Source organism: Pan troglodytes, chromosome 13, assembly GCF_028858775.2.
Source record: "Pan troglodytes isolate AG18354 chromosome 13, NHGRI_mPanTro3-v2.0_pri, whole genome shotgun sequence".
NCBI lineage: Eukaryota > Metazoa > Chordata > Mammalia > Primates > Hominidae > Pan > Pan troglodytes.
Genome location: NC_072411.2, coordinates 109288738 through 109432916, shown reverse-complemented (window position 1 = coordinate 109432916; position 144179 = coordinate 109288738). Strand labels below are relative to the sequence as shown.

Genomic DNA, 144179 nt, shown 5'->3' with positions numbered 1-144179 from the left:
ATTTGAACTCAGTAATTTTTTTTTATAAAACTGTCTTTTTATACTTTTCCATGGAAGGAGGGAAACAGTGGAAAAGGAAGGAACATTTCCTTTTGGAAGCTGTGAGTTCATGTGAAATGTAATCTCCATAATGTTTGTGATATAAAACTGCATTTCAGCTCTGGTTCCTGGCTTTGGACATGGGTTGGGATCCAAACTCTGTCATTGGTAAGCTATGTGAAGTTGGGCAAGCCATTTAACCTCTCTGAGCCTAAGCATATCTCACTCATGAGATTAATAATCATACAGGCTCAAAGAGTGGTCATGAGGAGGATTAACTGAGATGGTGTAATCCAAGCACTTATCACGGGACCTGTCACAGAGTAAACTCTAAATAGGTAGTAGCTGTTATTGTGGACCATGTTAATCTTTTCTGTGGAATGTCTCACTTAATTTTCTATTTTTGTTTGTGAGGTTGCCCTACTTTACATAGTTTCCAGCTTTGTTAAATACTCTCTCAAATTGCTCACTAGCCCTTATCTGGTTCTATATCAGATCTAGACCTTCTGACCTGTTTTTCAAAACCTTCATTATAAAGCTTCACTTTGTGTCTCCTACTCTTTCCCTCAGGACTCCTCTCAAAGTGCACTTTTCCATCCAGTCTACCTCTGCTCTGTCCGTGGTCCTGACTTCTCGGGTTCACATTATCGGGTCTCTGTCTTTTAGCCTATCCAAATCTTCCTTATGCCTTAATGCCTTTCAAGGCATAGCTGAAGTTTGAGCTCTTTCAAGAAATCTTCTCTGATTATCCCGGTCCTTACTGAGTTACTATTCTGAGGTTCTGAATGTGCTTTAAAACCTGTTGGGATGGTGCCTGATTTGCACTGCAATGGGGGCTTATCAACTGTGACTGAAAGTGAATTGCTATGAAACTATCAATGCAATGTTATATGTGGGGAGTGCATCTAATCAAGAATGCATGAAATATATAATTCTAATACCAACATATTATATTGGTATGATGACGCATGAGTAAATTATATAGAGTAATTATAAATATATGCATTAATTTCTAAAAAATAGACACAGATGAATACCTGACATGAATTTGCTAAAAGGAGACCAATGTATTTAAAAAGATACCTTTTTCTTACCAATATATTTATGCAAGTGTGCAAAAATGCACAAAGATGTTATGGTAGCATATTTAAGATATCAAAATATTGAAAACACTCTAAGTATATATCAATAAGACTTGAAGTTATGGTATATCCATACACAAAATACCATGTAGTTATTGAAAAGAACAAAATGGATCTATATGTATTGACGAGGAAAGATGCCCTTGATGCATTATGTATAAGAAGTAAGCTGCAGAGTAGGTTATGTGACTTAATTTTGTAAAATAAACATGTATTTCAAATATATTTTATGTTCCTCTATGGATAGAAAACAGCTAGATACATGCTAAATTGTTGAAAGTGCTTATCTCTGAGGAGTTAGATATTGAAGATGGATTGGGTAATTAGAATAATCATTATTATATCTTTTGAATATCTATACAATAAATAAAATCTCTTCTGTATCATAATTTTAGACCAAAGCAAACAATTATAATATGTATTTAAAACTTTAAACAAGACCTTGTGCTTGCTTTCCCACACTCTTAAGATTTGGAAAAAAAAAAGTAAAATGTATAACTGAAAGAACTGCTTTTTTCCCAGTGTAAATTTTCTCTCAGCAATAAATGTAATTCATAGGCCTTCCTTTGACCTTAGAGCTGCATTTGACATTATTCTTCTCAAAACCAATAGTCAATATCCCCAAATTTCAGAGATCCAGTAAGGACATTATGGGAGATGATATTTTAAAAATATGTCACATCTTACATGGCTTTTGCACTGACCAGTCCGGATGGATGCTGGTTGGTATGCTGGACTGGGGCACCCTGGCAGAATATCAACTCTGGCCTTGGCTTTGTGAATTGGCAGAAGGCACACTCTTAAATCTGTTCTTCACTTTTGTTGTCTTTTGCTTGATTTCTCTCTTTTCCTACCCAATCCTAAAGGGGACATTATGAAGACAATTCACATGGCAGGACAGAAGAGATAGTCATTATCTATGTGCTTTGTTCAAGAAGATAGAAGGTGTGATAGGGAGTTAGGATGGTGCAGTAGAAAGAGAATGGGCTTTGGAGCAGACAGATCTGGGTTTGAGGCCTGGCTGGGTCATTTCCTGGTTGTATTACCTAGGCAAGACAAGTAAATCTCTCTGAGCTTCTATTTCTTCAAGTATAAAATGATGCTAATCTCTATCTCTTGTGGCAGTTGTTAAGATAAAATGAGGTCACTTGTCAAGTGTCTGGGGCATAAGTATTTGCAAATGTTAATAATCACCTATCTCTCTCCTACTTCCCAATTTTTCTTTCTAGATGCCCTTGACTTATTCTAGAATGTAAGATTCAAGCCTTTTCAGCATCTGCTGATGAATGCACTCTTTCCTCTCCTTGTACTGTCTGAGTTATTGCCCATTGCCAAGTCATGTACCCATTGTGTCACTGAATTAAAACAATGATGTGTGAAGACTAGGTGTTATTAGACATCTTTAAATGCACAATCATCAAGTAACACAGAACACAGAGCTCACCAACCTAGCAATTTAGCCCATAATTACATGGGAGTTCACGTGGGTCAGTTTCACCTTTTTTTAACTCTATTAGAAACTCCTTAAGGGCAGAAGCCAATTATTCTCTGACAAATACAACAATCCATTGTACAATTATGAGTATATTCACCAGATACTTATTGACTGATTGACTGGTTCATGGGTGGCAGAGCCTCTTTATTGTGGACAAAGGAGCTTTCAAACTGGTCAACAGAGCTTGATAAGGAAGAAAGTCCAAATCTCGCTGTGGGAGCTGGATTACACTTCATAAACAAATGCATCTGCACCAACATCATTGCAGATTGAATAAAATATTTTATCTGTAGGTATTCTTCATTTTCTCATTGGCTTTTTAGTGGCTCATTTGTGTAATGGAGATGCTGTGAGGCAAGCTTCTATAGCCTGAGAGCACAGGCAAACATCCCTGAGCTCAGGAAAGTACCCGGACAGGCCAGAAAGCAGGAGGGAAAGCCTTGGTGAAGGCAATTGAGAAACCTCCCGGCGAGACATTGTCTGCGGATCACTGGCCTGATATCACATAAAGGCCCCATCTGAGCCATTACAGCCTATTGTGTCAATGTGTTTTCTGGGAGGCTGTCATCCATAGATCACAGTTGGCAGTGAAGGTAATGCCTCCACTGGAACTGTTACTATTTCCCATCGGTGAATTCTATTAGAGGTCCGTGGGTTACTGCCACTGGAGTTCATATTAACTCAGTCAAAGGGATGGTGATTGATTCTGTGGAATTTTGTGAATACACACAAAATACATTTCATACTGTCATCTGAGTTTTGTATTGCGCTTCCATGATCCCTGCTACATGGTAAATCCAATATAATCTACTCGAATTGTTACAGAGAAAAAAAAAATTTCTCATGCCATTTTAAGGCTAAAATACCTGCCCATTTCCTTTCTTCTCCAGTCACAAAAGATTTAGACCTAACTATAAAACATTGGCTTCTCTTCTGACTTAACAACTCAGTCTGATGGGAAGGGCATTTATTGAATTTCCACTGTGTATAAAGAAACAGCAGTGGGACCTACAGGACGATACCAAAAACTTAATACATTAGGTTTGTACCTCCAGGTTTATAATATAGTTAGACAGAAGACACTCATAAAAATGATTAAAGAATATAATTATAAAACAAATAACAGGAAGTACCAAATTAATACACAGGTGTGCCACTTAGTGCAATAGCTGTGTTCTTGAAAAGATGAGTGAGGGCTGAATCTTGTGAAGCACTGAAAAAATTAGCTATTTATAGAGTAAATAGTGATTTCTTGTATAGTCTAATTTGTTGATATTAAAGATTCTAAATTTTGTGAACATTCTTTCCCTTTAAGTGGGTTATATACTTTGGGCTACTGGAAAAACAACAAGTTTATTGGTAACCGTAGAAAGTTTTCTAGATTAATTGAATTTTGGATGAGATGCTGAAAGTGAAAGGAATTGGTAGTGATTTCAGCGAGGACCAATCTTCCCACAAGCTCATAGAATCAGGTCTCCATTTTCTTCCCGAAAGGGTGCTGCTCAACATAGACAGAGCTGATGCAAAGACATTTATGTGATTTGCAGGTGGAGTTTTGTCACTGGTATGTGAGTCCTTTATTTTACATGCCTTTCTGAACTGTATTCTGACATAGCCTGCATTCTACAGCTGTATAGCCTGAGACTTTTTGTGTACAGATAGATGCTTGGTGGTCCTCTGATACTGTGTCTGAACTCCTGGAGGAGAAGCAGGTACTCTCAGGGCATCCAGGGTTACTGTGGCCAGTGGCACATGAGTGGAAGAGCCCGAGGGTCTTGTTCATTGTGGCAATTCTTTTGTCCCTGTGACTCCTCTCTGAATGTCTTCAAAATGGCAGATAATGCTGGGACGTTTACTAGACTGAGGTCTCCATTCTGAAGATGGTGTAATAATCTAGACGGACAAATTTCTGTCTAATTCCTTCCTAAAATCCCTTAAGATGTCCCTTGAATTTATAGCTCCTTTTAGTTCCCATAGTTCCCTGCTTGTTTGAGTTCTCTTTGTCAGATAAATTGATTAATAGATGATAGATGGATGGATGGATAGCTAGCTAGCTAGAGATATCAGCAGCCTCTCAGATGATTGTTCTAATTTTCATCTCTCTTTGGTCCAATCCATTCTAAAACCAGCAGATAATTCGACTGTGTGCAAACCAGCAGATAATTCAACTGTGTGAAACCTATTGTTTCAAATAGGTAATTCAGGTAAAAATTTTTCACTCTAAGACCAGGTCCCTCACAAACTCCCTCTCACGGCAACCGAACCCCTCTTTCAATCTCTTTTATCACCAGCATTTCTCCTTCCTTTGTACTCTCTGCTATCTCCTAAGAAAAAGCCATTCATTCTGCTTCTGTGGTTTTCTATGAGATACCCCAATGCTCAAAAGGCCCACTCAACGAAGAGCTCCAGGGACTCATCCAAGCCACATCCTGCAAAGCATAGCTTCAAATTTATCTTTTCTAGGATATGTTCCTTAATGCATCATTCTTTCTTTCTTCACATTTTTAATGTGACCCTTACAGTGTATTCTTTTGTCAGTATAGAACTTGTTCATCCAATCATACATAAAGTGTTTTACATCTGGGTTTTGTTCTTCAATTATATTGCAAGGTCTTAGTAACAGGGGCCATTTTTCTATTTCTTTTACCTGTTCCTGTCCCCACTCCACCCCTGACAGCAACCAGAATACAGTATTGTTATTGAACCTGAAAGTAGTTACAGGCAACCACCAACTAATCACGAATATTTTCTAAAATATTTTAAGTTGACATTTTAGATTTGGAACTGTTTCCTTAGGAACAAAATTTAAAATGGTGCTTAAGCTCCTTGTCAAGCCTTCAAATGTCTATTTGCTTATACTATAGCATTAGTCCCATTAAGTTAATATTATTGTTGTATCATTCCTAATAATGCTGTAAGTAGCTTATTCATTCAAATTTTATGTATTATGGACTTTTCCTGAGCCAACACAGGGTGTATGGTGGTGAAATATGGACCCTCTTTAGGAAATACGTGCTGTAGAGGTAAATTACAGCAAGCAGGGATAGGAAGTAACGCGATGATCACAGAAGGCTTCCGTGAGGAGGTGACATTTATACTGACTTTAAAATATGGGAAAGAATCATTTGGGCAGAGTGGAAGAGCACCAGACAGAAGGAACCAAGTGTGAAAAAGTCCTAAGATAGAAAATAACGTGCTATGCTCAAGAGCCTAGAAGGCTAGTGTGGCGTAAACATGAAAGTAAAGAGAGATGGTGGCAAGAACTAAGATTTGAGGAGGCAAATACCAGGTCACACAGGACTTTGGCCTCTGAGAGGAGTCCAGATTTAATTTAAAGGTGATGGGAACCCATTGAGACTTTTTTTTTTTTTTTTTGAGATGGAGTCTTGCTCTGTTACTACAGGCATGCACCACCGCACCAGGCTAATTTTTGTATTTTTATTAGAGATGGGGTTTCACCATGTTGGCCAGGATGGTCTCGATCTCTTGACCTTGTGATTCACCCACCTCGGCCTCCCAAAGTGCTGGGATTACAGGTGTGAGCCACCATGCTGGGCCACCATTGAGACTTTTAAGTACAGTTGTAGTTTTTTAGATCATAAATTGAATATTATTGAAAGAACTAGCTGGACATGTAGACAAGTTGTTTCCATGGGACAGTAGTTTCCACAGAGTGGCAAGGAGAGATTATAGAGAATTGAAGAATGTTTGTGCAAAAGTCCCAGACATGGCAAGAATGGAGCCCAATATCCAAACCCCCGTTGTGGGAAGCCAGGTTGGCCAAATGATTGGATATTGGTTCTGCAGGGCTGAGAAGGAATAGAAGATAGCTGTCTCAGGTAAGACTGAAAGCTGAGAACCTGAGCAGAGAAACAATTTCAGCTAGAAAGTTGCAGGGAAAGCTGAGGTTCAAGCCCCGGAAAGACTAAATCTCAACAAGTTCTGAAGTCAGAGGGCCAGGGTCACATGGCTGAGAGTTGAGAGTGGGACAAGAATAGGTCAGCAATGAAGAGCCCCTGGGAGCTCCCGGCTTCCTTTGGTGGTGGTGGGGTAGGGGTGGATTGGCAGGTATGTGGTGTGGGAGAACCTACCTGCTGCCTCCTGAGAGCAGTGGCAGGGAATCCAGTGACAAGAGGCTTCCTCTCACTTTCTCAGCCTCAAAGAACTAGAATGCTCCATTGACATAGGCAACCCTGAAGTCCAGAGCAAGTGATAATTTATAATAGCGATTATTAGAGTATCTACTTGATAAAGGAGCTTAGCTCTATGAGTGTAAGGGCCAGATCTGTCTGGTCCACCACTATATTCCCAGAGTCTAGCAGGCTGCCTTGCACCCAGCTTCCAATCAATACATGCTGCTAATTGAATAAGGTTGTTGAGAAATTTAAATGAAATAATATAAGGAAAGGGCTTAGCTAAAATTGAATCCCACATATTGAAAGGCTGGCTTAAGGATACTAACAAATTAGTAAACAGATCTAATTTGAAACCCTACATACATATCTCAATAAGTGGCAACATTTTAGCTATAGTGTGATAAATGTATTCCTGGGGGGAAAAACCCAAAACATTGTGTTCTGCAAAAGCCTATGCCAAAAATAACAGTGCTTTTGTGAAAAATAAGATTGAGACAGACTAATTAACACTGAGGCAACACTGCAAATACAGCATCAATAAAAACAATATTTTAATTAAATTCTAGTAGTTTAGAAATCAAAGTCATATTAATTTCTTACTAAATATATACTGTAGTACATAGAAAACTTAAAATGAAGGTAGCTTGATTAAAGGGATGTTTAAAAAATAACAGATTGTGTCTGCAGATTATTGAGACAAGGCCAAAATGCACAAAGATTGGGGGGAAACTGTAAATAATCACTTCTAAGACAGAACAGAATGAATAGGACAATACTGTATTCCCCTGTGGTTTGCTGCATTGAGCTGGGCGAATGTACTTTGCATCCAGCAGCCATTACTACAAGACACCAAACACTAATGTGCTGGCAAAAAAAACTGTGCGAACCAGTGTGTCATTTATGTTCTATTAACATCTTCCTCTTGTTTACCAATCATAGATGAGCTATTTCACATTTTAGAAACATGTTTAGAAGGCTGGGCACGGTGGCTCACGCCTGTAATCCCAGCACTTTGGGAGGCCTAGGCGGGTGGATCACCTAAGGTCAGGAGTTCGAGATTAGCCTGGCCAACGTGGCGAAACCCTGTCTCTACTAAAAATACAAAAATTAGCTGGGTGTGGTGGCGTGCACCTATAATCCCAGCTACTCAGGAGGCTGAGGCAGGAGAATGGCTTGAACCTGGGAGAGGGAGTCGGAGGCGGAGGTTGCAGTGAGCCAAAATTGCACCACTGCACTCCAGCATGGGCAATAAGAGCGAGACTCAGTCTCAAAAAAAAAAAAAAAAAATCCCAGGAGACTGGATTTACAAATTTTGAATAAAGAAGGTCTACAAATTATCCCTCTTTAATATTCAGAGGGTTTACACTGAAGCAGGCTCATGATGGCTTGCCACGTCTTTTATAAGGCCTCTGAAGTATTTTTTAAAATTTTGAGTTGGTGTGTCCAAACATTTAAACATTCAGAAATGTTATTATGTGCTGCTCCTTATTCCTGTGTGGCAGTAATTCAGTGACCTGGTAGTGGTTGTTTGCCTCCCATTCACATGGTCACTCTATTCATTTATGTTACTTGCATGGTCCTGGAGGTATCAGGATTGGCAAGACTGGTTATACTTTTCATTCTCCAGGGCTGGGCTCACATGTATATGTATTTTAAGTTGGTTGTTTGTAACTTAGGGAATGCCTGCATTTTATTTATATCCACTATTCTTTTGTGGCCTTCTTATTACCCCAAAATGCATAATCTTTAATTTAAAAGTGACCCAGATCCATACTAAACAGGTCACAGGTAAGTGAGATAAATGAATCCCAGGAATAGAAAAAGAAATAATGAGTTTTATGGGCAAATCAAACATTCCCTTCCTAATTATCACAGTTAGATGCTTAAGGAAGATCTGTTGATCACCTTTGGGTAGTGAGTATTTTAGTGCATTATTTTAAATTTAATTTTATGTGATTGCTGTGGTTCTCGTGGAAGAACAAGTGTATATAACATCAATGTAATTTTATTAGCTGCCTCCTACATAATTGTTTTAAAATAAGTTAATTCTTTATCGCTATACCTTGAGGTTCTATTATCATTAACATAAACAGGATATAAAACCCTTAATTTTTTATGTCACAGCTACCTAATTATTATTTTTACTATCAATCTTGTTATTGAGATAAAATCAGTACACATTTACATATTTGGCTTTTATTCCTCAAACAAGATGATGGATACCTCTCTGTATTAATCTAGAAAATAAAGCTGGTACTAGGCTACTCCCTGATGTAATCTTATGTCTAAAAAGTTTTGCTTTGGAATTTGGCATTTCTTCACATCTAATTTCCATAGTATGTAACCCCCTCAACCCATCCCCAGGAGAGTGAATAACTAAGAGCTCTGCTTCTGTGTTTGACTATGGAGGGGTTTGTATGATGTTTCAGAACAGAATATAAACCCTCATAGAGTATATATTCCTTAAGTTGAATTTGATGGATGTGTGTTCACTGCATCAGACTCACCCTGTCTTGTTCCAACAATGATTGACAGCCTCGATTGAAGACCAGTAAGTTAAAGGCAGATTGTTCAAAGAATGGCCACCATTCTCTATGAGGATGATAATGTTCTATAGAAGATATAAAATCCACAACCTTAGTTATGAATTTGTCAAACAAAGAGTGGAAATGGATAGATTATAAAAATATAAATGAATGAAATAGTAATGTAATAGGTGATTTTCTCCTTACGATTTGATTTTGTTAAAAGGTTATTGACAAGAATCATGAGCAATCATCTAGCATGAGGTAAGTTATTGAATTATAACTGAATTTTAAAAGTCATTGTTAATTTAATTTCCTACTGGACCTGGAAGCTCAACTTACTGTTCCTTTCAGCATTACTGCTAATTAGCTGTGTTTTCAAAGTCAGAAAAATTCAATGCATTTTTTCCCTATTCCCTGTATCACTCAAATGTTATGTAGATACTTTTTTAAAACAATAGATTTTAATTGTTGATTCTGTAGTCAGTCAAAGACCTTAAGATTTTCCACATCATTGTCTTTCTGACATCATCCCTAGTGTATTTCTATGGAAAAGGAAGTGTAATAGAAGATCAACTGTATTTCCCAGAAAAGAATATCTTTCACCCTCTAAGCGTCATCTACTGCTACATCTATTGCTGTTGCTGTCTCAAACTATTCTTTACAAATGTTTCTTTTCTTAGCTTTTATCTCTTGGTTCGTTAAGTAAATACAAAACTACTTTGCACAAATTTAAATTCTCCCAAATAGACACTTATTTTACATTTTAAAGCTCTCCATTGTAAAGATTTCTAACAAGGATTTCTATTTTCACCTTTGGTAAAGATGGAATATTCATGATTATGAGAAAAGTTATTGAATAGATACATAAATTTTCTCTATTACCTGCAAACGTATTTTAAAATCACTTTTTAGGAATTTCCACTTAGGAAGGAAGTCTGTGAGTGTGCATGATATGCTGCTTGCTACTTCGAGCCTTCGTGGCTCCACAGACACAGCAGATATTGTCAGCGACAGCGAAGGAACAATAATAAGTCCACAGTCCTCCTTTCCCTCTTTGGAAAGAGCACTAGATTGGGAGTTAGGAGAGCTCTCCTGACCTTTACAATATAAATATATAGTCCTCCATCTCTTATCCAAATAGTGTGAGACCACTTAAGAATACTAAAACAATAATAAAGCCATAAAAAGAAGTCATAAGCCAGGACAAATGAAATGAGAACCAGAAATGTGCCAAGCCCAGGATCAACACAGTGGCTGTTGTTGAGCTTCAAGTAAGAATTACAAGGCTTATATTCCTTTGGATATATACCCAGTAATAGGATTGCTGGGTGGAATGATATTTCTGTCTTTAGGTCTTTAAGGAATCACCACACCGTCTTCCACAATATTTGAACTAACTTACACTCCCACCAACAATGTATAAGCGTTCCTTTTTCTCTACAACCTCACCAGCATCTGTTATTTTTTAACTTTTTAATAATAGCCATTCTGACTGGTGTGAGATGATATCTCATTGTGGTTTTGATTTTCATTTCTCTAATGATCAGTGATGAGCTTTTTTGCATATGCGTGTTGGCTGCATATATGTCTTCTTTTGAGAAGTGTCTGTTCATGTCCTTTGCCACTTAGACACATGCATGCATATGTTCACTGCAGCACTATTCACAATAGCAAAGACATGGAGTCAACCCAAATGCCCATCAATGATAGACTGGATAAAGAAAATGTGAAATATATATACCATAGAATACTATGCAGCCATAAAAAATGAAATCATGTCCTTTGCAGGAACATAAATGGAGCTGGAGCCCATTACCCTTAGAAATTAATGCAGGAACAGAAAACCAAATACCACATGTTCTCACTTATAAGGGGGAGCTAAATGAAGAGAAGACATAGACACACATAGAGGGGAACAACAAACACTGAGGCTTGTTGGAGGGTGGAGGGTGGGAGGAGGAAGACAATCAGGAAAAATAACTAATGAATACTAGGCTTAATACCTGGGTGATGAAATAATCTGTACAACAACCCCCATGACACACGCTTGCCTATGTAACAAACCTGCATATCCTGCACATGTACCCCTGAACTTAAAATAAAAGTTAAAAAAAAAAAAAAGCACAAGGTCAAGTCCAGTCTCTGTCCCTAACATGTTGGTGAATTTGAGTAAGACACTTCATTTCTCTGGGCTGTGATGTCTTCAGCTGGAAAGTTCAGGGACTGAATCACTAGATGATTTCTGAAATATCATCCAGCTTTAAAATCTCAAGTTCCTGTGACTTGGGACTTTTATAATTTATTCAGCTAAATATAAACATTGGTTTTAGGGCTGAGGTAGTGTCTTGAAAGTCTAACCAGTTATCTTGCAGATGGGGGTACCTTTGATCATGAAATAGACAGTGCAGGAGAGGTGGGGATGTGTAACCTGTCTCTACTTGACGGGAGTGTGGGAGGGACATCAAAGCTGGCCACATTTTCATTTCCATAGGGACAACATATGCAGTTAACCCCCAGAGAACTATATCTTCTGTTTTGCTCTGATCTACAAAGTCTTTCAACATTGGAGGCAAACAACTTTTCAGATTTATTTATTCATTCCTTTAGATGTAAATATCTGACTTTTTTTAAAAGGAAAATTACTTTATAGTTTTTGTACTCTCAACTCTCTCTCTCTATATATGTATATTTACATGGCTAAGATACTTTGAATATGGAAGAGTAAAGGCAGGAAGTAAAAACAAAGCAAGCAAACAAAAACCACACTGTATCCCACAACCCAGACATAATCATTGACTGCCCAGAAAAAGCTACTTTAAGAGAGATTAGATAACTAGAAATGTTATTATACTAGGTAATGTCACACTGCTTTAAACAATAAGAGTGGATTTTAGTTTAACTCAAACTTAATACAAAGAAAAATAAGTTGAAATAAAACAAAAGAAATTGCCTGGCTTAAAATAAGTGCTTGCTTCCACGTATCTGTTGCTGGGAGAAGACGCTTGCCTTAATTTATCCTACATATTTGTCTTCACTTACAGTGACAAAGAGACTAAAATCTTTAATGTGCTCAGCTAATTCTCATCACCCTATTGTTTTCTTCTATTGTGATGTTTAATTGCAACATATGACCATACCTTAGAGTATAATTCCAGGTAAACTTGAGTATTTGGACCAATGATACCATGGCCATAGGGGCTGCCAACAGAAAAGAAAAAAAGACCATATGTTTCTGCTTCATGTATGATCCACAGGGAGTTTCTAAAGAGATGATATTGTGGCCCTGAGTATAAGCAGTGCATGGCACATGCTCCTTTGCACACACAAGATTACTTACTTTTTAAAGTTGGAGAGGCAGGATGATGAAATACATGTGTTTGAGGAAGCCCAAGGATCTGCCTCCATTCCCACACCCTTTTTAATAATTCAGTGATTTCCAAAGCAGAATGATAACACAAGATAATCCACAAGAGGAAAATGAATTTTAAACTCATCCTTACAAAGTCACTATTTTTGGTGTATGCTTTTTAATGTCCATGCTGCATTATACAGTAGTACAAGTATACCATTTACAAAGAAATGAGTAAAGATGTACTTTGAGGGTGTGTGCTTAAGATGTTCTTAGAGGGAAGAGTGCCCAGGCAAGACTGAGAACCCCTGCATTAAATGGTGATGCAGAGCCTGACGGGATTTTTCTCTGTGCCTTTGCCTTTCCGTTTGTAAACTGAAGCTCCTGTCCCCTCTCTTTCTGTTGCCTCCCTTCCAGGGAAGTTAGGAGATCCAGAGAAAACAGTGTTGCCCTAAAGAGCAAAAATTCCATAAACATTATGCATTAATTAGGATAATGTAATTCAGATTTTAAAAATGATTTTTTAGCACTTATTTTACTTCCTATGTTAATGGTCTCCATCTCCTTTGTTTAATTCATGTTTGTGGGCATACTCCCAAATATATATTCTAAATTAAATTAAGAAGCCAAAAAAAAAACCGTCTAAGAGGGGGCTTTTCACTACACACCTGACAGATTCATTTTAAATCCTCGTGTCTTAATATATGGCTGAAGGGACATAACATAAATGGGCTCTGAATTTCTCCCATGTAGCTCATTTACAAGAGTACCTTGGCTTGCTAAGAATTTGCCTCTTGTGGCCATTAGAACACTTATTAGAATATTTATTAGTTATTAACACAGAAAGTGTGTTTGCATGTGTGTGCATGCACTGAAAGGAATGAAGCTCTCTAGCTACTTATTGTTGGGGCTAATTTAGATTGCAACATGTTGCACCTGGATTAAAAAAATAGCTAAATCCAAGAACGGATTTAGATGAGACTCAGGGGTAGAGGGCTGATCGGCTGACAAGGGCAGAAGTGGAGGGAGTCACAATGCCCGATGTACCTTGGGTTCCTGAGACTTAGAGATCCAATCATGTCATAAATCCAGGCAGCAGAGCTCTTTCTGCCTTACACTGCAGCTGCATTACTCTGCTGGGGCTGGCCTAAGAAAGTACCACAGACTGGGTGGCTTCAACAACAGAATTGTATTAGTCTGAGTTCCAGGTGTTGGTGGGGTTGGTTTTTTCTGAGCCTTCTCTCTTTTTTGTAGATGGTCACCTTCTCCCTGTTTCTTCACATGATCTTCCCTCTGTGTGTGTGTATCCTAATCTCTTATTAGGACACCAGTCACATTGAATTAGGGCCCACCCTAATAACCTCATTTTAACTTAGTTACCTCTTTTAAAACTCTATCCCCAAATATAGTAACATTCTGAGGCATTAGGGGGTTAGGACTTCGACATACAAATTTTGTTGTGGGGGGACATGAGTACAATTCAAGCCATAAATAGGGCATTCCCTAAGGTGATGAATGCACAGCCATCCTAACAGCATTTCAGCTAAGCGTCAGATAAATTCACATGGGGCAGTAGCTTCCTTTGGCCTCGACTATCTTTGTACACTATTGTGAAATGCTTTATTGTTTAGCTGTTAAATAACATTTGTTGCTTTCCATGACAGAGGTGGCTATATTCCAGAAATGAATGAAGTGTTTCCTGTGCCTTTTCAGTAATGAAGGAAGGAGAGGGAAGAAAATTGGTGATACTAGTATTGTCAATTACCATTATAAGATATTCAGGAGTGCAAGTTTTAATCCCATTTGTAGGTCTCATTTACATGGAAAAAATTTGATTTATATAGTAACATAAATTTAGTTTATTTTCCTCCCGATTCAATCCCACCTGAAGGGACTTGAACTTGAACCCTTCAGCATATAGAGAAGAGGGTCAAAATACAATTGGTTTGCTAAGCTGTCACACAGATTCCCTTGCTAACATTTGCAGTATTTTTCTTGGCTGACCAAGCGCTTTTCTTCCTGGAAAGTAAATAGAAAACAGCTGTCTATGAAATGGGTCAGAGCAAATATATTTGGTCAGGTGCTGGATAAATAGCTCACAGACTGACTAAAATAGTCCTAAACAAAACAAAACAAATCTCTAAGCCACACAGACCCAACCTGAAGGCTTTCAAAGGCAAAAAACAAACAAAACAAAAAATCTAATGTATTTGTGACTCATTCATATTTCTATTAAATGTGTGTTTCCTAAAGCTTTATTTTCACAATTAGAGCTCACCAAAGCACCAATCAACCAACCCAAAACTCTAAGCCTGGAAGAATTCTTATAAACTATGCTATTCCCTGGTGCCCTAAACCCCATGGTGGTCTAGAGACTCTGGAACCTTCAAAATCTCAGAGGACATAATTGAATGATTACTGCCTCAACAGACAGGAGGAAAGTATGACAGGTTGATAACCAAGTCTGATATTTCAGATAATAATCAGTATTCTTTTAATGACCAGAAAAGATTTGGAGGAAATATATGGAAAGAATGTGTAGAGAAACAAAACATTCAACTTGCAAAAGAAAAAAAACAAAAAACAAAATCTATCACCTCCACCAAAAATGAAATAATTCTCCATTTGTGTTTCAAAGACAATGAGACATTTAATCCAGTAGATATCAACTTTTAAGGACCTTTGTTTTTTTCCCCCATTTTATTTTAATTGTATCGGTCCCTTAGCAAAACCCACTATCATTATAGATGACAACTGGGATCATAGAATTCTAGAGTTCAGTGGGAACTTGGAGATTTTCCTTCCTTCCATGATATTGCTGTATATTGGCTTTCCCTCCACCCCTACATAGTTCTCAGTCTTCTGGGCAGGCTCTTCTTTCCCTATCCATCCTTAGATATTGATAATTCAGTCCTTCATGTTCTCACTCTTCCCAGGTGATCTTACTCACTCCCATGGCTTCAGCTGCTATCCTTGTGCTGATGAATCCTCATGTTACCAAGCACAAGGGGCTCACTGCATGATACACTAGAAGCCAAAATTATGGTACCAGATTTGTGAGAAAAGAAAAGTTTTTACCACAGGTCAACCAATAAGGAGATAGGAGTCCAGCCTCAAACCTGTCTTCTTGTGCTGGTTTAAAGCAGTATGTTTAGTAGAAAAGGTCTAGGGGTGGATTCTAGGATTCATGAGTGATTTTTGGAAGGAAGGGGGACGTTTGGAAAGTCCTGGGGCATGTGCAGTTATCTCTTTATGCTACCTCATGGGTTGCATGTGCAAATTTGGGGGGAGTTAGTATGAAACATGCAATGGAAATTTGGGCTGCAACATCAGCAAGCTTGTTCTGTGCACAGTACAGTTGGCCATATTGGTTTCAACCGAATTTCAGTCAGTTTTTAAAATTTCATAAATGGAAGAAGTTTCAGTGTTTCAACAAGTTGTTTCTTTTCTTATCTGCCATCCCTCAAACTCAAAAATTTCTGTTAGTTAGTTGGTTTCTTTAACTCTCCGGGGCATGGTTTCACCAATGCCTATCTTTCTTCTGAACTACAACCCATCAATCCAGCTCTGTACTGTCCATCTCTACCTTGACACTGTTGAACTAGTTTATATCCAAAACTGAACATCCCAAACTGACATTTTCATTCTTCCTAACTGTGGTAGCCAAGATGACACTTGTCTTGGTAGCCACTTCCTAACTGTGGTAGCCAAGATGACATCCCTGTCTCTTGGTATTTATGCCCTTGTGTACCCCTTCCTATATTAGATGGGGCTGATCAGTGTAACCAAAAGAACATTGTGGAAATGATGAAGCATGTCTTCTGAGGCTTGTTCATAACGACATTGTGGCTTCTTTCTTGTTCTTTCTTGCAGCATTTGCTCTAGGGGAAGCCTGCAGCTATGTCATGAGGACCCTCAACAGCCCTGTGCAGAGGACTATGTGGCGTGAAAGATGCCTTCTGCCAACAACCAGCCCCAACTTGCCAAGCATGTGAACAAGCTAAACTGAAAGCAGATCTTCAGCCCCAATCAAGCCTTCAGATGACAGTAACCTCAGCCAATATACTGACTATAACCTCATAAAAGACCCTGAACCAGAATCCTCTAAGCCACTCTCAAACTCTACCCCACATAAACTGTGAAATAATATATGTTTATTGTTATTTTGGGCCACTAAGTTTAGGGGTAATTTGTTATGCAGCAATTATATAACCAATATTCCAACTAAAGCTGAAATGCCTCCTGCATTTCCTCCCTCAGTGGCCTACACTACAATCCAAGTTCAGGAAAAAACGAGAACCTTATTTAAGGTAGTGGCAAGAAATGAATGGATTAACTGGACATTTAAAAAGTATTTGATAGAACTTGGTGATAGGAGGTGGGGCAGTTAGGGACTAGCAGGAATTTAGGATGAGAGGCTCATTCAGTTGGGCTTATGTTTTACTGAGGTCAATTCCAAAAGGAAGGAAAGAAAAATCCAGCCAAATAACCTTTAATGGACTAAGTCTTCTTTCATAAGTCAGTTTGCACAACTTCTTCACAGGAATCAGATTTTAAATATCATAACTGAAGAGAAAAAAACAGCAAGAGGAGTTTACCTTTATGGTGGAATGACACTAATCTTTCATGCTTTCAAATTTCTTGAAATTTCCTTCGTATGCATTATCTTATTTGCTGTTCACAGTAAAACTGTGTATTGGCTAAGCCAGTTTTTATGAAAATATAAGCAGTGAGAAAAAGTAAGATAGTATGTCAGTTAGTAGATTTTTTTATGGACATTGTGACAGAGGACACAACTTAAACTGGCTTTTTTTTTTTTTTTTTTGAGACAGAGTTTTGCTCTTGTTGCCCAGGCTGGAGTGCAATGGCACGATCTCGGCTCACTGCAACCTCCGCCCCCTGGGTTCAAGTGATTCTCCTGCCTCAGCCTCCCGAGTAGCTGGAAACACAGGCGCCTGCCACCGCGTCCGGCTAATTTTTTGTATTTTTAGTAGAGATGGAGTTTCACCATGTTGGCCAGGCTAGTCTCAAACTCCTGACCTCAGGTGATCCACCTGCCTCAGCCTCCCAAACTGCTGGGATTACAGGTGTGAGCCACCGCACCTGGCAAAAGGGTTTTGTTTCTAAAGGTACAAGAACAGGTACAGCTTCGGGTCAGTGTGATTCAGCCCTCAACAAAGCCACCAGGATCCATTTTTTGGCTCTGCTTCATTGCTTCTCATAGGCTGGCTCATTCTCAGACTGTACGTGATATGGTTCAGTGGCTTTAGGCTGCAAGCATGACAACACCCAACACTCAGATTGATGGAGCTAGAGCAAGTCTCTTCAGGCAGCGTCTAGGAAAGTTCTGAAATTCACTCTGATTGGCTGCCCATCTCTGAATCAACCACGTAACCCAAGGAAATAGGAACTGCTGATGTGTCAGGGTCGGTTCACATGCTTCATACCTGGAGCTGAGAAGACATCAACTCCATCCTGAAGCTCATGGGCTGTGACTAGAGCAGACGGAGTTCTCAGAGGAAAGTCGGAGTACAGTTATCAAAGCAAGCAGTTACAGATGCTAGATGACTAAAATCCAATAACTGCCCAGTAAAAATATTATACTAAAATCTAGGAACATGTGGCTGATGGACAGTCATTACCAGGAAAAAAAAGTTGTTAGGTCTAAATGTAAAAATTGAGGCAAAGAAAGTGCCCGAGCTAGAATTAGAACCCTGACTACCTGAATATTAGATCGGTTAGTGCCACTTCTACCCTACCGCTGCTGAGAGGGGAGGTGAACAGTCTCTCAGGTTGCAGACAGTGGATGGTTTCCCTCCCTCTATCTTCTATTTCATGGTGGAGCTGAATCATCCTATGTTCTACATGCTGACAGTGGAAGGTTATGACCATACCCATATCCTTGTTGTCTCTGAGTCTCCTGTGGTGCAGAGATCCCTGAGACTTGTAGAACAGAACCTGAGTGGAAAGTGGGAGGGGGATTGGGGGTGGTTCCCACGAATCAAGCAGCAACCTGGAGACAAGGAACACCTGCAACCTCAGCAGTGGATCAGAACGGCTGACTGAGCAATGGACATACTGTGCATCTTTCATTAGTGCTGAGACCAACTTCTAGCTTGGAGTCCCATGAAAGGGAAACTTAGCCCTAACACCACAGCAAGGAGCACAGTGTCAAGTGGGGACATTGCAGCAGAGTTGCCGCAAAGACTCTGAAGTGCTATGGGAAGGGATATTTCCTAGGAGGGGTTAAAGGGATTCTCCTTAAGAAGGGGGCTGGGGGAATCTGAGTAAGAGGTGGGGGAAAGCAGCCAAAGCATGATACTTAGTCATAGCATCACAAGAATTCGACTCAGAGTTCCTACAAGGTTGTCCTAAAATGCCCTGGCTCAGGTGGGTCAGCTTTGAAAGCACCCAAATTACCCCATTTTCTGTACTATGTTTAAAGGCAATTTGAAAGAAAGACCCCTAATTTGGAAACATGTGCTAAGGCTAAATCACTTTTTCAACTGAAAATTCTTTTTTATGTATTGTTACACTCCATTTTCTGTCTTGTGTTTTTTGTTGTTGTTGTTATTTGTTTCTTTTTTCTTTTTCTTTTTCTTTTTTTTTTTGAGACAGAGTCTCGCTCTGTCCCCAGGCTAGAGTGTAGTGGCGCGATCTAGGCTCACTGCCACCTCTGCCTCCCAGGTTCAAGCAATTCTCTTGCCTCAGCCTCCTGAGTAGCTGGGATTATAGGCGCCCACCAACACACCCAGCGACTTTTTGTATTTTTAGTAGAGATGGGGTTTCGTCATGTTGGCCAGGCTGCTCTTGAACTCCTGACCTCAGGTGATCTGCCTCCCTCGGCCTCCCAAAGTGCTGGGATTACAGGCGTGAGCTACCGCACCCCAGCCCATTTCCTGAATTTCAGGGGGAGTGAATTAATTCTAATATAGAGAGTGGGTAAAAGGACCAATTTTTTCATGACTATTTGACCTCATATCATCTTGCTTTGCAATGCTCTGGTTTTTACATCTATAAATCAGAAATGATAAGCAACCTGCTTTATAGGAATGCAATGAAGATAAGGAGATACAATATAAAAATACACATTGAGTCAGAAAGACAGATAACACTATTTAAACCAGTGTATTCTTATAATCCTCATTATTACTAAGAATGATGTTAACAGTTACGATAAAAAGTCAACATGCAGAAAGAAGAGAATAAAGTAATTTCTAGTTTGGGCCAAGATGTACTCTGTAGACATGAATTTTTAAAAGATGAGTGGTTAACACTTAGCATTTGATTCTGTGCTTGTTATAAGTGAGCAACTGAGAATTTCTATCTTTTGGAGAGTGTGTGTGTGTATGTGTGTTATACAGGGAACAAGCATTATTTTGCATTTGAGGTCAAAACTGGAGAAATCAGGGGGATGTCAAGTTTTGTTCATTAACTTTCATACCTTTCTAACAACAGCCCCCAGATTAAACCAATCTTCTACTGTCAAATTTGGGGACATTTTCTTTAGTGGATGGTCATAAATCTTGAGGGGAATATTGCTCACTTCTTTTAAGAATTAATGGTGATTCCTAGGTGGGAGTATGGAGTCATGTATCATACCCTGAAGCATTATGTTTTTCCCAGCAGAGATGCTCAATAGAAGTCTGGAAGCTTTTGCGGCTGCCAGCAATTTCATGGTTACTGTCCGAAGTGGAAAGGGCACATCATCAAATTCTTCCTTCTAATGCAATTTTGCCTTCCTGGAATTTGTACTATTTTTCTTACATGGATAGGGAATTTTTTTTGAGAGTGCACAGTCATGTTAAAGTAAATACCCTGGAGAAATACTTTCAATTAAAATTCAGAAGTTTTAAAATCCAGGCTAGAAAGGATTTCCCTGACCTACAAAACCTAATAAGATATTTTTTCTTTCCATTTTCTCCCTCCTCATTCCCCTAAGTGTGTGGAGCTGTCCTGCTTTCTTACCTGGTGGCCCCATTTAGCTTTGCCTTCTAGACATTTAAGTCAGAAAATGGCTTTAAAGAATGTTTTGAGAAAACTTGACATACTGATCTACTCTCAACTCAATGATTTTCTTTTTTTTGAGTGGAAAAGAGAAAGAAACCACAGAAGCAAAGCAATAATAAAATCTTTTAGTCAAGTAAGAAAAATTTGACCAGGAGATACAGAGATAGTATTTGTGGTGATTGAGGCAGTTAATACCAGAAAAGTTTAGAAAGCAGAGATTTTGAGGCCCGAAGGGAGGGGAGTCAAACAGGCAGCAAGTCGACGTGGAGCAAGATAGTCTTATGTTAGAGAGTGGCCCTCTCCTCTGTGGGGCCTGGGCCTGGCATTTCATCTCTCGGTTGGGTTATGAATGCCTAGGTTGCAGAATTTCTTAGTGAGTTTTGCACATTATATATGCAACACACCTATGCAATATGAGTACAGTGCCTCAAACCTAGGTACTCAGTTATTTAGAGTTACCATTGTAAAATATTAAATGCCTGGGTATGAAAGAATGAAAATCTCTTCCTCTCTCAATGTGTTCTCAGGATTATGGCTTTAAAAAATAGCTGTTCAACTAAAACTAATTAAAACTTCCAGGTTAGAACCTAGAAGCAGACATACAACGACTAAAATGAGTGCAAGAGGATAATGGTGTCCATTAGAGATTATTCTTACTCAGAGGCAGGGCTAGGACTAGGGAGAGGCAAGAGAAGCATCCAGGGTGAACACTTAAGAGGCACCCAGCTTCAGGGCCTGCAGGCACTAAGCCTGAGCTTGCACAACACTGAGAGTGCGACTCCATGCCCTACCCTAGGCCCTGTCCTGTTCAAAGGACATCCTACCTGGCTCATTGGCAGGATATCTTGCCCTGTCCCCAATGGTTTCTTTCACACTCGCAATACCTGGAGACAAAACAGCCACCATTGACAGACTTCTTTGACTTTCCAAACAAACTCCAGAAAGATCATTACAGGACCCAGCATGGGAAGGGAAACCGAGGTGCATTGAAAGCAATAAAATTTAACTGCAGAGATGATTTCATGTTCAATCATCAAAGTACACAGAGGGACTTGCTAAAATGTCCACCGTTGAGGGTAACAAGTCATGACCTTATTCTTTCTCACACCAGCCTTAGTATATATAAATGCTAAGAATAGCAAACAGGATCTTTTTTATTGGCTTTTCAAGAACAACACTGGGGCCTGGAAGACACCAGTCACCTTCAAAAATAAGCAACAATAGGAAGCTTGAAGCTGTTGGTGCACAGCTTTCAACATACATACTTTTTAAATAATAATTTAAACTTAAAAATTTTAGATTTAGGAGGTACATGTGTGGGTTTGTTACATGGGTATATTGCATGATGCTGAGGTTTGGGGTATGATTGATCCCATCATCCAGGTACTGAGCATAGTTGCCAATTGGTGGGTTTTTTTAACCCTTGTTCTGCTCCCTTCCTCTCCATTCTAGTAGTCCCTAGTGACTATTGTTGCCATCTTTAGTCTATGAGCAGCCAATGTTTAGCTCCCCCTTATAATTGAGAACATGTGGTATTTGGTTTTCTGTTCCTGCATTAACTTGCTTAGGATAATGGCCTCCAGCAGCATCTATGTTGTTGTAAAAGACATGATTGCATTCTTTTTATGGCTGTATAGTATTTCACAGTGAACATATTTTTCTTAGACATTGTTTTCAAAACATTTCATTGCTTGATTTGCTCAACCCCATTCTCCATCTAAATCATTTGTAAACATAGCCTGATAATTACTTTGGATTAATTGGTATTATTTGATAAAATCATACAAAGCTAGATTTTTGAGAATGGTAATATGTTAGGAATGTGTTTGGCTATGAGTAACAGAAAACCCAACTACATGACTTTTAGCATAGGGGTTTATTTTTCTTATGTAACAAGATATCCAGACTCAGGCAGTTTCTGGTATAGGTTCAGTTCCTTAGTTCTCTGGGTCATTCTCTCATAATAATGACATGGCTGGGTAGCTCCAACTACTGAGGCAGTATATAAGGCAGAGAGAAGGAGGGGCAGTGGAAGGAAGGCACACCATGGTTGTCCCCTTTTACAAAGAAAGCAAAAGCTTCCCCAGCAACCCATACCAGCCCCCCTCATTATGGGTTGAGTGTTGTCCTCTCCAAAGCCAGATATGTTTTTCCCAACCTCCAGTACCTCTGAATCAGCATAGTTTTTGTTCTTTGTGAATCTGAACTTACTTGGAGATAGGTCTTTACAGAGGTAATCAAATTAAAAGGGTGACGGTCATTGGGGTGGACCCTAACCCAATATAAAAAAGGGAAATGTGGACACAGAGACATGCATACTAGGAGAGAACCATGTGAATGAGAAGCATGCATCTACAAGCCAGGGAGAGAGGCCTGGAATAGATCCTTCCCTCAGAGCCAAGCTTACAAACATCTTGATTTCAGACTTCTAGCCTCCAGAACTATGGGACAATACATTGCCTTTCCGGAAGCCACCCAGGTTTTGGTACTTTGCAATGGCAGCCCTAGAAAACTAATGCATACCAGAAGACTTGTTTTCATATGTTATTAGCCAGCACTGTGCCCCTGGCTTCCCTAACTACAAGGGAGGCCAGGCAAGTATATATTTAACTGAACATATTTCAATCAGAGCATTAGGATTCTGGTAGCAAAGAAAAAAATTGGGGGAAGGGCGTAAATAATCAAGAGCATTTTCCACCAGGGAGAAAACGCTTGCACTTAATGAGTGGCCATAGGATGGGTAGCTCTCCCTCCAACACTAATCAGATTTGAAGTAACAGCATGTTGGGGATAAAGTTAGGCAGTGGAAAGAGTGCAAAGGGTTTGGGGACTAGCACTCACTTTGCCGCAACTTCCTACGTGGTTTCACACAAGTTGCTTTAACCTCCAAGCCTCAGCTTTTTTTATCTGATAAATGGGATTAATAATCTATGCTCTTAGCATTTTAATAGAGCTTTTTTTTTTTTTTTTTTTTTTTCCAGACGGAGTCTCACTCTGTCACCAGGCTGGAGTGCAGTGGCACGATCTCGGCTCACTGCAACCTCCACCTCCTGGATTCAAGCAGTTCTCCTGCCTCAGCCTCCCGAGTAGCTGAGACTACAGGCACGCATCACCATACCCAGCTAATTTTTGTATTTTTAGTAGAGACGAGGTTTCATTATGTTAGCCACGACGGTCTCGATCTCTTGACCTTGTAATCTACCTGCCTTGGCCTCTCAAAGTGCTGGGATTACAAATGTGAGCCACCATGCCCGGCCAATTTTTATTATTTATGGTTTTTTTTTTTTTTTTTTTGAGATGGAGTCTCACTCTGTTGCCCAGGCTGGAGTGCAGTGGCACAGTCTTGGCTCACTGCAACCTCCGCCTCCCAGGTTCAAGTGATTCTCCTGCCTCAGCCTCATGAGTAGCTGGGACTATACGTGCCTGCCACCATGCCCAGCTAATTTTTGTATTTTCAGTAGAGACGGGGTTTCACCATATTGGCCAGGCTGGTCTCAAACTCCTGACCTTGTGATCCTCCCGCCTTGGCTTCCAAAAGGGCTGGGATTACAGGAGGGCAGTTTTTAAAAGGGTTTATCATTCTAGTGTTGTCTGTCTACATTGCCCTCTGAGATCTGATGGGGTAAAGCAAAGGATACCAACTAAGCTTGCAGGCTTTGGAGTCACCTCACCTGTTCCTATCACTTAGATGTTGTGTGGTCCAGGATCAGTTACTTAACATCTCTGTGCCACAGTTTTCTTATATGTGTATAATAGGTATATGATTAGTAGCTAAATGAGACAGTTGTGAGCATGAAATAATATATGTAAAGCATTCAGAACAGTGCCTGGCACATAGCAAACTTTATATATGTTAGCTGTTATTATCAGGCCTATCCAATTTATAAGTGATATGGAATCGAGAAAGATAGCAAATGTTTTAGACCATAAAATCAAGAATCTAAAAAAGATTTTGACAGAAAGGAAGTGAGCCAAATATAAAAAGATGAAGTTTAATAAGTACACATAAAGGTCCTGTCTTGGGGTAAAATAGCAAGAATGAGGGAGGCCTATTTTTATAGTAGCACATGTTAAAAAATGACCAATAGGTTTTTAGTTTATTATAAATTTAATATAAGTTAACCATGAGATGCACTTACAAAACAAAATTAGATTTAGGTTGCCTTGATAGAAACACAGTATTGGAAACAAAGGAAAATAGAACCCAACTCTGTCTCTGCACTGGTTGGACCACACTTGAAATAATAGATTTCCTTCTAGTATTCCTCACAGCAGCCCCTGAAAATTGATAATTGCCTTCACGTTCTTTAAGGGCTGGTATATGAAAAAGAAAAGAGATGTATTTTTGGGATGCCACAGAAGACAGAACATCCCCAATATGAATAAATTAGAGGTCTGCTGGACTACAGCTCAGTCTTAGAAAGAGATGACTATGAGCCACCTGGAAATGGAATGGCCTCCTTCAGGTGGGTTGCATGGGGGCCCCTGCTCACCTAAATGCTTAAGCCATAGTTGGTGGGATAATTCCTGGTGAAGGATGTTGCCAAGCAGACCAACAAGTAGGCATCCCTACTGCTTTGAGGAAGGGGTAGGTACTCACACAGAAGTCACATGTTGGTTGCCCATTGGCCAAATTTGGTCTGCTATTGTGTAGTTTTTGTTCTATGTGAAATATTTTTTTTCTTGTATATCTGGATTCCTTGTCAAAATTTAAAAATCAGGAGATTTCACACAAAAAAAAATTCCTTTTTTTTTTTTTTTTTTTGCTTTCTTTGAAAGATAAGATGATCTAGCAGCACATGGTGGATCTGTATTGTCACAGATGGCTGGAGTTGAGCAGTAGCCATCACCTTTAAATGGAATGTGCCTCCTCCAATTATCCAACATCCTCACCTGGCCCACCTTACTCATTGAGGTTACCTGTCTGGTCCATAAGCATTTGAGTTTGTGATTCACATGCCAGTCTCTAGGGGCTTCCCTTACCCTGAGGGTCTAGACATTTCCTTAGTTTTGTCCTGCAAACATTAGGAGAAATTAGTTAAATCTGTGGAAGTGTGGGTAAAATTCAGATACATGTAGAGACTGGGGATGTGTTACAGAATAACTGCAAGTTTTAGAAAACACTGACATAGCAAATGTTTAAAGCTAAGTCTACATTAAGGAGAAAAAAACATTAAAAATTTTTATTTGAATTTTGGTTGCAATCTACATGTTCTAAATATATATGGTTCTTGCTGATATCTCCCTAATCTTTGAACCCGTTCCATTCTTCATAAGTCATCATGGATCCTTGCATTGTATTTATTGATGGATGGATGGACAAATGGATAGAAATCATGCAGGAAGGATGGAGAACATAGAGAAAAATGTAACCAAATGAGTACTATTGTTTCTTTCTGTGACATATGATCATGTAATAAGTGTGTATTAAGTATTCTGTGTCAAGCATGGTGCCAGGTTTTAGGGGATGCAAAAAAGGAGTAAAAAACACAGACATGTTCTGAGGACCTTGTTACTTTTGCCCTTATTGTTAGTTTCAGCTTAAAAGTTAGGACTCTAAAATTTGAAGTCCAGGCTCATTGGGTTCAAATCCAGGCTGTACTCCTTCTGTGCTCTGTAATTTTGAGCAATTTACTTAACCGCTTAATAAAATAAGGATGATGCCAATAATATCTATTTCCTGATGTTGTTTGGAGGATTAAATGAGAGAATCATGTAAGAGCATTTAGTACAGCACTCAGCACTTACTGAGCATTCAATAAATTATTCTAAACTAGCTTCCTTCAATACCTGCAGAAGGAACATCAAAATGAGAAAAGAAGGTTCATTTGTGTGGACACACACACACACACACACACCCTCACTCAAAACTGGTCTTACTTTCACACTTCTTTTCCCTTTCCTCCTTCTCCCCTTTATCTGCTGCCTCCTCCTCCTCTTTTCTCTATGACTTCAAAGTTAATTTTTTTAACAATTTATCATCAACTTTTTAAACATATAGCAATGTTGAAAATTTTTTCCAGTAAATAACCATAAATAGGTGAGATTCTGTGCTCTAGGGACATTGATTCACACTAAGCAAAGTTACAAGGAGCTAGAATAACAATGTATATCTACTATATTTCTTTCTCCCTTATCCTCTGGTATTTGACTTCTGTCTTTTATTTAATACTTTTTTTTTGTATTGTAGTTCCTGTATTTTATTGTATTTGTTCATACTTCCTCTCTGGAATAAAAGAAATAAGAAACAAGTATGTAAATAAATAAAAATAGATACTATGTGTTTACAAAGTGAAATCTCATATAAGTCAGTTCATTCAAAAGAGGAAATCACAGATCAGAAGGTTGCTATGGTAAAGACAAATCAAAAAGGGGAAATTCTAGGTTGTCAAATACTTAGTAAAGCTACTAAAGTAGATCTGTTTCCATTCTAAATTATCTTTAAAGGTCACTTAGGACAACAGTTACCCCAGGGCAGTGTGGAAGAAAGTTATATTTAACCAGTCCTTACTCTTTAGCTTTCCTTTGGCTAATGCTGTTACTAGTTCACAAAAAGGCCTGTTATTGTATCACCTTTTGAAATGTTACAATATTCAAGATTATAGTTTCCCTTAAAATGTGATAAATGTAACAGTAACTGTTTCTTAATAGATTGAGAAGTGCCTTAAATTCTGAAAAATATATTACTCTAAATCCCTCTGTAAAGTGGGTTCTTTGAGAACATCTCATATACTTTGGGTAGATTTTGGTAATTTTAATTATGAAAATTTTTCTACGTGCCTTGGAACTTCTATATTCTTTCAAGCACATTTGATATCATTTGAGCTAATATCATCTGCTCCTGTTTAGGCCAAGCTGACAGAATCCAGCACGAACAATATGGTGTCCAAACAATACTATAGAAAGCAATATTATTTTAAAATTTTATTAAAGATATTTTGTATGTTCTTTAAATTGTTTTTTAAAATAATAGTTTTGAACATGTAGAAAGGACAAAACAAAAGAGGATTGCTTTAACATGAATATTCCTCAAAGATTGAAAATTGATATCACAGAAAAGGAAAGGATTGGGGCTTATATGTGGCACAAGGAGAGCTGGGTGGAATTTCCCATTTGGACAAATTGGGTAAGAGGAGTAAGCCTCTCTGAGTTATGCTACCTTTTGGTCTTCATCAAATGAGATTGCACTGGCTTCCCAAATAATGACCAAAGGGAGGCAGAGCAGCTAAGGGCATACCTTCCACGATGCCCAGTTTGGGAGAAGCCAAAATGAAATGACACAGTATAAAGCATGACCACAGTTGCTTCAAACAATCTTTGAGCATTGCAAAGCGGCAGGACAAGAGAGTTAGGAGAATTGTGAAGCATTCTGAGGGGGGCATTGAAGCATTATTTCTCCCATTTAGATGGCACAAATGGAGGAATTTTTTTTTTTTTTTTTTTTTTTTTTTGAGACGGAGTCTCGCTCTGTCGCCCAGGCTGGAGTACACTGGTGCGATCTCGGCTCACTGCAAGCTCCGCCTCCCGGGTTCATGCCATTCTCCTGCCTCAGCCTCCGGAGTAGCTGGGACTACAGGCGCCCGCCACCATGCCCGGCTACTTTTTTTGCATTTTTTAGTAGAGACGGGGTTTCACCGTGTCAGCCAGGATGGTCTCAATCTCCTGATCTCGTGATCTGCCTGCCTCGGCCTCCCAAAGTGCTGGGACTACAGGCGTGAGCCACCGCGGCCGGCCCAAATGGAGGATTTTAAAGCATGTGATAACTTACTCCTGAGAAGAGCAGGGACCAGCATTAAAAACTATGACTCAGCTGAGTTTTCAAAGCACTCAAGTAAGCATCCTTCTGGTAAAGAAAATTTAGTCAGATTCAAATGAGAGACTAGTCAGAAAAAAAGCAAAACAAAACAAAACCTGCTTCTGACATTATTAATTTTCCAAACCATCTAGATCTATCATATACATAAAAACTCATCATTGAGCACTTGTGGAATAGGTATCTCTCACTTAAAGGAATGGTCATTGTCAGCAAAGTTTGCAGTACAGAGACTTTCCATCAAATCAATCTTATTCTCCCGTTGATTTCCATGACAAAATCCAAGATGCATTCTGCTGTTAAATCCCATTAACTGCATACCAAGCCCTTTGGAAATGGCACTTTTAAAAGAAAAATGATAATATTCTGATAAAACATTGACAGTGATATTTAACATATTAATAATTACACTGTTGTATTCAACATGTCACAACAAAAAATGCTTAGGATGAAACACAACACTTACAAATTGTGCCTCACATGCCGCAAAAGCTAAGAATCTCTAAAACATTAGCAACTTGATTTCTCACTGGCTTCACAACTATCTGGGCATTTGCGTCATTGCACAGCAAAATTAATTCTTTTTACTATTTTTTAAATTTTTTCTCATTTCCTACTGGCTTCTTTTCCAAAATCTTTGTCCAGAGACCCCTGAATAGCTTGTGATGCTATTCTTAGATGGGGAAAATCATCCAATCAGGTTCAATCATAGCAGCTTATCCTAGTGCTTGCTGGGATCTCCCTACCATTGGAGGAACTGGGCATCTCCTGAAAAGCAGTGTTGCAAAGGGAAGCAGTAGATCTGATGAAGGTTGGACTAGACACTTCAAATGCCTTTTCTAACTTCTGAGACACAGTACTACTCTCTCAGAAATTGATATTGGTAATATGTCTGTGTTTACCATTTTATTTTCAACCTAAGTCCTTTGCATAATATATGTTAAATGACTGGTTTACATAATATATGTTGAATGACTGATTGAATTCAAATGATGATTTTGTTCTTCATAGAGGATACTGACACTTTAGGTGCTGATAGCTCAAGCTAGAAAAGTGACTACTAATATTTATCTCCACAGGAATCATGTAACACAGGTCATAATGACATTCAAAGTCCAACATTCTAAGGTTGGACAGAGCATTCTTGACAGTGAACTTTTGCTGGACTTGTGAATTCCTTACCTTTATCATGATGGTAGGTGAATTTTTGTTAAGCAATAGATCACCTGAGTTAGAAGGAAGCAGCAAATTGTCTCCTGGGTCACACGCCCATAACTCACAATCTACCAGGTCCCTCTTTTATCCATTTTGTATGACCCACTGCAATGTAAGATGTAACATTCAGGGTTGGCTTTGGCATTTTATTTAAAAATAAATGTTTTGTTAAACTATAATATACCCACAGAATTCTAAAAGCTAGTGGCAAGATTGGGATGTCTTCTGAAGAAGATAATAAGAGTTCTTGGTTAATTCACCGAGACCATTTTTTAAAGTCTATCATGTCTAGAAATCTCAATATGTTAGTGTCTTAAAATTAAACAAACCTAGGAAGTCAGACCCATGCTAATTAAACTCACAAAAAACACACATATTAACTAAAATGTCTTTGGATGTTTGCATTGACAATAGCAATAGTACTGCCACGGTGACCAGGCTCCTGTGGTTGTAACCAGTTCATTTTTTCCTGTAGGCAGAACAAGCGGGAAGTCAAATTATGGGCAGAAAGTGAGCACAGAATGAAGACAGAGAGACGTATTTTCAAGAAATATTTTTATCCAGGACACTAGAGGCCTGATGAGACTACCATTTCATTTTTCTCAATTATGAAACAGCTCTCACAAGTGGCCACATACATGTTCTCATGTTCTTCCAAATTCAAACCATGTTTCTCAGGCAGTCCTGTTTACCAACCTCCGCCTCTCTGACACTCACATTTTCTACGACACAACCCAAGTTCACACTTTCCTCCACTGTAGTAAGATGGTGAAGGGAAGAAAAAGTCAGTACACAAAAATATTTATTAATGATAGGACCACTTATAAATTAGTCCCCCACTCAAACATCCCTTCTTAACAATCTTCTCTCCTGCTCTCATAGTGGCAAACATTTACAATACAATGCAATATATTCAATTATACTGCAAAGTAAAATTGCAAGTCATGCCAAAAGTGTTAGATTTTATGATGTCAATGAAAGTAAGGTTGATAAGGCCACTGGCAAATAGAGATTTGTAGAGTTAAACTAACAAGTGAAGGTAAAAATCAACAGGGAGGGTGACTATATTGCTGATTCAGAAGAGAATACTTTGAATACAAAAAACTAATAGAGACCCTTGGGGAAACTGATGAAGCCCTCTAACATTTTTACAAAATGACCCTCTTTTTGATTATCCTGTAAAAGTCAAATATGAAATAAGGCATATTGTAAGTTGAGTTGGGGAGAAAAAGTAGTAACTTTTCCTCCCTTATCACAAGGTTTATGGCTGACACTCCTATAACCAAAGACAGTTTAACAAGAGAAAAGTATCACAAATCTATTTAATCAAAGTTTTACATGACATGGGAGCCTTCAAAAATGAAGACACAAAGACCCAGGGAAAACTGTATTTTAGTGCTTAGGTGGGATAAAGGATGAACAGTCGTGTTGAAGTAGGATTGGATAAAAAGGAGGTATGGCCTAAAGTTAATAAACTGGAAACTTAACAAGGCCTGTTTGTTCAGATTCTCTTTGGCCTCCAGGGAGGGGCAGAACACCTGTCACATGAAGGTCTTCAGGGCAAAAGGGAGGAGGTCAGAGAGTGACCTTCTTAGGTTTTATGGCTTGCTTTGAGGGAGAGAAATTTCAGTTTCTATGATCTGTTTCAGGAGAGAAAATGGGAGTAGGGGAAGGTCAGAGAGAAATTCCTGCTTTAGTGGCTCTCCCAATCTCCTTTGGCTCAAAATACTCAGTATGTCAGGGTGCCATACATATTGGGGTATTGTGTTCTGGGCCCCAACCGGTGCTTTACCTTTTGTAGAAAAATTAAACCAACAATCACTTTCTTGATGTATTCATTTTACAATTAGCACATAGTCATACTAACAACGTAAATATTGTTAAATACAGGCATACTATGAAAATATTGCTGAGTTTGGTTACAGCCCACTGCAATAAAGCAAATATCACAATAAAGTGGGTCATGCAAGTTTTTTGTTTCCCAGTGCATATGAGTTATATTTACCCTATACTCTATAGTAAGTGTGCAATAGCATTGTGTCTAAGAAAAAACAATGTACATACCTTAATTTTAAAATATTTTGCTACTAAAAATTGGTAACTATCATCTGAGCCTTCAGCAAGTCATAATCTTTTTCCTGGTAGAAGGTCTTTCCTCAATGTCAATGGCTGCTGACTGATCAGAGTGGGTTGCTGAAGGCTGGAGGGGCTGTGGCAATTTCTTAGAAAAAGACAACAATAAATTTGGTCACACTGATGCTTCCTTTCATGACAGGTTTCTCTGTAGCATGCAATGCTGTTTGATAGCATGTTACCAAAAGTACAGCTTCTTTCAAAATTAGAATCAATCCTCTCAAACCCTGTGATTACCTTATCAACTCATTTTATGTATAATAATATTCTAAGTAGTTTGTCATTTCAACAATGTTCATAGCATCTTCACCAGAAGTAGATTCCATCTCAGAAAAGAACTTTCTTTGCTAATCCATAAGAAGCAACTCCTCATTCATGTAAGTTTTATTATGAGATTGCAGCATTTTTGTCACCTCTTTGGGCTCTACTTCTAGTTCTTTTGCTATTCTCACCCGATCTGCAGTTACTTTCTCCACTGAAGTCTTGAACCCCTCAAAGTCACCCAGAAGGGTTGGGATCAACTTCTTCTAAACTCCTATTAATGTTGATATTCTGACCTCTTCCACAAATGAATCACAAATGTTCTCAATAGCATCTAGTATGGTGAATTCTTTTCAGAAGGTTGTTAATTTACTTTGCCCAGATCCATCAGAAAATCACTATCTATGGCAACTATAGTCTTATGAAATGTATTTCCTTAATAATAAGATTTAAAAGCTGAAATTATTCCTCGATCCACAGGCTGCATAATGGATGTTGTGTTAGCTAGGCATGACAACAACATGTACAACTCCTTATATATCTCCATTAGAACTCTTGGATGGCCAGGTGCATTGTCAATGAGCAGTAACATTTTGAAAGGAATCTTTTTTCCTAAAGAGTAGGTCTCAACAGTGAGCTTAAAATATTCAGTAAACCATCATATAAACAGATGTGCTGTCATCCAGGCTTTGTTCTTCTATTTATAGAACGCAGGTAGAGTAGATGTAGTATAATTCTTAAGGGCCCTACAACTTTCAAAATGGTAAATGAGCATTGCCTTCAAGTTAAAGGAACCAGGTGCATTAGATCCTAACAAGAGAATCAACCTGTCCTTTGAAGTTTTGAAGCCAGACATTGCTTTCTTCCAGCTATGAAAGTCCTAGAGAGCATCTTCTTTCAATGGAAGGCTGCATCATCTACCCTTATCAATGATTTTAGCTCAGTCTTTTGGATAATTTGCTGCATCTTCTACATTAGTACTTGCTCCTTCCCTTGTACTTTAATGTTATGGAGATGACTTTTTCCCTTAAACCTCATAAATCAACCTCTGCTATCTTCCAACTTTTCTTCTGCAACTTCCTCACCTCTCTCATCCTTCGTAATATTGAAGAGAGTCAGGGTTTTGCTCTGGATTAGGTTTTAGCTTAAAAGAATGTTGTTGCTGGTTTGATCTTCCATCCACACCACTAAAACCTTCTCCATATCAGCAATAAAGCTGTTTTGCTTTCTTATCATCTGTGTGTTTATTGGAGTAGCATTTTTAATTTCCTTCAATAACTTTTTCTTTCCATTCACAGAGTGGCCAACTGTTTGGTGTAAAGGCCTAGCTTTTGGTCTATCTCGGTGTTTGATATACCTTCTTCACTAAGCTTATGTCTAGATTTTGATTTAAAGAGATATGTCACTCTTCCTTTCACTTGCACACTTAAGAGGCCATAGTGGGGATATTAATTGGCCTAATTTCATTATTGTTGTGTCTTAACGAATAGGGAGGCCTGAGGAGAGGAGGGGAAGAGCCAGTCGGTGGAGTAATTAGCACGCACACACACACTAGTTAAGTTCTATGTCTTATTTGGGCACAGTTCATGGTGCCTTAAAACAATTACAATGGTAAAACCGAAATAACTGATCACAGATCACCATATCAGATATAATAACAAAAAAAGTTTGAACTATTGTGAGGATTACCAAAATGTTACACAGAGACATAAAGTGGGTACATGTTGTTGGGAAAATTGTGCTGATAAGACTTGTTCCAAGCAGGGTTGCCACAAACCTTCGATTTATATAAAAAAGCAGTATCTGCAAGGCATAATAAAGCTATGTACAATAAAATGAGGTATGCCCATATAGGACAGAATAAATGTATTTTAATAACATTTAGTTTTATTTTCAAATAAAGTCTTAAGCAAAGCTTTCTTCACTGATTGGTCTGAAATTTGGTCCCAGTTTTAAGTAGATTTACTTTGAGGAGTACTAATCACACTGGGATAATAAAGACTTCCTACACTAATGAAGCAAAACTTTACTGGTGGAAACAGCCTGATGCCTTTAATGTGTGTATTCACATATTAAACTTTTACTATTTTATTCTTAAAATATCCTCATTTATTTCTAAGCTCTCCCGGGTGGGGGGATGATTTATTATTTACTCTAGGGTGTTTCCTATAGGATTACTTCCAAAGAGTGACATTATTAGAAGTAAAATGAATACCTCCCAAGGCAATACTTGTGGAGAAGACAGATTTTGGAGTCGATTTGGAGGCAGACCTGTATTCTAATCTGCTTTTACCCACTTACTGGACACATGGTAATGAGCAAATTACATGCACTCTCTAAACTTCAGTATCTTCATCTATAAAAATGGAGCACTAATAGTTCCCTCACAGGATTGTGGAGATCAGAGGTATGTGTAAAATGCTAGGTACAAAGAAGGTAATCAATCAGTAAGTGGTAGTTACAACAGTGCAGTTTATTTTGGTTTGCTGAACTGCCAAAGTTCTCTTGTGATCTTAATTTGTTGATTACTTTGTACATCTGGATACCTTGCATGTGTTTTGCAATGTGAATCTTGGGTCTCTAGGCTATAAAAAGTAGCTAAATATAACTAATATTGAAAATGTGCCTTTCAGAATGCCTTGCTGCATAAATCTCTTAAAATGAATCTAAAATATTCTACAAAGCTTGGAGCAAAGATCATAATGAGGTTTGCAGTATTTGCTTTGTAAAATTTTGGTTGAGTCCTTTTGCAAGTCAGACGGCTGATAGTTACATAGGAAAAGTCTCAATGGAAGCCTCCTCCTCCGGCCCCACCCAAGCAATTTTTGTAAACACACACTGATTTAAAGCTGAGGAACCCCATTTTTCACCATACAAAGCTCAGTACAGAACAGTGTGGGGAGTCAGATGCTCTTGGATTTGAACCCCTGCTTGACCACTTCCACGTTGTGAGACCTTGACCAACTTACTATTTCCAAGCCTGGGTATCTTCATCCATAAAGTTGGGGATACTTTGGGGCTGTCCTTAAGATTAAATGAGACATTGCATATAAAATGTTTATGCACATACGGCACATTCGAAGTGCTTAATAAATGGGAACTATTATTTGTAAAATCTTCAAAGTCACGTTAACCGATATGTCCTATTTTATTCAAAAATGGTTATAATGTAACACACACAAAATAAGTTCACTTGAGTCTCAAGTACCAAATTATATGGTTGGTCTTGCCTCACCTTTTGCCTCTAGTTTTCTATACCCAAGTTCCTTTCCTTCCCCTATTATTCATGAACATGTTTTTTGCCCTAGTGTTTCTCAATGGTTCCTGCCCATCCCCCCAGTTGAAATAGCATGGGGGTCAGGGGAGAGCATGGAGAAGGGGAGACCTTGTAATAAACTAGCAAGGGGTTTCTACCTTTCCTCTATCTCCAAGATTCTATTAATAGTATATTCTCCTAAAGGTCCTATTAGTTTACATAGCTCAAGTGGGGAGACAATGATAGCTAATGTTTAGTATTCACCTAATAGTGTCAGATACTATGCTAGGTGAGTTACCAAAGATATTTTGACTCTTCATAACAACTAGACAACGCGGATCCCACTATTTCTGTTTCTGAGATGGGTAGATACAAGTTCTGACCCAGTAATTCGCTCAAAGTCGTGCAGCTAGTTATCTGGCAGCGTCCTTGCACATCTAATTGCAGATGCATCTGCATCTACATTAGAGTAAATGTTCCAATTATACTCATACAATGAATGCTATGAATCTAGCCAACAGAATTCCAGACACTAACAAGTAAATAAATCAGGCTTTCCTCAATCCCAGTAATTCATGTTTAATATTCCTTGGCAAATACTGAATTTCAATCTGTGCTTGTTTCATAGAGTAGAATCTTTCAAATGTTGTGTTATCGAGTCCTACATAGTCAAAGGGAAGGGAAAGACAAGGAGGGTGATTAAGGTGAAGCGTTTCTTCCATTACTGGTAGAACGAAGTTTCTCATCTCTTAAGCACCGAATTCTGCAATCATTCCAAAAGTGGAAGCTCAGCTCACAGCGCATTTTGGGGAAGCTTAAACCACACTAACCATTTAAGGTCAAGCAAACAATTGGCCAACCCTAACGTGTATGGTGCAGGGTTTTCATCTCAGATGTAACAGATCTCTCTCTGTCTACATCCCAACTCCAGAAAACGAGAAATCGAGTTCCTCCTCTCACCATCGAAGCTCTGCAGACACCTCGCTGGAGACCCCATGGTGAGCCTCATCACGTAAAGGCCCCCTCGCAAGCTGCCGGCTCCAGCTTGCGCCCCACGTCTACCTAGGCTCCCTCTAGCCTCTTTAACGCACAGTCGAGCAACAGGCCCCTTGCAATCAACTCTAGCCGCCGGACTCCTGACCAGGTCTCTCGCTCGGGGTCAGAAGGAGGAGCGGGAGGGAGGGCGGCGGCGGCGGCGGCGGCGGCGGCGGCGCCGGCGCCCGCGGGGCGGGGCGGGGACTGTGCGCAAGGAGGGGGCGGGCGCAGGCCGCGGTCTCGCTCCGCTCCCCTTTGTTCTCTCCCATTGTGTGGCACTTCCTCCTCAGGCGCTTCTTCTCTGCACCCTGGCAGCCCGTGGGGAGTTCGGGAAGGGGCCCTGGATGCCTTTTCTGCTTGTTTTCGAGTACGTGAGGACCTCCCCGGCACCGCCTCGCGCGGGTCCCTGCCCCGTGCCCAGGCGGAGGCGGGGTGGCCAGTGTCCTTCCTTCCCGCTCCGCGCCCTCGGCGGCTTCCCCGCGGCCCCCTGCGCCGCGCCCCCTCCAGGAGGCGTCCTGACCCCGCACTCCGGACTTTCACCTCCCGACCGTCAGCCTCAGGGCCGCCGCGGCAACGCGCGACCCCTTCCCTCTGAGGGGCGCGGGCTCCGGACGCGCCGGGCTCTGCCAGGCATCTAGTGGAGGGTCGGAGGCCAGCGACCAGCCCGAGCCCAGCCGCCCCGGCGTCCCGGGAGCTGGCGCGAGTGTCGCCACGACCCTCCCCGTCCCTTGCGCTCGCGCTGCCCGGCCGCCGGGCGGCCGCCTCAGCCCCCTTATATAGCCCTCTAAAAATAGCTCGCCTCGCACCGCCTTGTAAGGCAGCAGGGAGATTCGAAGCGCGCCAATCCGCGCCCGCCGCCAGGGCCAAGCCCCGCCCCAGGCCCTGCTCCGGGCTCCCCATTGGTCCTCAGTGACTTCATGAGCCCCCTGTTTACCTTACATGGTCACACGCGGCCTAATGGACGCACTCCTCGGAGATCCCACGGCTGCGCGGAGAACCGAACGGAGGGAGGGAGTTTGGGGAGGGGGAAGAGCAGGAGGAGGAGAAAAGGGAGGGGGAAGACTACAAACTAGCAAGGATGGGGTGGGGGGTGGGGAGGGAAGGGAAGGGGGGGGAAGAGAAGCGATCGCGAGAGAAAAAAATGCAACCTCCCAAAATAAAGAGCAAAGATTGCATTAGGAGCGAACAGCGCTGCAGAAATAGATGGCAGCTTCGTGTCAGTGAGTTTGCATCCCCCTTCCTGATCCACGAGCTGGAGTGATTAGAGCCCTGGAAGGGAATTATTACTCCCGTGGAGAAGTCCCCTTTTCCTGGCAGTCGTCTGCACTGTACACGCTGGATGCCTCTCTCCATCCACCCCACTCACTCGCTCCTCTCTCACCTCCTCTCTCCCTCTCCTGCATTGATTTTTTTTTTTTTTCCTTTTTAGTTGACTGAAACAAAACAAAACAAAAGGGCCACTGGATGTCTGCCTTCTTGGGGGGTGAGCCAGACAGACTGACAAACAAACAGCCCCAACTGTGTTCGGGGGAGGGTTTCGCCTCCCGTTTTGCCCGGCAGCAGCAGCATGGACGTGTTGGCTAGTTATAGTATATTCCAGGAGCTACAACTTGTCCACGACACCGGCTACTTCTCAGCTTTACCATCCCTGGAGGAGACCTGGCAGCAGGTGAATGATTTAAATTACTTGTGTAAATCGTGTGGTGGCGGCGGAGACGCAGGGGCTGCGTTGGTGTGGGCTCTGGGTTGAAATTTTTGTTTGTTTGTTTGATTTTTTTTTCTTCCTTTTTGGCTGTCTGTTGTTGAAAATGTTTTCTGAAACAGTCATCTGCGCTTACCTCTCCACCCACCCCTAACCTCGTAGAGTGCAGAGCTGAGCAGCCGGTCCGAGCTGCCTGCGTTTCAGTCGCCAACACACATCCCTGCGCACACGTTGTCGGGTTTGCTGTCCCCTATCAGAGACCTGCCGAACTTCTGGGGTTCGGAGGAGCCGGGTGGGAAGGTGGTTTGGGGTGTTAGGAGCGATTGCTGACAGGGACCACGTTCTCGCGTGCATGAGCTCTACCCACTTGATACCTGAAATCAGGTTCATCTGTTTCAACTGGTGCTTATGACCATCGGATGGGGGGCGGGGGAGGGTGGGCAGGAGCAAAGCGGAGTGTTTTTCAGTAATTAGCGAGTGTCAATAAAGAATAGGAGCTTGATTTTGAGATTAGAAGGTAGGCAAAAGAGAGAAGAGCCCACTGACAAAAGATACTCAAGGAGGACGGGAAGATGTAGCTGAGGCTGACAATGAATTGTAGGTTTTCCCAGTGTGATGCCTTCAGAAAGAGAACACCCTCTATGCGTGTCCTTGTTTCTCTTTTTTGTTTAGGGTCCTTCTCTAGTTAGGCAGCACAACCTCGGACAAAGGCTGATGTGTGCTTCCATGCCTTTGACTTTGTCTTAGAGGACTAGTTAAGAAACTCCCAGGATGCTGAAGGGCACCGATGCCAAGTTGGCTAGCCGTCCCAGGGAGGATGAAGTGGGGCTGGTGACAAGTTCACTGGGCTTTGTGAAGTGGAATAAAGAAAGTGCTGGTCAGTGGAAAGTGCTGGCTCTGCTGCGGAAACAGTGGTTTTTTTCACCAGCGATTAGGAGCTGCTGAGGGGACATTCTGCAGGAAAGATGGTGGGTGGGGGCGGGGGGACACGGGTATTTAAAAATTGTACAGTGTGCACCATGGAAAGTCCAAGAAGACAGTCCGGATTTGCACATAGGAAGTGTGAACTTGTACAGTCCGTCCTGGAGAAACCCGCTTGCCCTTGGGGGGAGGGCTGTGAGAGGCTCGGTGTGTGGCTGCTCGTGTAATTTCTTCGCTTAGTGACAGCAGCTTGTTAAGGCTAATGAACGGCTGAATTTCCTCTGCCGGGATCCAAAGCAGGATTTGCCAGCTTGAGGCTGAGATGTAACAGTCTCTGCTTTAGCAAAAGAGGTTTGGCTTTTGGTATAAGGAGCTGAGTGGCAAGGCGGATCCTTTAACTGTACCATTGTTGCTAGTTCACTTCTGGTCAGAGGCTGTGAGTTTTCCTCCAGGTATTGGCGTCTGGTGTCTCTGTGTCCACACATGCATTCTTGTCCAAGGACGCTAGCAGATGCTTGACTCTGTCTCTGTAAACACATACACAGTTCACATATTTTTAGAATAAAGTCTTTCTTCAATGCATCCTTTTCCTTATCCTTAACGAGAGTGTATCTCATGAAGGGTCTCACTGGATCTTTTTCTTCCTTTTATTTCCAATGCTAATTAAACCAAAATCTTCTGAAATAGCCTTCATTTCACACTGTCAGCCCACTGGTATGGAATCGGTTGCATATTAACAACTGTCTAGACAGGTTAGAGAAGGGAATCTGTTGATTTAGTCAGCCTGCCCAAGGCAGCCCTTGTTTGTGACTAACTGTTAAGCAGTGTTAGAAGGAAGAAAGTTGGCTTTATTTTGTTAGAACGTTCCCTACTGATGAATCATGCAACTTTGTTTTGGTTCAAGTTTTCAGAGTAGTAAAGCCAGATTTGGAGGAAGGTCTCTTCACAGGAAACCTGCTTTTCTAGATCTGGCTAGACCATCCAGGACAAACTCTAGATCTGCAAAGAAACATCATCGGTTTGACAATTAGAGGATGTATTACATCTATTGTTTCCTAAGAAGCCATCTCTGCTCTTCCTTCTCCCCTCCTCCCCCTGCTCCTCTGCCTCCTCCCCATTCAGGGAAGCTCTAGTTTAGTTTCTACAGGCAAAGGATTTTTCACCCCTCGGAACCCCCTCATTTTTTGCCTTAACCCTCTCCAACTGCCAGCCACTCTCACCTTAAAACCCTTAGCCAACTTATTCAGCGTCATGCTTATAGCCAATGCTGATGCATAGCTTGTGGGGAAGCACTAATAAACAATATATCACTCCAGTGAGCTTTATGTTCTGGACTCCGTAATCACAACTGCTCTATATAAAGGCGACTAGGACCATAGGTTTACACTGATGACAAAACCTTTAACCTCTATCCCTTCCTTCTTCCCCCTCCCACAACCGTCTTGCTGCTTCTGAGTATAAGGGGTGGTGATGGTGATATGCAACTGTTAGTTCCAAATCAACTATCGGATAATGAAATTTTGAGACTCTTTTGCTCAAAACAGCTCAACAGGGTTTCTGCAAAGAACCCCAGACAGGAAGAAGTTTCTTTATGCTCTGGGGTAATCAGATTTTAGAGGTCAAATGAGGAGTAATTATTAGATGTTCTTCTTAAAGTGAACAATGTACCTGGGCTCGTGGAGATGAGCAAAATGTGGAGACTCTGATAATCTGACTTGGTTTCTAGAGAAAGAGTGGCTTCGATGATAAACTCAAGAACATTTTTACGTTTGAAAATTGAAGATAAACGATTTGGGGATTTTATTTTAAACTTAGGATATGGGATAATTGTCCTGCTTAATAGTCAGTGAGCCTGTGACAAAGTCACTGACTGTGGCAGGGCTCCCTCCCGTCACGGAGATCCTCGTTTTGACATTGGATTTTCTGGCAATGATGCCTTAGCCACATAGCTCCAAGTCTGAAAATAATCGTTGCTGGTATAATTCTAAAATCCAAATGGACATCACACATTAACAGCTCTCCATTCCTGGGCTCTGACTGCATACTTAAGCACTCGGCCCAAGTAACATCATCTTTCTGCCTGTCATATAACTGTAAATTACACTGTGCTTATGTGGTCTATTATTTTATAGAATTCAGCTGACGCGCAATTCTTAAGACTACCAGCCTTAAGCGCTTTGAAAACTTGTAGGAAAATTTCCAAGAGCTGTCTGAGCAAAAGTAGGAAAAGGTCAAGGGTAGGACAGAAACCAGAGTTTCTTATGGGGTACCACTTGATTATGGGTAAAGGGAAACTCATTCATGACTTTTTTTGCCAATAGAAATCATGATCTTTTTTTTTAGACACACTGCTGACTTGGAAAATAAAAAGAATTTGATACAATACTTTTATTTTCTTCTTGAATATACAAAGACTTTTAGAACTTTTATATGTTTTATCTCTAGTCTGCTATTTCATGAGTGCAGGTCAAGCAGTGATGATCTGAGTCTTATTTGGACTTAGCTTTGCGTCGTGTCATTGAGGAGCATCGCATGTTTGCTTGAAAAGTCTTATGGAATTATGTTTGTTGTTAATGCTGATTCATAATTGGCAGATGGGGTCAGTTTCAGGCCTCTCTTTGCTCAGAGAAAATTTTCCACTGCTACTGGAAACAAATAAATAAATCATAGAACATTCTTCTCTCCTCCCCCATTCCCCTATTGTTTTAAACTAATGGCATACTTGGCTACTGTAAGGACTAAAGTGTCCCCATAACACTGCAATTTCATCTTGGTTTTAGGCACCCTGAAACACTTTTTATGAGGGCCTTTGGTATAAGGAATCTCTAGGGGAAAACCTACAGAAATGGTTGCATTCCAAGAACAGCCTCATGGTACCAGGGATGGGATTTGGTCTGTGAGCCACATTGCTTCTCCTTTTATGTGAAGATCTTGCCTTTGCACTTCCTTCTGCAGGCCTGGGCCGCCAGGTGCTATATCAGCCAGGAAAACAAAGCAAACTGTAGGGTCTGTCCATCCGCAGGTTTGCCTCAGTCCCCAATTCGCAGATAACCTTGTCATGAATTAGAATTTCTTGGCAACAGCACCACCCAGGGAAATTTGTAGACACAAAGGAGCCTTGCTAGCCACACTGAAAGGATAAAATAACTGGTTTTTTTTGTATGTGATTTGTGTGTTCTTCAGTTACTGTAAATCTGTTTCTTTATTTGAAACAGCAACTTGGTAGATGAAATAAAAATATAACTGCCCGTTACCCAGAATTTATCTTTATGAAGATGCAATCACTAAATAGATGTAACTCTACAAATGAAAGCACATGTGACTGCAATCAATCACACACTTAGCCTTTCTTTAATAGATTCATTTCCATGTTCCTTTAATAGACACATCTTTGTGTAGATTTAGGGGCTTCAAACACTATCATTCAGTCTACCTGTTTGCAGTTTGGTATTTTAAAGTGGGCAAACATTATAATGCAGTTATTTTTTACTACATCAGTCCTTAGTAGGGGGAAAAGGAGGTCACTATTCTTTGTTCTCCATGAACTTCCCACCCCCACTCCTTACCCTGAGGAGAATGGGATGTTGGGGTCCCATCCATTTAAAAGGCAGAGCAGAAGATGCAAGATGACAGCCTTGCCCTGAAATGATTTATGTATGGGTATGTCAGAGACCTTAAGCATCCAAATGTGGGCTGCTTCTTTCTGCCAGCCCATTCTAAACATAAATGCCAGTGGGGGCTAATTTGCCTCTCTACTTAAATGGAGATAGTTCAGAGAGGGTCCTAATGGGGCCTTTAATAGCCATTCTTTTATGAATCTTCACATTCTACTCTCTTCAGAGAATTCTTGCGTTTTAACTTTTGGAGTACAAGAAGACATTGCAATCTTCTTTAATTGCTCTCTGTGCCTGTTGAGGAAAGAAGAATACAATTTCCTCTGGCCAGTCCCATCTGGCTCAAGTTGATAGGATAGCTGGTCTGATTCCAGACGGGGTCGGTGGATACCCCTTATCTTTTCATTTTATAGTATTGTGCAATGGGCTTTTAATTATCTTTGCTGGACCCCACGACTGGCAAATGCAGAAAATGGCTCTGTGATTCCAGTTCACTCGATATATCCGTTAGCCTGTGTGTTAGAACTGCGATTTGCTGAAAGTTTAGGACAGCTCCCCAACTTAACTTGAATGGTGCCAGAGGGTGAGGGGCAGAGATTTCCTCTGTCCAGAAGTCCCTTTGTTCTCCCAAATCAACTGACTGCTTGCTTAGCATAAACGATTGGGGGTAGGGGGGCGGAATGTTTTAACCCCAAAATGCCGAATCTTACCAAGTACAGTGATTAGAAAACTCAATTACTAATGGTGTTAAAGTTGGTGAAACAAGTTATAGTGTCTAATTATTCATGTTACATGTAACATTGACAAGTTAAAAAACACTCCTCTCTGTATACTCATTGTAGGATATACATATCCTTATTCTATCTAAAATTCCCCAAATAAACAAAATGTTGCCATTACTGGGACATGATTTTACCTAAGATTGTTCGTGATTTTGCTGTGCCCCACCTTGCCCAGATTAGTTCCTGCTAATTGGCAGAATTATTTCTACCACCCTACATCCCTTTAGTTTTCCTTCTCCGGGTATTTGGTGTGACCCTAAGAACTTGGTCCCGTTTAAACAACTCATGTCCATCCCCCCTCCATTCGAGCAGTACCACATGCTTGATATATAAATGTTACAGCTGAGCGTTTGCAGTAGCCTTGAGATCTGAGTCTAGTATCAGCCCAAATGAGGTGCGAGTGACTTCTGATTTCAGGGGGATACCATTCTTCATTGAGCTGGTAGATGGACCTAGTCACACCTTGTGGGATTTTTGTTGTTTATATTCAAGTATAGAAAATATTCCACAGTAAATACTTCATTCCTTAAGCCCTTTTTATGTGCATAATACTGTATTTGGGCAATGCAAAATTGAATTGGATATAGAATCTGCCCTCTAGGAGCTTGACTGTAGTAAGGCAGAGAAAGCATGTTCAAAATTAAGTTAAACAGAATAGAGCATGAGTGCCAGAAAGAAGGAAAGAAAGAAAGAAACATTCAGTTCTGTGTTGGAACACTGACCTGTGCCTATCTGTATTACCCACATAGTTCCAACCTTGTTTATAAAACATGCTTGAGATTTACTAAGTTCTGTTGTGAAAAAGCTTTCAGCTAATGTCATGTTGTGGGCTGGATACTTTTAGGGCAGATGAGTATACAATGTGAATACACATGTCCATAATGGCCAGGAAACAGTGCCCATGTCTGTGCCATTCGGAAATGATTAGAGGTAATTAAAATAATTAACGTAGAGCCATATGCGATATCTATTTTTGAATGTGGGTGTATTGACATTTCCTGAGGGTCATTTTGAAAGTCAGGTTCTCAGCCTTGTACCAAAGCGAGGAACATAGAATCTCAGAATTTCAAATCTTGGAAGGGTCTTGGTTTCCTCAACTCTAAAATACTGGGTTGAACTAAGTGATTGTTAAAGCCAGTTGAGGCATTGCACTCTCCAAGGTCACACAGCTTATTAACACTGATGGTTTCAGGGCCCAGGACTCTCAGATGCCCAGACCGGTTTACTTGCTTTCTGTCACCTGAATATACGTTGACTCACTTCTGATTCTTTTCTCTTTCGTTTTTGCCTTCAAAGGAGGCAAGAAAATTCCCTTTTTACTTTTAAGACTACTGGTTCATGGAATTTTGGGATTGGCTAGGTTCTAGAACAAGTTATCGAATATTTTGGAGAAGGCTTACTTGTGTAATTTGATTCTTTTTCCACTTTTAATGTGTGGTAAATTGGAAAATATACACTGTACCGAAAAAATAGCCCCAAATTATAACTCGAGTCTTATAAAAATTATTGTCATTTAAATAATAACAAATGGAGCGGGAGTATGAAGGGTATGCAGTGGGGCATATGTGGTAGGGGGTTGGATGGAATATAGAACTAGATGGAAGTAGAAAGCAACAAACGTGAAATTGCTTTGTTTCTGACACCTCACCAACAAAAAGAGTGCCCGAAACTTTACCAGCAACCCATGTACCAGTTTATGAAAATCTTTTAAAATGTTTTTAAAATCTTGAGAGGGTTGTAATAAGCAGTAGTGAAGAAACTCAACCTCTGAGAGGTTTTTCAAAAAGTCTTTTGAGGTCTGATGGATGAAGTAGGCCTAATTTTTACCATTGTCCCTAATGAGGAAAGGAAAATGGAAGGCTCACTTGACTTTTTTGCCCCAGTTTTTCCCCAGTTACTTTTTGCCCTTCCCTACCTCCTTGAATTGGTAGTTATGATGGTGAAAGTTCTCTCCCGGAATGTGTCTCACAGATCTCTTTCACCTCTAACATCTTAGAGGTTAAAATCTCCTTCCCAGTTCAGGGCTTCTTCATCTCCTCACAGCTATACTACATCTCCACCTCCAGATATTTCCCTGGGTTTCAGGCCCTCATTTTTTTCTAACCAGAAATAAACAACAAGCAAGATGGGCTTTGGGGTTGTTCTACCATCACTTCAGCTGAATATGTCCTAAACCCCTAACTCATCAACTTCTTCCACGGACTGCTTCCTTTTTCCTGGCTTCCCTATTTCTTTTAATAATGTGATTATTCGTCTCATGATCTAGGTTTGACATTCTAGTCATTGTAACTCCTTTCTTTTTCTTGAATCTAATAAAAAATTAGGTGAAAAGATCTAATTAGCGGAAGTCTAAAATTAGTTGAAAAATCCCACTGACTTGGCTTCTGAGGTGCTTTAGCATCAGCCTGTCATGGATGGCACCCTTGGCCATTGCCTTGCCACAATCCCTGTCACCTCCCTGGACTTGCCTTTTTGCCACCATCACCCCAGGTGGCCTGCTTTCAAACTGTTCATGGCTCCCTCTTATACATAGCATGAGGCCAAACTTCCAAGAGTCAGGGTGTTCCAAGACTGGGTCTACATAATATTTGCAAGTTTCCCCCCTTTTCACATGTAGTAAATGCCATCCAAATTAAGTGACTATGCTTTTCCTGCTTCTGTCTTTATTTTTGTTGTTTCCTTTAGCCTTTTTCCTCTTCCTCCCTCTCCCCTTCCTGATTTTCTTTGTCCAAGTTCCACCCATCCCTTAACTTTCAAATGGGTGCCAAACTCCCTCCCTTGCTACCAGCCAACTGTAACTGCTATGATTTCCATACTCTTGTGCAGAGCTTTTTACTTCCCCGTGATGCTTTACGGTTTTGAGTTACAATAAAGCTTTTCTTTTTTTTTTTTTACTTTTCTGTTGTGTCATTTTTGTTGTTAAGTTTATGCTTTAAGGAGTTGATTCCTTGCGTATAGTTTTGGTAGTCAACTTTTAATGTATCACCTGCTTCTTAGAAAGCTTTGCACACTGTGGGCATTCGATAGTTATTTGAGGAGCATGTTATGACTATGACTTAAGATTTGACTATGCCTTTTTCAGTGGTTCTCAGTCATGGCTGCACCCCAGACCAATAAAATCAGTATCTCTTTGGGAAGGACCCAGGCATCAGTGTTTGTAAAGCTTTCAGGCAATTCCAGTATGCAGCCAAGGCATTGAGCCATTGGTGTATAGAGGGTTTAATGATATATCAGAGTTGGGGTTACCTGCTTCTTATATTGAAATATTTAATGACTTGTGTAATTTGGAATCCACACGGACCAGAGGTTTATAGTAAAACAGGATCATGCTGGTGGATGTGCTTCATCTGGCACTTTTGTTAATAGCAGCTGCCCAAGTGTTGTTTCATCCTTCTTGCTTTGCTTTCCCTCACCCTAAAGTGTCTAAGGCAGTCATTTGGCTCACATTTCCTGTGACCCATCAGGAGTTTGCTTAACCTGGTCAAATTCCATATTTGGAAACTTTGTGGTGTTGGGCTTTAAACTCCAGCCTTGCTGGGTTTCAAATAATTCATTCTCAGTAGGCCCTTGGCCATGATTTTCCACTCACCTCAGCCTGCTCCATGGTTTGAAAGGGCTGGATGCATGCATGTACATCTGTTGGATGATGCTGGAGAGGCATTAGGTAGCAGCTCTCCATTTTCTTACTGACCAACCACAGTGTTTGGAAGTAGACTCTGTTTATAAAGAATTTCAAAGGATCCATCTTTCTAGTAAGAGGAGCAAAAATAAACTGTGGAAGAATTGCTGCTGAGGACATTCCGGCAAGGAGGCTGCCTTCACACCCATAGAAGGCTTAGCTCCTGTGGTAATGACTGTGGGCGTGTGGTGATCTTCACAAAGAAGCCTTAGAAATGCCTCTTTCTCAAACTGTGATGTTTGCAAAATTGTATGTCCTGTAGCTACATCCTTTCATCTGTAAACTCTCTTTGATGGGGGTATGGTTGGCAAGAGAGAACATCAGGAGAGGAGCTCAGAGCTCAGGGTTGAAGGATGCCTTTTGGAAAGCTCAACCCAGCTGTGAAAACGGCAATTAGCCGTGGAGCAATTGCCCTGCAAGGGAGTGCCCACCTGCTCTTGACCCTGTTCTCACATTCACCTTCCAGAGCCGAGTTAGCAGGAATTCAATGGAGTGGTCATAACATTGGTGCTTATTTTTGGAGAGGCGGCAAATTTGCTCAGCATACAAAGGAGTGGAAATAGATTCTTTCCACCCCAACACCCCCTGCCTTTTGAGCTTTTAGCCTTTGTTCATATGGGCACTACAGACCATGTTAGTGAAGTGCAGCTTCTGGCTATGGTGTTGAAGGATGTCTTCTGTGAGGCCCTATGCAGAACTGATTCCCCTGAGAGTGATGAGATGCTGCTTAAGGTCAGACCTGAGTCGACTTCATTTCTTCCAAGATTGTTCAGCCCTAATTTGTACATTCTCCTCCCCTTCTCAAGGTTCTTGCTTTTCTTTAATACGGATCAAGAGATGATTTCCTCTGTGATGGGTCTTTTCATGTTTGCATATGAGAATCTAACAAACATCTGTGTTGAGCTTTTGTTCTGAAGGGCTCAGGGTGTTTTGCTCCTGGTCTTTTGTCATTGGCACATTCTTTCTGTAACTAGGGAGCAGACAGATATTACAGAATTTCCCATTCAGGTGTGAGAAAATGGGGCACAGGAAGCTTAAGCAAGTTGTCTTACTGTGGCTGCAAAGCAAATGAGTTGCAAAAAACCATTGGTGGAATAAATTTTCTCTTCCCTCTTTCCACTTGGCTAATCTTCCTGTCATAAAAATAACCATCATAGTACTGTCTCATATGTATCAGACACTTCCTAAAGATGATCTCATTTGAGCACCCGTATCCATCATTTCAGTGAATGCTCACAACAGCTCTATGAAATGCATATTCTATTTATCCCCATTTTACAGATGGAAAAGCTGAGATTTGAGGTATTGAATGGCTTGCTTAAAATCATACAACTTGGAAGTATTTGAGCTGGGATCCAAGCCTCAGCAGGGCCCAGCACTCTTAATTGTTACATCTATACTGACTGCTCTTTAGGTAGGAGACATTAGGGCAGAAGCCAAAGGTCGTGACCTGGCAATCAGTGGCCCAGTATGGATTCCAGTAGTTCATTGGTCTGTCTTCTTTCTGGGCTTTGGTTTTCTTATCTGTAAAAGGACTGGACTGTCCGAGGCACTTTTAAGGTCACAGTGTTTCATAGTAGACAAATTACATGAAGGATTTGAAATCAAGCAGAGGTGGAACCTTGAGAAAGTCACTTAACATCTCTGAGTCTTGTTTGTCATTTGTGGAGTTCTTAATTCCTGATAAGAATCAGCTCTCTGACCTAGTGTCTGGCACATAACATCCACTCAACAAATGCTCTTTCCTTCCCCATTTTCCTCTCAATAATAATACACAGAGGCACAATGCTCTTTCTCTCAGTGGTGTCTTTCGTGTCTTGAAGATCCCAGTGAGCCTGGAATGCCCAAGAGACAATAAATGATGGAAGGCAGGGGAAAGTGGAATGCTGGGCATTGGATATGGTATACCTTTTATCCATCCACAAGAGAAACTCTCATTAAGTAATTTGTGCTTGGAACTGGGGGAGGACTAGCAATACCCTTTGTCCCCGGAAACTGGGCCTAGTTTGACATCCTTGGAATTTGCTTGGCTTGTTCATGCAAATGTCCAGTCTCTTCCCCTTTCTTTCTGTCCAGTCTGACTTATGACTTACGTATCTTATGTTTTTCTAGCATGCAGTTATTTTTTTTAAGAGCCAGAATTAGGCATATATAACATAATACAGTGCCGGTTACTACACCTGCCATTTCTGCCTTACCTGATGACTGAGCTTACTGCAGCTTATGAGAGTGAATCAGGTTTTATGAGATCTATAAATATCTCAGATCGGATTTTTATTTCATTTTCCCCCTTCAAATAAGACATAATGGAAGCACTCACATACATAAGGAATATTCTTTCTGTGATAAAGTAGGGTGTTTTTGAATTGGCCTCTGAAAAGCAATAATTTGATGTGGTTGTTCCTGTTGAGAGTTTTATGGGGGAGGGGAAGAATCATGCATATGCTGCTATAAAACTCAAAAGATTATATCTTCATATTTAAGGTTTAGCCTAGCACCTATGGAGAGATTTATTTCAGAGATGCCAGCCCTGTGTGAAGGCTGCATTCTCTCCTTCTGTAGATTATATATTTGTGTTTTCTTAGCTACAGAGAAACCAGGGAAGGAAAGTCCCATTGGCTAGCAGGAGGTGGGCTCCCCAAAGGAACTTTTCAGTTCTTTGTCTAGTCTCTTTCCAGCTGCCCCAAGGGAGGATGTTCTCATCTTTCTTCTACTTCATGATTTTCCTGCAAAGATTTTCCACTACTTGATATATCTCACTGAGGTTTTTTGTTCCCCTGGAATTACACTTAAGAAAAAAAAAAAAGATTCTTAATAGCCAATACCAGGAATGGAAGTTATTTTTCTCACTTTGCTCTTTGAGAAGCATCTAGAAGGAAACTTGAACACCTAACTTTAAAAAATATATTACAAAATAAACCATGACACAACCATTGTAAGTGTCTCACTTTACCTGTCTGTAAAATCAGCTCTGTTTGTCGTGTCTTACTCGGGGCAGTAAATTTAACTATAAATTTAACTATTGTTTTTGAGAAACAAAATGTCTGACTCTGAACCTTTCATTGTTGTTGTTTTTTCTTTTTTAGTACGACCTCCCTCTATTTCTTCCCCTAGTTCTCACTAGCTTTGTGTTTAACTACATGATAATTTAATTTGTTCTTAAAAGAATAAACCATGTGAACTGAGTATACCTGAACCAAAGGCGTGCGGAGGACTTTCGCTTAATGTCATTTTTATTTTTGCTGCTGTTTAACATCATCTCGGTGTGTAACATAATCCTAGCACTTTGGCTTTGCTGTATACACTCGCTGCTCTGTGGTTATCATCAAATGATGTGACTTCTCTAGTCCTCAGTTTCCTCATGTGAACAGTGTAGGTAGATTTAGGAACAGTGAGATTATCAGACATACAAACAGTAAGCTCCTAGACTGAACTGGCTTGAAGATGTGTTTTATTTGGCCAGCATGCATATTTCAATTCCTTTTAATTTGAATGCTTTTAGACAGATCGTGCACTCTTCAATTAACCCTGTCCCCACTATTTCCACCTCGCTTAATTTCTGATCTCTGGCCCAGTGAGCATGCATTTGGGCTTGTGACTAGCATCTCTCTAAGGCACCTTCCGCTCCAAAATGTTCTGATTTGGGGACAAGCTTTATTTATCAATCATAGTCTCAAACTGGCTTGCTTTCTGCTCTCACCCAGAACCATTTTCATTTCCTTTTAGATTTCTCTGCCTTGTTGAGTGTCTTTGTTTGGGATTCTATTTTATAAAGCAATTTCCAAATCGCATCTCACTTTTTCCTAGTCATTCAGGTTCTGTTGTAGATCATCGAAATCTGGGATGGAAAAGACCATCTGGTTCACCCCTCCCCCTGCCTGGGCTTAGCAGTTGCTCTAGAGCATGTTCATTCCTCATTGGTATTTGTAACATTTTCCAATTTGGAAACTGACTGATTTTCCTGAGCATGCAGCCTCTTGGTCTAAGTGGGAGTAAAATGAGACAATACCAAACAATTTTTTTTTCCCATCAGACATCCCTCATTAACAAAAAAGCCTGCTATTGTCACAGTTTCTTTTGCCACTCCCAGAGACCCAGCTGGTCAGTTGTAAAAACTCCGTGTGTGTGCGCGCGCGCGTGTGTGTGTGTGTGTGTAAGAAAAACATGTAACCACTTCTTAGTTTTCTTAGTCTGACATAGAAGCATGTTGTAGAGAATTCCATTAACCACTGTAACTGCTTATTTTTTTGTGGAAGTGGATTTTATATGACTTGTTTCACTGAGGAAGTGATGCTTTTTGTGTGAAAAAGTCCAGGGTATTATAATAAAGTACTTTCCTGAGAATCAAGTAATGTGTTTTCTTCCTACCCTTGGCACTCAAATACTGCCAGCAAGGCACTTGGCCTTCCTTTTCTAATGCTTTTAGGATGCTATTCTACATTAGGGGTGTTTTTAAAAAGTGTATTCTTTTATATTGGCTTCCTTACATTACTAAGGATATCATTTAGGTTGACCAGATGGTGATTTTTAGGGTCATTCTTTTCCTGATTAAAAAAAGCCATTTAAAAAAATTACTTGCTGCTGGGTGTTCCTCCATTTTTCCAATCTCAGATTACTTTTTTTTTCTTTTTAAAAAATTTTGAGTGCCAAATAAAGGCCCAAGATTATTACTATTTTGTGTGTGTGTGTAAAATTTTTCAAAACTAATGACTATTTAACTGTGTGAATTAGCTACTATTAAAATATTTCTGAAAAAATATTTCTAAAAAGGAAGAGAGAGAAAAAGAAAGGGAAAGGCAGACATTATATGGTCATAGAATGTCCTTGCACAGTTTTCCCTGCAAAAGAGAACCAGAATGCAAACCAGTTGTCCTCCTACCCAAGATGCACCTGCCTTTTTCCTCCAGCTTTTGCACCCAGGAGCTCTTTTTTATGCCCCATATTTATAGAGACTAGGACTTCACAAATATCAGAACTTGAGGAGTATTAGACATCTCTTTCCAATCCCTCCCCGCTGCCCTCCTCAATTTGCGGATAACTGGCCTGAGCTTCAGAGATCATTATTTAAGTCCAAGCCAGTATTGGACCCTCAAGAATTGTGAGCCTCCTTGCAATATTTTAAACATATTCACATGTTAACACAAGGCATGGTGCAACATGGCTGAGGGAACTGCTTCTCGAAGGGTGGGCTGAGTTCCACAGGGCTTCATAAGCACAGTGTTGATAACACAGAATTACCTCGGGAGGCAGTTTTATTCCCATTGCTGTTTTCTTTCAGTCCTTTTAACTCAAGGAGACAGTCAGCTTTGAGGTGCCATGTCTTTAACACCTCTCTAAGGCTTGGTAAACTCTCCTCACCCCTCCTTTTCACCCTCCCTCCCTCCCTTCCTTTCTTCCTTTTTTTTTTTTTTTTTTTAATAAAGAGAACGGGTCTTACACTCAGAGCTTTTGACAGGCAGACATCCAGTTGAAAGTTTGTAATATTGTTTTGATTTTGTTGTTTTTAATTTTATGATTATCTTCTATTAATGAATATTTGCAGGAAAAGAATTTAAAACACATGCAGCCTTAATATATAATGCCTTAGTGAGGCAAGTAAAAATGAAAATAATAGGGGAATGATTGTACAGATGGAATGCTGATTTGGTAAAAATCCGTGAAGGTGAAATGAAATTGAAGTTTGAAAAATACTGGTGTCGTGGAAAATTCAAGGGATTTGGCATCAGAAAACCTGGAATTTAGTCTTGACTTTATCAGTATAAAACAAAGCAAATTATTAAATTATATTTCCCATATGAAGTGCAGGGCTTATAATAGTAGGATTGCTCTAATCAAATGCTATATGGATGTGAGAGTGCTTTGTAAACTGTTACATGCTGTACGGTGTAATTGTTTTCTATTCTGCAGTGGGGGAGGCTTTTGTTTCAAGCCTTAAACTATTACTTCTTGTTGGCTTTCTTCCTCTTTATGATTTCTATTCAGTTTTCCGAGCAGGAACTTAGTGACTTTTTATTTGTTCCAGTGGGGCTGTTACTTGAACCTTAATTGTGGTACTTTGAAAAATTTCCTACTGGTTGTCTAAATGGGGACGTAAAACTTTGTAATTTATTTCGTGTGTATTCATGTGTGTTTGCTTTAAGCTAAATTTTGCAAAGTAAACTTAGTCTGTGGAATACAGTATTGTATAACTATTGGATAGATATAATATGCTTCTCTTTATTTTTTAAAATACATTCTTAACAATTATATTTTACCACATTCATGAAACACTCATGTGCATTTGTATATGTGTGTATGTGTGTGTGGTTGTGGGGGGAGGGTGGTAGTGGTATTCAGGGATGAAGGAAGTCTGGGTTTTGGGTAAAACTGAGAATTCTGGGGACTATTTGCTTCTGAAAGTAGACGTCTGTGTGGCTACAGTGACTCATTAACAATACACTGTCACATGTTGTTAGATAAGAAGAAGATGGGGACTTACCTGGATAGGAAGTCCTGGACTTACCTATGTGTCTACGTCCATGGAAGCCTCCTAGTTTATGGCACACTGGGGTCAGAATGACAGAGCAGTATGTTGCTCTTGGAGATGCAGACTCTTGTCCTAGCCCAGGATAAAGTTGGTAGAAGGTTACTGCAGCTTGGAAGGAAGGTTGAACTCAGACCCGAGGACCACATTGACTGTGTTGGCCAAGCCCCTGTGAACTCTTCAAATGAATATGTTGAGATTTACATCCTGCTTAAGACAGGTGCCATACTGACAAGGATTGGGGAGCCCAGGTGTCAGGTACAAAGCTGCACTCTCATACTGCCTTACCTAGAGTACTAGTTGAAGTGAAGGCATATCTGCAGTTCTGTCTGTGAGAGGCTCTCCCGATGTCTTCCTGTTGCCAAAACTGTGGCCCGAGTGCCTTATCAACAGTGGACAGCACCACCGCTGAGCAGAGTGTGAGCACAGGAGTCAGCCGGGATGGATCATCAGAGATTTCTTGGACTACTAACAGTGCTGCCAGTAGAGCAGATATGGGCAAGCCTGGGATATGGGCCCAGGAGGCCCCTTTCTCTATGTTAGTCTGGCACCCCTGCTGAACCTCAGCAGTGATAAGTGCTAGAAAAATGTATGGCTAGTCTAGAAGACAAAGTCAGAGCCTCCTGGAGAGAGAGTGACAGCGCTGAGTGGGGGTGTTGCTTTTAACAGATTTTTAATTTTTTCTCCTCAGAAAATTATTGAAGATCATCTCCAAAAAGAAAACACACCAGTTTCTTATTATTGACTATGAAATCAACATGACTGGGTGGGACTGGGGAAAAGACAGATTTATCAGTCCCTAAGAGCTGATGGAAACTGCATCCTTTAGGTGGAACACAGAGTTGGCTGTAAGGAGACATTCCTTTGTTTTTGTTGTCTTGAATAAAAGGAAGGACAATAGATGACACAGGTAATGACTGGGTATATCATATATTAAGGGCACCAAGAATTTAGAGAATGGGGTATCAGGTGAGGGTGGAGGGGTGATAGGAGATCCCTGCCCCCAAAGCAGACGTTGGCAAAGGAAAAGTCAGAGAGCAGGAGTCATAAAGATGGCCCCTGGGAGTCAGCCTGGTAATGTCAGTGAGTGAGGCAGGCACAGTATAAGGCACTAGAGAGTGGTGGGAACTGTGGTGACATAGAAAGTATAGACCCTATCTGAAGGGGCAGTTGCCATTCATCTCCAGCCAAATACTGCTCAAGAGAGTTGCAGAACCTGTTGCCAGATCTTTTGGTTTTTCAAGAGAAGCTAGAAATCTGAATTTTTATTTGAAGTCCCCTGATTTAAAAAAAATATGAGCAAAATGAAAGTAGTATATATGTCAAAAAACCATTGTGGGCTGGATCTGATCACTAGGCTACCAGGATTTTTGCTCATTACTATCTTTTTGGGTTGAGTAGCTTTGTCTTTATACATCCATTCAAAGCAAAAGCTTGCATGTAGAATGACCATGGGAAGCAGTACTGCATGGTGGCTTGGGAGGAGCCTCTCTTGCTGTGCCTGACTGGGTAGACCCTAGGTCAAGTCGAGCAGGTCCCTGAAGCTCACAGCTTCCATTTGCCCTGGCCCCAGACTTCCATGAGTAAGTGAAGGTGAAGAGGGACAGGAATGTCAGCCTCTCAACCAACCTCTGTAGGGATTTGTTGGGACATACCTTTGGCTCAAACTTCCACATGAGAAATTAAATTCTGGGATCAGGAAAGTGACAAAACACTTGAGTATGCAGCTGGATTTTTGCCACCAATATGATTTACAGGGAAGTGTTGCCATAAAATGCTTGAGATCATGAATTGGACAGACTCCCCATCTGGAGAGCCATACCTTTCTCTGTGAAATGAAATATTTATGTACTTTTAAGGTTTAGTTTTGATTTTTAAAAAGCGGATAGAAGCTTAACTATTAAAAAAAAATGCTTCAGATCAAGTGGTAACATTCCAAGTTCACTGCAGTTAGCTTTATTGGAAAACATGGTTTTGTCTTTTAAAGAAAATCAAACACATCCTAAAACATTTCAAGAACTGGCTGATGTTATGACTTTGGCCAGAAGAACCCATCGAAGCCACCAAGGCGAGGGGCTGGTGTTAGTATCCAGCATATCGTGTTACACAGGAGCTTCGCCAGCTTCTCCCAATGGCGCCATCTCATGTAGCTATCCTAAGACGTATTTTATTTTGAGCCACTTTCTCAGAGGGAATTGGGTGGGTGTGGTCGTAAGAACACCTAGAAAAGAGGGGTGAAACCTTTATGGGGCCAGGGGAGCCATGGCAGAGGGTGGAGTGGGGGATAGAAGCCTTCAGACTCCTCCGCCCCAGCCACTCTGCACCTGGGGCCTTTCAGCTGTTAAAATGAAAAGCCAATTATCTTCTGTAAATGAGGGGAAAAAAGAAGGAATAAAAGTGTCTATTATGTATGCTGATATGCATAACACTTCAAATAAAAGGATATATAAGCACTTGACAAATTGAGGGAGAAGGAGGGGAGAGTGCTGGGGGCGAAGAAAGTCTGATTTTTACTTTTTATACCTTTTCTGTTCTGTTTCAGTGTTTTTGACCTTCATATATGATCATTGCTTTTAATTTTTTTAAGAGCAATTTAGGTGATGGAATGGTGGACCACTTATGTTATCCTGTGTTTCTGTTTTTTGAAATTTTATTTGTTAACTGAAAAAACAGCAGGCATCTTAAGAGGACCAATAATTTGGACCACTAACCACTGTCTATAATTATAGTACAATTACTGTTCTTTTAATGGGAGCAACAAATTTGCCACACTTCACCCCTCTCTTAACCCATTTGAGAAGATAGGTATAGGAACCAGACAGAGGTCAAATATCAGCTTTATTATTAATGAAACTGGATTTATACCCAATTGGCAAGTGCAGTCTCAATTTAGCTTCCCCATACTTCCCTGTGCCCAACCCCTTCTAGGCCATGGGCTGACTTATACCATGGGAAAGTATATGTTGCATAGAATAGCAGGTTGCCAGGAATCTCCGTGCCCTACCTGTCCTATCTGGGCATCAGTGGGGCATTCATGTTCTGGCCCCAAGCTGCTTCCCCCATGGAAGAGGGCAGAGTAAAGCCCTCCAGGAAAGAGGCCGGATGAGAGACAAATGGGCCATGCACTGTTTTCTCTTTCTTCTGTTTTTCTGGGTTTTTTTTTCTTCTTTTTGTTTTTTCTTCCAATGCTACCACTTTCTCTCTTGAGCAGGAATAAGTAAAAGGAAGAAAGGAAGTCCAGAAGCCTTACTTCCAGGATATCCTGGAAGATACTTACTTGTGGGAGTGGAGATCCCCAAGGGAAACACAGGACAACAGAAAGGGTCTCCTAAGGAGAAGGGAGACTGAGAAAAGGGAATATTCCAGAGGAGGTAAAGGGGAGGGTCCCATAAAGCAAGGGAAAGGGGTCTGGTGCAGAAAGCAAGACAGGAAGCAGCAGTGACAGCTTTATATTGGTCTGACTCAGGGGAAGGGGGCAAGGCCATATTGTTCCAGGCCTTGGTACTTGAAGAGCATAGGCCAGAAAGTGACTGGGAGTCCTCAGGGGAGGGGAGAGATCTAAGATATGCTTAATTCTAGTGTGTCTTGAATTCCCCCAAAGTAACCTGCAAGAGAAAATGGAGAGAATGTGGGGAATATACATGGTAGCTTCAATGGAAGGAAGGGTGATATGTATGAAGAGATGAGAACAGGAGAATCTCAAAAACACCCTGGCTGCATAGAGGGCTTTGTGCTTTATGTATTCACCTGTCCACTTGCCTGTTGGTCACTTTATATCAGAATGTTATTTACTTGTAGTCCTGCAGTTGACTGGCCCTTGCTGGAGCAGGGTCCATCACCCAGGGATGAAGACATTAGAATGGTCACACTCGTTCATAATAAACCATTGCAACTCTTGAGAAGGAAGTAGAGAATGCTCAGTTTCATCGCTATAATTTATTTCTCTTTGGTGATTTTTTAGTTCTCTTTCTTTAGTTCATTCACTTAATTTCTCCACCCTTCTCCTTCCTTTCCTCATTCCTTATCTCTTTCTTCCTTTCCTGGGGTCCTTCTGTGTGCCACACACTGTGCTAGGTGCTGAGGATGCAGTGGTGAACCTGATATTGCCCATGCTCTTGTGGAGCTTAAAGTCTAGAGGTGGACCTGGAAGATAAATAGGCACAGAAGTTTAAATTGTGACTGGGAAATAAGGGAAAGATTAGGGTGCCAGGAAAGAATACTCCTTAGTGACATTCACAGTCACATCTGACATGATCAAGGAATATTTCTACTCATCTTCCCAAAAATGTTCTTCTCAAAAACTTTTCCTGAAAGTTTACAGTTACCACTCAAAAGGAATCTAAAATGGAACAGACATTGAGAACACTTACAACTTTCAGACACCTGTATTTCATTTATGATTAGTCTCTTTTTGGGTTTGATAACTTCCCATGCATGTATCTACCTGTAATTTTCATCTTGCTAAGCAAAAAAGTTGTCATACTTTATATAGTAGGTATATTGCCAGTGTTGAATAGATGTATTATTGTTTAAAGGTTCATTAAAAGAAACTCTCAACTTCTTTCTTAGTGTATTTGTAGTATTTCTTCCATTGGAAAAAAATGAGTGAAGTAAAGAATAGGAAAAGTTATTGGGTCTTTCCATGTTACATATTAAATCATGTCAAATAAAAGATTTTGACTGAGCCTGCCAGTAAGGCCTTAATGATACGTTACTGCACAGTATTTCCTAACAAAGTCTGTATACATGTAAGCAGCAGGTAGTTATGGTCATCAGTGGTGGCAATTTGTTTTTACAATATAGATCTGAGAGTTCCATTCCTTAAGTTCTGCCCCAGAACTGACTGGTGAGTTGTCACTGTCCCTGTTGACAAATGTGAATAATAACTAAAAATACTTCAGGCTGCATTTGTCTGATTCTGGCTTGGTATGTGGCTAAAGGGGAAAAAAACCTTTCTGGGAAGTGTGATGCTTCTTTAACAGCAAGTGGATTGAATTGATGCAAGTCTGATGTGCAACAGGGGGTACGTAACCTTCTATCTAGAATCAAACGCCAGAATTGGAGAAGCTGAAGCCAACCACGACTTCGTAAAGATAAGACATTTACTTGATCTGCATGACTGGAGGAAGGATTTGGGGATTAAGATGTGTTTGAAAACTTAGTTGGTTTACTTTTAATGTCAGCAGATTTGCTGCCCTGAAATGACAGATATGGAAGCTGCTTGGGGATAGTGGCAGGATGACCGAAAGACCAGCACAGATCTTCAAAGAAAGGGGAAGACTGAGCCAACATGTGTTCATTGGGTGTCATGGGAGTTGGTGATAGAGGCAGTTGGCTTGGGTCATATGACCTATGAGAGGGAAACAGTGACCCAGCTGGGTGGGAGTCCTAGGCAAATCAGAAGGAACACAAGGATAGGGTTGGTGGTGTCATTTTCATGAAGCAGAGCTATTATTTCGTTCTGGTGAAAAAATTTATAAGTGTTCATTTGGGTACTTGTCGATAACCCAAGAAAACAGAGTGAAAAATGATTGACAGTGGATGCTTTAAAATTTGTGACTGCAGATGAAGGAGCATCCCATTTGTATGACACATTTAAAACTTCTGCCTTAGGTTAGTCCCTTGACATGACTTTTCACTTGCTGGCATTTTGGAAGTCTATGCCAAATGACAGCTCTCTGCCACCCAGCCTTTGCTCAGTCTAGCTATGCTTTTTTTTTTCCCCCGCTGTGGCGACTCCTAGACCAGGGCCAGGGTTTTTATGGGAGCCTCTCTACATTGCCTTCATCTGTTGCGCTTACACAGCAGTTGCCTCCCTTGAGTTAAGACTCTGTAATGAAGCATGCTTTCCCCTGGAGCCAGCCTGCCCCTCCCCTGGCCTCTCTCTCTCCACCAAGGCGGAGAGCGAAGCCCTCTCTTATGATATTGCAGAGTTAATAATGCTGCTCTATTGGTTTTGTGAGCCTCTCAGTCACAGGGGGAATGTGTGGAGGATGGGCCCCAAGCTGGAAGTGTGCCTCCTCTAACTCTCTTTCCGGCCCTGAAGCTTTTGTTTTGAATCGGGAAGCTTCAGACCAGGGCTGGATTTCCAAAGGTCAAATGTGCCTGCACATTTTGTCCTTAATGAGTGAGCCTTGCCCTGGAGCCCTCGCTGAAGGCGCCTGCGTTGAATCTGAGTAGTAGCCACAGAAGCAGTAGCTCCGTAGCCAAATCCATTTGCCTGACATGCCACCCTTGAGAGAGCCTCCACGAGCCACTGAGGGTTACTGGCCAGGAGAATGTGGTCATAAATGCATGTCTACAGGAATGGGTGAGGTTTCCTCTTTGCTTAGAAAGCCAGAAAAACATCAACAGAGAGAGGCTACAAAGCAGAAAAACATACCCAGGCTCCGAACCTTCAGTTCCCTCAACTGACAAAATACTTGAGGGTTTTAAATAAAAACAGTTTAACTTTTTTTTTTTTTTTTTGGTAAATGGAGGGATTTTTTTTTCATGTCATTTCTTTTGTTCCTCTTCCTCGTTTTCTTGTCCTCCTCCTTCTCCTTTTACTTTAAACTTTACGTGTGAAGATCAACTGATCTCTGAGGAACTGACGTTTCTTTTGATGATGAGAATTTCCTAACTCATTGTTGATCTTTTTGCTTCAGCTACCAGGCAAATCAGAGATAAGTTTAATTCTGTGCTTAATCCAGTGGCATTGTATTTTAGCTAAGATTTTTTCGATAGTATTTATTTCCATCTTTTTGGGTTTTGTCCTCATTTTGATTTGTTACGTTTTTGTTGTTGTGTTGTTTTCTAAATTGGGAGTATCAATCTGAAAAAGAAAATGCCTTGAATGATTTCTTTGACATTTAGGTTCAGGAATATCACTGGGCAGCATTAATACGGCTACTGGGTTTCACTAATATCTTTTGAGCTCTTTAATCTTTCCCTGAGTTATCACTGAAGATCTAGAGAAACAGCTACTGCCTTTTAGAAGTGCGTTGGCAAAGCTTAACCCAGAGCAAACCACCAATGTAATTGTCAGCCAAAAATAGAAGACATTTTTTAGGCCCGAGGGCATGCATTTCTTGCTGCTCCGTAATGTGTACCCCATTCATCAGAACCCTAGACTGCTCATCCTTTTCCAGACACACAATGGGGCTTTCACCTCTCTACACCCTTGCTCACACTGTGTGCACTTTTTAGAATGTCATTGTTCCCTTTCTCCACTTGGCAAAAGTTCACTCATTTGCCAAGGTCTGTTTCAAATGTGACTTCTTCACAAGGCCTTCACTGACCTCTGCAGGGAGAGTGAGTGGGTTCCTTCTCTGTGTTGCCATACCACTTTATTCAGCCTAGTTCTTAGTTGCATGTGCTGTGTTATCTTGAATTGCATGTATTTCTATCCCTCTTTTCCTATGATACCATGAGCACCTTGTAGGCAGATATTGAGCTCTAGAATCGCTTGAAGTCTCCAGCACAATGTCCTGTATAAAGTGGAAGCTCAGTAAATAATTGTTGAATTAATTTGAAAGAAGTACAAGATAACAGACCCTGCCCTGAAAGGCCATCAGAGTTCAAACAGGTGTCACCTGTTTATCTTAGCAGAGCTTTTTCTCCCCAGGCATTATCTTATTGGGCAAAATCTACCAATCTCCCAGTCACCTCAGTGAAGAGCATGCAATGAAAAATAATAGTAGCTCCTAATCAAGATTTTTAAAAAATTCATTGAAGAAGTATTTATTGAGCAGCTATTGATTATGCCCAAAAGAAGTTTAAAGCTTGGTGCCAGACCTCAAGGCTCATTGGATTTGTCAGAGCTCTTGCCTCTTCCTGCTTGACATTTCATGGTGCCTTCTCTACAGATTTCTCATTCTTGTGACAAGATTCTTATTGAGAGCAGGGATTCCAGCCGAGTACTGCGGGGCAGGAGGAGCTGAGCAGGGCCGAATGAAAGTGCAGCTCATCATTATTTCCTTCAGCTGGGTCTCTCCTCAAATAAGGGATTTCTTAGGGAAACTGTGGGACGTGAGGCTTAAGGTTCTCCAGCTGATAACTACCCTAAGAGACAGTTATACCATAATTTGGATCCACAGGGAAGAAAGAACTGCCCAAATATGCCTCTGTTTTTTTCTTTTGCCTCTGCTTTCATTTGAAACAGAAGGCTCAGACTGGCAGCTGTGGGCCCTTTGCTTGTCTCACGCACTCTAACTTTTTAATATTCGTTGCCAACATTGAAACAATTGGGGAGATTCCACATAAACCCCAAAAGATTTGGGCTTCCTTTAAAAACACTTGCCAACTCTGGACCTCTGTTTTCTACATGATATCGATGAGCTGGTGCTGTGTACCAACTTCCCCTTTTAGATGGCATGTGCTATCCAGTTTACCACAGTCCCCACCCCTCATTATTGTCATATTCCTTGACTGTTTCACTAATGTATGTTATGCTCCTAGTCCCTGAATGTGTTTGAGTTTGATTCCTAACCTAGATTTCTGGGAAGATGTGTTACCTTTTAGAGGAAAGCATCCTCAGAAATAGCATCTACCTACTGCAGCACCCTAAGGACAAGTATGTGGTCTTGTATCATGGGACCTTGTCTAGGAGACTGAGCAGAAACTGCAGTCCAGAGTCTGAAATTGAGATACCTGGAGCATGGCGCTGCTATAAGCAGAGGGATCAGAGTAGGGAATTCCATTTTCCTCATACCCTGGTTCCCTAAACAAACAAGATTTGGTCATGAGAAATTTATTATATTCACAGAGGATTTTCATACCATTGGGAAGGATATATATATAGTCCATTTTATATATCTCTCTATATATACTAATACTTTTGGTTTCTTGATAAAGAAACCAGAGACTGAAGATGAGATGACTTGAGGAAACGCATAGAGCTAATTATGTAGAAGGAGCAGGCAGAAGTCATCCTGACTTTTGTCTGTGTTCTCTCCATGACTCCACATTGTCTTTTATTTTACATACTTACAAAAAGTCTCAAAGTTGAAGGATTTGGTGTCCAAGACGGATCAGGTACCCTTTACAATGAGATACTTAATTGCCTGCTTTTAACAGAGATGGTCTTCTACCACCATACATTTCTGAATCACAATAGTCTTCCTCACCCACTGGCCCACCCTTCTTTTTAGTCTGTTACTAACAGGTGATTATAGACACAACTACTTTAATGTTTAGGCTCCATGTAGGGAGCAGGGCCAGGTGTAAATTGTGCCCTTGAGGTGATCTGCTTCCCAGAGTTGGATGATCCTCTTGGTTAGAGGTGTGTTACTGATGGGAGCAGCTACTGGCATCCAAGATTTTTATACAAGAATGAGATGCTTACTGTTCATCTGTTTTCCATTGCTCCTATTTTTCCTCCTCTTGTTGCTTCTATTTCTTACATGCTTTTTTTTCCTCACTGCATTTTCTGTTTTGAACAAAAGGGATGGGTGATAGATGATACTGGTGTTGGAAAATGCATTAGTCTCTAAGGACTGGGAGAAAAATGTTGACTTATTTAGTCCAATTTGTATTTTCATATTTATTAAAATTAGAAAATGTTTTTTAAAATGTTGGATAGCAGGTTCAAATCCCCCCCTTTAAAAATTATATAAATTTGAGTTTCTATGTATTTGGTGTTAATCAAATAACCAAAATAAGGTCTTCAATAAATTGTGTTTATAAATTTTCTCAATTCAAATCTTAAAAAAACAGGCCAGGCCTAGTGGCTCACGCCTGTAATCCCAGCACTTTGGGAGGCCGAGGTGGGCAGACCACGAGGTCAAGAGATTGAGACCATCCTGGCCAACATGGTGAAACCCCATCTCTACTAAAAATACAAAAATTAGCTGGGTGTGATGGCGGGCACCTGTAGTCCCAGCTATTCGGAAGGCTGAGGCAGGAGAATCGCTTGAACCTGGGAGGCAGAGGTTGCAGTGAACTGAGATTGCGCCACTGCACTCCAGCCTGGCGACTGTCTCAAAAAAGAAAGACTCTTGTCTCAAAAAAGAAAAAAAAGATCTTAAAAAATGATTCTAATTCTATCTGTTTTCCTCTCAATGACTACACTTGATGTTGACAGGTTGAAATGTCTGAAATCCCATTTGCTTTTAACAATTCAACCAAGACATGCAATGACCAGAGAGAACTCGGAAATTGCATAATTAAGGGTGTTGTCAAAACCAAGACTATTTGCCCCAGTCTCACTAGGAGAGATTACATAGAGAAATGTAGTTGAAAAGCTTATGAAATGAAGTTTGGGATCTGATGGTTTCCAACTTGAGAAGATCCAAAATCTTCATCAGGAATCCTTATTTTTCCAAGGTACTAAGAGATAATGGTTTGTTGGATTTTTAGAATGTTTTGAGATCCTTGGTGGAAAGTTCAGGGTTGGACCAGAAAAAAAAACCTAATTGTTAGTGGCCAAGAAACTTTTTGTTCTGTTTCTGGTCTTTTTGGTAGTATGGTTACAGAACAGTGAAAAACTCAGTTTTCTTTACTAAGTTAGGTTCCCCATAAATAGGATGGGGATTTTAATCTTTGCTGCCTATTACAGTCTCACAGGGGGACTCCAAGGTTACAAGATTACCAGATAAGTATTGATAAGTATTTTCAGATGCTTTTCCCAAAAGAATTCTCTGTAAAAGAAAAAAGAAATGTATGTCATTTCATATGGAATGGATTGGAAAAATCCCAGTTTCACCTGGGAGTTAGAGCTGTTACAACTTTGCTCCTGTTTCTGTCAGCCTGTTTTCTAGAGAAAATGGATGGTTTCTACAGGTCTCTGATGCAGTACATCGTGGGCTGAAAGCTCAGGGTGTGCTTTTAAAAGAGTGAGGATAAAGCATCCCCTACCTTAGCAAAAATGATCCTTTCATTCACATAGTTGTTAGCAAATCCTGATAGTGTAGGCGCCATTTTCATTTTCTTTTCCAAAAAAGCACACGCAAGGAAGAACTCAAGTTATTGAAGATCAAGCCAAATAAATGACCAAATTTCGTGGCAATCGCAGACACAGACACAAACATCGAAATATCTCCTTAATTAAGGCAGCAGCTCTGCTGGGGCCTACATTCCAGGATTCTCAGCAGAGAAAACATGTTTTCTTTGTAGAGGAGTTTTATTAGCAGCAATGTTCCGGTATGTGGTTCAGGTTAATTAATGATGTAGTCACACTGGTGTCTTGCCATGAGTTTTATTCTAGTAAGTAGGGCACTAGGAAATTGTATTGGCATATCTTGTCATGCCAAAAAAGAATTCTTAATTTGGACCATTAAAATACATTTCCATGGGATCTGTCAACAAGGTAATTTAAGAATTCTTAATGTGGATACTGCCTTAGACTAAGAATGAACTCACCATTAACTATAAGTAGCAGATGCAGTGGTTTCAATGAATATATGCTGTTCTTAAATATTTTTTTGGCTGAGATGATTGAGACCTCAAAGACCCAGACCACCCACAAGCTCTGGTGGAGTTGACCTTCATTGTATGAGAAGATTTGTATCAAGGACCACCTTTTTCCCATGAGAGTGTTTATTAATTTTAAATCATGATGGTGTTTTAAAACTTAATTTGTGTTGTGCATATGTAGCAACCTTCCTTGGAGGTTGAAACAACAAAGCAACTGGATTGGAAATTAGATTTTCCCCCTTATGCTGCTAATGTAGTTCTTGCTCCACTGGGATTTCCCCTTTGCATGGGCTGATGATTTCTTTGAAACTATATGGAAATTGGTTCAGACAGGAACAAAGGGGAGAGGGGATGGCAGTGATGATTCAAATTAATGTCTCTTCCTCAATGAGAGTCTGGTGTGCCTGAAAGTGCATATCATTCGGTATCACTCAAGCCACCTAAGGTTAAGTGAGGTAGGTGCCAGAGCTACTGGAATCCAAACTTCAGGGTCTCAGCACTTGATTTTTTTTCCCTGTCATGTTGGGTTGAATTGTTAATTTGAAATCTGCAACATTGCAATGGGGTTCAGAATTGGGCTAAGCACAATTTTACTTTTCTTTACACGATGGAACATCAACTCTTCCCCTCTCCCTCATCTTTCCCCAGCCAGGATGGGAAAGATTCCTATTGCCTGACATAATGAATAAGAGAAAGAACAGCTTTGTGACTCTAGGGACAACGAAAGATTTAGAGAGAAAGGCATCCAAAATACATTAAAGAGAATCTACACTTCATTGACAGTGGCACACTATGCACACGTGTGTGCACACACACACTCACACTCATAGGAACCCTGTACCGCTTATATTCCATATTTCCATCCTCCACTCTTGCCTAGTTCAAACTCCATACCCTCTTAATTGGATTTTGGCTCACTTCCAGGTTCAGTGTTCGAGGGTTCTGTATCTGAAATAATGATCCTGAAATAAATAGCACTTCTCAGTAGAGATACCTTTTCATGTAAAATTCTTAAAGGGACTAGGAGGGAAGGAAAAGCTTCTGTGTTTAGGAATTTATGGCAAAGATACCAGGATGGGCCCACATAGGAATTTTGGAGGACCTCACCTGTGTAAGTGGTGTGTGGGGCTTACAGAAAACACGAGTCCTCGCCAACTGCTAGGTTTGAATGGACCTCTTCATTTAAGGACCTTTCATGTAAGGACTGATAGAAGTGGGGCTGCTAATGTCAGGGAACGAATTCCTGTGACCCTCAAGTGCTTCGGAGACCGGTGGCTGGAGTTGCCTTTCTCAGGGAGATCCTGTTAGGTGACAGAAATGGGAATAAAGTGGGCTGAGCCTCTCTCTTTGATCTGTTCACCCAGGATACCAGTTAATAAGCAGTCATCATGCAGGTGAGGAGAGGGGAGGGGTGGGTTTTGTTCATGTTAGTGAATGCATGATGCAATATGGACTGCTGAGGAGAAAAGCCCTCTTTGTGTCTATTTGAAATGGGCAGCCACAAGCACCCACAACTGACCTCTCCACCCTGAAAAGAGGCTCCATTTGGCTTCTGTCTGATGAGTACGAATCAGCAAGTGCCTTCTCAGTGTAAAAACTCGAACTGAGGAGAAATGATGAGGGAGCCTTTTGACCTAATAAGGTGAGCATTTTAGGATAGATTTTCTGACTGGAGACACCAGCTCACGTGTTCCCTGGAATTCCGGGATTGATTAGTGGCTTCATTGGTTCAGTGATTGATTCAACTAGTATGTTTTGGATGTCTTTTCCAGGTACTGTGCTGGGTGCTGGGGATTCACTGGTACATACACTAAATCCCTGTTCTCCTGAAACTTCCACGCTAGTAGGGAAAGATAAACGATAAACATGCAAGCAAATAATTTAGACCTTTCCAGGACTTGGTAAGTACTAAAAAGCAAATAAAATGAGGTAGTATGATGAAGAATGAATGGGCTGTTTGGCCTAGTTTCTCTAGGCAGGTCAAAGAAGGATTCTCTGAGTAGGTGACAATGAAGCTAAGACATAATCGATGAAAAGGAAACAGATGTGCAGTGACCTGGGGAGTCTGCGTTCTGGGATGCGGATGGAGTTACTAGGGCTCTGAGAGAGGGATGAACTGGGGGCATTTGTGCGAGAAGTGTCCTGTCTGAAGGGGAGAAGCAGAGGAGTAGAGAAGAGTAAGGTCAGATCATGTAGGGTCTGGTTTGCTGTGGTAAGGAACTGAGAGTGACAACAGGCCACTGAAGGATTATCAGCAAGAAGTTTGAGCCAGAAAGAGTCTTTGAGAGTGTGGTTCATCCATTTTTCAGGGAAGGAAGTGAATTCTCTACTCAGATTCAGTAGTTTGCTGGAAAGGGGAGGGGTGGTGTGGGAAAGGCAGGCGCTGAACCTGATTCCCAGGCCAGAGTTCTTTTCACCAATAAAAAATGACAGTTGAAAATAGCGTTTTGTTCACTCATCTTAATTGCTTCTCTTCCTGGTGGTTTCTGGAGGCCAGAGGAGAAAAGAGGAAGTGGCAGAGGGAGAGGGCATTCTCCAGGGCAAGGAGACAGCTTTTACTTCCAACACAGGTGCATACTCTCAGGGCTACCCCGTGAAGCTAAATTGGCCTCTCTGTTTAGAAATCCGGATCTGTCCCAGACAGTAAGCATTTAAATTTTTTTTTTTTCCAAATGAAAAACGTTAGAGACAAGTAAATAACACCTATAGTTAAATCTGAAAATACTGACGTGTTCTACCAGAAATGTTGGTAATAAACACATGCACACTGCTTCTGATGTTCCTTTGGTGAAGAAGGAAGAATTTCTGGCTTTCATGATACTCTTGAATCTCTTCCTACCCAGGATTGTGATCACTGTTGACTTTCACTTTGATTGTTTGAGAGTTGATTCAATTACTCATTCATTCATTCATTCATTTGACAAATGCTTGAGGCAGGCTGCAAGTCAGGCACAGGTCTGGTATCTTTGAAGAGTCACATTCTTGTGAAGTTTACATTTTAGATGTTGTGAGGCTTGTATCCATGGTGAAGCAGGAAATTAAACCTTCATAGCATCCTGTAAACATGGATTATTGAGTGTCTTAGGGCTTTTAATAAAGGCCATGAGGTCCCTGTCAGAGGAGGGGTTCAAAGACCACTTTCTTCCAGGTTCTCCAAACTCTTTTTTTTTTTTAACCACTCAATGACAGCAGAGCTATCTGTCAGTTCCTCTGAACTTGTTCTGAATGAGCTTTTCTTACTGTTCAGTCTTCACTCTCCTATTACTGTTTTGCTTCCTCATAGAATTCCAGATTAGTGGGCCCCTGGAAGTTCAGCTGGTAGATGAGAAAACTGAGCCCATTGAAGTTAAAGTCACCCAGCTAGTCAGGGTTGATCTTCCCAACTCAGAGTCCCCTGCTTACTTAAACTTTTATATCCAACAGGTTTACTTCCTCTGGAAACTTATTTGGTATTTTTTATTTTCCATCTCCATGCCCTCGATAGGTTTCTTTATGTCTGTTTGGAAGTGTAATGAAAAATAACACTAGTTATTGAATAGCTACAACATACAGAGTGTGCATGCCCGGCCCTTCCAAGTACTTGGCATGTCAATTGATTGAACTCTCACAATGCTCCTGTGTTGTAGGTACTACTATTACCCCATTTTACAGGTGAGGAAACTGAGGCACAGAGGGGTTAACTTCTCCCAGGGGGATTGAGCTAGTGAGTAGTGTAACCTGATATTGGACCCAGGCAGTCTGGCTCCAGGGCCAATGCTTGGGTCCCTGTTCTTCTGCCTCTCAGTATGCGAATGGCCAGTCTGTTTCTTTAATTGGAGTGAGTGGCACTTGGCACACCCACACAGCCACCTTAAACATTGTGGGAAATCAAGTCCAAGTATCTCAAGTAACAGTACAACAATCCATATCAGGAAAAACAGCTTAGGGCTTGACTTCATTATGTTTTTGGCTGCCATTTTATGCATTCTGAGTAGAAGAAACATTCCTCCTAGCGCCCCCACCTTGTCTTTAACATTCCACAGTGGAAGTTCCTCAAAGCTCTCCGTTTTGAAAGCATCCTCTATGATTACCAGCCACGAAATTGCATCTGCCACTGAGGGCCCAATGGGCTTTGAACCTGTTATTCTTGGGAAATTCAAGCTGCGAGGGAGAGAGAGAACGTTGTACACGTGTGCAGCTGTGCTTTGGAGTACAAGAAGTAATCGTATGTGTCTGTGTGTTTTTTATGGGGGTAGGGGAAGGGTATATTAATTAACCCAACTGAGAAAGAGATGACTGTGTTCCAGGAAGGAGCCAATGAAATGAGTTTGCTTTAAAAAAAAAAAAAAAAATCCCAGTAGCCTGAGTCAGCCTGTGCAAGTGATTTGGGAGAGGAAGGGGAGATGATGTAACTGGTTCGGCATGTTCCCATCTTGGCCAGTGAGTGTAAAGGGGCCCAGGGAGTTTGAGGAGGGTGTGTGAGTGTGTGTGCAAAGTTAACAGGAGCGGGTGGGGGTGCATAAGAGCAGGCTGTAAAACAGGATTAATAATCCCTTGTCAGACCTTTCCCTGTTACTGTGTTTTTCAGTAATTTTGGTTTGAATGAGGGCTCTCTAGCCAATTAATGTTTATTTGTTTCCTTTGGCAAGATCCATTGGGGGGAGGAATGAGATTGGTGAGTTTAAAATTTTTGTTTTGTTGTTGCATTTTGGAAGAAGAGGCGAGTAATGTGAGTTTGGGTTTTCAATGATGGCTCCCCCCCTCCCCCTCTTAAGAGGCAGGAGGCAAGACATGGCCAGCTGGTGCCTTGAACTGACACAGGTGCAGAGGCTGTAGGGGGTGGGGAGCCAAGAATAATTACAGGTTTCTGAAGCATCAGGCCCTGCCTGACACAAGCGCTCGTCAAGAAAACTGCTGTTTATGGAAAATTAATGGGAAGCTGAAAAAGCGACAGGGCCATTGTTGTTCTTAGGAAGCCATCACTCCTCTGAAAAGAGGCCTCCTCCCACATCCTTGGGCTCTTGACGAACTGGTTAGAGTCCTCTCCTTTTGGAGCAGGGACCGACTGGTTGCCATTGTCATGGGATGTGATGGGTTTTTCCCATTGGAGTGTCTCTCCTGCATTTTCTCGTTCTTAAATCTCACTTTCAGTGCAGATCTAGCCCTTTGCACTTCCTAGTAGTATGGGTAGGATTATTTTTATTGACTCTTTAAGATGTGAATTTCATTTTGTCCGTGGAAGTGTAATGACCAAAGCAGGGCCATCTAATGGAACTTGCTTTCAATCTGTATGTAACAAATGGGATTTCCACCAGTGAGTGCCAACCTGAATAGGGGCCTGGTTGGGAGATGAGGGCATAGGAGATGAGGGGATAGCATACAGGAGCATCTTCTAGGCCCCAGCTCTGCATGAGCAGTGTTGTCTCTTGACTATTCAGAAGCTGTAATTTAGTTATAGTCCAGTGGCCAAGTAATAGTGAGCAATTCTTCTTAAGGGCTCTCTGCAACTGTGGGTAGAGGCCAGGCCAACAGACTCCCAGTCAGTATGTCCTGCAGAGTAACATCTGGAAAAACAACTCTAAACCAAGTTAGAGAAGCCTCTCTGTGCATGGGCCATCATGTCCCTAATGGTCGCATTGAATTTTGAGGATCACAGACATAATGAATGAGGAAAATGCATTTCCAAGTTGTTGGAAGTGTAGGGGAACCCAGTGCCTTCCTTCAAGGGGTGTGAGGCCTGGGCCATAGCTACCAGCTCTGCCCAGGTTATGTGACTTTAAAGCTCACTTTGATGGTTAATTTAGATTTGAGTTGTTTTGGAAATTTCTTTTATGCACTGCAACTAAGGAATCCTTGGAAGATGAAAGGGGTATTTGAGGCTGCTTTGCATCATGTGCCTGGGGAAAGTAATTTCAAAGACATCACCCTCTCCCCAGGCCTTTAATCTTGTCTCCTTTCTCCCCCTCCAACATCCTCACCACCCACCTCCCCAAGGAAACATATACAAACAAATATTTTCTTTGTTTGTTGAAAATAGGAGAAGAGAAACATGGAAGAGGTTTTGATAGAAATTTTTCAGCTTTCATGTTTGTTTAGATTTAAATTAGTTTTCACAGCATTGTCTCTCAAAATTTACAAATTACCGGAGGGAAATATATAACTTGGTTTCAGCTCTAGCAACCAGTAGATGTGAGAAACAGTGGAAAGCAATGCAGTCTTAACATTTGTTGTAGTCCCCTGGTTATTTCATGGAGTTCAGCAATCCTGACAGTAATGTGTAATGCTATTGTACCTCTGGGGTGTGCTATTGTTGTGGGTTTTCTTTTAACCTAATAGCTAAAAAAAAATGCAGTAAGATTTTCACTCATACTGTCTACTTGATTATCCACATTTTCTAGATGAAATTCTTTCTCTCCTAATATTTCCTGGTCATGAAAGGCAAGAAAAAGTGAACATATGCTTAATATCTTGTTAGGAATCACTCTCTAGGTCTCCCAAGGTGGATGCTTGCACTGGTTCATGCATCCTTTCTGCCACGAGGTAGATTCAGTGTTACCGTCTTCTTCCTCAAGCCTATTTATAATGTTGAAACCCAGGAAGGCAGGCAACAAGGTTCAGATGCTTGGCATCTGAGATTGTCTCATGGACTTCCTGAGTTTATTAAGCATAGTACATCTTTTTCCTCCTCCTCCAACTCCTGTCAAAAATGTACCAGATCTCCCTGGCCATGCTTCCCACATCTTTTCCTGTCTTTCAATTCTGACTTAATTTTGAAAGCCTAGGAATGTGTCAGAATCATTACATCATATCATTCTTTGAAGAGAAAGAGAGTCACAAAGTTCCCATCAGTATCAGTCTTTGCAATCCAGATTTTCAAGTTGGTTTCTGGAGTCAGAGAATCTGCCTTTTTTGCTAAAAAGTGATATGTAAACACGTCTAGTAAGTTAGAAAAGAATGAGTATTTTAGAGAGTGGCTTGAAGAAAGAAGGCCACACATTTCCCTCCTAACAGTAGCTTGTTTTGTGTCACTCTGAATTTCCATTCTGGGATGTTTGAAGATTTCAAAGCACAAAAAAGCTAATTAAACTTTGGGACCCTCCCAGGAGAAAGGCAAGGGGTTTGTTTCTCTCTTTCTTCACTTGAAACTCTTTGGGGACTGTGACACCATGGTTAATAGCGTGTGACAAAAACCACACAATAAATGTCAGAAAGGGCTCCCATGGGCAGCCAAGTGCAGTTTACCTGCTTGTGCAATTACTTAGGTGAACATTCTTTCTGGGAACCAAAGTCTGTCCCTTCCTCGCCAGAAGCATCATCCTTCTCACCACCATCATCATCATCCTTCAGATCCAGATCTGATCTCAGAGGAAGCATGACTTTGCAAGTTTCCACATGGTGGAAAGCTGCACTTTCCCATGCTTTTATATCTACATTCTGTCCCCAATTTGTTTAATCTCTTTGTACTTTTAACTCTTGGCCCTTTTAGGCGAGATAGGTGGAATGATTGAGATTAAGGGCAGCTGGCTAAAGGACCGCAAATGACTGAAAATTGATTAGAAACATTGAGTGTAGTTGGTGGCCTTTTATTTCATTGACTCTGTACCAGAAAAAGTCATTAGAAAATTGCAATTTCTTTATTTCTTTAAATTTGTTTTACTTACTAACTTGAGTATACATGGATCCAGAGACTCCCAATAATTACCCAAAGTGGCATAGTTATTGGGTAGTAGCAAAAATATTGCACCAATGGTTTTGTCTTATGTTCAAATTAAAAGACACAGAAATAAAAACTGAACCTTTTATGTTCCAGGTGATTTGTTTGAAAAGTGATGGTATTGAAGAGGCTGGACTACAGTCTGCCCCAACTAAACATGGTTGTAGTTATAGTGGTTGGAATGGATGGGAGTTGTGAGACGATTCTAGCTCATTTTTTCAGAAAGTTCTAGCTCTTCCAACTCTCCATCACTTCAAACACTTAGACATATCTGCCATATGAGAAAACAGAGGTACAGGTTTAGCTCTAATCACTTAACTTTACTGTTTAGGAACATATGGTATAAGAAATATCATTGCTTTTAAAATCATGATCTTAATAAACCAGACATCCCACCAATCTGTGGACTCTAAGATTCATTTTGGAAATACCGTCTAATTGTCCAGGGTTGAAGAGGAGTGTCTTTCAACACTTGACAGTCAGCGTATTTTCTTGACTCCATCTTTTTCTAGGTTGGGCTCCCTGAAGGGGATAGACTTTATGTTGAACTTTGAATGAAAGAATGATGAGTGGGAGGGAAGGTGAAAGGAAGATTGTTTCGAGCATATGGGCATGGGAAAGTAAGGACAAGAAAAATAGGTGAAGGAAACCCTTTAGGTAAGGGTCGTAGGGGAAATAGTCAATGTGACAGGAGATGTGTGCAATCCTGACTGACAAGTTCCACGTAATTGATGATGAGATAAAGACAGGTTAAACAGAAGCCATTTGGTAACCTTGGCACCATGCCCATATATGACCAAATGTCTTACATTGTTCTCAAGGCTGTGAAAGTAACTACCTCTTGCCAGCAGCAGAGAGCTTTTGATAAACTTAATATGTGCCACAAAACTTGAATTATCCTGTTTTCTTTCAACTTCTGTCTCTGGAAAATTCTGCCTCTGAGCAACAAAAAATGAATAATGATAATAGTGGATTACAATCCATAGGATAAAATAAAAATGAATTCATACTGATACAAACAAATGATTGAATAAATAAACAAATGGAGAGGAAAAGTCAGGTCCTCCTTGTAGGAAAATTATCATAGATGTAGTAGGCAGTAATAGGTTTAAAGTTATTATTTTTTAACTAGGTCTTGGATTATTACTTTTAATAAGCGTGTTGCAACAAGTGAGAATGCTATGAAAAGCATGAAGAGAGTATTAAAAAAGGTTTCAAGATGAGCAGTTCAATACGAATTTCAGGTGATATTTATTAGGAAGCTAGGAGAAGCCATGCATTTCAAAGTTGAGATATCAAGAGAATCTTCACAAAGCTCATCTGTGACTCATCAATGTAGAGGAAAATCACTTTGCACTCGGGAACATTTTCTTCCCATTGCTGACTGTAATGAATTTTTTAGGGGTTGGGGGTTAATCCAGTGGCTCAAGCCTTAAGTTGTATGGTTAGGTCAGGCTGAGGGAAGCCTTGTACCTCCGAGGTGAGTGCCAGACAGGCATAATTTGTGTCATTAAACTGACATCCGCTGACTCCGATTTGAAGTTTGCTGGCAAGAGTATCATTTGAACAGAGAAAATCTCTGGTTCTAGTGGAAAAACATTTGAACTCTGTATCCAAATTTACAGTTTAGGGACACTTTTAGCCTGCTGATGGTCTTCGTCTCTCCCTGTTTTTTGAAGTTAGTTTAGACTTACAGAAATGTTGCAAAAACCGTACATAGAGTTACCAAATATTGTTTGTCCAGCTTCCCCTAATGTTACACAACCATAGTTCAATTATAAGAACCAGGAAATTATCATTGATATAATACCATTAACTAATCTAAACACTTCCTTTGAATTACATTATTTTTTTCCACCAGTCCTTTTACTGGTTCAGGACCCAGGCCAGGATCCATTGCATTTAGTTGCCATATCTCCTCATTCTTCTCCAGTCTGTGACAACTTCTTAGTCTTTCTTTGTTCTTTGTGACCCAACACTTAAAGAATAACTGGCTATTTGCTTTGTAGAATAGTCCTCAATTTAAATTTGTCTGTTTTCTCATGATTAGATTGAGGTTACCCATTTTGACAGAAATATCATAGAATAATATTGTATCCTTGTCAGCTTATCATATCAGGGGTACATGTGATCAATATTACTTGTTCCTTGTGCTGCTAACTTTGATCATATGGCTAAGGTGGTTTCTTCCAGGTTTCTCCACTGTAGAGTTATTATATTTTGTCTTCATAATTAACAAATAAATATTTTGTTCGGTGGATACTTTGAAACTAGGCAGATACCTTGTTTCTCATCATACATCTTTCTACTAGTTTTAGCATCCATTGGTAATTCTTACTTGTAATCATTATTACTTTGCCGTTTGCCTAACGGTGATTTTCTATTTCCATCATTCCTTCTGTGTTTTTGAATCATAATTTTACTGTAATGAGGAGCTGACCCTTTCCTTCCATCTTTTAATTTATTCAGTCATTTATTTATATCAGTATGGATTCAGGGATATTTATTTTATGAATTATAACCTATTATTATTCATTTGGCCATTGACAGCTCCTTTAAGTTGGCTTCTGAGTCTTTCTGACATGACTTCATCACTTTATGAGCACTTCCTTATCTTTTGGTACCACAATGATATTCTAGGCTCAACTTTTATTTTCATTGTTCCAGCCCTTCCAACAACTATTTCTCTAGGGAGTCCTGGTTCCCTTTATTGGATAATGATATTTAGAAACCAAGATCCCTGGGCTAAATGTGCTCATTGCTCCTGGGGTTATCTTTGCCTGTAGCTTCTTTCAGTGGATGGAGTTAGGAAATATATGTATGTATACTCACACATGGATATACACATTTATTTCTCTATATATGTATGTGTGTGTATATTAAAATCCATGAGGAAATACTAATACCTCAGTTCCCATCAAACATCATAGGGATTTTTTTTTTTTGACATGGAATCTTGCTCTGTCACCCAGGCTGGAGTGCAGTGGTGCAATCTTGGCTCACTGCAACCTCCACCTCCCGGGTTCAAGTGATTCTTCTGCCTCAGCCTCCCGAGTAGCTGGGATTACAGGTGCGCACCACCACACCTGGCTAATTTTTTGTATTTTTAGTAGAGATGGGGTTTCATCATATTGGCCAGGCTGGTTTCAAACTCCTGACCTCAATTAATCCATCTGCCTCAACCTCCCGAAGTGTTAGGATTACAGGCATGAGCCACTGCACCCGGCCTGTCATGGACATTTCTTATGAGAGTTCTCATAATCATTTACAAACAATGTTGGAAGTAAATGTTCTCATTGGCTTGGAAATAATCTAATATTAGAATCCTCCTCATCCTTAACATTTTAATCTCCATACTCCTGATGAGAAAAGTCTTTAACCCCCTCACTGGGGTTTCGAATTGACAAAATCTTCTCCTCTACCTTAACTTCATCTCCAGCAGATATAAGAAGTGTATTTCCTAAGACAGCAATCATTTCATAATGATTTGACAGGACTGTCCAGCACATCCCGATGGGTACTTATGCTTCTTCAATTTTCAGGAGGAATAAAAATGCCCTGTATTAGGATTGCAAATTATAGCCACTCTGAAATGGTCCAGATTTTTCCACATTTTAGTGATCAGATGTCTCTCATCTTTAGATCATAAATATGACTCATGTGCTCCTGCAATTCACACCAGGGCATACTGGATAAGTTACTTAATCCTCCCAGAAGAGTGTGTAAATGTATTTAGAATATCTCAGCCCTGCATTCAGATCTCTTCTGAATATGAAGAGATCTGGGCCTTCTAATAATCACAATATCTTAGTGACTTTTCAGTCTTTGGGCTGGATAGTATGTAAAGAAATGGCATACAAAAACTCTGTTCACAGGCAGTGATGATTGAGTATGTGAAAGTCATTGTAGAGGAGGCAGAGAACTACCTCAAGGACATCTGATACCCCATGAGTCAGCTGATTTTTTTTTTTTTTTTTGGTAGAAGCAGGGTCTCGCTGTCTTGCCCAGAGGGCTGGAGTGCAGTGGTACGACCATAGCTCACTGCAACCTTGAACTCCTGGGCTTAAGTGATTCTCCCGCCTCAGCCATCAGAGTAGCTGGGATAATAGGCACAAGCCACTGGGCCCGGCGAATTTTCTTTTAGTTTTTGTGGAGACAGGGTCTTGTGTTGCCCAGGCATACTGATTTTTACCTAAAACATATCTGTGTCTCAAAGATCTGGTACTGCTCTTTGGGCAAAGCTCAAGAAGCATTGCAATTGTATTCCCAGAGATATGTATTAGTGGTCATTTCCAAAATTGCCCCCTCAGCATGGTACAGGGTAGGGTTTCAAAGATGGCTATTGAAGAGTAGAAGAGGTAGAATGATCAAAGTAATAGTATAAAGTGGGCTTTGTCTTTGACAGACATTATGTACCTGTTAGGTGCCAGGCACTGTGCTTGGTAGGTGATGATTCAGAAAGGGAAGAAGAAATTTAAGGGAGGTTTCAGGAGTAGAATCTTATAATTCAGAAATGAATTGAATGGAGCCAAGACTGAGGGCTTCAATATTGGAGAGATGTAAGTGATAATTTCTAGCAATGAGGTGGAATAAGGAAGGGGAAATTTTTGAGAAGTGGAGTTCAGAAAAGAAGCAAGTGAGGATAATTCATATTTCTAGACCTGAGAAGGTCATCATACTGGTTTCTAACGTAGAGTAGTGGGAAGCTACTGAGTCAGAGCTATTATTTAATCATTAAGTAAAACAGAATCAAAACTTACTTTTTCACTAAGCTTTCCTTGATTAATACTTCATTAATAGAGTATAGAATTAGGTGTCCACTCAGCCCCTAAGAACTTATCAACACATTTTATACTATTTTTTGGTATCACATTTCTATGTGAATTTATGTAATTTTTAGCTTGTGGTTGTTTATTCTATACCTGCATCATGTGGACCTACTGCTATATCTTCTCCATCTACCACATACAAAGCCTTGTACCTTGCTGTGAGCACAGTAGTTGCATGAACACTTGTGACATGAGTGTTGAATGAAGACTGGAACCATTCATTAGTTCTTACCATTGAAAATCAACAGTGAGACCCAAAGCTGATTCATAGTTAAAAATCTGATTTTCTTATTCAGTAATGCAGAGTTTTACCAGAAGTGTGATTAAAAACCAGTCTTTTGAAATGTCACCAAAATAAAATCCTTGACACATACAACACTACTAGGTATATCATTAAAATATATTCTTAATAGAATAAATGCCTAGAATCAGAACATCAGTTGAAAACATAGGAGCTTTACGGGGGCAGTAAATTTGGAACTAGTCACATTTTAAATTTGCCATCAGTGGGTCTTTGTTGAATCCAGAAGATAGAGCAAATTGAGCTGATAGTGCAAGTTAGCAACATAGTTTTATACAAGATTCTGGAATTGTAGGATTTTTGAGTGAGGAGGGCTTTAGAACAAACTTCTTAAATATCGACTTTTGCCATAAAAGCACTCCCCCATCTTACAAAAACTTATGAGTGCCATGGATGAAGATTTGTTGAAACTAAACTTTTTTGTTCTTCTCCCCTGTTTCTTTATCGGGTGAAAATTTTATGTTGAAATATATTGGGTCCTATCTTTAAGTGGTCTAAATAGCTATGTTTGAATTTATTTTTATCATGTAGTCAGAGATGCTAAACCATTGAAATGGGATTTATGCCCCTTGCCACAAAGTAATATAGCATTGTATTTTAAATGACTTGCTATAAACAACAAGGGTTTTGTCTTGTGCCTCAAAAGTTTTATGGTAGACATTCTTTAGAACAGTATTCTTTCCTGCTGGTTATGGAATCCATCCCCAAGGCAGGGCTTGCTGTTGTTTGATTGTTACTGAGGTCACCTCTTAGTTTGAGTGAACATGGCTTGTTCTTCAGAGCAAGTGGGAAAACTGACTTACTTGTGTGATGTGCTCAAGTCTATTTTGAATAATGAAGTTGGACTCTGGGAAGTCTTGTCTTAGTATGAAAACCTTATCTGTTTCTATTTGCTTCTTGCTTGCATGATAATTTCTAGAGGGGAAATTGGAGCATCTTACCTGCTGAATTGGATTGAGGGGCAAGAGATCATCATTTGATGTTCTCTGGAATCTCGAAGGTATGAGATAGTCCTTCTAGGGCTCTTGTTCTCCTTCAGCTAGAGTAATTGAAATCATCTGATGTGACCTTTATGAACCTTTCAGAGGTATTCAGAGAATAAATAACAAGGTCAGACCTTCTACTAAAGCATTTCTGATACAAGCCATGAAACCATTCTCTCTGCACCTTCCCCCTCTGCCTGTCAACGTGTGGCCTCATGGTGTTCTGTGCCTCTGATGGCTGTTTCTCTCCCTCCTTCTTCCTCTTGCAGACATGCCTTGAATTGGAACGCTACCTACAGACGGAGCCCCGGAGGATCTCAGAGACCTTTGGTGAGGACTTGGACTGTTTCCTCCACGCTTCCCCTCCCCCGTGCATTGAGGAAAGCTTCCGTCGCTTAGACCCCCTGCTGCTCCCCGTGGAAGCGGCCATCTGTGAGAAGAGCTCGGCAGTGGACATCTTGCTCTCTCGGGACAAGTTGCTATCTGAGACCTGCCTCAGCCTCCAGCCGGCCAGCTCTTCTCTAGACAGCTACACAGCCGTCAACCAGGCCCAGCTCAACGCAGTGACCTCATTAACGCCCCCATCGTCCCCTGAGCTCAGCCGCCATCTGGTCAAAACCTCACAAACTCTCTCTGCCGTGGATGGCACGGTGACGTTGAAACTGGTGGCCAAGAAGGCTGCTCTCAGCTCCGTAAAGGTGGGAGGGGTCGCAACAGCTGCAGCAGCCGTGACGGCTGCGGGGGCCGTTAAGAGTGGACAGAGCGACAGTGACCAAGGAGGGCTAGGGGCTGAAGCATGTCCCGAAAACAAGAAGAGGGTTCACCGCTGTCAGTTTAACGGGTGCCGGAAAGTTTATACAAAAAGCTCCCACTTAAAGGCCCACCAGAGGACTCACACAGGTAGTGGTACAAGTTGGCCGCACGTGGTTTCTTCTTTCCCCTCCTGTAGCCTCCTCATGTGGGAGGGCTCCTCTTTGTTCTGAGGAGTGGCACCCCTGCTGATGAGGAGGTGATAGACAGGCGGGAGGCCCCAGGTAGGGACAAAGAATGACTCACTTGTTACCTTAAGATCTCAAGATGTCCCAAGCACAGACGGGTTTGTCCCTACAGTGCCAACCACAGCATAGAATCATGCAATTCTGAGGATGGCTGAAGGGGGCCCTGGCAGTGACTCATAGCTGTTTGTGACACAGACACTTGTCGCTTTCCTGACACTTTGCATTGTTTTATGAGTGTAGCTCCACAGTTTTGATCAACACTGGGAGCTGAGGATGCATTTGAAAGCATTCACAGTTAAACAAGGTAGCTAGGGTGTCCCTATTCACTCTTTTCCCAGCATCCTGATTTTTCATCAAAGTCACCAACAGCAGGAGGGTTTCAGAGTTCATTAGATGTGATCATTCTGTAATTAATTGGCATCTCCTCTTTTGCATTGTTCTCTGGCGCGTGCTTTATGGAGAGATGGCAGAATTGCTTTTTAATGAGCTTGTTACTGAGAAGTTGCTAAAGTGATTACATTGCTATGTGTGTGGCAAGAGCGGGTGGGGGAGGGATGGGGATTGTGTGTTTTACTCAGGGCATCCTAGTAGCCCAGGAAGAGACACCGTCCCTAAGTTCCAGTCATACTGATCTTTTGAGCAATGGGATAATTTGGAAAAGTGGGGTTTACACAGAAAAGCGTGAAACTCTTATTTTTCTTGGAACTGGTCTTTGTTCTCTGCTTTGAGATTGGAGCTTAGGGGTGGCGTCTCTTCCTGGGCTACTAGGATGCCAGTAGCAATTACTGTGATTGGTGGTTTTTAAGTGAGTCTCCAACAGTGTGCTACCTGTATGGTTTTTGCATACTGTTTGCACACTGCGAGCTGAATAGGGAAAATCCCCAACGGTGTAAGTGGAAGTATAAAAGCATTCTTGGAGAGAAATCAGTGATAGCATATGAGCTAGGAAAAGTGTTTGGTGCTCTGGGGGGCCTTCTGGGCTGTGCCTCCAAAGAAATGTGCAGGGGAGAGATTGCTGGCTGGAAAATCAGAACAACCTGGGCTTTAGTTCTAACTCTGCCACTATCCAGCTCTGTGACCTTGAGCCTGTTCCTTTACCTCACCAGGCCTCATTTTCCACATCTGTTGAACAATCTGGCTCTTAGGGCCCCTTTCAATTCTAGTGTTCTGGAGGTCCATGAACTGTTTCTGTGTAGTAGAGAAGAACTTTCCTGAAGTTCGAATATATATGACAGAGGAAATCACTGTTATGAACCTCAGAGTTATTCCCATGGGAGGATGAAGACTGACATTGCTTCCTTGCACACCAGGACTTGGGCCTGTACTGCTCTAATTCTGAACTTAATTTCCTGTGTGGCTCTTGCTTGGTTCATGGGACGGTCTCCTAACATAATGTTTATATCCCGTGGCTCAGGCATAGAGACCCACTCATGGTTTCCCATCAGAATTTGGGTTCCAGTTCACCACTCCACATACACACACCAAGGCTAATGATTCATGCTATTGTCAGTTTTTGCTTCTTTGATATTGTTCTGAAGGTAGTTTTTATTGATATTTCTTTCTTTCTAAAGTCAATGAGTAAAGTTATGGCAAGACATTGGAAAGATATTGCAGTGCTCCCAGGCTGGAGTGCATGACTCATCTCCTGGCCCCTCCAGGAAACCGGAGAAAGCAGAAAAGGGCAAGAATGTTGTGTTGTCTTTGGGCTGTGGAGTTCATGATTATGGACACTTTCTGAATTATTGGCACTAAGGGCACATCCTGCTTAGCATGGAGGCTGGACAGCTCTGGGAAAGCAGAGATTCTTTTTAGGGAGTCCAGAGCATTTTTTTCTTCTTTCTTATCCCCTCTTTCCAATAGAGATGTCAGAAGGATGAGTGTTAGGGTTGATACATTATTTGGTGCTTTGTTTTTTTGAGCATTGTCTACTCAGAGTGATTACCAAGGTGGAGCTCATTATGTTACCTGGCACCTGCAACTACTTGCCTCATGTTGGACTAAAGTGGAAAGACTCCTACTGGGAATTCCCTCAGGGAGGCACCAGGCATTGTTAGAAAAGCAGTATCGCAGAGCACTTAAGAGCTGAGCCTTGTGATCAGGTGGACTTGGGTTTATGTCCTCGCACTGTCGCTTCCTAGATTTATGACCTCAGTTTCCTCATTTCTAAAGTAGAGACAATTGTGTCTACCTCCTAGATTGTTTTGAATATTAAATGAGCAGATACTTGTAAAATACTTGTAAAAAAAAAAAACCAAAATACCTGATAGATAGTAAGAACTCACTACAGATAGTAGTGGGGTTGATTGTAGCTATTACTGTTGTTGTTGATATTAGTGATGACTGAGTGATAAAACAGCTTTGTAAACCAGAAACAAGCCAGTTAGCCAAAGTTAACTACCACAAAACAGCAAGAAGCTTTTTCCCTCTCGCTCCCAGTGGTTGATCAATGGGATGTGGGGTGATGACACCTGTGGACACAAGTTGTGGAGGATAAACCAGACATGCAAGCATTAGCCCATAGAAGTTGGCAATAAGGCAGAAAGATCATGGCTTTCCTCCCACAACATAGAAAGCAGTTACCTTGCATCCACAGAAGCATTTTGCCTGTAAAACCTTCCTCAGAGACATGCACGGAAAGTAGGTGCTACAAGAAAGAGAAACAGATAAAAGGGGAGGCAGAGACAGGGATGGAGGGTGGGGAGAATATGAATTAATTTGGATTAAATGGATGAGAATCAGAAGTATTTATTTGGAATTGGTGTGAATTGGAGCACATGGGGAACTGAAAACAAAGGTGATAATTTATGTGGTGTAGATGAACTAAGAATAATGAAAACAGCATGAAGGATGGAATCAAATTAAGTGCAAACATATAAAGGAAATGGACTGGTAAAAGCTCGAGGGCAAAGGTGTATGGAGATGGGAATTCAGGTTGGAAAGAGGCTGCTGATACAAGGACTGGAGTTGGGAGAGCTGCTGACCAAATGTGGAAATGAAGATTTTTTTAAAAATGGGCTCTGGTTGGATTCAGGCAAGCTATTTTAACCCAGGACTCACTTTAATTCAGTCAAAATATTTCTTATCTTCCAGTTGGGGACGTGTTTTGGAACAGGAAAAAAAGGGAGATAAGAATACCATCCCAGAGAAAGAAGAGAAGTATTTGCATTTTGTTCTCTAGAGTTGCAGATATATGCTGTATCTCTTCTATATGGTAATACATTGCAAAGGAGATACAGTGAAGAAATGAAGTAAAATAAAATGTGTGTGTCTTCCTCTCATATGCATAAAGGAAGACAATACATGTTGGTAACATGGATTTGCTTGCATTGAAGAATTTTTAAGGTGTTATTCATTTAATCTTTATATAGACAGAATTTACTGAGCTGAAAAAGATATGCATTTTTTTCCTTCTGTGGCTGTTTTTTGAGGATGCTGAATCCTTCAAAATTTTTGCCCTGGAGGATATTAGGCAATGAGGTGATTTTTTATTTATTGTTTTTTAAGGTAGCAGATGTTCACATTGGTAGCTAGGGCACAAACGCAGGTTGCCCAAGGAAGTAAAGTTAGAGATGGGGGTACTGAGCTGGAGGTGCAGGATAACGAGGCGAGGAATGGGACAAAGGGAATATTATGAAGTAGCAGGATTTAGTGAAAGGAAGCATATAAAAATGGACATAAGGGCCAGGTGCGGTGGCTCACGCCCCTAATCCTAGCACTTTGGGAGGCCTAGGCAGGTGGATCACCTGAGGTCAGGAGTTCGAGACCAGCCTGACCAACACCCGTCTCTACTAAAAGTACAAAAATTAGCTAGGCGTGTGGCGCGTGCCTGTAGTCCAAGCTACTCAGGAGGCTGAGGCAGGAGAATTGCTTGACCCCGGGAGGCGGAGGTTGCAGTGAGCCGAGATTGCATCACTGCACTCCAGCCTGGGTGACAGAGTGAGACACCGTCTCAAAAACAATAAAAATTAAAAAAAATGGACATATGGTTTATTCATTGGGAAGAGCACCTAGTGTTGGCATGAGTGTAAAAATGTTCTTAGCAGCCAAGTCATTGCAGACCTTTCTCTCCTACTCTGTTTTCTGGTCTTCATATATTTTTCTTTCTCACAAATTCTACCATTATGATCATAGTTGTATTCATCTTCTTGAGTCAGCTAAATAATCCTTATGTTTTGATGAAAGGTAACCTTCACTTCCAATATTAAAAAAAAAACTATGCTCATTCTCAGCAAAAATCAATTTTTAAAAAATCTTAATAGTTTCTATGTAAAAAAAGAAGGATTTTCTACATTTCTTCTTAATTACTTCTGAGAAGAGATAAAAAACCTTTCATTGAAATGGTGCTTTGTGCTAAGTAAACAGACTTTTCAAATTTGAAAATCCATATAAAGGCACGTCCACGTTTATGTTATTATGAGTGAGTCATATTTGTGAAGTCAGGACAATGGCCTGTCATTAGATCTTTGATTCTTGGTTGCAGTGAAGGGAGATGTGAAGAAGCCATGTTCTCTGAACGTGCTGCTTGGAGGACTCTCTCTATAGACTGAAGTTGCTGTCACCTAAACCATGGGTGGTGATAAGCATTCTCTAGATTTTGTCCCGAACAATATAACAGGATACGTTTCAGGTGGAAAAGTAATACAAGTGTGCAATTTGCTTAGCATTTTACATTTTCTTTGGGGCTCATCTTATTGAATCAGAAAGTGGCACAATCTCTAAGTTTAATCAGAATTTAGGAAATAGTTTATTTTCAAATGAAAAGGTGGCTAAAAATACTACAAACAAAAAGACCAGTGTAGCATTCAAAAGGCAAACAGAAATGTTATGTCACACATGTAATGAAAGGCCTTTAAAGTTTGAAATACAGTTTATTTTACTTATTCAACAAATACATATAAAGCACTTGCTATGTCCCAGACATTGTTCTAAATGTTTTACAAATATTAACCCTTTTAATCCTTATACTAACCCAATGACATAGGTACCATCTTATTTTATAGATGAGGAAAATGAGACCCAGAGAAGTCAAGTAATTTGCCTGGCGTCACATAGCTCATCATAGATGGTTGGGCAAGGATTTGCACCAAACAGTATTGCTCCAGTCGGAGCTCTCTTAACTTCCAAGCTTACTAATAAAGGGGAAACAAGTCAAATGAATTTTTTAAAAGTAACCCGTTATTAAGAGGAAATTAAAGACGTATAGTTTAAATGCAAATGGACAATGAAAACTAAATATCCTCTATAAATAGGTGAGAATTAGGAGGGTCCTTAAACATATTGCCTCATCAGGTGACTGAGAAGCAGTACAAGGAAATTACAAAGAAATGGTCTTCCATTTCCAGGCCTATTATTGTTACTGATAAAGCTACTATTTTATGGTTGTTACTATTTTCACTTTTTTTAATGTTAGTGTTAAAGAGAGACATGCCAGTCTCAGTTCACGCATTAAAATGACAAATGTTAATATTCTGTCCCTATCAAATAAGAAAGGTCAGTATTATCACAACATAGGAGAAACTGAGGAACCACAACAACAAAAAAGTAACTTGGTTCAGGCTATGCAAGTCCCTGTTGTTAGAAATTAAATTGGACCCATGTCTCCTGACCTATAGGCTTACCTCCTACTCAGTAGATTGTTTTGCTTCTTATTTACTGTATGTGTTCTTCAGTCTTTCTGCGAACAGGTATTAAGTGCCGATAGATGTCAGGCACTGTACCATGGAGTGACCAGCAAAGGAGAACAGGGTGGTCCATTTGGGAAGGAGTGCTAAAGGGTGGTGATGGGGCAGTAAATGAAAGCAGGGGCTTGCATCAGCAGTCAGAGGCAGCATGGAAGATTTGGAGATAACAAGTCGCTTCTCTCCTTCTGGACAGAGTGTTTATTGATGCTGTTCATCTTTTTAAATGATGTCAATGTGACAATATAGTAATTTATATAAATAGAAGCCCTAATTCAAGGTCAGGCATATCAGCAGGATAAAATTAAATACCTCAGTGTGGAACTGTAGGGGGTTCATCGACCACTTTCAACCTGCTAGTGCCATAGATAAGAATTCTTTGAATTTATACAATAGCAACTGAAATGGGGTGATTTTAAGACATTAAAGGGCCTTTAATATGCCGAGACACATGGCTGCTAATGAAGTTTATCCATGTGTTGAGGCAGAAACTCATTAAACCCTGATTATGGGATGGAAACAAGAATAAGGGTTAAATGTTCAGTTCACAAGGTGGAGAGAGCTGAATAGGAGGGTTTGATAATTTGGATTTAGCATATTCAAGAGCTTAAGAGAAGTTTGAAAAGAAAGGGTAGGAAATGAGGTGGTGAAAAACAATCGCTGGGAGAATTTTCTGATTCAGTAAAATCTTAAAACTTTACCACATGATAATTTAGCAATATGATAACTCCTAACATTTATGAAGATAAATTAATGTAAACATATATTGGGAAGCATGGCCTAAACTCAGCATATACATAGCAAGCACATTTATTTTATCATTATACTATGATAATAAATATAGGCTTTGTGGGACGCCTATTCCAGATGTCCTTTTAATGGATAATTGATAGTCACAAAGCAAATAAGTATGTTAAAATAAGAATCGAGGAGAAAGAAAAGCATGAAATTAATGAGTATTTCATCATAAACAATATTTTTGAACACCCACTGTACATACACTAGTCCCTCTATTATTGCCGAGGACCTCGCTTTTTGACACAAAAGCCTGAAATATGGTTTCATAAAATCATTATATTTGGAACTTGATCTCAGAATATAGTTTGGATGGGGGATGTGGGGGAACTGGGAGGAAGGAGAAGAGAAAAGAGGAATCTCATTTCAGAAAAGGCAGTGAAAGTAATAGAATTTTATAAATTCAAAGGTTTCAAGGGTGGGCGAGTTCTGTTTGATAGAGAAGAAAAGAAGAGGGTCATGAGAAGTCTGTGTAAATGAAAAAATGACATTGAGAAGGCCAAGTGTAAACTTTTAGAAACACTGTTCCTTTTAATAAATTGATAATGTACAGAGGCTGTTTCTATTATAATGTGAGTGTTAATTACCGTCATGATCATGGTTATCCTGTACATATAATATAGGAAGGTTCAAGGAAAGCTATGTGGAGCTTTGTAAAGAGTGAAGGCTAAGATGACATTATAAGAATTGATGGTAGGCAGGGATTTTCTATGTTTCCTGAAGTTGAAATAATAATGTAGTGATTGTGTTTGAATTAGAAAGAAATGGAGTTTAAGAAACTCACGTGTTAATTTTTTTAAACAAATTGGTTTTGAATGGTCCTCTTTTTAAAAAAATTAAAATATAAGGACAGATGAAAAATAATTGTAAGATGACCTGTCTTTCTTTGAAAAATATTCAGCTTGAATGTAGCAGAAATTACATTTGAAACCTTGATAACGGATCCTCAGGAAACAAACTTCATATAAGGAAATTAGTTCTGATGAGTAAATGCAGCTGTTTGGGAATCTGGTCCACCAGGGGCAGAATGTGTCAGATGACACTAAGCTCTGCTGCACGACTCCGGTACCGAATGGAGAACGCCTAACCCTTTCCAGGCAGGCAGTTTCTATTTGTCTTCACCCTGATGGAGGCAAACTGGATAGCCCTGGCCAAACTTGTTTTCTAAAATATGGGGTTTTTTTCTTCTGCATTCCCCACCTAAGTACCTAATATCTGATCCCTTCCTGTACTCTGTCACTTTCTGCCCTGCAGCTTTCCTCTGTCCTTCACAGCAGAAAAGATCTGGTAGCAATACACTGTAGACTGTTGTGGTTGGTACACTGTAGACTGTTGTGGTCGGTGGATTATACGTCCATCCACCAGTGTATAACACTTTAATCTTCTATTATTAGTTTTTTAACCTTCAATTAGGGGAAACTTAATAGAATTTCAGTAGTCTGTAAACAGGTAGGGAGACATGATGGGGGAGTGTTGGGAACTGGGGTGGCATTCCCCCACTTCACTCCAGCACCATCCCATCTACCCCTCCTCTGCTACTGGATTTTCTACATTTTCTAAAAGTGGCTTCCTTTCAACAATTTGTTAATGTATTGACATGACATTATTAAGCTAAATGTTGGTCGAGGCAAGATCACTTAAAATAATTAAAAGTTGGTGACTTTTTAATGTGCTGGTTATTCAGCCAATCACTGATGGAGTTACTTCTCACTCCTGCAGTGTCCCCATGTTCAGTCACCAATGGGTGGTGATATAATGGAGGTGAAAGCACTTCAATTATTTAAGGATGTCTGCAATGAGAATAAGCTTAGCATGCTTTGTTCCATATTTCTGTTCACCCTACCTTCTCCTTCAACATGTATGTTTATGGAGCTAGGTGAGCTGGGGACTGACCCGGGATTGGACCCCATAATCTTGTAGGGGAGGAAAGATCAGAATGCCCCATTGCTGGTTCCTTATGGAGCCTCAGTCCAGCTTTGTCCTAAACCAAACTTCCTTGGCATACCCCCCCTTTTTTTTTTTTTTGCAACTGACATCTTTTTTTTTTTTCTTCCCTTCAAAAGTTATCTGCATTCATGTAAGACCCCTTTTATTTTGTTTGCAAAATAAAATACATTGACAGATTAAAACTCCTTTTATATTCTAAACTACTCATCTGGTATTATAAAACATATACTTAGGCTTATTTTATTGTTTCTGCCTTTAAAATGTATCCCGTTTCCATTACTGTAACATGTATGGAATTCAGTAAAGTGGTACATATTGTTTTCAGGCAAATAATGTAAAAAGATGTTTTAATACCAACTTTGTTGGGCCATCATAGTTTTATCTGTTTCACTAGATGAGCTAAAAATGATAAAAGCTATCAATCATTTTGTTGCAGGCAGGAAACCAGAAGCCATCCTTAGCTGAGAAAGAACTTGACCTCCATGGTAGAGTATTGCCTAGTTAGGTGTCTTAGGGTATCTAATATCTTTCTCTGGAGACCTTGCTATTTTCCTAGCAGGGATGTTTTGTAATAAGGACTATAGTTTGTTCTAATATTGAAGCCAATGTTAAATGAGAGTGGTTCTAGGAGTCTAGCAGATGCCCTAAAAAATGCAGGATTCTATCTGTGTCTTAATGAATAGAACCAAGAAAAAGCTTGACTCTGGTACATATTTGAGTGTAGAAGAGCACCAAGATATGGTAGGAAATATTTTAGAATAACTGTGCAGTAGTCCTGTTTAAAAGGTTTCTGTCTTCATTTCGTGTGTTTATGTAGTTTAATGTCATCTCATGGAATTCGTTGCTTGGTTATGAACTTATAACATGGTGTTTGGAATCCCCTTACTATGGGATATGCAACATCCTTCACCTGTACTGAACTTCTGTTGCAGAAAGGAAATAATGATCCCTCATATTGAATTCTCAATTGGTCATGAGCCTGTTGAAACTAGTATTGGTATTTTAAAAAGAGCAACAAAAGATACATCTTCCTTCCTTGATATAGGTAATAAGACATTTTATGTTCCTAGTGTTCCGGAGAGAATGTCAGAAAATCAATATGAATAAATTCAAGTACACAGGATTCACCCTATTTGAAAATGTAATGTGTGGCAAAATGGCGGTATGTATTAAGTTTTTTTGTTTCACTTGCACATAAATATTAGCGTTTAGAAAAGGTATCATAGGCTACTTAAAAATTTAGGCAGAGGGCAATTTGCTGGCTTTTTGTTTTTTTCATTCTTTGTTGTTGTTTAGTGTCTCAAGGCTTACAACTAAACTGAATTTGAAACTAAATACTGTCATTACAGAAGATTTTTCCTGAGTTCCTCCAATTTCTCTGGGGATAAAATAATGGTCGCTGGAAGCAGTGGAGAAACAGTAATTAGGGCAAATAGTAATACTGTGCATGATTGAGGAAAATGTGAGAAGGGGAGGGGGAAAATGCAACAGACAGACTTGTACATCTTGTTACTAGGAAACCACATCAGCATTAAATACAGTGTGCTAATTGGCTATCCTGTTTCTTCCTGGGTACCAGCCTGGGCCTGCTACACAGCTGTTTCTGCTCTTTCTGGTTGCTAGGTAACTGCATCATTTCCCCCCCCCCACCCCCCATTCCACTTTGTATTCTGGAGGGTAATTGGCTACTTCTGCTCCTGGTGTTGCTGCTGGGTACCAGTCTGGGCCTGCTGCTCTGCTGTTTTCCAGAGGGATTTAGTCAGGGGGGAGGGGAGGAAAAGGGAGAGGAAGATATGCTGGCAATTAATGGAGCATAAGTGCAAATTCTACACAATGTCTGGCACCTGCGGCCCCTCATCCTGCCTTCTCAACTAAATCCTTTGGCTATGGAAACACACTAAAGTCTTCAAGTCTTTCTTTCTCGGCATACTTTATAAATATAGTTTAAAGGAAACAAGACATTTGAAGACATAACTCAAATGACAGCTTTGGTCTTCTTCAGGAAAAAAAACTGGCAAAATATTACATACCTATGTTTTGATATGAGTAGTAATAGAATTTGTGCAGATATTAAAAATACTTTATAACGAGACAGCATCTTTAACATCTTAAGGATAGTGCCACCTTATTTCTTAAATGGACCAAATTATTGTGTAGCCATTCTTCTTGATATCAGAGTATAAAGTAGGAAATAGAATGGACTAAACGCATTATGGGATTTTCCCGATTGTTTTATTATGAAGGAGTAAAGGGAGGCTTGTAGACCCTTGACTTTCCTATTATGGGTTTTATTCCTTTGATGTGCACAGCACATGCCCTGGTGCTTTTCACTGGGACATAGCATTTACGTGGCAATAACACATTTTGCACCACAGCTGCTTTCCTCATGGCAAATGAACAAATGTGATGCAAAATCTAAAATCAATTTTGTGATTTAAAAAACAAGTAAAAAGGTAATTACTTTATATATTGTTGTCCTCTCTTGTTGAAGTAGAAGTTTCCATTTCATCATTATTGAAATTCTCACCGGAAGTGTGACAAGGAAGATTCTTCAGAAGTGAAGTGATGCTCCAAGGAGATTTCACTTTAAATGGTTGAGAAAGTGTATGTAAATTGGGGCCCCTTGAAGAGGCAGCTTTATTCCCCTGGGAAGGAGCTGTTTTATTGAGAAAACTCAGAACATGTTGTGTGACTGTGCACAGAAATAGTTAGCAAAGGCAACTCTTATTTGACACTAATGGCTGTTACTGGTTTCCCATACTAATGAGATCCACCATACCCTATCACAATTGAAGCAGGAGGAGGCCTAGGCTGAGCTACAAGCCCTTCCACCATAAGATAAATTCAGGCTTTATGGAATCATTTCTACTTAAAGTACCCTTAGCATAGGCAGAAGGCCTCCAGCCAGGCTAGGTGATCGCGAGAAGATCGCAGTGTTAACACCTATCTAAAGGAAACCAGCTAGCCATTAGTAGTGCTCAGATTGCAAAAGAAAATCTTGTTATCAAAGAAAAACTTACAGAGAGGATATAATATTATTTCTGCTATCTCTGTTAAAAGGACCAGTTGTTAATCACTCAAAAGCATTTGCCCATTAAATGAATTAGCCATTTACTTACGAAGAACCATCAGAAGTCAGAATATCCCTTTGTCACTTGACAAGTTTTATATTCTGACTTTGAGAGGGAGGTGGTTTTGTTTGAGTATTTCATCTTTGTTGAGAGCAGACTGTCAGAATAACAACTTTGCAAGTATGTTATGGATTGTCCCTATTTGACTTAAGCAGGATACAGATTGAAAAGTTCAAAGAAGTCTGGGGAGTTTGTCTTACCCAGCCCTCTTCACCGGTTGATTGGATGTGGTTATATGGCCTCGCTGTGGTCTGGCAAGACCCTGGAAACCCAGGGCAGGGGTCTTTGAAGGCTGAAGGTGGTCATGGTTATTAACCCAGTGATAAATGAACATCAGTGCATACTTCCGAGCTTCCTCTCATTGTACTCTTCTTGGAGAGCAGATCTTTTTTCTTTTGATGTCTCCATGTTTAAAACAATAGTGAGAGTGCAGGCATACAAGCAAGCATGCTTTGGGGAATGAAGAAAGGAGGTATTCCATGGAGTTGCTTCAACCCTTGGTTCTCCTCAGTCCTGAAAACCTGCTTTGCTAATTCTCATGGCCACACAAAACTGCTACCTTTGACATCAAGCAAACCGGTTGACAAAATTGGAAAGGACGAATCTGATGGCTGCTAGTCCCCCAGCAGGGCTGCTGCTAAGCCATAATATGCTTTTGTGTGAATTAGAAAAAGTACCCTTTGCATGGGGCAGCTTCCCTGTGCTTGAGGAGCAGAGCCAGATTCAGCCCCTCTCAGCCTGTAGCTGGACACCCTGTGCTCAAAACCTTATGTGGCCTGTGTGCACTGGGAGAGCATTCCACACAGATGGGCCTTCCCTGAACTTTTAAGAACTTCTGAGGCTAAGAAGGGCATAGCAGGAATGGGAGAGTCACACAATGGTTCAAGGAGGGTATTGGGACATCCTGTCAATGTCTGAAGAGGCCATTATGTGTGACAGCAAATCTTTTGGTCCAGCCACTCTCCCAAAATGTGAGATCATTAGTTGCCTAATGTGGTGGTTCTCAACCAGGGGAGATTTTGTCCCTCAGGGAACATTTAGCAATGTCTGGAGACATTTTTCATGGTCATATCTGGGGTTGGGGGTATGCTACTGGCATCTGGGAAGTAGAGGGCAGGGATACTGCTAAGTATCCTACAATGCCCAGGACAACTTCCTCAGCAAAGGATCATGTGGGCCCAAGGGTCAACAGTGCCAAGGTTGAGAAACCCTGGCCTAATGCAACCTTAGCTGTCTTCTTCTCTGTAGGTTGCTCTGAACCACTTGCAAAACATTTCCTAATCCTTTTAAGATGACCTACCCACCAGGTCTTGCCTTCTTCCCTTTTATGATCTTTAACAATATTGACTAAATGGAAATATTGCATTATTTATTATTTCTGTCAGGATTTAGATGATGTGCCGCTTTTCCCCTTATGGTAAGAAAGAAATCTCCCTACCTCCACTAAATGCTTAACCTTCTAGATTGAAGATTCGTGATTGTGACTCTTCCTGAGCCTCATGCCCTCCCCTTTTGCAGAAGGCTCCTGACCTGTAATAATTTGGGATTTTGCTGAGGCAGAGGTTTGATCACATCGGCTGCCAGGCTGGTACGTGGGAGGGAGGTGCTTTGCCAGGAAATGGGCCTAGCTGACCACGCACTGAAGAGCCACACCATCATATGGTATTGTCATTCTCCCCCTGGGTACAGTGGCCTTGCTGAAATGTAACAGTTGCTTCCTCGTTACCAAAAAGAAGATTAACTGTTAGTGAAGAAATAAGAGCGACGTGTTTTCCGTGGGAAAATAAAACTTTTATTGGGAAAACTGTATATTGCGCTGGTATTTGCTACCTCAGTACATTTCCTACTATTCACTGTTCTGGTTCACACCAGCACCATGAGGAGCATACTGGAAGCTTTTTGAGTTCTTAGGGAGAAACGTGCTATTTCAGGTAAAAGGATTTAAATTGCCTTATCTAATGGACACATACTTTATGTCTGCATTTTGTCAGGAGCTGTGAATTATGCATTGGCCCTTTCAGCTACATTCACATGCGTAGAAAATAACATTGTCAGACGTGTCATCCCCAGATACAACGGACAATATGCTATTATAATCGTATGGCATTGTCCTTGCTGTTTGGAGATAATACTGCTGACTTTATTCCTCTCATACATGTGAATGTGGCTGTAGGGAGTACGTGACATCTGTGGCTTTTACATGTATTAGCTTATCCCTTGCCACTTGAAGAGATTGCCATTAGTGAGCTGGCCTTGTGGGGTCATGCTAAGTGCCATGTTTTGGATCACAGTTGTTATCGGACCTTAGTTTTAGACCCAGTAGGGAATGAGTAGTATTATCTTGATGACCTGAAGATGCAGTGGGTTACTTAGTCAGCTTCCCAGAGCAGATGTGCTAAAGAAAGGGTAAGCTGAGGCATTCCTACTCAGATCAGCTTTGGGAGTAAGAAGGCAATTGGGTACCAAGCCTGGGAATGGCTGCTTCTATGTTAGTGCATTACCCAAGTAAGCAATAATAATATCACTTGTATTGATCTTTACAGTTGCCAAGTGTTTCACATACATCCTTCCATTTAACCTTCACTTACTGATGAGGTAAGTCTTCTCATTATACCCATTGTACAAATAAGGGAACTGAGGCTGAAAGAATCATTTTTCAAAGATTTCACTGCTGAACCATCACAGAGCCTGCCCTACTCTGTTTTTCCTTTAGAGATCAGTTATTTCTTTTGGGGGCCTAAGTTGAAACAATATAAATGAATTCAGTTTTGTTTGTGGTTCAGAAAAATAAATGGCTATTTGTTATTATTTTACTTGTTCAGTGTAACTACTAATTCAGAATAGCTAAGAAAACTGAGTGATTATCTTGTATACTCCTACATTCTGTCTATTTTGGTTGAACTTAAGAATCCTTGATCTTAGTTGGTTTTCCCCTATTTTAAGAAAGAAAGCTGGTTTTGAAGATGCAAACAAACACAAGGTATTGATTCTTGAAGTGGTATCTCAGTACTACTGCATTTGCATATTTTAGATAATTCTTGATGAGAAATAGCAAATAGAAACTTTTCTCTGAACCCCTTGAAAGAATGCATCTTAGCAATCCTCTTTATTACTAAGCTGGAAAACCCAAATGGAGATGCCTTAAAGAATTCAAAGGAATCTGTGGATGGGTGGATCTTGGTGTATGATTTGTATGCTCCTCTCAGTTACACCAGAGCTTTGCAAGGTGAGGTTGAAGAAATGATTTCTGTGCCTTTATTTTTGTTTGTATGATAAGTGTGGAATTCAGGATAATTTTATTTTATCTTTGTTTTTGCCCAGTTGAGGATATTTATAATGGGTTAGAAGTCGTAAGAATAAAAACCCTTGGTAAATATAGGAATTGTAAATCTATTCATTGGCAAAGATCCCAAACTCAGGTTATGATTTTGCTTGATATGTGCAGCAGCCTCTCCTCTGAATTCAGAAAAGCACACAGTGAAGAAGAATAGCTGCTTTCTAGCATTCTGCCAAAAGGATCTACAGGAACCTCAGAGTGATGGGCACTTATATTATATCCAGAGATCTGAGGAAAGAAAAGGTATTAACACCAAAAGACAAATTCCTGGAAGGCTGAAGGAATAACACACATTACCCCTGAGGGCTCCACTCTTTTGAGGATTGTTTGTCTGTAGATATTTTTGTGTGTGATCATGTGTTCCTGTACATCTTTGTATTTTCAAACTTCCCCTTTTGATTTCATTCTACCTGCCATGGAAATAACCTTAATAAGTCGTTAGAATTGGCGGGGCCCCCAACCCAATTTGATAATAGCCTTTTCCTTGCTGATAATTGGCTACTAAGCATTTAGAATGCTTTCAAATCCACCTGTGTATCTTTCTCCCCCCTCTCATGGTTAGATGTTAAAGTTTTTGGTTTTGTTTTTGTGGTTTTCCTGGTGTGCACCTTATCCAAAAAGAATAGTTAATGAGCAAAGCCAGAAAGAATCCTTTGCAGCCAGGGAAAACTTTTCATACATCCTTCCCACTCCTGTCATTGTATGAGCTACAAGGACCATAGGTACAAAGCTTGTGGGATCAATTACCACAAGCTCACCGTTAAGCATTTTTTAAAAAATCCGTTGCGAGAAGAGTAAAGCAATAATTAAAATTAACTGAACAGCTTTTGCTCTATTGAGGTGTTAAATCTTTGTGTAAACACAATCACGTTGTGCAAACATAGGTCTTTTTAGTTGGGTGATTTAGACAGCGAACCCACTGAAGTTTTGAGGTCTCTGGGTCAAGGGCCCGTTTTGACACGGTTTGAGAGGTCACCTGCTCATTTGTGTCTGTGTTCTGCTGCAGAGAGAACTGTGAGCTGGTATGGTTCCTTGCCCACCGCAGCACAAAGAAGAGCCGGCTGGCATTTGGCAGATAGCGGTCTGTGACGAGGGGGAAGGAAATTGCACACAAAGCAAGACGGCTGCACACAGGAGCCGGTGGGGAGTGCTTAGGAACCTCTGGGGCCCAGGCAATGATGCGGCTTGAAGGTGGAGAAAACAGCAGTTATAAAATATAAATGTGTTTATTATTACACTGGGCCTATGCTATATAATTTTACACACACTCATATTTGTGATTTACGGCCGCAGCTCCATATGGAGGAGAAGCTTGCTAATTTACCCAAATTGATAGGGATGCCGCTGAAGATCATCAGATGGGTAGGAGCAGTAGCTGAGAAAAAGTGGCTCCTAAAACAAAAAAGATTGGGGTGGGGGAACTGCTGTGTCAGAGGCATCCTTTGTTCATTTATTTTGATAAGCAGAGCTTGGCTTTAATTATTCATGATAATGCTTGCCCTGGAAGGAGCAGGCCTCCAATGCCACAGCAGCTGTGGGGTGCTGTTTGGTTCTCTGTGCAGTTAACACCAAAACAACCCACCTAGTCTTTCTTGAGATTTGTCATGCTTTCACCTGTGAGAGGTGAGATGCCCTGAAGTTTTGTTGACACCCGATATCCCTTCCTAGGGGGCAGGTATTGACGTGGCTGGAGTGGAAGAGAAAGCCTGAATGATAACAGCCATTTCATGAAATCCTTACAAGGTAGGTGGTGATTTTCCCATCTTAGGCATGAGAATGTGGAAGCCTAGAAGATCCCAAGAGTAGACACGCCCAGCTTATAAGTGACCAAGCTGGCTTTCGAGTCTGGGTCTGACTCCAAAGCCTGTCCCCTGCAGCATTATGCTGGCATTTCCTAGAGAAAAGGACAAGAAAGGGACAGTGGAGCAGACCCCACCCTTCTTCCACCCCACTCCATCCCACTCTCTGTGCTTTCAGCCTATTTCCCGGTCTTAGCATCCATTACCATCATTTCCGACAGCTTTCCAAAGTGTTTCTTGACTTGGCAAAATCTTGAGGCACTTCTTCTGGGAGCTCTTCAGAAGGAAAGCACTTTGGAACAGCATGCACGAGTTCCAAAGTCCCCAGAGCATGTGCGATTCACGCTTCTTGCAGGGGAACTTCATGGAGAAAGGCTGTTGTGACCCTAGGATACTTGGTTGACCATTTTTTTCGTAGATGCGTAAATACCACATGATGAATGCTGAATGGCCCATCCACTCAGCTCATAGCAAAACCCTGGGAGGCATCTGTGATAGATGTCCTTTCAATCAATTTTTTTTCATCTCATGGGCACTGCTTTCTAAATATGTTTTACATTTGTTTGCTTTTCTCCATCTCTGCTGCAATAAGCAGAGTCATTTGTGTTTCAGGCACTATCTTCTTTCTCCTCGGCAGTTGTAGAACCTCCTAGAAGTTGTAGAACTCTCCCCACATTGGCTCATTGCCTTTGGCAGTCCATTCTCCATTTTGTAGCTAGAGTAATGTTTTAAAGTTCAATTCTGATCATGTTATGCCTCCGTTTAAAAGCTCACAATGGCTGCCATTGTTCTTAAAGTACAAATTCTTGAACATGATCTCTTAAGACCGCTTTCCAATAGAAATGTAATGTAAGCCACATATATAATTTTATATTTTCTAGCATGCACATTTAAAAAGTAATTAATCATACTAATTAGTTCTAATACTGTATTTTATTTAGCTCAATATATCCAAAACATTCTCATTTCAACACGTAAATAATTGATAAACAATTATTAATGAGCTATTTTACATTTCCTTATCTCTTTCTTCTATTGGAAAGCCTTCAAAATCTGGTGCGTATTTTACACTTAGAGCACATTCAGTTCAGAGTGCTCACATTTTGGGTATTCAGTACCCACCTGTGCTAGGGTCTAGGAGACTGGATCGTGCAGGTCTGTTTAAGTCCTTTCACAGTCTGGCCACTGCCTGTTCTCTCAGTCCCTGCAGAGCACACAAACTGATACTCCTCTTTGATCAGCTTCTTGGTGAGGTGTGGGAGAGAATGTAGCAGAGGGATGAGAGGACTTCACCCCTGCTAATGAACTGGCGGAAACAGCCCAACATGGAGCCATCCACGTTCTACCCTTCTTCAGGGCTTTCTGGCACAGCAAATAGGATGGACTGTGATGGAAGAAGGGTGGGGTCTTTTGCTTCTGTGTCCCTTTCTTGGCTTCTAGAAAACCCCAGCATGATGCTGCAGGAGAACAGGCTTTGGAGTCAGACCCAGACTTAAAAAGTCAGCTCAGCCACTTATTAGCTGGGTGTCTATCCCTGGGCTTCCATGTTCCCCTCCCTAAGATGGAAACATCACCACCTACCTTGCAAGCCTTCTGTGAAATAGCACAGGTAAAGCACCATTGGGCTGCCTGATATATAAAGAACATGCCAGGAACAGTGATGTTATTACCTGGTGTTTCTCCTTCACTCCAGCCCAGTCAGTACCTACCCTTCAGAAAGGGGCGGCAGGTAGAAATGAAGCTTCAGCTCATCTCACACTGAGATGCGGGTTAAGAATGAAATCCTTGCTTTGCTGTTGGCCTTCGGGGTTTCCATTTTTGGTTTATGTAGAACTTGTTAAGTGACACAGATTTTTCTGAGAAGGTGACGGAATGAAATGAAAATGCTGGTAAAGTTAATATCAGGTATTCTCTGAAAAAAATTTTTTCTACCCACACTAAGGTCTAGTAGTCAGTAGTACCGTTCTGTGAGCTGAAAATGAGACCATGGGTTCTAGGGGAGGGTAGATGAGTTGTAGTTCGCACTCCTGGCTTCCTGTCTCAGTAGATTCGATTCCTTTGCTTATTCGTTTTTAAAAAGTTAGAACAGCTATTATATAGGTTCATCTAAATAGTTCTGACATTCTTTCCAGTTGAAACATTTGTTTTATCAGAAAATATTTCCAAAGGGAATATGAGCATTGATTCCACTTTAATTGTTGCTGCTTATATAAAAGGCAGAGTGACGTAGTGGTTAAGCATGTGAATTCTGAAGGTGAGATGGCCTGAGTTTCAATCTTGACTGTACCACATATAAGTTGGGTGAACTTGGGGAACAGCTTTATTTCTCCAACCCTCTATTTCCTCATCTAGAAAATGGGGAGGGATAATAGCATTAGGGCTATTGAGAGAATTAGAGGACAGAATATACATAAAGCCCTTAGATTCTGTAGTGCCCAGCATATAGTGAGGGCCCAGTAAATATTAGCCAACAGCTAATTTTACTTGGATTTTAAAAACCCTATCACCCATTGAAGGTGGGTGGAATTGGACCACAAGTCTTGGCTGATGTTGATTATTTGAGGTGTTTTCTCTACAGAGATGCATGTATTGTCTAGTTTGTTTACGTGTATAACATTTTGTACCTTTGCCCTACACTTAGTTTTCTACTATATGTGTATCTACACGAGGAAGGAAAATATAGACATTTCATCAGAGATTGATTCTGCCACTCGTATATTCATACATCTAATAGAAAAAGCCACATATATCACAGCAGATGAGATATGAGATGTAGTAAGATATGCACCATATTTTAGTAGTATATGGGCTCTGGGCAGTTTCTCTCCATGTGGTATTGGGTTTGTACTGTTTGGTTAAAACCCTTTGGCTTTCTAATCAATGCCACGTTTAAGTTGAGGAGTTGGGGCTTGACGTCTTATCTTTGATGGTTGAATGAAACACCAGCCTCTGGAGGTGGTCTGCTCCTAACATCTCAAACTGATCTCTAACCATCTTAGCTAGAATCAGGTGATTGCAGGCTCTTTATTCACCAGAAAGGTATATTCAGGTACTGGGTGTTAATATGACCCACGTTGCATAAAGAAGGATTTTGGGATAAAATATTTTAATAATTACGCTGCCTGTGTGGTGCTTTGCAGCATACGAAGCATCTGCACAGAAATCATCTCTCTTCACATTTCACGATAATCCTGTGAGGGCTGTGCCAAAGAAGGGATTAGCTCTATTTTGCAGAGGAGGAAAGTGAGACTTAAAGAGTAGGTAACTTTCCTGAGGGCACATCATAAGTGGTAACAGCTAGGACTAGAGCACAGGTCTCCTGATGGTGAGTTGTGTGTGTGTGTCTGTTTTCCAGTAAACTGTACTTGTACACATGGGGCAACATCTCCAGAACTCTGACAACCTTTCTGGAGAAAAGAAGCGAGATTTCCTTTGTTCATGTATGTTATGCTTTGAATTAATTAGATCCTAAATGAAGCTTTTGTGACAAAGACCCAAGCTAACAGGAGCTTAAAGATGTAAGATTTCTTTTTCTCTTTAATATAAAGTCTGCACTGAGAACTGTCAGAAGCCCAAACTCCTTTTGTTCTGTTGGTCACCTATCCCTAGGATTTCCATTCCTGAGGTATTGCTCAGGTCCCTGCAATTCAAGATGGCTGCCACCAGGCCTGCTTTCCAGGAATCTAGTTTTCATGCAGATATTTCAAAAGTGAAAAGGGGAGGGGATGTCCCTACTTTTAGAAGTACAGCTTGATTGGCCGTGATGGCTCACACCTGTAATCCCAGCAGTTTGGGAGGCCAAGACAGGTGGATCACCTGAGGTCAGGAGTTTGAGACCAGCCTGGTCAACATAGTGAAACCCTGTCTCTACTAAAAATACAAAAATTAGCTGGGTGTGGTGGCGGGCACCTGTAATCCCAGCTACTCAGGAGGCTGAGGCAGGAGAATCACTTGAACCAGCAGGGGAGGTTGCAGTGAGCTAAGATCACGCCACTGCACTCCAACCTGGGTGACAGAGCGAGACTCTGTCTCAAAAATAAATAAATAAAAGTACAGCTTGACATTGCACTTGCCAGTGCCACTTACGTCTCATCAGCCAGAACTTGGTCATATGTCAACAAGCAATTGCAAAGGAGTTTGGAAATACAGTCTTTGTTCTGGGTAGCCATAAGCTCAACAAAAACCAAGGGATACTCTTACCTAGGGATAAGGGGAGAATGAATATAGAGGACAACTGGCAGTTGCTGCTATGCTTTTAGTCTTAATAATTCTTTTTAAAAAGCCTTTAATGCAGACATTTTAACAGAAAACTTGAGTTCTGAAATTCTAAATGTATGAAATGATAAGGGTAACATCCTAGTACATTGTAGTTTGTGGCATATTGCAAGATCAAAATAATTGCATGAAAACTAGGTTTCTGTGGAATGGCTTAAGTTCTGAATGGAAACATAATTTACATTTTCCATTTCATGAGAATATTACATTACTGGAGTAATATGAAGTGACTGGGAAATTAATAACTTAAGCACAAAAGCATATGGAGTCAAATTAACTGCATCTTAATATTTCTTGCACCTCTTTTTCCCCCTTCCAAAGTATAAAGTCACATAACATTGACATTTTCCTCCCAGAATGCCTTCATTCTTCAGTAGAAGAATGAAGAGAAAGTATTTTGTAGCTGTGAGTTCAGTACAGACAAAAATTAAGGCTGTTTGAGGTTAGAGGTATATAGGATGACAGATTGTGTGGGGGCGTTTCTACATATGTGGGTGTCAATATGTTTGTGCTGAGTTGTTTGCAGATTGGGGGGGAGGGCAGGGTGTGTGTGTGTGTGTGTGTGTGTGTGTGTGTGAATGTGAATGTAGCTTTCACGGGTGGTTTCAGTCATTGTGTTTTCTTCCCAATGATTCCTATTAGGGAGCAGCAGAAAGAAGATGTAGGAAGATCTAGGTAACTGCTTAAAGGAAGGTATAGAGATGGACCAATAGTATATGGGTATGTTCATTCAGCCAGGTTAATTGAGGGTCTTTGACATGTGTCCAGCATTCTAAGTCTTGGGAATACTAAGGTGAATAAGCCTGGCCTCTGCCCTTAAAGGGACCATTTGGTTTTGTGGAGCTACATAGAATGTAAACAGTTTACTCAAACAATATGATAGTCTCTTCTAGAGGAAGTTAGGCGAGCAGAAGAAAGGAGTGCCCAACTCTATCAGAGTCCATCTAGAGCCACTTCCCACAGGATATGCTTTGGAAGTACTAGGACCACACATTGTGCCAGGCCCTGAGGACACAACTATGCACAGATGTGGGGTCTGGCCTCAAGGGAGTCAGTCTCTTGAGGGGATAGTTTGTCATCAAGGTTCCTCAGGGTTCGGCATTACCACCTCTTCAGTCCATTCTTAAGGGTCCTCCTCACATACTTACCCTTGACCTCAGGATGATAAACCACTGTCTCTTATCTCTGGGCCTTTGTGCATGCTGTTCCTTCTCCAGGAAATACTTATTGCCCTTGTCCTTAGTGTCCTTCAAGTTTCAGGGGGGCTCATCATCTCTGGGACACCTGCTCTAATAGTCTTATCAAGTGTTAGGGAATTTCTGTTTCACATGTCCACATTACACACATCTATCAAACATATTGAGTCTCATGTTCTTTGTATGTATGCATGGTGCTTTCCTACCTGGGAGCTGCTCTAACGTGAAGAACCTTTCCATTTAGCTTTAATTTCTAGCAGTGTCATTGGTTGGCATATATTTGAACCAACAATTAATGCTGGTTGAATCTAACCTGTCACACTGAAGAGACTATTTCTTTCATTGCCGGTGAGTTAGACCAGAAGTCTAAGCATTTGACTTTTCCTGTTTACCCGTGGACAGAGATGAAGTGTTTCGGAGATAATGCATGTTAGGGTTTATGAATCTGGAAGGTAAGGTGGTAACAAAGCTTTTTGTGCTGTTGGATTTTGATGGTCTGATGTCTCAGTTAGCAAACATTGTATTCAGTGCATGTTACAGTGTGTCTAAGCCTGTGCTAGACTTTGTGCGTGATTACAAAGAGGCCAATGAGAAAGCATCTAGCCCAGTGCCTGGACATACACTAGATACTTAATCAGCATTTATTCCACTGGGGGTATAAGGTGTCCTTGTTTTAAAAGCACTTTTCATTTAATGTGTGTGGGGAGAAGCAGGGCAAGGGATCAAGGCATAAAAAGATAAATATCTACAGGAAATAGTAAATAACTGGCCAAAGAGTGAAAACTTAGATAAGGGTATAGTTTTCTGAGGAGGAGAAATCCTTGCGGATGGGGTGACATGTGAAGAATAGGCACATTCTGAGCAGGGGACATCCCAGCGAGTGAGAAAGGCTTGGGCGGGAGTTGGGGAGCGGGGGCTGTCTAGGGATGTTGGAGACTAGAGGGTTATGTAAGAAGTGATGGGTGATAAGGTAGAAAAATAAGTGACATGGCTTTGTGTACATCTTTTCCTGAGTACATAGGCAGTGGTATGTGAAGAGCATCTATCCTAGATTATTATGTGTCAAAACAACAAACAAATGAAAATTTTCTTTTGGGGTTACTCTTAGACTTTATATTTGAGTAAGGTACATATTTGGGTTGCTTTAGCTAATGGGGGAATTTAGTCTCTAAAAAAATGTTTAATCATCTTGGAAGAGAATTATGTAGACATATTGATGTTTTAAATCTTCACTGATTTGATATTTGCCTCTAAAAAGCTCTAAAAAACTGGATTAATATCTATTCAACATGAATGGTAGCTGGCCCAGGGAGGGCCCTTCTCTCCATGATCTGGATATAAATTATCTAATTTGGGCTCTTCTTTTTTTTGAGACATGGGTCTCGCTGTGTCACCCAGGCTAGAGTGCAGTGGTGCAACCACAGCTTACTGCTTACTGCAGCCTCAGCCTCCCCTGCTCAAGTGATCCTCTCACCTCAGTCTCCCAAGTAGCTGGGACTACAGGCATGCACCACCATGCCCAGCTAGTTTTTTAATTTTTTGTAGAGACAGGGACCTACCACATTGCCTGGGCTGGTCTCAAACTCCTGGGCTCAGGTGATCTGCCTGCTGTGGCCTCCCAAAGTGCTGGGATTACAGGTGTGAGCCACCACATCTGATCTCATTTGGGCTTCTTGAAGATTGATAAAATTGCCTTTTTTTTTTAAGTTTAGAGAAAATTACCATATGAACTAGTGATATGTTTAAGCTACTTCTCTACCATCTGCATTTATATCATCAAGGAATATCAATTTTTGTTATCATTAGCTTAATTAAAACAAATTTAGGATGCTGAAGCCACTTACTTTATAGCTTCCAGAAGCAGATCTTAGGTGGTTTTTTGATTATCCTTTCTTATGTTTTTTTTTTAATACCATTGATCTATCTCTTTTCATATATATATATATATATATATATATATATATATCGCATATGTAGCAGAAAGTTAACTTTTATCCAAATAATAAATGATTTAGGTGTATATTTTCTAAATTTTTGGTTAGCAAAAAAGCAAAATTTAGTGTATCCAGGAAAGTAAATTAGATATTGTCAACTAATGTGATATGTACCAATGGGTGACCACCATGGGTCCCTGATCTGATAAGGCCTAGTTTAGTCTCCCCTCCCCACCTGTCCTGGCCCTCCATGTCTCTGCATTTTCTGTGGTTCACAGACACACAGTCCTCTCACCTGCCCTCAGGCTTTCCAAAAGCCTCCCCAGTAGGGTGTCATGCAGACCTACCCTCCCTCAAAGCTGTGTGCTCTCCGATTATCTTTTTCTTAGTACCACCCTCCTTGCAAGAAAAATGAATTCCTTGGCTATACTCACTAGGAGTTGTACACCTTTTGCCAACCTCTGGAATTGACTGCATTTTTAGGGGAAGTTTCCTTTTCTATGTTGGTTTACTTCTACAGGGTATACTTCTGATTTAGTGGTATCACTTTCAGAGTGATGCCTTGATATTACCCATGCTTGGAACATGTTGTTTGGAGTAAAAGTGATTTTTTTTTCTCTTCATTCTGAAAATCTTTTAAGGTGATTCAAAAATTAATAGTTTGGGAATAGACACAGTGGCTCATACCTGTAATCCTAGTGCTTTGGGAGGCTGAGGTGGGGGGATCACTTCAGGCCAGGAGTTCAAGACTGACCTGTGCAGCATTGGGAGGCATCGTCTCTACAAAAAAAAAAAAAAAAATTAGCCAAGTGTGGTGGCACCAGAGCCTGCAGTCCCAGCTACTTTGGGAGGCTACTTTGGGAGCCTGAACTCAGGAGTTCAAAGTTGCAGTGAGTTGTGATTGCACCCCTGCACTCCAGTCTGGGCAACAGAGTGAGACTCTGTCTCTAAGGAAAATAATAATAATAATAATAGCTTGGTCATTGTAGTAAGAGTCTGTTCCTGTATACGTCCTCTGCCGTATGGTGATCTTTACATTTGAAAACAAAAAGCAAAGGTTGACCAAAGGTGAGTTTAAAATTAACGTTTTTTAATAATCAAATTTCTATTTAATACATCAAATTGAATTGTGAGAACTTGACTTACAGAGTGATAACATTGCTGCTAAATGGAAAAAAAATGTTCTACAAATGAGTTTCAAACAGATTCACATGGTGTAGTTGTCATCTTGAAAGGGAAAGATTAATGTTTTAATAACATTTTTCTTCAAATTTAGTATATACCTAGCTTTTAACTTTATTGTAACTGGTAATCACCAAAATATATTTAAATTTCCAAGATGACATTAAGTTTTATTTGGATTTAACTCCAAAAAAGCTGATAAAAATAATTTTTGAAGTTAACCTTGATAAACAAAAAGAACAAAAACAAAGTAAAATGGACAAAAAAGGCAAGCAAATTAAACTTGTTGCTTAAAAAAAATAATAAATATAGTTTCCCCAAATGATCATGCTTACCTGTTTCAAAACTTGAGAACATACAGCTTCAGGTATAAGTGTTGTTGAGGTCTAAATTCTTAAGTGAGCTTACAGTCTTTTGAAAATTATAGTAATACCTAAACAGTTATGAGTTTTTGTTTTGCCTTGTGTCGGGGTGGTGGGGAGCAGTGGTGTTTGTTGGCTAAACCTCACTCAGCCCACTAGAAACTACTAGAATACTGCATACATTTTTAATTAAATAAAAAATAATTGTATGGCATTCCTTGGGTTATGAGAAACATGGTACAGTATTTGAAAACACATGTATTGGAATAACAAATTACACATTACAAAGGTTCTTTAATTTTCAACAGCTACATTTATTTCAGCATCTGGGTTGGTAAGTAATTTTCATGACCAACACAGTCTTCCTCCAACATTTCAAACAAATTCACCAAGAATCTAACACTTTGTCTCAAAAGAAACATTTTAGAAAAAGTTAATAGCTGTTAAAAATGGCACATGACCCCAAAGGATTTCTTTAGTCCCGTGTATTTCCATGGCTGTGCTCCACGGGGCAGGCTGGGCTCCAGTTTGAGTCTTATAGAGAAGCCCTGTGCCTTTGCCCTGGACATACAGGTGACAAAGTTCTCTGTTTCCACATCTCTCTCTGGCTTCCTGTGTGTCTGTAAACTCCCTGTTGATATCACCACTATGAATAGCAACTTTAATAACAAACACCGTTAATAACACTTTTTATTCATTTGGGACTTTGTAACTGACCAGTCACTTTCAGGTACTAGGTTCCATCGAATCTTCATGAGTATAGGGAAATGGGACAGTTTTTTTTTTTAATTCCTTCCCCACACAGTTAAGAGCCATAAGTCCCCAAAGAAGCTATTAAATACCTTTACAAGGCCACATTGCTATTATGTGGCAGAGCCAGAACTAGAATAATCTATTTTTTGATGCTGAGTTCATTTTATTTCCCCACTACAGCAGTGGTTCTTGAGGTATGGTCTCTGGACCAGCAGCAGCAGCATCAGCATCATCTGGGAATTTGTTAGAAATGCAGATTCTTGGGCCCTCCCCTTGTGAATCAGACCTACTGAATCAGAACTTCTCAGGGTGGGGTTCACTAACCTGTGTTTTAAACAAGCCCTTTAGGGAATTCTAATAAGTTTGAGAACCACTGTGCTAGAGGACTGCTTATGGAAAGAGAGATGGATATAGGGGATGAGAACAATTTAAAGAGAAATATTATTTTGTGTTTCTTAATGGCACATTTATGGGTCCTATATGTAAATAAGTGTATTATCTGAGCATCTACTGTGTATAACGTTTGTGCTAGCCACTGTGGATAAAGTGGCGAACAAGTCAAATGTGGCCCCTGCCCTAACAAAATTCACATCCTGGCCAGTGAGAGAGGCTCCAAACGTTCTATTAAGTTTGGGGGTGGGGTGGGGATCAGAGAAGAAGGCTTCTTTGAGCCTTTTGGTTTTATGACTGTTTCTGAAAAGCACCAAGCTGCTTCTGCTCCCAGGGCCTTGGTATGTGCTGCTTTTTAAATCTGCAGAGCTTTCTTCCCACTGCACCTGGTTAACTCCTCCTTCGTATCTCAGCTTAAATGTCATTTCTTCAGATTCCTGAACCCATAAACAGAGATGCTAAAAACAGATTCTGATACGCAAGGTCTGAGATGGGAACTCGGAATCTGCATTTTTAATAAGTGCCTCAGGTGATCCTGATGCAGCAACAGGGAGGAGATCCCTCGAAACAGAGAAGGGCTGCTGTTGGTTGCATTTGGTGAAGCATTCAGGGTCTTGTACACGGCAAGGTTGATAGTAATGAGAATAAAAGCCAGGGGTGGGGAGGAGAGATTCCACAAAGGTGGAGTACTTGGACTTGTTTACTGAGTCCTTCCTCCCCTAGCTTTCTCACAGTTAAAAATAACTCTAAGATTTTGAGCCTGGGAGAGTGCTTCTACCACGGGTTGGAATGTAAAAATGGGAACACTGGGATTCTAGGCTATGGGCTGGACATGGAGAAAAATACGGGAAGGATGAGCTTTTAAGCTTGAGTCGATGGGGTTTCTACGTAGAAAATCTATTTTAAGCCATTGCTGTCCAAAATAGAAATATATGCAAACCACATATGTAACTTTAAATTTTCTAGTAATCTCATTTTTTAAAAAGTTAAATAAAAGGTAAAATTAATTTTAATATGTTTTACCTAAATTAATATATCTAAAATATAATCATTTCAACATAAAATCAATATTTAAACAGTTATTAGTGAGAAATATTTTACATTCTTTTTTAATACTAATTCTTTGAGATCCAGTGTGTATTGTATGTTTCCAGGGTATCTCATGCTAAATTTTCAATGGTGAAAGTTAAATGCAGTTCTACCAAAATAAGAGTGTGAAATATTTTTACACTGCTTCAATTTTTTAATCTGAATTTTAATCAAGGTTACATTAAAAGTTCAGTTTTTTAGTTACCTCAGCAACATTTCAAGCGCTCGTTGCTATGTGTGGCTACTGGCTACTATATTGAACACAAACACAATTGTTGTCAGCAGTTGCAGTATTCAGTCAAAATCTTTTCTCACCTCTCTCCGTATTCTGAAGTAGGAGCTGTACCTCATTGAGGATATGGTTTAAATTTTGGATTACAGATTTTTGAACAAACATTTTAAGGTGGTGAGGAGTAAACCTAACCCAGGACCAGTTATTGTTTTTTAGTTGTTTTAAGAATAAAAACAGGCCGGGCGTGGTGGCTCACGCCTGTAATCCCAGCACTTTGGGAGGCCGAGGCGGGCGGATCACGAGGTCAGGAGATCAAGACCATCCTGGCTACCACGGTGAAACCCTGTCTCCACTAAAAATACAAAAAAATTAGCTGGACGTGGTGGCTGGAGCCTGTAGTCCCAGCTACTCGGTACTTGGGAGGCTGAGGCAGGAGAATGGCGTGAACCCGGGAGGTGGAGCTTGCAGTGAGCCGAGATCGCACCACTGCACTCCAGCCTGGGCAACAGAGCGAGACTCCGTCTCAGAAAAAAAAAAAAAAAAAAAGAATAAAAACAAATAGGGCAAATGTTTGCATGCTCTGTAACGTGACTGGTGCACTGTGTAAACTCAGGTACTTGGACCTCGTTTGAGTAAGCAAGTAATGGATGAATGAAAAAGCCACATGGATCATCAATGAGTACCTTTTAATTTATGTAGTAGTTATTATAAATGTTTTGGGAATTCTATAAAAGAATTTTTCTTTTCCATCAATCAGATACGCAAAAAACCTTGAAAAAAAATATTTAAGACCCAGCTGGAATCTAAGAGGGGCTCTGAGACAATTTTCCAAAGCAGATTCAGTGACTTAGCATAGGTATTTTTTAGTTGCATCACCTACAGGTTGAGAAGACATTGACAAGCTATGGAGTGAAATTCACCGGTTACTCTGTTTCCAGTGCTGAGAAAGCTTAGTGACACTTTCTCTACAATGTCTTTATTCTCCAGCTTGCTTAAATTCTCTAGTGCGACTGAGTGTGATGTGAAAGCAATTGATGGGTCTTTGCTGATTTCTTCGAGATGTACTAGGCAGCAGTATTAACTCATTGCAAAGTATTCCTCTTTTCCAGTTTTCTTTTCCATTTCCTGATCTGCAGAGTTTCCAAATTCTTAATCCAAGTCCTCAAGAGACTAGGACCTTGACATACCTAAATGTCTAGAACCACATTAAAAAAATAAATAAATAAAAGGAAACAGGTAAGATTAGTCATAACAGAAATCTAGGCAGGTCAAAATCCTAATCTCTTTAGAACTTGCATTAAGAATTTGAAATTTTGCAGATCAGGAAATGAATGCAGAACATTTGTATTAGTGAGTTTATTTTCAACAGATTTTAAACCTTGAGTGCAAGATTCTGCCACGTGTTCATATTTTATGCTACACTGTCTATCTTAAAGGCAAATCTATAGCACAGTACGTTTGACATATCACTTATGCTGTCTCAAATACATCTTCAGAGATAAACATTACAAATGAGTTTCATAAAATGACGCACTTTGCTTCCCAGAGGGGATATTGCTCAGGAGGATAGGTTCCTATGTGTGAGATTAAGTTATAGGAAGTTTTCAGGATCCTCGTCATTTAGGCTGTGGAAGATAGGGAAGAAGTAGAAGTGATATTTAATGGTAAAGGAAAACTTACCACATTTTAGTCCTTGTCAAAGAAGGATATCAGATTTAAGCAACCAAGCAAACATTTCCCCTCGTAAACCAGTTTAATACCTAGAAAGTGAGGGACTGGAAATCACACAGGCTGTTCTGCCCCTCTAGGTGTATTCAGGTTTTTGTTGCAAATCAGGATGCTTTGTTAAATTCACTTAATGTATTGGATGGGATTGAGCCAAGCACTGCTTTAGTGCTGTTGGTATCACAGTGAACAAAATGGATGTCTGCATGAAGCTTATGCTCTGGTGAGGGAAACAGACTATAATACACTCAAACAATATGCAACTGCATTTCAAAGTAATTAAGTGCTATGGAGAAAGTGACAGAATCTGCTGTTTTACAGAGGATAGTGAAGGAAGTTCTCTAAGAGGAGGAGACATTCAGGCAGAGACCGGAATGAAGTGAGGGAGCAAGAGTGTTCCAGGCAGAGCGAGGAGCCAGTGCAAAGGCCTCGAGGTGGGAGCCTGCAGGCAGGGCAGCAATGTGGTGAATCGGGGAGGGGAGCGTAGGAGATGATATTGGAGAGGTAGCCAGGAGCCAGATCATGTAGGCTGTACTGTAGAGCCTTGCCTGGCTTTTGACTTTTTTTCTGAGAATGGTAGAAAACCATTGGAACATTTACACTTTAATTTCATCTTAACCTTTTTTGGGGTGAATGTATTTGGCAGTCTGGCAAAACCTGTGGAACCCTTTGCAGAATAATGTTTTTAAATGCATAAAATCCAGTGGATGTCAAAGAGACCATTTATATGGAAATACATAGACTAAGTCCCCCTGTAAGAGTCACTTATGCTCTGATTTACATTTTCAAAGGATTGCTTTGACTGTTATAAGTAGAATAGACTGTAGGAGCCATGAATGGAAGGCCTAAGACCAGTGAGATGGTGGGGCTGAGAGCAAAGCTATTTTTATTTATCCTACAGGGCAGTGGCCAGAAGTAGGGTTGTGCAACACAGTCTTTTTGAAGGCAAGAAGAAATATGTATGACTTCTATTTATATTTAATTTATTCTCATTTTTAATTGGTCTATTGAATATATATTTTATAATATCCTAATAGGACATTAGTACATCTGTATGGTTCATGAATAAGCCTACATATATCATAGATGCATGCTCAAAAAGTATTTATGGCAGTGTTTTTTGATCAGTCAATTCTGATGATCACGATACAGGGAGAGTGACCCTGTAAGAAACTAACAAAATGCCACACTGGTTTAGACCACATTTCATTTCAGATGAATTTTGTGGGAGAACGCGAGTTCTTGACGTGATTTAACCTCTCTAAATGTCAGTCCTGTTTCTCAAGCACCCTTACCTCTCCTTACGAGCCCTCATCTGGCTATAAGTCTGTTTTCACCTGATGAGACTTACTCTCACCTCTGAGGTGGCATATACTCCCCCAGGGAAACAAGTATCCTAGGGTTGTTGCCAGACAGAGAAAGTGGTTCTCGATATTCACCCTGATATTTAGGAGGTCCTGAGAGTGTCCTCTGCCTCCAGCATTGTGAGCTGTGGGGGCACAGCCTCACTGCCTCACCCACCCTCTGGGTGGTGTCCTTGCCTTCACTCACATGCCCTTCCTGGACTGGAGTCCTGGGTTTTTAAATCTCTCTTCCATCTGCCTGTCTCACATAGACCACTCTTGAGCATTTTCGTTCACTCTAGAGGTGCAGTGAGCTGAACAGTGTGCATCATTCCAAGTGCGATACAGCATAGTGTTGTGCAAGGCCATGACAGTTTCTGTTTTATACCCAGGAGAAGTATCTGGAGTGGAGGAAGGAGAGAAGGGAAAGTGAAAGAAGGGAGAGTGAAAGAGAAGAGCTGATTTTGCATGAAACCTGCTCTGGTACCACTGACGTGCAGTTTTCCTCTCTCTCATAAAGAAAGCCTTTCTTTTTTTCTTTTATAAAGAAAGAAATTCAGCCTTTGATGAAATGAGCAGAAATCTTCAGGTAGGCTTTTAAGGATGAAAACAAATGTATCATGGCTACAGATATGTCCACCCTCCGAGATCAAGCTGTGGCTGTTGGTGTTTAGGGAGATGCAGTCTTGGCCATGCTGAAAATACTGACAGAAGAATTTCCCTGACCTGCCTTTCCAGTAGGAATTGGTTTATAGAGGTGGGTATAGAACCTGGAAACAAGGTCAGTCTAACTTCACAACTCCTGTGCCCTAAATATAAAGTCATATTCCCAATTCTTTATATATATTTTTTCTGCTTCTCTGATTTCCGAGTTCTGCCTTCAGGCACTGCTCCTTCATTGGGCATTCTTGATTATTTTAAACTTTTTATTAGTATTTGCAGGAATGGCAACTTGTCAGTAAACTAGCCAGATGGTGGAAAAATAGCTTGATAAATCACTATAATAGTAACATGACTAAAATATCAGGGCACAAAGGAGCCTGTCCTCAGTTTTATTCTGAGTAGTGTTTGCCGCAAGCAGGAAACAATGTCAGGTGATAAGATTCAGAGCTAAGTCAAGCTATCTGCAGTTTCTCAATAGTGGACACAGCCACGAGGACACTGAAATAGCTCCTGGGTTGGAGAGTTGGTTTGTACTGGGAAGTAACTAAGAGTCTTATCATTTTCTGGAAAAGAACTATATCCTTGATATTATTTGTCAAAATGAAACTAGTTAAAGGAATTCAGCAAGGGGAAAAGCAAACAGTTTGAAATGGGAAAAAATATCCAAAGACGTCCACTTCAGTCTTCTTCATTTTATCTGCCCTTCCTGTGTCCTTCAGAATGTGGTTGCCTGTGATAGACAAGTCAGTTCGATTTTGGGATTGATTCTGGGAACTAGATGTCTCTGCTTGTTGCTGTAGAATTTCATGGAATTTCCTAGGTGCCTCATTGCATTTGAAGTGTGTTTGGTCCCCAAGGTTCCAGGAACCTCCAGTTTTAACTACATTTGAAGGCCTTCATGGGTGGAGGGCATTTTGAATTTCCAAAGTCTTAGGTGGCTCATTCTCCTTTTTTTGTTTGTGCCAGATTTCCCCTTGAGATAACAGAGCCTAGTGGGTGATCAGCAGCATTAAATACATGATGCTAACATGTCTCTCCTGCAGGGTGCTGGGATCTCTTACTTCCCCTTCTGTGTCCTACTCATTCAGAGCAGTCCTAAAGAACACTCCCTGTTTTGGATTCATTCTCCATCAATATGCTGAGAAAATACTTAAAACTTAAAAGACTCTCTGTTTCTAATATTTCAGATACCCAGAATGTCTGTAGACTTGGCTTTCTGGAGCCATGAGCTCTGAAGGATTTTATTGACAGCGATTTCAGGGCCTGTCTTCCTAGTAACCTCTGTGAACACAGGCAGAGGAAAGGGAGTTGAGACAGGAACTGAATACTGACTGCATGCAAGGCTGAACAAACGTTTCTTACGCACAACTGATTGAAACCTCACTATAAACATGGATTTATTAATAAGCTCACCCTCGTTTAACAGACAAATACACTGAGTTCTAGAGTCTGGAATGAACGCAGCAAGATCCCAAGTATGCTGACTCCAAAGGTTATGTGGCACCTCCACTTGGCTACCTTTTCTTCAGCCAGCACATCTTTTCTAAACTTTTGGCTTAAAGGAGCCAGAAGGTGAACTTTTAACACTGCTCAGTGATTCATCCTCTTTTTTTCCTGGTTTCCAAAACTGAATGGGTTTCCTCCTGTGCCTCCAGCCCTCCTTCATGTCCTCTTGGTTCCCTTTAAAAGAAATGCCCGTGTTTCTCGTTCCCCTTCTCTGTGGGTCTTACAGAGCAGTGGCTCACTAGGGCACCAATTTAATGAAATAAAATTTTCAAGCATGTTTGGTTTGATTCTAGGTGATACAAATAAAGAATTGTGAATGCTTTGTAGTCAGGTTTAAAGGGAAGGGGAAAGGTGGAAAGAAGAAAGTAGGTCAAGTATAGTACCTGGGTAATGTCTCCTTCAGGGCTGCCTAGTAAAGATTTAGCTTTTAAAACTGGGGAAATAATGGGATGCCATAGTACTTTGGCACCTAGGTATCCTGAAATTTTGAGTTTGGCGGTTTTTAATGTTTATTAGTTATGTGACTCTTACATATGCCAGGCATTGTTCTAATTAATATATAATATGCATGTGTATTGATTTATCTTCTCTAAACCCTTTGAGGTACCTATTATTATTATCGCTAAGAAAACAGAGACACACAGAGGTTTATTAACCTGCCCAAGGTCAGACAATTAAGGACAGAACTAGAAGCTGATCCCAAGAAGTTTGGCTTCAAAGCTCTTAACCACATACTAACCTGCCTCTCAGTGACGGGGCTCAGTAACTCAGCTTCATGATTTCACAGGTTTCCAAAGATTATTTTTCTTTTTGATTAGAACCAGTCCACCATACAGTTGGAAGGGTAAATATTTGTCATGTTTGGTGACAGATATGATGAGTTAAAAAAAGGTCTAAGGCAAAGTCATGTACTTTCTCTTACATATCCTTCCATCTGTATTTACTGTGTGAAAAGGTCACTTGAGCACAAGTGTTTGAATTTCATGCTTATAAGCAGCTTCCCTGTGGCTAAAACCTTGCTCTCCAAATTGATTTTAAAAATATTTTACAATAATGTATATTATTCTCTAATAAGAACACTCTGCAGTTGTTAAGCTATGAGCTTCCTAACTCAGACTTTTGTGATAGTATTTTCCATAAATGCCAGGGATTGTCAAGTGATTTTTGTTTTACTCTGAAATTGTAGACCTTTCTCATCATTGTCCATCCATCACATTTACTGGAAGGAACGGTGGCTCTGGGAGACCTAAGCTGTTTGCTTTGTCAGTCAGCTACCTGGCTGCAGCTTGTGGTAGGAGGGAAGGGGAGGGAGAAGACTAAAAAGCCTGAAATGGCAAATGAGTGTAGGTTCTGGAGAAAAATAGAATTAGAAGCATTTGTGGTTCAGATGAAAATAGCACATTTCCTTTCTGCCTGGACTGTGGGGGTGAAAGTGCTCCGGGGAATCGAAAATAAATAAAAATTGATCCTTCACCAGTCAAAGGAAATGCTCTGACTCTGGGAACTAAAATGACAGCTCCAGATTTGAGGATCTGGTGAAACCACTTTTGAAGGTTAACAAAAAAGAAAACAAAAAACAAAACACCAGGAGATTTGGAAAAAAAAACCCAAAAGACAGTGGTATACTATGTTAGGAAATCTAGTCTTTCAGGAATGAGTTAAACAGCCCTTTCCCAAGCCTGACCAGCAGGCAGCACAGGCTGGTTGGGTGTAATCCCTTTTGTTCCTGCTGCTGACCACGGTCCTTCCATCTCTTCTTGCAGGTGAGAAGCCTTATAAGTGCTCATGGGAGGGATGTGAGTGGCGTTTTGCACGAAGCGATGAGCTCACGAGGCACTACAGGAAACACACAGGTGCAAAGCCCTTCAAATGCAACCACTGCGACAGGTAAAGAGAAGTAGAAGTTGATGGGCTAGGGAAGAGAGATGGGGAAGTGGGTTGGAGGGTGAGCAGCACCCGTGTGCTTGGACTTATCACAGGTCTGACTCACAGACACTTGGACCTGGGAATGCCTTTTCTCCATGGAGAGGACCAGTGAGAAGAGGGGGTGCCCTCTTGCATGAAATCAAGAGGTGGTGTGAATTCTTGGTTCAGTTACACAAGCATTCAGAACACTAGCTTTGAGCCAGAAATGGTGTTAATCACTGGGTATCAACAAGATGTGACAGATAACTTTAGTATAATATGAAAAGTAGTGAGACAGAGAATGGTCACCTGTAGGGACTTCTGATCTTTGTATCAATGTCAGTACCACTTTCCCTCATCTATAGTAATAAGAAAGAGTAGAAAGCTTGCTTAATGGAAGGAAGGTTAGGGTTCCTATCACTATAAGGCTTTTCTCTGAACCATTATTGGAAATGAATTGTACTGAACAGAGTTCCCACTCTTTGGGGGCCCAGATCATTCTTTCTTCCTTGAAAATAGGCACAAGGGTGCAAAAAATGACGAGGTTTTGAGAACTCCTCCTGTAATTCAATTTTAAGCCTTCTGCATTCAATAGTAGAAGAAAGAGCACGTAGCAACAGATACTACCCAAGTAATAGTATCTGACAGCCCTGGCATTATCAACCAATAAACCCCAAAATGGAGACTCTGCAGGCCAAGGTGAAGGCAGGATTAGGTTTAGACATAATCAAATAATGGGCTTGCATCTGAGCGTGTTATCCTTCTAATCCTATTTCTGTGTTTAAAAGGAAGCTTAAGAAAATTAACCATCTTTTTAATGCAATACTAAAGGTCTCGGTTATGATGAGAAAAATGCTTCTAATACGATAAAAGCCCCTGAAAGCCTCAGGGTTCCCCAGCTTGCAGGATGGCAGCAGGGGCCTGGCTTTTCTTGGGAGGAAATGGGATCGCTTTTGCATCCTGTCTCCCCCAGTCCCTGTGTCCCACACCTCCCCCTCACCAGGGCTTCCTCTGTAGTAGTGTTTGGTGAATAGGGAAGGGGTGTCCAGACTGGTCACGTTGGCTTAGTGCTCCCTTAGGATGCTTATGAAGGAGCAGTTATGTTTTTCTTCCTTTTTTTTCCTTCTTCCTGGGAAGCTATTTTCCTCTTATCTTCATTCTCTAAGTACTAAATAAAGACCCCATGCGTCCTGGAGCCCAGAGATAACCTCCCACCCCAGGGCTGAGGAAGTGTACTTTATGCAGTTATTGTCTCCCATTCCCTTGGAACTCTGTTCTGCTACCCAAGAATACAAGTTATTGTTAAATTTCCATCCATTACCTAGAAGTCCTCCTGTATTTACATGAATCAGCAGCTGTCTTCTACAGAGTATGCTCCAGGAGAGTTTCTCCTTATTCCCCATCTTCCTTCTATTTCCATCTCAAGTTTCTCTGCTTTATGCTTCTCTCACTCTGGCTAATAAAGAAGCCCTGCAGACGGTGACTCTCTGTCCATAGTCTTTTGAAGGAGAGTGTTCTGTTACATCAACTGGGACCAAGATGAATTCTTTGTGAGTGGTCAGAGTGTGATGGTAGCGTGTACACACAAGTTGCCCAGCTCTGAAGGGTGTGGAGGCTGTTACTTGGAGATTGTGAGCATTATGGGTAGCCGTAATTATTGGATGTGGACAAAGAGTTCTTATGGGGAAATTGCCAAAGTTAGTATTCCACTCTTCAAATCAACTGACTTATTGATTTACAACCTTCCAGCAGTTGATGTATTTGGATTTAATCTGGTCTTTTGTATGATTTACGTGGAGAAATATTCCAAACCGATTGGTTATTTCACTGAAAGAGATGTCAGAGATGGGTGATTTGGTTAGTCTTTTGCTTTGTTTTCTTCTTTAAAATACACTACAGTTTCTGGAGCTAGAAATTTGCTGAGCAGATGGTACAAATTCTGCAACATGGTATTTGTGGGAGATTGAGTAGATCAGCGTCCCGCGACACAGGCCAATAGTGCATTTTCGACAGCATCAGAAATGAGAGTTTGTATTCCCATTAGTGTCTCATGACAGGCAGCACCTTGGCGTTTCAATTGCAGTGACTGTGCTAAGAATAGCCAGGTCTGGGAGGCAACATGGGGAACTGGAGTGGTCCCAAAGCAGATGAAAGGAAAGCCTGGAGTGACCGGGAGTTGGCATTCCTTAGAAGATGTTTACCTTCAGAAACAGAGGGCATCTGTAGCCCTTGGCAGGACATGGCATCCTGTTGGTACCGCAGTATATATGAGTGCACCACCTCTTGTCTCTTAAAATTTGAACAATTACACTGCCCTATTTAGAAGTTAAATAGGGTTTAGACTTCCTTTCCTTAAGCATGTACCAAGTCTTAACGTATGCTTTTATTTTGCCTATAGGGTAGTTTTAAAAAATTCATGACGTTTTTGGTTTGGTGGTTTTTTTTTTTTTTGGCCAACATTTAAAATCGTTAAATGTCACACAAAAAAGTTTGTATTTCTGGCTTTCTCTGGAAAAATCAGATCTGGCCACAGTGGGCTCACATTCCCATGTGGCTGTAATTGGATGTAGCTGAAGAGCAATCATTACCCATTTGCCATAGCCATGTGATGACTATGTTTCCACTGTTCCCAACACTCCCTGTGGCTCCACAACTCAAAGGCAAGCCATTGGTTGCCAAGTATTGTCCTGCTTTCTGTTGTTTCTTCTTACAAGAAGAGCTATACTTCTTTGTATCCATGCCTTATCGGAAGTGGAAACAGATAGCCCAAGAGTGCTGTGTTTCTTACACTTGACCCACGGCACATACTTTATCTGCCTGGCCTTGCAGACACTGGATTTTGTGACTTCTGGCTTCATGTTTGGGTTAGGAAAGAAAGCACAGTAGTAGTGCCATTTCTTCACCATCTGACTGGACAGTGCAGCCCCCCTGAGTGACCAGTGGCTAGAGGGATAAGTGGTTTTTCAACCCACAGAGTTGGAGGCTGCTGATGGTGGTAGATAGGGCTCAGTTTCCATCAGTGGTAACATGCAGGCCCTCATTCTACCGACTGACTCAGTGCAGTTATAATCCAGGGAGACAGCTACTAGCATAGTACATTCCAGTTCTTGGGCAGTTTAGAGGGTGCATTTTGATCTTTATGTCAGCCCACTTACAAGTGGTAAGAAATACCAGCCCGTATCTTAGCCTCTTGGTCACCTAGGAGATTGCTGTTGACTTAATCCCTATGTGACGTTAGTGTGCCTTTTTTTTTTTTTTTTTTTTTCATTTGAGACAGTCTGGCTTTGTTGCCCAGGCTGGAGTGCAGTGGTGCGATCTCGGCTCACTGCAACCTCTGCCTCCGGGGTTCAGGCGATTCTCCTGCCTCAGCCTCCCAAGAAGCTGGGATTACAGGTACCTGCCACCACGCCTGGCTAATTTTGTATTTTTAGTAAAGACAGAGTTTTGCCATGTTGGTCAGGCTGGTCTTGAACTCCTGACCTCAAGTGATCCACCCACCTCAGCCTCCCAAAGTGCTGGGATTACAGGCGCAAGCCACCACGCCTGGCCTAGTGTGCCTTTTTCATAAACGAGAGAAATGACTGTGGGGTTGACTAGTTCTCCGTTATGTACAAATTTCAATAATTAAGGACCTTCTTATTTAAGGTCACCTGGCTGCTGTAAAGTTATAAATACCCTCTAGGGGTATATTACTCTTAAAATTATTTGATTTTGCACTTCTAGATGCCAAGTTTATCTATTACCTTTTACTATTCCTATGTGGAATTCAGTAAGTATAAATTAATAAGTATAAGTTAATCATGACTAAGTACCTTGCTGGGGTATTGAATTTAAATAAAAACCTCAATAGTAAGGGACCTGGTCTAATCCTAAGCATCATACATTTTTTTGGAATTTGAGCAAATAATGATGCTCATTTGATTCAGTAGGGGTGCAGTTACATTTCCTACCATGTTAAAGGTTTGGTTTACTTTTTTCCACTTTTTTTTCCCTGAATTTGAAGGATAAAGGGAGATGCTTATACATATGTTGCTAAATACCCAGTAATTGGTAAAGGCAGAAATAAAGCCGAACACATATATTACCGAATGGTTCTTTCAAATAAAGTTCTGTATCAAGAATACTAATTTCCCGAGAGTTCCTAGGATATAGAAAGGAAAGGAAAGGGGTTTCCCACTGCCAGGCCCTCTCTTCACTCTTTACCATCTCAAATCCCTGCATTCCTCTTGGACAGGCAGGCTTCTGGGTGTCTGTGTTGTTGCTTCTCACAGGTGCATCCTCCTCAGGCCTGACCAGCTTAACCTCAGGATTAATTTTCTAGTTGCTGCCTTGACCACTTGCCACAAATTTAGTATCATGTTTATATATTTTTCAAGTTTATGATCTTACAGTTCTGTAGGTTAGAAACTTCCAGGTTAGAAGTCCAACATAGGTCTCACTGGGCTGAACTCAAGGTTTTGGCAGAGCTGCATTTTTGTTCTGGAGGCTCTAGGGGAATATCCATTTCCTTTCCTTTTCCAACTTCTAGAAGCTGCCCACATTCCTTGGCTCATGATGCCATTCCTCCATCATTAAAGCTGTTGAGTCCTTCTCGTGCTGACATCTCTCTGGTTCTATCAATTCCTTCTCCCACTTTTAAGAACCGTTGTGATGGCATTGAGCCCAACCAGACAATCCAGAATAATCTCCCTGTTTAATGTCAGCTGATTCATAAGTTAATTCCATCCACAACTTTAATTCTTTATCATGTAACCAAACATAGTCCTAGTGTCTGGGCATGAAGTATAGACATTTTGGAGGGAGCATTATTCTGCCTACCAGAAGCTCCTTAAATTGACAGGCCAGTTCTCTCTTCTTCTCAATGTGGTTAAGCAGATGTGACTAAGAGTGTGGGCTCTGGCGTCAGACTGCCTGTGTTCAAATCCTCTTTCTGATGAATATTTCATCTGGTAGTGGGAATAAGAACGGTACCTTCTTTATAGGGATCTTATAAGGATGTTACATTTAAAAAAGAAATACCTACAAACAGAATGTCCCAACTTGGATCTCCTTTCTCCAGGTTGTTGGGATAATGAAGGAGGGAAAGAGAGAAAAAGAAGGAAGAAAGAAGGCAGGGAGAAAGAGAGGGAGAGAGGGAAAGAGAACAGGCAGTGGGCAATACTGAGTTGTACCCTCAGGACATGAATTATGCCAGTTAGATGCTAAATTCCCTGCAGGCTATATTGATTTTTCTGTGTACCAGTGACATGGAGTACTAGTTTTTAAAGAAAACTTAGTGACACTGTTTTATAGCAAACCAAAGCCCCTTTAGAGGCATCTCTAAGGGATTATCTAAATATCTTCCTCATACAAAGTCAGGGCTGGAAGTAAGCGGGTATAATTGGAATTGTTATTATGCAGCATGTTATTGGATTAGATTGTTTTCAGTTGTACTTTTCGCATTTTGATGTAGTTTTCGTTTTACTCTTGTCCCATTTCACTTCATTCCCTTGGAGTTCTATCCTACACATGTACCTATTTAAGGAATGGACACAAACAGGGGGTGTGGAGAATGTTGCGGTCAAGGGAAAGGGTGGATATTTTTTGTTTGTTTTAAGAATGAACAAACATAGGGAAATCCTGCCCTGAACAGGAAACCCTGCTAACCTGAACAGTGTAGCTTGCTAACATTCTGACAGGAGTTTTGGACTGTAGGGGTGTCTCAGGCTTCAGGGAGCCTGGGAACTTTCTCATAGGTTAGAAAGCAGCTAGTTTCAGGCGAATGATCCAGGGGGAAAGCATACACTCAGAGCTCAGAATGACTGCTGTCATGTAGGCTGACTTCACTGGGATTTCATTCAGAACCTGAGATTGAAGCCTGCAGCGATTTGGAAACACCCATACAGTCAGGTTTCTGTATGTTATAGACTGCAGTTAGCCTCCAAGGGTATTTATGCGCTCAGGTAACTAAGAAGAACAGAATTAGATTTGTCTTTAGGCTTCGTTGGATCCAGCTTCTCTGATATTATCATCTGGACTCTTTCTATCCCCCAGAACCCCTTTTTCTCTGTTGACTTCATTCTCAAGCCAACTGTTTACCACAAGGGCAGTATAGACACCAGTCACTCCGGGATCCCAGTGGAAAGAGAGCTTCTCTCTTCCAATAATTCCAGCAGATGTCCCAGGGCTGGTTCTCATTGGCCTTTACAGGTCACATGGCTGTTGCTTAGCAGAGTACTGTGGCCACAACTTCAGCCTCACACAAAGGAGAATGCAGAAGGGTTGCTACCCAAGAGAATATCAAATAGCCGGTGTTAGAGGAAAGAGGAAAGAAGATGACCACTGGATCCACTCTGACATGAAGAAGGCACTCAGTTATGGGCCTTAGGTTCCAAGAAACACCTTAGCCTCAGTTTCCTTCACCCCCCTCCTTTCTGCCCCCAACACACACACACACAAAGCGTGAGAATACTTACCATGGAGGGTTGGTGAGGATGGCGTGATATTAGGAAAACCCTTAGCATAGTGCCTACATATCGTAACATACTCAATAACTGAGCACCCTTCTTCATCCTTTTTTTTTTTTTTTGACTTGAATATAGAGTGTCTGATAAGCCTGTAAGTAGTATCACAAGCAGTATTTCTAGGCTTTCATTGTAAAGTTTAGGGTTGAAATCTGGGTGTTGAAATTTCAAAGTTCCACCCTTTGATGATATAGACTAATTATTCTTTATTATATTTACAGTATGCAGGCATGACACAGGTTTCAAAAGCACTTTCCCATTCTTCTTTAATAATCACAATTATGATCATAACAGTTAACATGCACTGAGATCTTACAGTGTGCCAGTCGGTATTCTAAGTACCTTGCATAGATCATCTCATTTAATCCTCACAACCCACCTATGAGGTAAATGCTATAATTATCCCCACTCTACTGAGGAGGAATTAAAGTACAGAGAGGTTAATGTGCTCAGTCACACAGCTATTGGACGAGATGGGATTTAAACCCAAACATTTTGCCCCTTAAACTTACCTTCCCAACACATGGCCCTGTTTCTCAATGCATGTGCACTGTCTCTGTTTAAAGTAAGGGAAATCATTTCCTAAGGAGTGATGCAAGTCAAGCTGTTTGCTGGGAGTTCTCTAATATCCTTGTTGTTTATATCTCCTAGGTGTTTTTCCAGGTCTGACCATCTTGCCCTCCACATGAAGAGACATATCTAAAAAACCGAAAGGCCAGAGTTGCCATGGCATTGGCTAGTGTCTAAAGGAAACACCATGAGGCAGGGGGCTGGACTTCAGGCGGGGACCCATTGCCTCGCAGAAGAAAGTTCTCACTTATAAACCTCTGTACACACACACACACATAAACACACACTCACAGACCCACACACATACACACTGTCATGCACTCAACTATATTTAAAATATATACGTCTATTCTTTATGCCTTGCCCTAGCCAGATGGAAGAAGATGAAGAAGGAAACCAGGTGAACTCAGCAAGGCAGACTGGCTGCTTACTTCAGCACTATTGGAATTATTTCCCGCTGTTGCCAATGGAAATCAAAGAAAATGGATGTGACGTCTGTGCAGGTGGACGGCAGTCCGAGGGGCTTATTTAACTTGCTTCTCAGTGCAACTTGATAGGAGAATCCAGCATCTTAAAGTTGCATATGTGTAGCACTAATGTTTCTTTTTAAATAGTTGGGGGAAAATGACCTAGAAAACCAAATTGCAGTTTGGTAGCCAAAATTAACTCTTGGTTTATTTGTCCTTTGTGTGTGAAAAGTCCTACTATTCCGTGCGTCAGACTTCCTCACAGAACTGTTGACTGGTTTTGGTTCTTAGTACTATTGAGATCTTTCGCGTCGATCCCAACGGCCTTAGCGGCGGCAGACTGGAATAACACCTTACACCTTTCTGGCCTGCATTTCTGTAGACTTCACTCTCAAGGGAGGAGTTTTCTTTTCTTACTTTTTGACTTTTGCACACCATATGCACTAGGGATTCTGGAAACTTCTAGCATGACTGCAAAGTGGCCAAGAGAATAAAGTCCTTGATGATAAATCACAGTATATCCCTTGAGCCTCACCTTATTGCCAGTGCTAGATTTTTTCTTTTTAATCTCTCCGTTTTTGCTAACGAAAACTTGAAAAGCTTATTTGGAAGCTTAAATGTTTTATCTTTTCTCCATGGACTAAACCTCTCCAGGACTCTCTCGGCACCTGGATGTCCAGCTCTCGAAGCAGCCAGTCAGATGGGACATCACAGTTCTTTCATCCTCCTTGAGGCATGATGACCTCAGCTCATAGTGATCAACCGTTGTGCTGTGTGTCATTGCTACCCCATAACCAGTTACAGCATAGATGTCGCTAGTCTCAGAGGGCAGCTGCGTATTTAATTTAACTCTGGTTTATGACCTGACAAAAAGCCAAAAATATCACTCTTTCCAGGAGTGGGGAAAACTGAGGATGCCTCCCAAGTCTAGTGGCTTCACAAAAGATCATCCTGTCTTCTCTGTCATGCCCTCTGAGCTCCTATTCCCCTACTTGTTACAATACACAATTTAAAACGCCATTGTGGGAGTGAAGGGTTGACATTTAAGGAAAAGGTTGAGGTGTTTCTCTCATGGGCTGTGTAAAAGGAGAGACACGTTTCTTTCTTTCTTTTTTTTTTGGCTAGGCCCACCATGACTTGTGACCTAGAACCCCCAGGATTAACAGAGGCCTCACATTTACTCTGCAAGCTGACTCCAAAGGAGTCTACAGTCCTTACTTGTCATGCCACACTCACACATCCAGTAGTGGTCTCTATCTACCCGCATTCCTAGCTAGCTGGCACTGGCCTCAACTCCAAAGACTGCCTTTAGGACCATCAAATGGCCTATGCAAGCAAGCGGGGTGGTTATTAGGACAGATTGTATATTTTGTATATTCTGGGACCATCCCTTCAAGACACGTCTATAAAACAAAAATGGCGCTTGGTCCACACACGGTTGCTGCTCCCTCCTACCAGCTGGCTCCCCTCCTGTCCTCCTTTGACTGTTTGACTCATTGACTGTTAAAATGCCACCCCATACATATTTGGGATGCAAAACTGAAGTCAAAAGGAAATAATATAAGAAACACAAACACATATATGACAGCAACCTTCAAGATCTGGGTTTTCAGCTTTCTGCAACCTTTGTTTTCACTGAAATGTTGAAACTACTCGTCTGAGGGCAAAGGAACCTCCTCACAAATGCTATAGCTGCCAATTGGACACTTGGGGCATTTCGAGGTCTGGCCCTAAGAATTTACTTTCTCCTTTTCCTTTTTTCTATTTAGACCAAAAAAAACAAAAACAAAAACAAAAAAAAACACAAAATAATACAAAATGAAAAAAAAAAAAGAACACCCGTTAACACACACGCACACACACACACAAAATCTGTCCATTTGCCGGAGGCAATTGTATGTATGTTAGTTGGAGGGTATTAAAAATCAGTTTTATTCCAAAGATTTAAAACTAGACATGACTTAAAAACAATTTCTGGAGCACTGCTTGCTGACAATCTCGTAGTTCTCTACTGCATTTGAGTGCATTTTGTGGCCAGTCCATCAGGGCGTACCATGGGATTATATTTGAATGTGTGGTGCATCCTTCCTGGATGAAGGATGTGTGAGGGACCTTGAACCTCAGCTGTATTAAACTGTAGCGCCTCCAGTCAGTGCACTAGATGAAACTTTTAGACACCCTGAATTCTGTTGGTTCCTTTATTTTCCTTTATGTAGCAGCCTCCAGCATGAATGCACGCACACGCCAGTGATGGCATTAAGCCATGGCCACCACGATTTGCAAATGTTCTCTCCCAAGCTGGAGCTGCTCTTGCCTCTCGAAATGCTATTATTAAGGGTTTATAATACTTAATTTAATTTTCGAACTGACCAATGCAAGGCTCTATTAAAAAGAAAGTTTAAAAAATGCAAAAGAGTAATCATTGCTTGTTTGCTCCCTATTGTCATCTGTGGTCTCATTTGAATGTGGCAGAACAAAGGCCCTTTGGTCCTCATCAGTGTCTGAAATGTTCAGTAATTTCTCTCTCTTTTGTATCAGTGAGGTCCTTTGTAATCTGCTCCTGACCTTTCTCGGAGCAGGGTGCATTGAAACTCAATGGTGGTGCTTGCTTGCTTCAGAGTCATTTGTTGACTGTGAGAATTGGCCTAAGAATTTGGTGGGTGCTAAGTGGATGGCTTTGAAACTGTTCTTCTTTAGCCCAGTTGACACCCGTGAATGATGACCAGTCCTGATCATTTTGGAAATGGATTTGTAATAAAACGTCCGTCACCTCTGCAGTGGCAGAGATGGTTACTAAGAGCCTCTAGAGCGAGCAGGTTTTCCAAGAAGTAACCTGAAGACATTTTGCTCCCAAGAGGACTGGTTATTTAAAACAGTGCATTAATGGACATTTGAAACACATTAAACCCCTTTCTCATTTCAATTGTTATCTCCTAACCCTCCAGGGGATCCCAAATTTGAAAGGAAAAACCCGGCCTGGTGTTTCTGGTGGTGTCCTAACAAGCACGCTTTTATCCAGGGTTCAGAGTTGGACATGTAGAAAAAGAGTTTCTAAGCCACTGACAATTTTTTTTTTGTAATTTCAAATTATACTTCTTTCTCCTGCCACATGACTGTAAGTCATAGACATGGAAACCTGAAATTATAATGCTGCTCCTAGCTACTGGCCTCCTGCCCCACCCATGGTTAATGGCTCAGCTCAATGCCTGGTGGTAATGAGTATTATATCCAGAAAAAGAGATGTTCAGATTCCATGACAAAGCTGCATTTTTGTAAAAATATTGGAGACCCCAAAATGAACTTCATGCTGACCATTTCCTCCTCTCTCTGTGCTTTCCCTTGCAAAGCCCTTCAAATATCCTCTTCTCTCGACGCCATCTCCTCTCCACCTGCACCTCTTGTGCCCTTTGTACATCTTTGATTGCCTGATGATAACAGGGTAAAAGGACAGCCAACCTCATGCCTGATTAGCAGAACTGAATCCTAGTTTTAAAAAATCTTCTCTGGCTTCAGAGAAGATTTTATAAGGACTTTTGTTTGGGATAAGCTTTCCAGATTATCCATGTCTATTTGCATCAAAGGGGAAAGAAATGGGGCTTTTGGATGGCTCTTCCAGTGCATTCGAAACATTGCCTCTTGCCTTTATTCCTGCATTTTATGGCAAAGCCAAAAGAAACTCAAGTTGCGAGAACAAAACCCAGTGACTCGTTTTGATGGTTCAAAATGATTTCCTTTATGGAAGTCACTTCATAAAATGTTAAGTAAAAAGTGGGAAGTGCTTCTGTCTTCTCTTTTGCATGAGTTGCTTTTAGGAGCAGGAAGAAGGTAGGCAAAGTAAGATAAAGATGCAACACATTTAACTAAAACAGGTTCATTTTTTAGTTTATTAGAATTGTTTTGAAATCTTAAGAGGGCCAGCATTTCTGGCTACAATTTTGCACCCAGAACATTGCCAAAATGAACATTCAGTAAATAGAACCTGATTGAAATTTACTCCTGGAAGCTTTCCTTTGCATTTTCGGGAAGTGGCCACCTGCGAAGCGCAAGAGTTGGGGGGGCAGGAGGGGAGGACTCAAATTCAGGGTGTCTGGATTAAATTTCGGTGAACATGGTGATATCTCAGTTTGAAAACTAGAGGGCCTATCCTGAGTATACATCAATGTCTCTTTGATGGCCTACTTTCCTCAGTGAGGATCTTTGGGAATACTTGAGATGGAACAACAGAAATGTGTGAAAGGAAGCAGAAACTTCTTGTAAATAACGTGACCTCCCATGACGAACTGCCTGAGGCTTCAGGGTTTTTTCTTGCTTTTAACACTCTTAAATCTCCTCTGTTGGTTCCTAATAGATCCCAGAAAAGGGAAAAATAAAGCTGCAGTTAACTTTCTTATGTGCATCCTTCCAATATAGTACTGTATTTTTCAGGTGTTTTGCATTTAACATAAAAGTCCTCGGGAAACAGGTGTCAAAAACAGAGAGAGAAATCCTGGGCCATCACTTCACAAATATCCCAAACAAGATATTCTTTTCAAACAGGGCTCCCTCTCAGTGGTCATGAGGGAAGGTTGATAATGTTCTTTGTTGGGGACTGTTTATACAATTTTTTTTCAACTGTGAGCTTTGGAATCGTAACTTGCTGTGAGTCCAGCTTCTGTCTACTGCCATGAGATGGACCCCACGTCAGCATAATGAGGGTGGTATATATGCTCGCACCTAGACATGCGCATATGTACCTGTCGTACCTTCACGGAAGGAAAACAGGCTACTGACGTTTCGGAGGAGTAGCCACCAGTGCCTAATATCTTTTGGGGGGGATGGATGCTTATAATTGCCAGTATATCGAAACCACACTGGGAGTTCCACATAGCGGGGAGGGATTGGGGGTGGGCAGAGGGGACATTTTAAACCTAGGCCTTTGGACTGGAGGCAGAACGATTTCTGCAAACCTAGGTCCTGAAGGCTTTGGGGCTTATTGGCTGGTTCTCAACCTTTTTGTTTTTTCTTCCCAGCATGCATTTCCTATCTAAACCCAGACTTAGTTTAATTTCCTTATCTTTCACTTCTGCTTCATTCCAGGGAGGAAAAATACACCTGTTAATGGCCAAGATCTCCTTGCTAACACAGAGGCAAAAATAAATGTCTAATGTTTTTGAAGCCTCCCCTTCCTTTCCACAAGCCCCCACCCGCCCCCGCGTCAAGCTCCTTCTCCCACTTCCTACTCCCACACAACTTCCCAGCCACTGAAACTTTTCTTTCAAATCTCTTATTATCCTCTTAACAGTTGCTTGAATAAATTTATTTTTGCACTATACATTTTCTTTTTGCCAGATGTGTCTAACAAGTGTGTTTGGAGAGACCTACTCCCAGCCCCGTCTCCTTCCCCGCCTCCCCCCGTCACATTCTCTCAGGCCTTCTCTGGTATTTATAATATATCACAGAAGTACCCAGTCTTATAGCCCTCGGTTATGCCTTTTTTTGACATTTTATTTTTTTTAAGCTTTTTATATATATATATAAATATATTACTTTGTCAAGTTTTTTTGCTGTACAAAAGTCTTAAGATTTAAAACTATTATTTGTATTATATGATGGTGGTATGTTAATGTTACAAAATTATTAATGAAGAAGAAATTTATTTTTGTTACTGGTCTGTTTCATAATTCTTTTTTAAATTGGTATATTGTAAGATATCTATGCAAAAAATGTTATGTGACGCATTTTTATTTAAGAATGTAATATGTGTAATAAACAGTAGAATGTGTTTGGCCTTGGAATACTTTACTGTATTTCTCCTTAGCTTGTTTCACTGGGGAAAAAAATCTTCGAAAGACGCAAGTGGGTACTTACATACTTCGTGAAAGTTTTCTTTCTTGGAGAAAGGGAAAGCAAAAGGTTGTATTAGGTTATCTTCGTTTGGGAAGTTGTGTGTGTGTGGGCGTATGTGTGTATTTTATAGTTTCATTGAGGCAGCTCAATGCCCAAATAAGGGTCACTGAGTTTATTTCTTCAAGGGGAAAAAGGGAGCCAATTGTTGGAGATTATGAAAAGCAATATTTTAGAATGATAGAGATTACAAGATGTTATTTGTTTAGGGGGTTGGGAGAGGCTTATTGAAAGCGGTTTATTTGGCGAGAGAAGGAGGCAGTTTGTTCTGGGATGGTGTTTAATAGGAACCTATTGGGAAAGGATCTTTGAAGCAGTTTGTGAAGGAAGGAGGAAGCGGAAAGATCAGAGGGAATAATTGAGGTGAGGGGTAGGGGGCAGTAAAATGACAGGAGATGGTTGGAGTGGAGAGGAAATGGGTAACCGGAAGCCAGGAAATCCAGCCGGCTGTGGAGAGTACAAAAAACTAGATGGAAATACAAGCAGCTTCAGACCCAGAGAAGAGAGGGAGATGAAAGCCCCAGGGAAAATTCTCAGAACTGAAAAGAAAAGTACTAAAATCTCTGCCACACACGACTTCCAGGAAAGAGCATCACCAGTAAGGAGGAAGGTAGAGAACCCAGCTGGTGGTGTCGCCTCAGCATCCCGAGCTCAGCGATTCCCCGAGAGAAGTGGTGTCATTCACAGGAAACAGCAGTAAAACACATTTGTCACATGGGACACAGCAGTAGTCAAGCTTTCTTTGCATTCTTTGGACTTACAGAAGTGGATACGGTGGTGAATAACCTCTATCCCTAATCAAATGAATCTGACAAGAAACTTTCCAATAAATGTTTACTTTAGAAACCGTGGCTAGTGTGACTGAATTTGCTGCATGGACACAGACATTTCTCATGTCCCTGAACAGGAAACAGACAGGTGTCAGGAGTGTAACAGCGGGTTTGGAAGGGAAGCTGAGTGATCAAGTTCTTGCTCTCATAAAACTCAAGGTGAAGAGAACAGTAGGTGCTGCAGGGGCCGGGAAAATGGTTTTGAAGTGTTAAGCATCAGCTGCCACATCTCCCGAACAGGCAAGTGAGCTGGGCAACACGGCAGCCCAAAGCTGACTGACAAGAAACCACATGTGTAGTGGGGAAAACACAGCCCCTGGAGTCTGAAGACCTGCCTCCTACTCCCTGTGTCTTCAGTAGCTCTGGGACTAGATGAGTAATTTCATTCTGATAACCAAAATCATTTACCTGGAAATTTCTCTGAGTGAGGAAGGATAAGATAGCTTGGCAATATTACCTAGAAGAAGGCTTATTATTCCACTCCCTGACTTACAAAAAGATATCACATTGAACATTTTAGGTGAAGGACAAATTGCACTGTACTGAAATGTTCAGACAAGAGGGTGGTAAGTCTAATCTATCTGCCATAAGGAAATGAGATGGTTTACATAAGTGAATATGCTAAAAGACTTAAGCTTACATATTTAGAAATGAAATTTTTGCTTAAGACTGGTCTAAATATATATATTGCCCACTTTACAACCTTTTTGAGCATCCATTTTTACAATATAATATAAATTCAGGGATGACTCCAGACTGCGGGGTTGCTTGCCCTGGCACAAAATGACTCTATACTTTATATTGGGTGATTCTACTTTCTCTTCTGTGTTCTCCCTGTTTAGAAGTTGCAAGTTCTTTGTGTGTCATCTTCTAGAAATATTTATCTCCTAGTCAACTAGACGATCAAATAGGCAAGCTTGGTAACAAGAATTCTTAAGTGCAAAAACAACTATAATTTGAATCCAACAGGCAGTAGTCTGAAAGTGTAACCTGCATGTCCTAGGGGGAAGAAGGTGCGTACCAGCTATAATCTGTGGTTGTATATGGAGTTGGGAATGCTGGGGTAATGGAAAGAAGTCTCATAAAAAGCAGAGTTCAGTGGAATTGATAAATAATTTATTATTTGTAGCTCATTTGCCACTTACAGGTTTAGAAGAGGAGATGGTTAAAACTTTTAGCTAAAATAAGATTTTGAGGTCACTGGCAGGTGATGGTTTTCTGTTTTATCCATGAGCCAATTCCTAGTTCCTTCTCCAACATTAAATATTTTATCTAAGATTTTAAAAACTATCAATAGTGACTGGCTTGAACTTAACCTATTAACTTTTTTGCCTGATCATGATATATATAGCTATACATACAACAACACTATATTTAAAAATGAGGAAGTGATGACAAAGTTACAGGAGGGTGGAAGAACAAAATTTATGTTTGTTTTATGAACATTTACTTATGTTTCTGAAATTTTTCATTTTACATACACTGCATTTGAGTAGTCCAATAAGACTACATACACTGAATAGGTATTATTCATCACCATGACCATTTGCTCTCACAAATGGTAAAACTGGGGGCACAGAAAGACAAATATCGCATTATCTCACTTATATGCAGAATCTAAAAAAGTTGAACTCATAGAGAGTAGAATCGTGGTTACCAGGGGCTTTGAAGTGAGGAGGGGTTGGGGAGATGTTGGTCAAAGGATGTAAAATTTCAGTTCTACAGGAGGAATACAAGGATCTATTGTACAACATGGTAACTATAATCACTAGAAATGTATTTGTGCAAAAATCACTAAGAGAATAAATTTTAAATGTTCTCACCACAAAAATGGTAAGTATATGAGGTAATGCATATGTTAATTATGGCTTGACTGAGCCATTCCACAATGTATACACATTTTAAAACAGGTTGTTTACAATAAACATATATGATTTTTATTTGTCAATTAAAAACATAATTCAAAAAACAAGTAGAGAAACTGGGCTTCAAAGAGAGTAAGTGACTTGATCAAGGCCCAGGGAACACAGTAAGTGGCAGACTTTTCTCTATACCTCACTGCTTCAGGGTGAGGAGGAGTCAACTCGATGCTTATGTACATGATGTCTCCAGACATAGTATCACGATTGACATCATTTCCCCTTTTCCACCTCACTAGACACAGAAGGTAACCTGTAATATCAATAGCATCACCGCATGCTACCATAGGAGGCGATCTTGGCAATCTCCTTCAATGTCACCATTCTACTTGAGTCAACTGAGGTTCAGAGAGGTTCCAACTTGTCCAGGGTCATATAGTACGTCCTTTGCAGAACAGGAGTAAATCCAGGGCTATTGATATGCAGTGATGCTCTCCTGGACTTGGCAGTGTTTCTTAAACTGCAGTTACTTGAGCACAGCCTTCAAGATTCTTTTATTATCCTTGCACTATTTATTACTTCTTTAATAGCTTTTTAAATTGACACACTTTTTAAAACCCAAATACCTGTTTTAGCTTTGTTCTCAGCAAAAATATCCCCAAAACTACTGGTCTGATAAGCCATTTTTTCCTTTAAATAAAAATGAAAATAAATAAATAACTCAAAATAAAAGTACACGTCTTTGTGTTACATAAAAGCCCTCAGTTACTACTGGTGGTATTTAAGAGGCACTGTTCTGTGCCATTCTCTAAAATCTATGCTGTACCATTTCTCTTTAGCTAATTATTTAGTCCACATGATGCTCCTCGGAGCACATTTCAAATTGAATCGAAAACTAAGTGCATGTGAAAATTTAATAAAGACTGATTTGATGACTGGGAAGTTACTTAAGGATGCAGAGATCCCCTAAGAGGAAAAAGATAATGTGGCCTGTGAGCGGAGTGAATGCACATACTCTGCCTCGTTTTCCCCTGCTTGGAACACCCATTCTCTCAGGTACAGGCGCTTCCGGTGGGTGGGCTCGTGGCCACGTCCTGCCATTGTTCTGGGGATGGAGCCCTGAGCATTAGATCTTGACTGTTCCAAGGAAGTCTTAGCCTTTCCCCAGGTTTCCCAATCAACAGTCAATGCCCAGAAACTAATGCATGCTGTGAGGCACAGCTTCAAAATGTGCTCACCTTCGTGGCACAGTTCTGAGATGCCCAGGCCACTGCCTATACATGCACATGAACACACAACTCAGCCCCCAAAATATTTTTCCAACCAGCTCCCAAACACTTGATATTCTACTATTAAATATTTATTGTTTTAGCCTAAGAGTTTCCTTATTTTTAAATTACAACTAATCAGGAACACATCATTCTTTATGCCCTATCTATCATATGGACCTTAAAGTTAATGCGTTTATTCCATCCGTTCATATGAAAAGTTTTTAAGTGCAAGGAGGATGAGAGGTAGGGAGATAATGGATAGAAAAAAAATAGAAGCGAGTGCCCAATTTGGGGATTCAGGAGGTGGGAAGTGTAAGTAATCAGGCAGGCAGTTTTTTGCCCATCACTGCAGAACTCCAGGATAGTCATGCCATTTCATAAAGGAACTGAAGCAATATTTTCTGGCAGACAAAGTCTCCTACATGACCAAAATGAGAGTCTACAGGAACCTGGGTCTGCAGGGCTTATCATAGCAGAGAGCTACCAGCAAGTGGGCAGCTTCTTGTTAGATAATAATGCCAATGACACATCCCTACTTGCTGGCCTTGCTTCTGTTCTTTAAATCAACAACTTTCAGCATCCTTATTTTGCTGTGAGCAGAAAGTCAACAGTCCTTCATAAAAACGAGGATGTGTTTGAGTCACTGGGGGGTATATTTAAAGGACATCATTTGTGAACTCTAACATCAGAACCTAAGCAATGATGACACACTTTTTTGCAGCTCGACAACATTCTGTTCTTGGGGTTAAGTTTGCAGACTGTTCTGAGAAGTACATGAACTAGGATTATAGGATTGCTAGTCAAAGCACCCAGACTATTAGAAAATTTAAAACTCTGATCTTATTTACATGGTTTGGTGAACTCATGGAAACAAAAACCAAAAGATTTACCACTGGAAACCTTAAATGAACTGATGCTGTCTCAAACTTGTAAAAAATTATCTCTCTTTCCTTAGAAATATCTAACTATACTCCAATGCACATATAGTACATGATGACAATATTAATGAATGGCCAAAATGTAAATCTTGTCTTTGATGCTGAGAGCTGGTAACACCTTTCTGTTCCCAATCTTGGTTTCTTTGTTTTCATTTTTCTTCCCATTTATTCTCTTTTCCTGTTTTGCCTTTCTCTCGCCTCTCTACCTTCTGATAGCTGCAAAAAAAAAAAAAAAAAAAAAAAAATCACAGTGAGAAACCATCTCCCAAACCCACATTGGGCTTCCTTCTCTAGTGTCACCCCAATGACATGGCCCCATCTCCCCTAGGTCATCCTTCTTCCTCCTCCCCTCTTCCTCTGTACCTTTATAAAGTCATTATCTCCCAGTTGGAGGGTGTTCATTTTTCAGCCTAATTTAGAATGGTGCTACTGAGAGAATGATTTGGGTTGTTTTGCTGATCCCCCTAGGGAGAATTAGAAACAGGAAACTGCAGGCTAACATGGAGGATTCCAACACATGTCTATTTCTTAAACACTGTGATATGCCAGACAGTAGGTCAGCACAGGAATGCATGTTGTATAAGGTGTGTTAATCACATACTTACAAATTTGAATGTTTCTTAACAAGACACATGAGCAATAAAAAATTATAATAATAAAATAGCTATCTTATGAATCTTCGAGAGTTAGGATTGTAAAATACCAAATATAAACCTTCTCCCTTAGTTCCAGTCTTTTCCATTACAATAAAGGTGGGCTTCGAGTTACACAACATAATAATTTTCCAAACAGAAATGGACTTCTGTTTAAATGCGTGCAGAAACCCACTATGTGCAATGTTTCTTAATGTGTGGGCCAAGACCACCTGCATCAGAACCATCAAGGGTGTTTTTAAAAAAATTCAGTTTTCTGAGTTTCACCCCAAACCTGAATCATACCCTCTGCAGGGTGGGGCTTGGACATCTGCATTTTAACAGGCTCTCTCAGGGTCATCCCAGACCACCTCAGTCTCAGAAACACTTTGGGAGAGGGATCATTCTGTGAAGCAAAGCAAAGCAACATTTTTACAAAGAAAATAAGCCTTCTCTAGTTTTCTGAAAAATACGGATTTTTAAACATCTGTACTTATGATTTGCTTAAAGTATGGTGTGTCTGTTCATTGCACTGCATATGTTTCGGATCTGTCACAAAGAAAACTGCCCTACCACCAGTCACTATGGGGTGACTTCCAAGAAGGCAGCTGTTCAGGTAAAGTTCCAGGAACCCACTCTTGAAAATGTACTGAAATCGACTATCCCTGGGTCTTTTCCCAGAAAAGACATCTATGGTGGTAACTCTTTGGGGATAGTAGTTTGTATTTGGTTGGGTTTGATTCAGTCCTCTTATATGGACTTGGCATCTCACGCCCTTTGCTGAGATAATCTCTGGCCCAGGCCCCAAACCGAGCATAGAAATATCTGTTACTGGCCAGGCGCAGTGGCTCATGTCTGTAATCCCAGTAATTTGGGAGGCCAAGGCGGGCGGATCACTTGAGACCAGGAGTTCGAGACCAGCCTGTCCAACATGGCAAAACCCCATCTCTATGAAAAATATACAAATTAACTGGGTGTGGTAGCGCACGCCTGTAATCCCAGCTACTCAGGAGGCTGAGGCAGGAGAATCGCTTGAACCTGGGAGGCAGAAGTTGCAGTGAGCCAAGATCGCACCACTGTACTCTAGCCTGGGAGACAGAGCGAGTTCCTGTCTAAAAAAAAGAAAAAAGAAAAGAAAAAAGAAAAGGAAAAGAAAAGAAAAAGAAGAGAAATACCTGTTACCAAGACTGAAGAACTTGCCTGCTTTAAGATGTAAGACTATACAGTCCGTGTCTTACCCTTGGCTTCTCAGAAGCCATGGGCACCGTCTACGTTGCAAGTCCTCTTTGTTTTTTAAAACTTTGCCTTCTTCCTCACTGCCATTTTTTGCCACTGAAGCTCAGCTTTTAAGCAGAAGCTCCCTGGGACTAAGAGCTTGAGACCCGGAGAGAGAGAGAGAGAGAGCTTGAAGACCCCATGTGAGTCTGTTGTCTGTCAACAAAGCATTTTGAGCTAAGCCCAGTTGTATGTCCAGATTTTTTTAATCAACAAAATTGGAGGAAGGAATATATGTCACATTTTGCAAAAATGGGCTTTTGTGTATTCTGAGAAAGTTATTCTAAGAATAGGCCTGTGGAAGACCTAGCAGGGAAAAATATGAGCAAAAGAGGAATTCTCAAAACGCCTGTGAAATCTCTTCCTGAGAATGCTCAGAGACAGATCCCTGCTTATCTCCTTCCTCTGACCTGCAGCACCCCAGAGATGATGTGGTTGGCTCGTGGAACAGGAAGGGAATTGCCATAAATCTGAGCTAATTTGGAAAGGGAAGGATGGAGCAGATACGCAGCAATCAATAGAACGATGTCTTGTTTTGTGGTAAATGTTTACTGGCTCTGTTGCTGGAATGTAATCCTGCTGCATCAGAACATGGGCTATTAGAGGTGAAATGAGTTCACGTAACATCCTCCCTGTATAGTTGGTATGCATCATTCCTCTGAGTACCAGAGTCCATGTTCTCATGATTCTGACTAGAGAAAAGGTTTTGGATGATTCTCTACATCATCTTTACTTTTATTATTTCATGATTCCTAAGAAAGAGAAAAATGACCAATTTCTCCTTCCTTAGCCCGCATTTGCAGGATGGGCTGTATAAATGCCACTTAACATTTCCTTCCACTCCTGAAAGTGCAAACAAGGAGAGAAAACCACAGTGAGAACAGCAACTAAATTGTTCCTTTACTGACTAAGCTAGAGGAGGGATCCATTGCTCAGCTGCTGAGGGGAGAAGGAGGCGAAGCATGTGTCTCCTTGTCATGGAAAGGAGAGGGTATTAAAAATGCTTTGACTGAAAAGCAAGTGCACTAATTGATTGTTAATGACTGCACAGCCCTAAATGTCTGGAATTTGGTTTAGATTCAATGTAATTTGACATTTGCCAACCATTATTAAATCCCTTTGATGCTTTCCCTGTGCTGTGCTGATGAGCAGCTGATTGGCTCTTGGGGACAGAAAATGTGAATGGTTGGGCCCCAAGTCAACGGGGTGTCTGGAAGACAGCCAATTCACCCACACCCCTCAGCCTCCCCAGGCTCACTGCTGTGGCATTCTCCATGCCTCGTTCTTCTTGGGTCCCCTTTCCTGTTTCTGCCAGCTCTATTCTCTTCTATCCTCATTCTCAAAATTGTATTCCTTTTCCAGCAGCAGTTCACTTTAAAAGCAAAATGTATCCTCTGCTCTATTGGCTGCTCCAACTCAGACGTCAACATCTCCTTGCAAAGAACAAAAATGTACTACAATTGTATCAAGGTAAAAAGATTAATAAAAAAGATGTAGAGGGATTAGATGAAACCCTGTTGGAAAAATCATCGCTGTGGGAATTTGAGAGTTATCAGGCCTCTCCCTCTCTCTCATTTCATTTCTCCTTTTCTTTATATATTTTCTCTTCCTTCCACAAACGAACTTCCTTGCCTCCTCACCCATTGCAGATGGCCTAATGTCACTTCTATCATAGCTGCCTCTAAACTTCCTTAGTTCCAGGCTCTACAGAACCTGTTACCTGGCTCCCCACTGACACGGTCTCTGGGTCCCCATTCCAATTTCCCATGAGAAAGAATTTAATTGGCCAGGCTCCCAGGTGGCTGAATTGGCTGTTGCCCTGGGACAAGGCCAAGGCACATGTGTTTATCCTTCCAGAACCAAGGCTGAACCATAGGCAAGAAGGAAAAGATGGGCAGCTCAGGTGTGCTTCCTCAGTGCAATGCAAGAGCCTTCCTATTTATTTTGGGGTCAACTCTCTCAGAATATTCAACACAGCCTTGCAAATAGTTCTATTTTGTGTGTTCATAATTTACAGTGTACGCCAACTCTTGCATTGACCCACTCACTTTTCCAGAACTACCAATTGTTCCTCATCCATACTTCTGCTGCATCTTCTTGCAAAAGTCTTAAGGGGTAAAAAAAATTCAGAGCACTTTTCAAGACAGTGAATCAAGAGAGAATCAAGAGGAGAACTAAGAGGAAAATCAAGAGGAAAGCTGCATAATGAAGAAAAAAACCCACATTATTCCATTACAGTAAGGACAAAGATGAGTTTTCTTATTGCCAGGTGTGAGGCAACATGGTGTACAGGCAGAAATGATGGTGGATGAGGAGTCAGGAAGCATTGTCCTAGCTCTAGCTGTGCCTCTGGTGAGCTTTGTGACCTGAGGCACATTGCTTAGCCTTTCTGGGCCCCATTCTTTCTTTCCTAAAAAATAAAAAGAATGGATTAACTGAATTTTAAAGTTCTATTCATAAATTCTGTGATAATATAATTTCCAGAAATATTTGACATAAAAATTATAGAACAGCAAAATAATTTGAATGGTCCCAGAGAATTGTTTATCTTTTCCATCGTTCTTTTCATTCATTCGACAAATATTTATTAGGACTGTTTTACATGCTGGCAATCTCTGTGCTAGGCTCTGAGTACACAAATGACAACAGATACAATCTTCCACAGAATGCACAATTGAGCACATGAAGGAAAATCTTTATCATCTACATTGTAGTATCTCCGGGGTAAGCCTTCCTTTTACATTTAATGCTGCTTTCTCCTACAAAACTGATGACATGTGGCTTCTCTTTTTCTTGCCCTAAGTGACTGCAGGCTTCAGTCTCCTGGGGAAGCCCTTGGAAACCCTAACACCCTAACTGCTGCAGAGAAACATGGACATGGCTGGAGAGAGACACTGGGCCTCTTTTCCATATCCTTCTGTGTCAGATCTTTCCAACAGGACTTCCTCTTCTGGTTTAGAATAACTTCCAAAAACATCAGAAGCCCTATATTGCAAGATAAATGTAAAAACATGGTGAAGCACAACCAGACACTAATTATGAATTATCCGCCATGTTTTCCATCCAAGCTGTATTAATTAGCTCCTGGAGATGATTTTAAGAATTACACGATTTGATGCATGGAGAATGAGGGGAGTCAGGCCTGGCACATGTAACATGCTTGATAAGTGCTGGCTGTCATTATCTTTACTAACAGAAATTCTCATCATTCTGGGGGTGGGGGGTGTTTCTGGATCTGAAGGTAATCATGGTTCTTGGAGAAATGCGCACACTGCTCACGCTCAGCCCAAAGCTTGGACTGTGGCCTCAGCTTTGGGGTTCAGGACAAGAAAGACAATGGTGGGGATCTCCATTTGTGGCACTTGGCCTCTCTCTTTCCCTTCCTCTTCTGCAGCCCCCCAAGTGCCGTGTCCCCCACTCCACACAGAGCCAAGATGCCCCTTAACAGGGGGATCCTCAGCGAGCCTGGGGCAGGTGTTTCCCAGGTTCCATCCTGCTCTTTGTCCGGAGACTTCATCCCTGAAAAGCTAATCAATGCATTCTCAGAAAACAGAACCCCGGTGGGAATGTTTGCCATTTTCTTTGCTAAGTGTTATTTTTTCCATATTAGAGGTCTGATTTCCTGCAATTCTTGGAGAGCACTGGGAGGAAGAAGGTTGAGGAAATTGGGCCAGCGGCGCAGTGATTAAGCGCCCACTCATTTCTGTCCCCTTTCCTTCCCAACGGCAACAAAGAGCATTTAGGCCTCCCTGCCTCAGTTATTTTGGTATAGAGAGAACAATGGCATTGTTCATGTATTCTAGATGGTCTGAGCAGAAGATTCAGCTCTTTCCCCTCGGTTCTGTCACTCACCAGCCGTGTGACTTTCCGGGGGCATCGCCTCCCTGGGCCAGTGTCTTCAGCCATTTAAAGGAGACAACACTTGCTTGTTCAACGACTTGGATTTCCTTCAAAATAAAATATCAGGAAAGTCTAACATACTATTATTATAATAAAAGACTTCTGTCTTGGGAAATAGCACTCAGTGAGAGTTGAAGAAAAGAGAGAGAAGCTGAGAGAAAAGGGAAAGGTACCGAAGAGTGTTTCAGCAGAATATTCTGAGCCATTCTTCCACCCGTCCCCCATCTCTCTCTAAGGGGACCTTTATATTGGTTGTCACAAACCAATCACAGGTGGTAGTACTTCTAGTACTATAATAGTAAAGCTGATTGGGTTGATTTGACTTGGTTATTTAGATTTTTAATAACAGCTCTAACAGGCATAAAATAAAGAGAAAACAATTTATCAAAGTAATTACTAGCAAAGCTAGGACAATAATGGTGAACTATTAATAGTGAAAGCTATACCCATTTTGGTTGTTATGTTACAGCTCTCCAAGATCTTTAACATCTTACCTCATTTAAGAGTCATAATAAATCTGTGAGGTCAGGAGGGTAGATTTTCTGTAAGCCCAACTCCCTATCTTATCTGTTCTTTGTTTTTTGAGTGAGGAAACTGAAGCCCAGGGAGGTTCAGTCCCAGCAGTCCTAAGCTATAAGGCTAAGGTCAAAACATCACTCTCCTGTCCATTCTCTTTCTCACCCACTGTGTGCTACCAGCATTTCATTAAGCAATTTTTACCCTACTGTAATGGGATGTCCAAATATTCGGTTCACTTAATAGATGCTTATATTTATAATTGAGTTATAAATATCCTGAAGGTTTTTTCAGACGGTAAGTTGAAATATATTTTTAAGTCCATTTTTAAAGCTAAAAACACAACTACATTTTTGTATTTGGTCATTTATAAGGTCAGGCATTTCGGTTTAGTATTGTAAAAACTGTATGACACAGGAATTGGGATTAGGATTAATTAATTTACTAATTTAACTAGGGAGTAGACAATGAGCTAAAGATTGTGCCAAATGCTAGGGATTCCAAAGATGCACAAGGCAAATTCTATTAGTTAGAACTGAACATTTATGTTTACTTATTTATTTTTGGTGGTGACAAAAACTCGAAGTGGTCTATGCACAATGGGGAGTTCATTATAAGGACTCTAGGGTATAATTTATTACAGGGATACTAGGGTGTCTTTGTGCAAACCCTAGCAGTGAAACATGACTTCTAGAATGGGGTGTTCAAGAGCTCAGGACCCTCCATCTGAGCTCTGTTCCCCTCAGTTCATTTATTTCATTCTTCTATTTCTAAAGACTTCCATTGATTTTGCCCTTATTGTCAGAAAACAGGGCTACCAATTGCTCTGAAATTTCTTGCTTCAAAACCAGAGAGACTGAATTCCTTTTCTCAGTTCCAATTCCAGAATTCCCGAGGAAAGCCACTGATTAGCCCTGGACCAGGAGCTCACCAGAATAACTCTGCCCTGTGGGATGGGATTCTCTGCTTCTGTCAGGTGTCTACCTCCAACCCATCAGCAGGGGCAAGGTGTGGGGTCACACTGGACTAGGATGGTGGACCCTATGATAACCACATGGGTGTAGGTGAACAGGAGCTGTTACTGGAAGGTGGATGTGGGGAAGACAATCCCATGAACACTGGACAGTCCCTACCCTCCTGAAGCTCCCAATCTAGTGATCTATAAACAGATGACACTATAATGTTAACATAAGCTGGATTCGAGAAGTATATCACATTATTCAAAAAACACAGAAAAAGGAACAATTACTCTGCTTAGAGGGAGGAGTCAGGGAGGCTGTATAGGGAAAGTGAGGTTCAACCTGAGTCTTGAAATAGAACAAGAAAATCATCAGTGAGGAAAGGGCATGGCGGGCAGAAGGAACTGTGTGTCTGGAAGCTCAGAGGCATGGAATCCCAGCATGAATGAGTGAAAGAATAAGGCTGGGAAAGAAAACAGAGCTCTCTATCCCTTTGTACCTGTGACCCATCCACTTTCCCCATCCTTTAAGGAGCAAATGAGGTCCTAAAATAACAGAAACATGTTTCATGGAACCATTGGCTTTTCAGAGCATTTTTATGAATTCATTAATTTCACACAATTTTGTCTTATGATGTGGAATTCCTGATTCCCTATGATGTAGGTAGTAAGCACTCTTTTTTTTTTTCATTTTATTGATGAGAAAAGAAATTTTTAAAAGGTTGTGACTTGGCTGTCATTAGTTTAGGGTTAGAACTGGAACTAGAACCCAGGTTTTTGTTTTGTTTTGTTTTGTTTTGTTTTTTGAGATGGAGTCTCGCTCTGTTGCCCAGGCTGGAGTTCAGTGGTGCGATCTCGGCTCACTGCAGCCTCTGTCTCCCAAGTTCAAGCAATTCTTCTGCCTTAGCCTCCCGAGTAGCTGGGACTACAGGCACGCTCCACCATGCCCAGCTAATTTTTGTATTTTTAGTAGAAATGGGGTTTCACCATATTGGCCAGGCTGGTCTTGAACTCCTCACCTTGTGATGCGCCTGCCTTGGCCTCCCAAAGTGTTGGGATTACAGGCGTGAGCCACTGTGCCCTTCTAAACCCAGGTTTTTAATATACAACTCACTTCTTTCAGCTCCCTCCTCCAGGTTTTCCTTTAATGCCAATTTAAGGGATCACATCTGTGTCACTAATAATTCGATCTGTTATGAAAAACCACTTGGATGGTCCCCAAATAAGTTGTATGTATTTTACTTTGGTCAGCTATTTTAAAAATCTTCTAAAACATCCATTAGAGAAAATTATCTAAAAGAAGGGATTCTTGTCATCTGGAGTGGGAGGGAAGGGAGACAAAAATGCCATTTCAAGAACTAGCTTATTCCTAAGATTCTTTTGTTATAACAAGTACGTGCAGGTTTAAATGAGTCACATAATGTGTAAAATGAATGGATGATAATTTTTTCACCTTACAAAAGGATTGCCTGCTTGCTTTGTAAGCCACATGAAGACAGGGAATGTATCACATTTTTGAAGAGCTAGAATTTGTCCAGTGTGGTCTGCTGTGCCTGGTACATTGTAAGTGCTCAATAAATGTTTGATGAACAAACACAAGGAATTAAAAAAAAAAATAAAGTCACAGTATAGATCTTTGATTAAAAGAAAGAGTCAGATACGCTTGGGATCAATTTTTGGCTGTACCACCTACTAAATGTGAAGCAATTGGCAAATTATTATCTAGGCCTCTGTCTCCTTAGCTGTAATATGGAAATAATAATGGTACTTAGTCTCAGTGTTGTTTATTTGTTGAATAAATATTCATTAGGTAAATATTTATTGGGCATCTGCTAAGCTAATATGCACTGTTCAAAGTTAAAGGGCATATATTTCAGAAAGCAGAGGTGACAGGGTTCCTAGACAATAAATAAGGAAAAAAATCTGTGAACAAGTTAATTAAAATTGTGATGCAGTGCTGCAAAGGAAATAAAGAGGGTAATGCAGACTTGACAGTGAGCATGGGAGCACTTGAGACAGAACGATCAGAAAAGGCTTCCCTAAGGAGGTGACACCTGAACTGAGATCTGAGGAGAGGAGAGTGAGCATCAAGGGTAGAGTTTTCTGGGCAGAGGAAGCAAAAGCGAAGCCCAGGGAGGAGACAGGAGTGCAGAGCTGGAGGACAGAGAGGAGGCCGCTGGGGACTGAGCAAACAGAACAAATGTATACTTGGTGGAAGAGAGGCTGGAGAGTGGCCAAATCATGGAGTGCCTTATAGGGCAAGGTGAGGGATTGCTCTAAGAGCAATAAGGAGCCACCGAGGGATTTAAACAGAGGAGCAGCCTTATCTGATTTACATTTTTAAGCAAACACTCTGTCTCAGTAAAGAGCATCAGCATCCACCAAAGTGATTATGTGAAAAACTTGAGTCCCTCTTGGTTCCTCACTTCCCTCTCCCCGCCATCAGCAAACTCGGCGAACCTGCTCTCTAAAATATAACCTAAGCATCTTAATTTTTCTCCACCTCTACTAAAATCACTTCCATCTGAGCTACCATCTCTTGTCTAGGCTATCTGCGATCCTACCTTAGACTCTGTAAGTTTGAGAACTTATTAGATTTTCAAAGCGGGAAGTGAAGTAGGCAGTTGGACGTTTAAGACTAAAGCTCCGTACCCTAAAACTTAAAGTATAATAATAATTAAAAAAAAAAAAAAGACTAAAGCTCAGGCTGGATTACATACGATAACACATATAAAATACCTGGCAAAGCACCTGGCTTCTAGAATGTTCTTAATATACGTAGTCTTTTTTTTTTTTTTGGTAACACCCATTCTCTCAGTGCATTTTGACAAGATAAAAACATCAAGGGATTTAGAGCAGAAGATTTGGGTTCATGTCTTAGTTTAAAAGAAACATGGCTTTGGACAAGTCCTAATTTCCCTGAGCCACTATTTCCTCGTCTGTGAAATGAAGATGCTGAACACTTGTTCTTCCTATTATGCAGGGCTCTTGTGGGCTTCAAATAGGATGATAGATGTTAAAATGCTTTGTAAGCTGAAAAGGAACTTTTCATGAGCAGTCAACTGTACGAAATTATATGTAATTCACTTTCCCTGTGTATGTGACCTCTCAGGTTCCTATACTGTAAGGAAACATTATAAAACATATTTCCTTATAAGGCACTGGGGTCTTTAGCTTACAGGAGTCCCAGATTCTTTTTTTTTTTTTTTTTGAGACAGGGTCTCTGTGTCACCCAAGCTGGAGTGCAGTGGTGCAATCTCAGCTTACTGCTACCTCCACCTCCTGGGCTCAAGAGATTCTCCTGCTTCAGCCTCCTCAGTAGCTGGGACTACAGGCGCCCACCACCATGCCCAGCTAGGGAGTCCCAGATTCTTGAATCTCAGCCTTATATGGCCCAAACCAGCACTGTCCAAAAGACCATTCTGCTAAAATGGAAACATTGTATGTCTGCACTGTCCAATAGGGCAGCCACTAGCCATTGTAGATACTGAGAACTTGAAATAT

At 40.7% G+C, this 144179-nt stretch overlaps 2 protein-coding genes, 1 long non-coding RNA gene and 1 other non-coding gene across 12 annotated transcripts; 3 read left to right on the top strand and 1 right to left on the bottom strand.

Annotated features, from left to right (window-relative positions):
- The first annotated feature begins 29591 nt into the window (after positions 1-29591).
- Positions 29592-128374, top strand: KLF7 (KLF transcription factor 7). 9 transcript variants are annotated; one of them, XM_063790684.1, is made up of 7 exons: positions 29630-29707; positions 36309-36521; positions 36703-36779; positions 37842-38081; positions 79103-79733; positions 114932-115055; positions 122228-128374. In XM_063790684.1, exons 4-7 carry the CDS (start codon positions 37980-37982, stop codon positions 122277-122279), a joined length of 909 nt encoding a protein of 302 aa, XP_063646754.1. In that variant the 5' UTR covers positions 29630-29707; positions 36309-36521; positions 36703-36779; positions 37842-37979; the 3' UTR covers positions 122280-128374. The 9 variants fall into 9 exon arrangements, 7 of the variants coding, with proteins under 7 accessions (XP_054535217.1, XP_054535214.1, XP_063646754.1 ...); XM_054679242.2 differs by lacking the exon at positions 36703-36779 and having other exon boundaries at positions 29592-29707; positions 36309-36375; XM_054679239.2 differs by lacking the exon at positions 36703-36779 and having other exon boundaries at positions 29592-29707; positions 36309-36375; positions 79103-79736; positions 122228-123126.
- On the bottom strand, positions 36440-37401 carry LOC107973898 (spidroin-2-like). Its single transcript, XM_063790685.1, has one exon. It carries the CDS (start codon positions 37310-37312, stop codon positions 36440-36442), a length of 873 nt encoding a protein of 290 aa, XP_063646755.1. The 5' UTR covers positions 37313-37401.
- On the top strand, positions 93445-93511 carry MIR2355 (microRNA mir-2355). The gene has a single exon (NR_162087.1). It is a non-coding gene; the product is annotated as a microRNA mir-2355 (primary transcript).
- Positions 93922-95953, top strand: LOC134808001 (uncharacterized). The gene is made up of 3 exons (XR_010149855.1): positions 93922-93977; positions 94828-94962; positions 95726-95953. It is a non-coding gene; the product is annotated as an uncharacterized LOC134808001 (long non-coding RNA).
- Positions 128375-144179: the final 15805 nt, after the last annotated feature.

What these genes read in the sequence shown, in the direction of transcription:
- LOC107973898 (XM_063790685.1), bottom strand. Translation starts at nt 37,312, where the DNA reads ATGGGGAGCCCGGAGCAGGGCCTGGGGCGGGGCTTGGCCCTGGCGGCG.
- KLF7 (XM_054679239.2), top strand. Translation starts at nt 37,980, where the DNA reads ATGGACGTGTTGGCTAGTTATAGTATATTCCAGGAGCTACAACTTGTC. An exon ending in TGGAGGAGACCTGGCAGCAG is followed by an intron (nt 38,082 to 79,102) that starts GTGAATGATTTA and finishes TTCCTCTTGCAG; the next exon opens with ACATGCCTTGAATTGGAACG. An exon ending in AAATGCAACCACTGCGACAG is followed by an intron (nt 115,056 to 122,227) that starts GTAAAGAGAAGT and finishes TATATCTCCTAG; the next exon opens with GTGTTTTTCCAGGTCTGACC.